The 125,245-nt window shown below is 34.9% G+C and overlaps 4 protein-coding genes, 1 long non-coding RNA gene and 1 other non-coding gene across 13 annotated transcripts; 5 read left to right on the forward strand and 1 right to left on the reverse strand.

Annotated features, from left to right (window-relative positions):
• Window positions 1-31,385: 31,385 nt before the first annotated feature.
• alcamb (activated leukocyte cell adhesion molecule b) lies at window positions 31,386-71,914 on the forward strand. 2 transcript variants are annotated; one of them, NM_212634.3, is made up of 16 exons: window positions 31,386-31,601; window positions 54,193-54,299; window positions 55,985-56,189; window positions 56,566-56,630; window positions 57,012-57,099; window positions 57,405-57,578; window positions 59,909-60,033; window positions 60,110-60,242; window positions 60,372-60,484; window positions 60,586-60,712; window positions 61,375-61,493; window positions 62,992-63,130; window positions 66,099-66,128; window positions 67,921-68,035; window positions 68,168-68,278; window positions 70,699-71,914. In NM_212634.3, exons 1-15 carry the CDS (start codon window positions 31,547-31,549, stop codon window positions 68,259-68,261), a joined length of 1,689 nt encoding a protein of 562 aa, NP_997799.3. In that variant the 5' UTR covers window positions 31,386-31,546; the 3' UTR covers window positions 68,262-68,278; window positions 70,699-71,914. The 2 variants fall into 2 exon arrangements, with proteins under 2 accessions (NP_997799.3, XP_005157561.1); XM_005157504.6 differs by lacking the exon at window positions 66,099-66,128 and having other exon boundaries at window positions 31,400-31,601; window positions 70,699-71,909.
• Window positions 71,915-77,157: 5,243 nt separating this feature from the next.
• dyrk1ab (dual-specificity tyrosine-(Y)-phosphorylation regulated kinase 1A, b) lies at window positions 77,158-89,739 on the forward strand. Of its 5 annotated transcripts, none has more exons than XM_073922766.1 (12): window positions 77,158-78,522; window positions 78,707-78,808; window positions 81,793-81,989; window positions 82,956-83,048; window positions 83,229-83,417; window positions 83,542-83,689; window positions 83,785-84,071; window positions 84,168-84,314; window positions 84,549-84,689; window positions 84,800-85,103; window positions 85,975-86,099; window positions 86,197-89,200. In XM_073922766.1, the coding sequence occupies exons 3-12, from the start codon at window positions 81,870-81,872 to the stop codon at window positions 86,800-86,802; spliced, it is 2,160 nt and encodes a 719-aa protein (XP_073778867.1). In that variant the 5' UTR covers window positions 77,158-78,522; window positions 78,707-78,808; window positions 81,793-81,869; the 3' UTR covers window positions 86,803-89,200. The 5 variants fall into 5 exon arrangements, with proteins under 5 accessions (XP_073778867.1, XP_073778865.1, NP_001334760.1 ...); XM_073922764.1 differs by having other exon boundaries at window positions 77,158-77,851; XM_073922767.1 differs by having other exon boundaries at window positions 77,572-78,522; window positions 78,690-78,808.
• Window positions 89,740-89,950: 211 nt separating this feature from the next.
• Window positions 89,951-90,022, forward strand: trnap-cgg (transfer RNA proline (anticodon CGG)). Its single transcript has one exon. It is a non-coding gene; the product is annotated as a tRNA-Pro (tRNA).
• Window positions 90,023-92,282: 2,260 nt separating this feature from the next.
• On the forward strand, window positions 92,283-101,986 carry thap12b (THAP domain containing 12b). 2 transcript variants are annotated; one of them, XM_068213512.2, is made up of 5 exons: window positions 92,283-92,404; window positions 96,224-96,344; window positions 96,510-96,617; window positions 96,819-96,855; window positions 99,804-101,986. In XM_068213512.2, the coding sequence occupies exons 1-5, from the start codon at window positions 92,340-92,342 to the stop codon at window positions 101,687-101,689; spliced, it is 2,217 nt and encodes a 738-aa protein (XP_068069613.1). In that variant the 5' UTR covers window positions 92,283-92,339; the 3' UTR covers window positions 101,690-101,986.
• A 6,310-nt stretch (window positions 101,987-108,296) lies between these two features.
• map6b (microtubule-associated protein 6b) lies at window positions 108,297-120,774 on the forward strand. Of its 2 annotated transcripts, XM_073923599.1 has the most exons (4): window positions 108,297-109,416; window positions 112,474-112,690; window positions 115,467-115,506; window positions 118,729-120,774. In XM_073923599.1, the coding sequence occupies exons 1-3, from the start codon at window positions 108,695-108,697 to the stop codon at window positions 115,500-115,502; spliced, it is 975 nt and encodes a 324-aa protein (XP_073779700.1). In that variant the 5' UTR covers window positions 108,297-108,694; the 3' UTR covers window positions 115,503-115,506; window positions 118,729-120,774. The 2 variants fall into 2 exon arrangements, with proteins under 2 accessions (XP_073779700.1, XP_002664657.1); XM_002664611.8 differs by lacking the exon at window positions 115,467-115,506 and having other exon boundaries at window positions 118,729-119,940.
• LOC141377824 (uncharacterized) lies at window positions 116,135-118,839 on the reverse strand. The gene is made up of 2 exons (XR_012390811.1): window positions 118,755-118,839; window positions 116,135-116,787 (listed from the first exon to the last, which is right to left on the reverse strand). It is a non-coding gene; the product is annotated as an uncharacterized lncRNA (long non-coding RNA).
• Window positions 120,775-125,245: the final 4,471 nt, after the last annotated feature.

Consider the following 125,245-nt stretch of genomic DNA (forward strand, 5'->3'; position numbering starts at 1 on the left):
ATAAGGCAGTTCTAAAGGTACTAGTAAGTACCTAATAAAGTGGCTGGTTAGTGTATTTTGCATTTTTCAATTTACTCTTGAAGTTCATCTTAATCTCTCAGCATCTATAAATGAGTTTCATGTTAAAAAAAATACAATTACTGTGAAAAAAAGCCTCTGAGACGCTGAAAACGCTTATTACTGCAAGAGCTGCTCACATGAAAACATTACAGCGCTGCACATCCGATTAAATATTTATAGAATGTATAGAATTTGTTGAACGGTTTTGAAACAAAAACTGTAACTTGTTACATCTTTAATAGACAAATTTGACCATAGTCTTAAAAGGAAACATGACAACCAATGAAAGCTGTTTGCCGATTTCCTTTTAAGACTATGGTCAAATTTATGACGTAACTGATAGTGACATAACTAAAAAAAATGCTGTTAGCCAATTTCCTTTTAGACTATTGTGTTAGTGAGGACAATAGATTAATAAAGTCTGTGTAAGCATATCATGTTTCAGACAAAGGCACAGACACTACAGTACCAGTACACATACACTGCCATTCACTCTCAGTAAAGCATATATTCATCTGTGTTCATAGATCTAATTTCCCCAAAATGATTTTTAAGAAGCATTTAGCAGAGTAGGATACATTAAGGATGCCCTGCTCTAATGTCAGAGCCACAGCAGATTAAAAATTTACATTGTGCTAAGTAGGTCATGATGAAAACACAGAAAAAATGACTTTCATTATATGGCAATGAGGACAGTTAATACTTGAGAATAATATATGAGGAGGGACACTGGGGTATGAGATGTAAATATGCCAGTCCTTATGGTGGATGTGTTTTTTACCATCTGGTAATATTGAAATTATTGTTTTAAAAGATGATATTATCAACTGTGACAAACAAACAAAAACATGTAAATATAAATGATAAACCTGCTAGAATACATAGATAACACTAAGAATAGAATTAGAATTAACAAATGTATTAGAATCAATTATTCAGTTAAAATATTGTAATAATATAAACTAAAACATTTCCTCAACAGGTTTACATTTTTAATAGCAGAAATAACATTGCACAAAATGTTTTCCAAAATATCAGCATGTGATCAGGTGTGGTATTGATATAACAATTCATCATTGAGAAGTTAATGTTAAGCAAGTTACATTTTAGACATAACGCTGTCTGTTTTTCTTCTGTTTCGCGAATAAAAATGGTTTCAAACAAAGGATTTTTGGTTCATTTGTTCCTCAATGAGTACGTTTTTATAGGAACCAACTGAGAGAATTAATTAATGATGATAATGAAAAAGACTACGGCTGGGTAAATATTATTAACATTTAATCAATCTTCAGTTTATCAAAACAATATAATTTGAGGCAGAATATGTACTATTGGCCACAAGAGGGCGCAGATTCACAACAAACAAAGGTGTAGTTTGCTGATGCCATAATCTATTAAAATCAATTATCAAGTAAAAATTTATATAAACTAAAATATTTCTTGTTGTAGCATAAACAACATCACACAAAATGTTTGCCTAAGCCTCGGCATGCAATCAGGTGTGAAATTAATTAAACAGCTATATAACAGTTCAAGATCAAAAACTTCCTCTGTTTCGCCAATGAAGATGGTTTCAAACAAAGATGGAGTATGTATGTCCCAGTCTAATAACTAAATTATTTTATCTTTGCCATGATGAAAGTAAATAATATTTTACTAGATATTTTTCAAGACGCTTCTATACAGCTTAAAGTGACATTTATAGGCTTAACTAGGGTAATTAGGTTAACTAGGCAGGTTAAGGTAATTAGGTAAGTTATTGTATATTGATGGTTTGTTCTGTAGACTATCGAAAAAAATATAGCTTAAAGGGGCTAATAATTTTAAATTTAAAAAAAATTTTTAAATTGCTTTTACTCTAGCCAAAATAAAACAAATAAGACTTTCTCCAGAAGAACAAATATTATCAGACATACCATGCAAATTTTCTTGCTCTGTTAATCATCATTTGGGAAATATTTAAAAAAAAGAAATAAAAATTAAAGAGGGGCTAATAATTCTGACATCAACTGTATATCTAGACTCCTCCAGAAATCATGTTCATGGATGAATTGAATTAATAAAAATGTATTATCATGAAAGTATTAAGCAGAATAAGGCTGTCCCCTAAAACCAACCGTCATTGGTGGAAAAGCAAATCATACTATATTGTCCAAATGAAATCGTGCAAATATATATGAATTAGCCACTATATCAAAACGTTACGAATTGCCATAAGATTGTGTTGGAATATTATATGTACTCCTACTCCTTGTCTCTACTACTGCATCAAGTGATCGCTATATCCCATGTTGCATACCTTGTACATAGCTGATGCATTGTGAGCATTTATACTTCAGCATTCTCTCTGTGCTGCTCTGGCAATAACACTTGCCAGAAGGCAGTGGAGTATTTATGTTTTATGTTGAGTTTCTTTGCCAGTCTTTTGAGTTCATGCCAGAAATGCATGTGATGCTAATGTAGCAGTAGCTCAAACTCACACTCATTCAGAGAAGACAGACGAGGAAACCGGTGAACGTTCTACAGCTTTAAACAATAAACAAACAAAAGTATCCATCTGTAGCTCCTCTGTGTGACTCGACATTTGTTAAACACTCATGCCACCGACCTTGACACAGAAGTATGAATTGGCCTTAAAGAAACACTCCACTTTTTTTGGAAAATAGGCTTATTTTAAAATTCTTTAGAGTTGAACAGCTGAGTTTTACTATTTTTGAATCTAATCAGCTGACCCCTGTGTCTGGCGGGATCAATTTGACTTTTTAAAGCTTGACTCTTATGTAGTTTCATCGTGCACTAAGACCAACATAAAATGTAATGTTGTAATGTTCTAGGCCGATATGTCTTGGACTACACTCTCATTCTTGCATAATAATCAAGGATATTTGCTGCAGTACAATGGCTGGAGAAGGCACAATGATATACAAGTGTAGAAGTGCAGGCTTAGTGCTGGGGACTATTTTCAAGCACTGCGTAATATCATGATATGTAATTCCTAGCCATACCGGTCTACAAAATAGCAACTTCTAATTAACTGCTGCTTCTACACAATGAAATTACAGAATAGTCAAGCTTAAAATAGGAAAATGATTGAAACTCTTTAGTAATTTTTGAGAAGGTTGCTAATGGTCTATTCAAATTCAATGATCTATGCTAAGCTAAGCTAAAAGTGTCCTCATAAAAATCAGCTGAATGAATTCTGTTTAACTCTAATGGAACAGTAAAATTAGCCTGTTTTAACCTAAAAAAGTGGAGTGTTTTCTTTAAGGACTTGCAAATTAGCAAAATATTATTCCTATAATCAAACATTATTGTAAACTCAGTCCTCCACCGGTTAAATCATATTTTTTTGTAGAAATTAACATTACCTTATGAAAGGGATTGTCTACTAGGACGAGAGTAGGCAGGGACTCTCTCAGAGGAAGTGACTGTGACCTCATTAGTCAGAAAGATGAGTTCATTTCAACCGAAATGCAAAGTGCTAATTGCAATGGCTAAAATATGCGAGCATTTTGAAACTACAGAATAGTCAAGCATAAGATAGGAAACTTTTAAATGTCTTTGGTGATTTTTGAGCGAGATGCTAATGGTCTAATTCGATTCAATGATCTGTGCTAAGCTAAGCTTAAAGTGTCCTCAGACATAAAAATCAGCTGAATTGATCAAAAAAATGGTAAAACACATCTGATACCTGATAAAAGGGCTTGTCTAGGATGAGAGTAGGCAGGGACTCTCTTAGAGGAAGTGGGTGTGACCTCATTAGTCAGAAAGATGACTTCATTTCAAGAGAATTGCAAAGTGCTAATTGCAATGGCTAAAAGTAATATGCTTCCAGTGATTTATTGTGTCGTAATGGAATTCTCTATGATGCAATTTCATGTAATGTTAAATTGCATGGCAGGGTTAAGCTAATTAATGGAGGAGATATATTTAAAATAGACAAGCAGTGTCATTTTGTGAGATGGAGCTTGCAAGAAATTACCAGACAAGAGAGGAATCATGAAACATTGATGCACTTTACCATTTCCAGACAGATGGGCCGGTCTGCCTCTGTCTCTGGAGACTCTAGCTAAAACATTAGCAGTGAACAAAACTATCTGTTAGATTCTCTAAAATGTTGCAGTGATGTTGGCTTATGCTTTTTTTGACAAGATTTTTAGTTTTAGAAACTGGGAAAATAAGCAGCCGAAAATGTACTTATTTGTTTTAACCACACAAAATGTTTTAAGGATGGTTCAAACTAGAACTCGGCCGCAAGCCGTTCCAAACCTGAATGAGTTTACTTCTCCCACTGAACTCAAAAGGGGATTCTTAAAAAAGTTTTAAACTAGGTAGGAAAAATTTTAAAAATACCAGGGAAGACAATTTTTTATTAGATATTTAGTTATATAGATTTATTATTATACTTACCATGGAAGTCAGAATTATTAGCCCCCCTTTGAATTATTTTTTCTTTTTTAAATTTTTCCCAAATGATGTTTAAAAGAGCAAGGAAATTTTCACAGCATGTTTGATCATATTTTTACTTGTGGAGAAAGACTTATTTGTTTTATTTTGACTAGAATAAAAGCAGTTTTAAATTTTTTAAAAGCCATTTTAGGGACATAATTATTGGCACCTATAAGATATATATTATTTTCTTGCCTATTTACCCTAAACTGCCTAGTTAACCAAATTAACCTAGTTAAGCCTTTAAATGTCACTTTAAGCTGTATAGAAGTGTCTTGAAAAATATCTAGTAAAATAAATGGCAAAGAAAAAAATAATTAGTTGTTAGAAATGAGTTACTAAAACTATTATGATTAAAATGTGCTGAAAAAAACTGCTCTCTGTTACACAGAAATTGGGGAAAAATAAACAGAGGGGATAATAATTCAAGGGGGCAAAAAATTTTGACTTCAACTGTATATGATAACATTTTTATTTTATGATGTAAGCGTTCATATTTTCAAGTTCATCACTTTCAGTTCAACATATAAACATACATTTCTGATAACATCACTGTTCACCACTGTGCAATAATTTGAGGTTGGTAAGATTTATAATATTTTTAATTGAGTAGTTTGTTTTATATTTACTTAATCTAAACGTACATTGTTATGCAGTGAAATAATACAACCTATTATAACTTTTCTTTTTAAATATATTTTATTTTAAATGGATCATTCTCAAAACATTTAAATATGCTTATTTTGTGCTGAAAAAAACATTTTTATTATTATCAGTGTTTTTGTATACTTTTTTTTAAAATAGGAAAACTGCCAAAGTCTCTCTCATTTTTTTAAAGGCTTAATATGTTTAAATCAATGCAACTTCTTTTCTAACTATTGTAATCACATTCCATAACAGCTTGTAAATAAGAGAAGCGCAATGCAATCTAAGAAAAACTGGTTTCATTCAAGGAGTTGTGCAACTCTATTTGTTTAGACACTCCAAGGCTGCCTGGAACATGAAATCATGTTTATCATCAATGTTGCAACTGTTATCTGTGGTTATGATTAAGACAGGAAATGCCACAGATGTTTTTATTTTTATTTATTCATATTTTTGGCATTCGGACAAATGTTTTATTGCCCTGGTTTTGGACAGGAGTAGTTTTAAGATCAGTTAAACATATTCCTTGGGCTTTAACACTGTACAGCTTCTCAAAGACACTTTGTACTAAGTATACACTAAGTATAATGTTCTTCAAAGAATCTTTTTTTTAATGCAAGAAGAACATTTCATTATATAAAGAACAGTTTTCCACATTAGTTTTATGTATTAATCAGTATTAGTCAGTGGGTATTTTATATTTTGGCAAAATATAAAGGGTAGTTCACCCAAAATGATGATTTTCTCACTATTTACTCAACCTCAAGTGGTTCCAAACGGAAATAAGATATTTTGTAGAAAGCCAAAAGCCTGTAACCAATTACTTCCATGGTAGAAAAAAGTAAATACTAGTCAATGGTTACAGGTTTTCATCATTCTTCAAAATATCTTCTTTTATTTTTTAACAGAATACAGAAACTCAAACATAATTGGAACAAGTGAAGGAATTGATGATAGAATTTTTAGTTTTGGGTAAACTATCTCTTTAAGGATGTTGTTATAATTTGATCCTAAAAAAGCGTAGCAAAATTGACAGTGCTCACTCAGCTGTTATTAGCTGAATACGAGAACATGAATAAATACTTTACATAAAGTAGTGGAAAAACTTAGGAACAGGAAGTAGATGCAGTGAAACATCTTCATAATTTTCTGTGACACCATTATGTCCATTAATATGGGTGTAATTTGTTAAATTTAAGTGGTGTTTTCTCTCAGCAGAAGATAAGGTTATAAGATTTCACCGCATCAGAAATACACAACTGGGTTTGTAGTTACAGCATGTCTCCTCTTTTTGTTTAGGTGTGAACAAGTATGTTTATGAAGGCCAAAACTAGCAAAAATGGACCAAATATGACTCAGTTACTGTGTTAAAACAGAAAATGTAAAGTCATGAGATATATCTTTTATATTATTGTGACTGTTTATGCATAAACCCAAAGTCACAATTAAGTAAAAATATTGATGTGGATCATTATTTTAATGCTATAACTTATGAAGAGGAGTGTGTTATGAATAGAGCTGGAAAAAAAATAGATGATTAAATAGATGAAAGATGACAGATGATAGATGAAAAGGAACTAATTTACCTGAGAGGTCTTAGTAACTAATCTTTGTAATTGAAGGTTGAGCTCCAAAAAACTGTAAAGAGCTGCTGTCAGTTACAGACTTAAAAAACAAAAAAGCGGGAAATAAAAAAACCTAACTCGCAAAGCAGAAAAGTGTTCTTCTGGATGATGTGTTTATAATTTGAACCACTATTGAAAAGTACCTTTCAAGAACCATCTTTGTTTTATAGGGGATAAAGAGCCTTTGGTGGAATGAAAAGTTTCTTAATGGAACCACCAATGCCATTACAGAACCATTATTTACAAAACCAAAGAACACTTTGGGGTTTACCATCAAGCCATACTGCACTACTTAAACAGAGGACATTTACACCCTCTGACCCAGACATGAAGGAGAGTCCAAGGCTGAAGTGACAGACCATGGCAGTAGGTGACTGGACGCTTGAGTGAACAGACCCCCTGATGAGTGTAGACCAGCCCCACACACACGTCGCCCGTCCTGTTCCAGCTGTAGAGGAGCTGCTCATCTTTCATAATTCATCACGAGGGCCTAGACACAATGCAGACTCTGCCCGCAGGCTCTGCTTCGATGTGAACCGTGCTGCATTATGCATAAGATCTGTTACGTTGTGTGCTTGAGAGTGAGCTAAGGTCTGCCCTCTGCCTTGTTGAGTGATTGGGAAAGAGGGCAAATGTCAATGTGTATTGTGATGACCCAGATGATTTGTGAAAATGCTCCTCACGAGTTACACAGCAGGTCAGCATGAAACTGTCACTATGCTGAATTGCACGCAAGGATGGCTATGGTATGTGTTTAAGTGGTGAAAAGTAAAGATCTCACGCTGTGAAAGAAGCCCCTTCATATACTCATACTTGCATTGTTTTAAACCTAGAATGCGTCAAGTCATTTTAATTTCATACAATCCTGACTGTCAAAGGTATATTACGTTTCATCAGTGTGGAACAAGTTGGTTTATTTGGCCTTATTTATTTACACAGATTGTGTTGGAAGAACCCTTGTATGTTGTATGAGTTTAGAGTGCTTTGTTTCCCTCCTTTTTTTTAAAACTGTAACTCAATTCAATTCAATTCAGCTTTATTTGTATAGCGCTTTTACAATGTAGATTGTGTCAAAGCAGCTTCACATAAATGGTCATAGTAACTGGAACAGTGTGGTTCAGTAACTGGAACAGTGTGGTTCAGGTTTTAGTCTTTAAGTTCAGTTCAGTTCAGTTTAGCTCAGGTCAGTATGATTTAATCATTACTGAGAGTTCAAACACTGAAGAGCCAATTCATCGATGCGTAGCTCTACCAATCCTGAGCCATGCGAGGCAGTGGCGACAGCGGAGAGGGAAAAAAAAACTTCACCTGATGGGAGTGAAGAAAAAAAACCTTGAGAGAACCAGACTCAGTTGGGCACGACCATTTTAATTTCTCCGCTGGCCAAAAGTCTTGTGCAGAACTTCATTCGTCGTGGTTTAGGCTGGAAGATGGCCTCAGCAAAGACTCGTCTGTCCCTGGAGCATCGCTGGAATCAGACTCATGTTCTCCACTCCCCACGACCATCAGCGCAGCAGCAGCTCAGGATATGGCCTGGTCCCGGATATGGAATCCTTGGGATCATCACGTCGCTGGTCTTGGATCCAATCAGTGACTCCGCATAATCTGAGGACCTCGGGATGAGTATCCCCAGGTGAAAAATAGAGAATAAAGAGAATAATTAGCGTAGCTGCTGTTCATAGTGTATATAAGCAAGATGTAGAAGCCAGTGTGGAACCCGCTAGGTGATGCATTGAGTGTATGCTTTACTAAACAGATAGGTCTTTAATCTAGTTTTGAACTGGGAGAGTGTGTCTGAGCCTCGGACATTATCAGGAAGGCTATTCCAGAGTGTAGGAGCCATGAAAGAGAAGGCTCGACCTCCTTTACTTGATTTTGCTATTCTAGGTACTACCAGAAGCCCTGAAAGCTTTGTCAGTTACAAATTTGAAAAAAGGTGGGAAACAAAACTCTCTAGCTCATTGGTTTAAGGAGCTCAAGAATCAACTATAAAGACTGTCAACTCTTTCAACATAGTAGATCTTTCCTAAAATGTCTATAATGGCTAAAAATGTCTAAAATGTCTAATGGCTTTAATCATGTTGTTTTCTGTTTTTTAGTTCAACAGAGCATGCGTGAGCAGCTATTTGGCTGAGAATACCGCACTACTCTTCTCCACAGGGTATCATAAAGATTTTGAATTTTATTATGATCCAAATATCTTGGGTTTTTAGAAACAGATATCCCATAATTCCACTTTTTTAACACAGTAACTGTATCAAATAGTCTCCATTTTTGGCCTTACTTGTTTACAACAAAAACAAAAGGTGCAGACACACTGTAACTACAAACCAATTTTTGTACAGATGCTGTGAAAACTAATACCCAGGGCCAGACGGAATCTGCAGACTTTTTTGCTATTTCTGTGTAGAATTTTGGTAAAAATCTGTGGATTTCTGCTGAATTATTTTGGCAGTATCATAACTAAAACCTTAATATGTGAAATAAAAAGTAATACCTTTTTTAACATTTATTTAATGTTTAAATAGCAAATCCAAATAGATTCACTTTATTTGTTAGACAAAGCAAGTCTCTCATATAATATCTCCACTAGACAGAAAATATTACTGTACAAACTGCATTGTACATAAATAAGATGAACATTTTCATATTACTCAATACTATTACTGTAATTAATAAAAAAACAGAATAAATTTATATTTACACACAATTACTTAAAAAAAATAAACAGAAACAATACAAGGCTAAAATCTGCAGAAATCTGCGGAATTCTGCAGAAAATCTGCAGAAAATCTACGTAATTCTGCGGGCGCAGATTCCGTGTGGGCCTACTAATACCTTATCATTTTGAGAGAAAATGCCACTTAATTTAAGCAAAACACACTCACAATAGTGGACATAAAGGCAATATAGAGGATTGTGAAGACATTTAACTTGGTCTTCACTGCTTCTATGTCCTGTTCCACTGATTTATTAAACAATGTTTATTCATTTTCAGGGTCAGTTTACATTTATTAATGTATTTAGCTAAAAATTGAGTATCATTAATTTTGCCAAAAAAAAAAAGCAATAAAATAAAACACATTTAACACCAAAGAGCATTCTGCTATTGTAACAAGCCAAAGAACTCCAGTTTGGTAGGTTTAGAACCATTTATATATATATTTTTTTGCCTTTTATTTTCACAAGTTCCCAAGTTCCACTGTTAACATAGTACAGCAATTTCAGTTTTTCCCCAGTCCCGTGATTTATCTTAAACTAGTTTGTTTGGGTTAGGGTTAGTTTGCACAGCTCTCAGCCTGTGCAGATTTTCCTCCTATGTACAGACTTTAAATCAAATAATAAAACTTGCTATTTACAGCAATAATCTGACATTATCTTAAACTTTTTAAAGTATCGCTCCATCACCTGCGTGATATTATTAACGACACTACAGGACTAATCAACCTGGTCTTTAAAAAAAAGTTTTTTATGTATAATTCTGCATAGCCTCAGTTCTGTATTGTGTTTCACAGATTTCAACCATGACGATGTGTTGTTCACTCACACTTTACACCTCACCTGTTTCTGTTTTCTTTTTTTCTTGATATGATAATATCTCTTTAATTTATTTTAACATACAGTATTTTTACTTACACTTACTCATTTTAGTTAGTAGCCAAGGCAGCATTATTTTTATATATATTTTTTTTGTTTACATATTTCATAAAAAAATAAACTGTTTTATAATGTTATGTTCACCTTGGCTTTAAAATTACCAAGAACAAATGATAGTTTCAGATTACCAGTGTCAGCACTGTATTGCACTTCCTCGAAATGGACAGTTTCAACTTGACCTCTCAGTTTCTATCACTGCAAAACCAAAGCAAATTCTTCTGTTATCATAAAACAATCAACACATGTACCATGTGTAGTAAAATACAGTAAAATTATGGTACAGCTTCAATAGAAATATGGTTAAAAAGATTATCAGTAATATTCATTAAGATGAAAGCTTCCCAGAAAACCTTTTGAGGCACTTCAATTTTATTTTAATTATTATTATTATTATTATAATAATTATTATTATTATTTGTACAGTACATTAAACATTGTTAAATGTTTATTGCATTCCTTCAGTGCCGTGTGTTACTGTAAGGTTTAATAATTGTTTTCTGTTAGGGTTTTGCCTGTGTATTATAAAAATATGATGTAGACATTAGTATTTCACAGCAATAGGTTCATATTTTTCATGTTATCAGAAAGATGACAGCTTAAAAAATTATACTTATAGTATACCTAATTAAATAAATAAGTATACTTAATTATAGTCAATTCATCTTTAATTCTTTTGTCTTATCTCTTTAGCTTTTTTGTGTTCAACCAAAAATATAATGTCACAATTGGAATGGCACAAGATTAAATAAATGATAGCAGATAGTTTTTTGGAAATTTTAGAGCAACACATTACACTTAGAAAAAGATTTGTTGTTTGTTTAAACTGCATATTTAAAATAATCTGAAACAACTCAATTCTTGAGTTCTTTTAGGACTAGTTAATTGTTTTATGTTTGAGTCACTTAAATTTGTAAAATCTTTTACGTTAACTTAATTCCATCATGTTGTCCCAACAGAAATCGATTGCGTGGTGGACCCCAGCTTTTTTTTACTGTGTACAATCTTCAATCAAAAGTTTCTATATCCAGTTGATTCCTTTATTTTACTGGAACATCACCATTTCTTTACATCAAATTAGTCACAACACTCTCAGAGTTCCGCGCAGTAACTCATGCAGTCATTATGAGTCACTCAATACAAGTCTTACCGGTTCACGAAGCAGCTTAGACGTTCTTTTATATGGAGGAGTGAAAGGATCTCTGCACTCTGAGTCAAAGACAACCACTTCATTAAAGATTTATAGCCTCAAGAGATGCAAAGACATTTCAGTTTAGAGTACAAATACTGGTATTGTCCAGCGCACAATGAAAAATATGTGCTCTTTGTAACGGGATTTCTTTCAGAGGCTGTAGTTTTATGGTCAAAAATATTTCGATACATGTACATTCAGCAAGAGGAAGCTGTCTGTCTATGTGGACATATGTAAACTAGTTAATAATGATCATGTTTGAGAGAGACGCAGTGAAGGGGAAGTGAAGGAGTGTGAAAGAATGACAAGTGACAGTTGTGAAGATGTCTAGGCAGATCTTTGGCTGCGGATGTGTTTGGGTTTTGGAAATTTCAGGCAGTTTGACCCCGCTTGGAATGTGGTCATGTATGCAAATCTCTTTTTTTTTTTTGTCTACAAAACTGCCAGAGGGCTTGAGAAATTCAGTCAATGGCACGACAGGATCTCAAACAGACATCTACAGTTCCACGAGAAACCTGCAAAGAATTACAAAGCCAACAGGATGAAACATGTCTCCGCTGCTTCCTCTTTCTTTAATATTTATAGCATTTTTCACACTTTTTTGTAACAAAACATGGCAGTGTTCCTTTAGTGTTTTATATATATATGAAGAGTTTAGATGCAAAAACCTCTAAATGCCACTTGTTATTTTCTTCTAAAATTAACATTTTTCTCTAGCTCTTGTGTGTAGGCTCAGTAATTTTAATTTTATAGTCACAAATAAGTTCTTTTCAGCCTTTAAAGTAAAATAACTGAACATAAATATAGGAGGCTGAAAAAAACGCTCATTTTAGGAGAAAATGTCAGACGGCATTTCAATATTTTTGCATCTGAACTCTTCATATGTTAGGCCCATAGCCGGGTTTGAAAGACCCACCCCTCACTGACACTAGTCAGAATTTGTCCCATTCATGAGCTCATTTGTCCTATTTTAATTGCTATGCCATAATAAATTGTGAGAAATAATCGAAAAAGGCTTTAACACCAAGCGGAATCCTGTGCTTCAGCGTGACTGAGGAAAGTTGAATGGGCTGGCCAGTTTGCTATTTAAATGAATGATGTTTAAATGAAAATAAGCTAGTTTTTTTTTTTTCATTTTAAACTTAAAGTTTCCTATTTTTCTCTAATGATATATTATGTAATTGATGTAAATATCATGCATATTATGTAAAGGATAATTGATGTAAAACAAGTGCTCAAAATGTCTCTGAAAATCAACCTTTTTCGACCTTATAATTAAATAGAAAAAGACTGCAAAATGGTCCACTTTTTAAGAAAAAAGAACCACGCCTTTCTCCAGGCTGGCCATGGGCCTGTATGTTATTTTATCTTATATATACAGTTAAAGTCAGAATTATTTTTTTTCCCCAATTTCTATTTAATGGAGAGATTTTTTAACACATTTCTAAATATAATAGTTTGTTGTGTAGCCTATTGAAAAAATGTATGGGGCTAATAATTTTGACCTTAAAATGGCTTATAAAAAACATAAAACTACTTTTATTCTAGATGAAATTAAACAAATAAGACTTTCTCCAGTAGAAAAAAATATTATCAGACATACTGTGAAAACTGCATTGCTCTGTTATTTTATTTCTGTAACATTATTTGGGAAATATTTGAAAAAAGAAAAAAATCAAAGGGGGGCTGCTAATTCTGACTTCAACTGTTTATTATGACAGATTTTCATATTCATATTTTAGTTTTGTCTTTAAATGAACATGAAGCTATAAATTAGGTATTTGCAAATTGATTTATTGGTTAAACATTAGTTAAGACATTTGCAGTAGTGGTACTAATCTAAGAAAATCATTTAATAATGTGGTGGAATATATTTTACACCCCAATAAAATCTAAAATATAATTCTGATTTACAAGCAAAATTAAGAAGTCCACACAAAAATTTAATTTAGCAGATTTTTTAAATATATATTTAGAATTTTCATTTTATAACCCTCTATTTTCTATTACCTTTGTTTATTGTTATTGGATTTTAATTAAAAATTTAGAAATAGTTCTTGAATATAAATATATATGACATATTCTGTTTATCAGACCCTCCACAGTCTCGTTTCTGCTATCTCAGTTTTGGTCACTGCAATTGAAAAAGCCAAGCAAATTCCAGAGTTATGAAAAGAAGAAAAAAAACGTCATGCCTTATCATTTGACTTTGTTCTGCATTGTGGTAACTAAACAGGAGGAAACTCATTGCTTTCATATTTTTATGCAACTCTGAAAACTCCCAGCATGGTTATATTCATGCCATTAATCAGAAACAAGCTGACAAGTTCTCCAGTTCCTCACTTTGTAGATGTCCTTTCATTTGTGTTAACTGAAGCTTCTTAATAATGTATTTCATTCAATTTCTAATCTCAAATCAAATTCAAATCTCTGCTTTTAGCACTTTATATTCAGTACAATGTATCCATTTTGGTAGTCAAAGACCAGAATACCAGTTAAGTAAAGTTTTTAATTAAGTTAAATAAGTTATCCTCACCCTGCAAGCATTCTTGTATGAGCGTCTAAATTGTTAAAAGTGTTTACCAAGGTGATATTTGTAACTATACTAATTGCCTGAAATTTTTGCGTTTAGATCTTGTTGTCTCTGTTTTCAGGGGCTTGTCTTGGTTACTTTCTAACTTGATGCTAATCAAAGAAAAACAATAGCAACAAAGCCCTGACAACACCCAATGACTGATACTGCTTACAATATTGTTCATGTTGGTCTCGGTCTGTTTTCTGTCAGATATCTTGATCTCGGTTTCAGATACCGAGCTTTTGTCTGGACGTCTGGTCTTGCTTTGACAGACTCCAGGATTGCAGTTATCAGCAAACCAGAGCATCTGAAATCTCTCATTTTGCTTTGATGCACAACGAAAGTGATAAACATACACGATACAGGGTAAATGTGTGGGATGGAGAAGACTAATATTTCATTAAAATGAATCACAAATGGGGTTTAGTGACTCTAGAGATTATTATGAAGAGGACATGGTATAAATCAAAGTAAAAAAAAAAAAAACAGTTTGGTTGTAGAAAAGTTAGCATTAAGCTAATTTTATAAATTCCCTTTAATTCATTTTAATGTCATCTTCAGTATTATAAATATTAGTTCAAATATACCATAGGATTGAGCGGGCATCACATTGTTTGCTAAACAAGTCTGTGTAAATGTTGAGACTGTTTGAAAGCAATTAGCTTCCACACATGGTCAGTGAGGCAGAGATGAGAGTTTTTTTTAGCACACTGTTGTTTTTAGCAGCAATGTTCACCTGAAAGTTGGCAGAACTAAAATAACAGACAGTCAACTTCACAGTCTTTGTTGTTTTGTTAAGGGCTTTGTTAGTTTCCCAGCATGCATTATGGCATGAATAAATCATACAGTTAGTGATAAAAGATTAACATTTTACTTTGTGCCCTAGTTTATTTAATTATTTTATTGTTTTTTTTTTGTTTTTTTTTTGGCATCGCTGTTCATTCGCTGTTCATTCAGTTCATTCTCTTGTGTGGATGTTCAAAGGTCATGGTGTTAATTTTTACATAAAAATGAGCTTAGAATTTCAATTTTGAAGTGTTTGGGGTCTTAATAAGCACTTGTTTTGGATAAAGTTATTCTAAAGTTGATTAATATTCCACCACAGAAAATGTAAATTTAAATTGACAAATGATATTTTTTAAACAATTGTCTTTAATTTTTAATTTTGCTATAAGTTTGAGAAACATGTATCTTTATTTTTTTTTCTTTAACATTTTGCTTTATTTATTATACTTGTTAAATCACAGTCTCCATGCCAGATAAATAAGATCCAGCCCCGGACGCCAGATCTTATCAGGAAAGGTCAGTTTCTCCTGGTATTTGGACAACAAATCCAGTTTCCAATACCCAACTGAATTTGCAGGCGTCCCTTCCGCCTTCCTCATTTTATCTACGACAACCCCCCTCCCCCCCTCCCGGTCTTCACTTTTATCCGCGACACCCAAGGTCTGGCACAATTTAGCTGCTGTCACGTCATCCATGTGAATGCTACATAATGACATAATGGTGGTGGACGAGGTCATTCCCCTGAACGTGTAAAGCACTTTGAGTGTCAAGAAAAGCACTATATAAATGTAAGGAGTTATTATTATTATTATTATTATTATTATTATTATTATTATTATTATTATTATTATTATTATTATTATTAAGCAGAACAAGTAATACGAAATATATAAAATAAAGAAATCAAATAAAAAAATTAATATAATAAATGATAAACATAAATTATTTTTTTTTTATTTTTAATCAAATAAATGGATGACTAAATGAACAAACTGATATTTATAAACAATTTATAAATGATTATATACCCATAACTGAAATGATAAAGCCCACACTGGTTATTACAAATTTCAGATTCTACATACTTAATTTGATTATTTGGTAACACTTTATTTTGATGGTCCATTTGAGTATTAGTAAACCGTCTGCTTAATATCTGTTAATACTGCTCTTTCAACAGACATTTTACTGATTATAAGAAACTTAAATAACACACTAAACCTAACCCCAAGAATTAGTTGCAATGTAACTTAAATTCAACAAATGGACCATTAAAATAAACGTATAGGAAAATAATAAATAATATGGACCGCTGTCTAGTGTGAAATATAATATCCTACACCTTCAGCAGTTTCAGGTTAATGTAATGACTAAGATGACACTGCAGTGCATGTTGACTTTATAGCACTCGAACATCAAACATATCAAAGGATCTCTACATGTGGTCTGCCTTTTAGGTCCTTTTAGATGTTATCAAATATTTACATGCCCGTACCATCATAATCCTCTGATAAAAGCTTCTCATATATAACCTTGCATCACACAAAAAAGCTATAAAAACCCAAACTCTGTGCCCTTTAGAAATGTACAAAAGAACGGCCTGCTGTTTTATGTTACATTATATCATTGGGCCTTTTTTTTAAATGCTAAATAAATGACCGAAAAGGAAAACACCTCATAATTGTAGTGCAAGTGGAAGTACAATAAAAAGCCCTTCTCTTTTAGAAATGTTATAATAGCACAGTTTGATATGCTACAAATCTGTGTAACTGGAAAGAAAGGGGGAAAGAACCCTGGGGAAAAGAGGAGCTATAAACTCACATATGGAGCAGGAGAAGGTGAAGGGCTCTCAGCAGACGCTGTGATAATGGATGCTTTGCATTTTCCGGGTCATGCTAAAGCTCTCACAAACTGCGAGATGGTCTTCATCCATTACCAACCACAAATTGATTGATTCCTGTAAGCATTAGGAAGCTTAAAGTTGCTGAAAAGGACACATACACAACAATTACCGCCCCTCACTCTATTTCCTTATGAGCTCTGGAGTTAACACTGTGTCATTCACACACATGTGGCTTCACTCTAATGTTAGTTCAGACACATTAAAGTATTTGTTTTAGATTACTTAGATTAAAGCTTTAGATCCAGGTTTTTTTGGTCTTCAAAAGTTTACAGCTCACTTGAAAAAAAAAGACTACACTGTAAAACCCAACAGTAACTTTATCAAATGAAACGAGTATGGTTAACTCAAAATTTACTGAAAGTTAATTCTACTCATTTGAAAAGAGTTTTAAACTCAGTGTTGAAGGTAATGAGTTAATTAAATACGTCATTACTTCAACTTAAATGGAGTACGTTCACAGTACTCGAAAAGATTAGAATTTTTACTCACATGGTTTGTGTTGCTCTAACTTTTTGCTCAAACAGTTTACTATGCTTAGACTGCTTCTTTTACTCAAATGGATTAAGTTCAAATTAACTCAATTAATTAGTTTTTGAACTTAAATGGTTTGTTGCAACCAGTTTCCTTAAACGGTTTGAGTTACCTTAACATTTAGGGTTTTACAGTGTTGTAATCTATATTAATTATAGAACTAAAGTAAACTGTGCTGTACTTAGTATAGTATTTCAGCCTGATCTCACGAGGAAAGTAACTATTTTGTCAGTTAAGTGGCTAATATAAGTTTAGTCGTACGAAAACGTACAAATTTTAATAGGCGCCAACCACATCCCTAAACCCAACCGTCATTGGGGCATAAAGAAATCATAATAAATTGTACGAATGAGATTGTACGATTTCATACGAGTTAGCCACTATACCAAAAAGATACGAATTGCTGTGAGATAGCACTGAGTAGTTACAGTACAAAACTTTGTCAATGAATGCTACAGCGTATTGACTATAACTGATAAACTGTAATATATATTGGTATACACACACACACACACGTTTTTACTTGTAAACTTAACTATTGTGTATTGTAGTTCATATAGTACATATATATAGTAGTAAAAAAAGTATTGAGTCATTTGTTTATATTACTATGGGTGTTGTATTACCATAGCATCTATAATCCACAACAGGTAACTATATTACATATTAACAGATTAGTTCAGGCACTTTAATATATGGTTCAAAACCAATAAACAGTAGCTTTTACTATAAATTATTGTAGAAATTTTCTTTCATGAGGAATTATAAAAGCTTTGGTCGCTTAATTAAGATTTAAATGATGAAATGTGCATCAATTGAATTGATGTTGTGTCAAATGCTACGTTGTGTAAAATGAGCTAGAGTTTCATATGTACACTACAATATGCACACATAAGTTAAATAAGCATAATGCCTTTGCCTTTCATTTAAACTCTTCTCATACCAAATGATCAACTAGTCAAGTTATTATTTGTTGTTCCTAAGACTTGGATAGTTAACAAGACTTTTGTCAGGTAGTGTAAAGTTGCCAACTTTAGTTCAATTAAGTATTAATAAATTATGAATGAATATGATTTGTAAAATTTCGGCAAGCAAAGACAGTAAAAGAAACCTCAGTTGAGGCTGTAAACTCAAGAAGGCATACAAGTGTTCATCACAACACGTTTGTTACACTGTGTTTTACAGCATTGATCACAGGCATATCTGATGATTTCTTTGATGCGATGGCCAATCAGAGGTATTTCATTCATTGTTTCTGTGGGGAAATTGAACAATTCTAATAATTTTTAACTGCCAGTGAGCTCCTAGATTAATAATTGTATATTAAATACATCATTTTACCTTAACTTAATAAGAAATTATGTTTAATAGTGGAATTTGTTTATAAAAACGACATCACCCATGGTGCTTTACAGAAGTTATACCAATCAAAAAGCCCCAGTCAACAAAGCACACCAAATCAAATCTTTAGCTCCACCCACTGTAATGAAGCACTGTGAATAATCTTCCTGCACTCTAAAAAATACTTAAATATTTGAATAAATATGCATTCTTTGCATTGCATATGAAAAATATTGTTTGTACATAAACAAAAACAAATTAAAATTATACCCTTTCTGTCTTTTCTAAAGTTTAATTTAAAGGTTTCTGTCTTTTTTATGGACTTTGTCATTCGCTATATGCTTATAGCCAAGTTTTTTTTTCCCCTAATTAAAGCTAATTGCACAGTCTTGTACCTTTGTCTACTTGACAGATCTTAATAAAGTTATGTAATGTTGTGATTTGCTTATAGCTTTTAGTTTGGTTTATGGCTTACAGCACAACAAAATTAACTTTTTTTATCCTCATGGATAAATGTTACAGGAACAAATGTTTGCTGAAACATCGGACAAGCACTAATGCATTCTATAAACCTTAGTGAAGTTAGACATTAAATTTAATTTATTGAGGAATAAAACAAGGATGTTATGCTTAATGTCTTTACAATCCAATTTATGATCTGAGAGAAAACAATTTTCCCAACTCATAGTGATAAGATTCACAGTGCGTTAATACATAAAAATAAACATAAAATAAAGCTATCAGCTGAACATCAGCTTTCATCTCAATATTCCGTATTGTTTCCAGTTCTATCTAGTTATTGCTTTGTTTATCACTCACAGCCTCGTTTTTATTCCTGAATAATACAAAATATGATGCTGCCCTGTTTAAAGTGGACTGCTCAAAGCGTAATTTGACTTTTATTCAGTTCTTCATGCTTCACACATTATAACAAACAGTGTGGACAAAGTATAAAACATTCATTGACTCATTGTATTCTGCGTTGATAAGAGATAGAACTGATTATTTACAGTGTCAGATGAGCTCCTATTTCACTTCACATTTCTCCACATTAGCTGCATTCCTGCACTTTGTGTCTCACTACATATCACAGATGTATTTTAGGCTAAATTTACAGTGATCATGTCTCTGGTTGTCTGTAATGGTGTAAAAGGTAACACTAACTTTTATAGTGACTTAAATAGAAATATTTGGTCAGGAAACCTAAACCCAATGCTAAACCACTTACTTTAAAGCTGCTAAGTTCTCATAAAGCATTCTCTAGCATGTAATTAGCCCATAGACTAAAAAAATGGGTCACACTTTCCATTTGCTATTATTAGTTAACATTGAAAAATACTTCCAAAACATTAACAAATACATGTATTTTTTGTGCATTTTTAACAGTGAGACAAATCCTTCAGCATCTTGAAACCAGTGCTAATATATTTTTTTTTCAGTGTTAATTTAAAGCATCTTATCAGATGTCAAAAAATATTTTTTTGTTTAATTTTTAACCAGAATGATGTTCAAATTTGGGGAAAAATAAGTTTAATCATAATTATCAGTTAAAACAACTTAAAAAACTGAGTTTATATTGTGTTATATGACTCTGGTTGGTTTGGTTGGTGATTTGGTTTTAAACAAATGAGGACTTCACTTTACACGCACTGTAAAAAAACAATTTGTAACTTTAATTAAAGGGATAGTTCATCCAAAATAAGATCTCTGTCATCATTTACCCACCCTTTACTTGTTCAAAACCTATTTGAGATCCTTTCTTTCATTGAACACAAAAGAAGATATGCTGGTAGCTGGCACTCATTGACTTTCATAGTTACTATAAAAGTCAAAGGGTACCATCTACCAGCATTTAAAATGTATATATTGTCTTTTGTGTACAATAGATGAAAGAAACTCATAAAAATGTAAAACTAGACAATGAAGAGTAAATGGTGAAGCAATTTTAATTTTTGGGTGAACCATCCTTTTAAAATGTGTGTAAACCTGTTCTCTTTAAAGAGCCATGACACCCCCCTCTTTCAGTTCCAGTCTATCTCAGAATTTTTTCAAAAAATGCTCATTGATGAGCGTGGAGCTCTGCAAGCAGAGGGAAGAGTGGGCGTGGCCAGCAGAGCAAGGGGAGAAAGAGGGGAGCGAACAATTGTTGTTAGTTGGCTTATAAAATGAGACACAAACCGTGAGGACGAATCACTCCACTTGCAGATTCGTACTACACCTCACCGATTTTGATCCTGCCCCAAAAATTATTTTAAACCGGGAAGATGAAATTAGCTGACAAAAGCTCAAAATGATTCAGTTTTCCCCACAATAAAAGTTAATAGGTGCTAACGTTGTCTTAGCTGATGCTCAACACACACAAATCTCTTAAAATTTAAAAAAATGTACTTGTGCTTTGAAAGGTTAATGTCTTGAACCTTTAAAGTGACAAGCAGACATAACCTTAAAAAAAGGGAGAAAACCCAGTGTAACTTGTACTTGTTAAATTGCCTTATCCCTTATGTTGTGTTCAGGTCTAATCTGACTGATTTACAACCTAAAAGACTCATAAATAGTGTGTTTTACATCTGACTGCCTCAAGGCTTTATGAGATCCTCCACATATTTAAGTGTCGATCACCTCTTTCATTGAATTTTGAGTGTTTTATTCAATCTTGTTACAACTGTAGTGTTCCCGGTCAAAAGTGACCACCATAGGAAATGAATGGGTATCCAGACTTTTAATGGGTATCCAGATCTTCATCCATCAGACAAAAAAAAAAACATCCCCATACCACCCCCAACTCACTCACTCACTCACTCACTCACTCACTCACTCACTCACTCACTCACTCACTCACACATTTCAGACTGAACAATGTTGTTTGCAGGTACACATCTCTTTTCCCTGCTTATGCTGATCCTCCAGCCTGATCTTACAAGGAAATTATTTCTCACAAGGAAATTTTAAGTTTTGCCAGTTTAGTGGCTAATTCATTTCAGTTGTACGAAAATTGTATGATTTTAAAAATAAGGCATGGCACCCAATCCCACCCCTAAACCCAACTGTATTTGGGGGATAAGCAAAACATACTTAACTGTACGAATGAGATCACAAATTCATACAAATTAGTCACTAAGTCAAAAAGTTACAAACTGAGATAGCGTTGGATCCTCCCAAGTGAACCAACTTGAAACCATAAACCATATCTTTACACGGACAGGTGTCTGGTATGTGAACCCATCTGTGTGTGTGTGTGTTCTTTTTACTTTCCTACTTTCTTTTAGCCTACCCCTGGGTCTAATAGGAGCACTTTTATCTGAGCATCAATTATTTTATTGGATTAGACCACTAGTATCTTGCTAAAAATTGACCAAAGTATAACTAGTGCTAGTTCTGTGTCCAATCTCACTGTCTGTACCCTCAGTCACTATTACCTAGTACACTATTAGAGGACTGCATGAAAATTTGACCACTCAGTACACAGGAAAGGATACTGTTTTGTTTGTGCTTTGCTGGTGAATAAATCTTTCAGATGGATTAAAATTTCAGTTTCTTTGGTTATTTCAATTTCTTTTGGTTTTTTGGACCCTGTGGTAGTTATTTTAGAGAGCTGTACAATTGGCAATGAAACAAAGTATTTTGAATTCTGTCATATTGTTCATTTTGTAATACATTTTCGCAGCCTATATCAATAATATATAAATTCATGTTACACACTACGTAAAGACATTGACACAGTAAAAATTTGGTGGTGAAAAATGTTTTTTTTTTTTGTACTAATTTAGGAGCAGTCAAAACAGGTCACTCAGTATTGACCAAAAACACTAAAATAAGAGATGTGTTGTTCACATGACTGGAGGGTTAACTTCATAATTTGACTACATTTTAATAATAATGCACATAGTTCATTTACTTAACATATTTCAGCAACAGCTTTACTCCCTTTTAAGCAGTCAACTAATCTCTTTTTACAGTGCATTTATTACAATCCTTTAATTTAAGCTACATTGTGAAACTCACGTGCCAGTAATTGCAGTTGTCAGTCACAAAGACAACGAGATCTCAGCCTCTGAGCGACTGTTCCAGTGACTTCCTCATTAACATGCTAAAATGTTTTGTGAGCAGCATGTTTTCTATAAATTACATTGCTAAAGAGAACACATGTACGGAGACACCCTGTTGTTCAAAGCCTGAGGCTGAGAGCTGTTCTCGCTTGGACTCTTTTTTGAAAAACACTGAAACCGGCATATCTACCAAAAAACGGCCCAAGGCTGAAAGCTCTAATCTCTAATGATTTGTGCATCACCTGCACAGGATCTGCTGGATCAGTCTTTCAGACCTCACAGCAAAACAGCAAAAAAAAAAAGTGCTATTTAGCAACTTACTACACATGAAAGTCATTTCAAGAGCTGCCTCATGAACTTGTCATCTCTTTGAACAAAAAGTGATTCAGAAATTCATCACAATACAGAGAAAAAAGAACCAAAACTCCCTGCCCCAAAGTGTTCTTCGTATGTCTTTATACTGTGTTTTTGTTTGTGCTTGTTTTGTTTTAACAGGCCTCAGAGGGCCGAAGGATTATCTGATCCTAAAGACTCTGTGAAAATGATCTGTTTCAGTTTTTCAGAGCCTGTGAGGTCATTTTCACAGGATGATGTCATGATCAAGTAACTAGTGGTTACACCAGAATAATGTCACAAAACTCTCAAATTAAGTGTCTAAAGTGCTTCAAAAGTCTAAACTAAATATGTTAAATCATAATAATATAATATAATATAATATAATATAATATAATATAATATAATATAATATAATATAATATAATATAATATAATATAATATAATATAATATAATATAATATAATATAACATAATATAATATAATATAATAATTTTTATTTTTTAATTATTTAATTGAATTGAATAGAAAATAATAAAAGAGAATAGAATAGAATAGAATAGAATAGAATAGAATAGAATAGAATAGAATAGAATAGAATAGAATAGAATAGAATAGAATACAACTTAATTTAAATAGTATCTCAAATAACAGCAGGGCATGGGCTCATGGGTTTTCAAGCAAAGAAAGATCTGCTCATGTGTGTAATTTCATTGTAATTACAAAATTAATATAAAACTATTGTATAATATTTGCATGAAAGAATTTCATACTGAGGTCTGGACAAGATTTGATGTTTTCACTTTTGCTTTAGTTCATTCGTTTGTGCATACAGTTGGGAAAATAAGTATTGAACACATAATTTTTCACAGAAGACATTTTTTTAAAGGTGATGTTGATTTTATTTTATTTTCTGATGTTGGTAACAACTAAAGAAATCTATATATGCAAAGAAAACACATCTAATTAGTTTACAATTATAGTTATTTGTAATAAAAAGAAAAGATGCAGAGAAAATGTATTGAACACACGAAGAAAGGGAGGTGTAGCAAGGCAGTGAAAGCCCAGACAGCAGCTAAAATCTCTAGTTACTCAGCAACCCTTTGCCCTTTGTCAGTTTAAATTAATAAATGAAACCAGGGTGGACATTTCAGCAAGACAATGATCCAAAGGAAGCTCTCAAAATCTTTCAGAGAAAAAAAAATCAAGCTGTATAATGGCCCAGCCAATAACCTGACTTGAATCCAATAGAAAATACAAATTAAAGATCAGATTTGATAGTCAAGACCCACAGAACCATTAAGATTTTTACACTCTGTTGAAGTCTCAGATGAACATAACAAAAATCTTTTTTCATTTTTACCAAAATCTGGTTCAATTCCATGTCAACAGCTCCTTTGGAAATGTTAAACTATTAAAATTAAGGTCAAACTTTATATTAAATGGCCTTTACTACTATTTATACTTACATCTAAAATCAAATGTACTTACTGTGTTCATAATTTGTTGCAGAACATTTCTGATGCTCTTGAAGTGGGATGCAGGTATAGGTTAGTAACTGGTTTGGTGGTATGGAGAGGTTTAAAAGTGGGTTGAGGTGTAAGGGTTGGTAAACAGTGCAATAAAAATTCCAGTTACAGATGTAATTACATGCAGCTCTTTAAACAAGCATAAGTACAATGCAAAAGCATAATATTTATATTGTACAAAATTATTACTTTTATGCTGTGTAAATACAAATAATTCAATTCCAGAAATGAATAAAATCAAATATTAAATGCAATGTGCAACAGTGAGCAATTAAAACAAACAAGCCAATCTTCTCCCTGGGTTCTCACTGCCAAGCACAGTGAGATGAACTAATGAAGCGTTCATGCATTTGAGTTTGGCTATTGACTGACACTGCGCAGGTCACTAAGGTCACCAACACCTCCCACAAACCTGTAGATTACGTCAGGGTCAAAGTGTCGTCCTCCATCCTCCATTACATTCAGCATAATGAGGCTCTGCTGCTTACAGGCTCTCATTCACACTCTTCAGCTTCCCTCTCTCACACTTTTAATTGCCAACAAAGCTCGCACGTGTTTTGGGGCCCCTGATTTGTACTCATTTGAGGCCAATGCTTTTAATCAATGCTGGTTCACCTTGTCTGAGGTGTCGCCATCACAGAATCCTCTTGTGAGGAATATTCAGCACTTTGTTTGTCTAAAATGCAAAACTGCAGGCGGCTTTGTTCATTTGCGTCAGGCAAATCGAAGCAAGCTGAGTTCATGCAACCATCAAATTACAAAATAGAAGTAAAGCGGCTACACAATAAGAGTCTATTTTATAAGGTTTTCAAAATATTAGAGACCACAAACATGAAGATAATAAATACTTGATTTCATCATTTTGCTCATATAGTGTGTGGTGTGTCATGATGTGCTAAACACAACACAACACAACACACAGACCAAGATTTTCAACCAGAGTCTTGAATGGGGAAATCTTGCAGTATCATTCAATACTTCATAGTAAACACGGTGGAGGACAGACAGGAAGAAATTGTAATTTGGAGTTATTTTAACAGAACAGGAAAACGCTACACTTAAAAAATATTTGTGCCACTTGTTCCAACTAATTTGAAATAATCATCACAATTGTATGTTTCCGTTTTTTGGGGTGACAACTTAATTGTTTTATGTTCAATCCGCTTAAAATTTGTAAAAACAATTAAGTTGACTTAATCGGTTTGTGTTGGGACAACATGGAGGAATTTTGTGGAACCCAGCATTTTTACAGCTTATACCCAGCAAACAATTTTGTGTTTAATAGACGTCTAATAGACATCTAAACATAGACAGCTTGGCTAAAACAAGGCTAAACTTGGGCTGTAAATCTAATATACATCTAGTAGCTCAAAACTAGTTGTCAAATAGCCATAGACAGACTTTATATGTGTAGTCATTCGTTTCTGTTCATTTGATGATCCATCTAGTTTTGGCCTATTATTAGATGTCTATTAGATTTTCCCTGACAGCCCAAATTTAGCCTTGTTTTAGCCAAGATGGACTATGCTTTTTGTTTAGATGAAAAACAAAAAATGCTTGCTGGGAAGTTTTGCCTCAAATCAACAAGCTGATCCAACATCTCTGCTGTCCAAAACCAGTTTACTTTCGCTTCTATACCTTCTATCAGGATTGCTTTCTGAATGGATATTGTTTTGTTTTGTTGGTTTGTACATGCATAACATAAGACAAATGCCATCATCCAAAACATAGTGACGTAATCAGCAAGCAGAAGGAACATTCTACCAGAAACGTGCATTTTCTCATTTAAGAAATGCGACAGAGCCTGACCTTTAAGCTTGTCCTCCTCAGAGTAATGATACAAAACAAGCATTAAATCATACAATTCAATGATAAAACACATCCTTGATCACTTTCAGCTTCTTCCTCAAATGATGTTTAAATGTAATGCAAATGTGACAGGACAGACAGAAAAATGAAGACAATTTTTAAATAATATTTATTTGTAGAATTTATAATTTAATGTTTTAATCAAATGTTTTTAATGATAACAACTAATACTTGCTATTTAAGACTTTTTTTTCTTTTAAATAACAGTTTTTAACAACAAAACTATTAAAACTGTGTGTTCGGTTGGGCTGAGAACAAAGACAATGACAGGATTTGTAAATTTGTAAAGTCGTTTTAAATAAAGAACAAAAATCTGAGAACCAAGTGAATGACATATTGCTTTACAGAAAAACTCACAGAAATCAACCATTTTTGGGATGAAATACTTTTTATTTACTGTATTTATATTTTTATTTCAGGGACAGAAAATGTACTTTTCTGGTCGAATGTCCCTACTACATGTGTCACTTGACCTCAAAACCAGTAATAAAGTGTAAATTTTTGTCATAAAACCTTTTTATTTTGCAGGGATTGGTCAATATTTGGCCAAGATAGCTCTTTGAACAATCTGAGTATTCAGAAAATTGTGCTTAAAGTGGTCTAAATTAACGTCTTAGCAATGCATAGTAATCAATAATTACACTTACTTATTTACAATAAGCTGAAATAACACAATTTTTAAGGTTTTTTTTTTTTTTAGGATAACCTAATTGTTTTATGTTCAATCCACTTAAATTTGTAAAAACTAATAAGTTAACTTAATTCCCTTATGTTTTCACAAATCGATCATGTGGAACCCAGCATCTTGCATCTTTTACAGTGTATATATATTTACGATACAGAAAATTTACAAAATATCTTCATAGATAATTATTATTTCTTAATGCATTTGACTCATTAAATGTATTGTTGGCTAAATATATCTGGGATAAACGTGTGACTTGTTACATTTGCCATGCAAAAACAGTGCAAAGTTAAACGTGTGATGTGTGTGTGTATCTGTGTGTGCATGCGTGAACCTTGTAACGACACTGTGTGTGACTCTAACAACTCTACAACAAATGCATCATAATAATTAGGAAAGTTCTTACTGTAGTATTATTATTACGTAAGATCTGTGCTGTTTATCTGTCGCAGACAGAAGCTGCGTCCCAAATGGCACACTTTACTATGCACTCATGCACTATGTACTTATGCACTTACACACTCAACAGGATAGTATATGTATGTAGTGTCGTCCCAAATGGCACACTAATGTTTTTTAACTAAGCGGAAATTCAAACCGTTTCCCTGATGACGTTTGACAGTTGCCAAATCAGTGAAATAAACGACCGAATTATCAAATAATACCTGCCATGAGTATTACCGCATTCACCATCGGGAGGCGCTATAATCACACTCGTAGGAGAATTTTGCTTTCACTATCCAAAATAAATAAAGTTATCCAACATGTGTGCGCAATAGCTCCGCCCCTTCCGCTAGTAGGCAAACCTGCAGTCGTTGAGTGCGTGAAGTGTCCATCATTCCACACTTCATTTTAACGGCTGAATGAGTGCATCATCCGGGTAATTAAAGTGTACTTATTATTTTTAGAGTTTTTAGTGTGAACGCACTACTTACACTATTTATACTACAAAATGGCAAAGAATAGTGCATAAGTATGTGGTTTGGGACGCAGCTGAAGCACACTCTGACAGGCACGTGGGAACGGTGGGCGGGGAGAACAAGCATTAAAGGCGCAGGCAACAGCTACATGAGCCGAAAATTACAAACTTCTGAAAGGTATAATAAATAATCTGATGGTGTTTTGAGCTGAAACTTTACAGACACATTCTGGAGACACAAAGACTTATCTCAAATCTTGAAAAAGGGGTACAATAGGTGCCCTTTAAGTAACATATTTGGTTGGGTTGAACATAAAATAATTAAGTTGTCCCCAAACAATCTCAAGAATTGTGTTGTTTCAGCTCATCTTAAATAAGTAGTTTGAACAAGCAACCAAAATCTTTTATACGAGTGTACTGTGCCCTGTTTATGAACTCTCTCTGAGTTGTCCTTTGAGAGAGAATCGTCGTGGTTTGCCTTTGTTCTTCGTTCATTCATCCTCGTATCTATCAGGCAGGCCATTAGGAGGTGTGAGGAAGTACAATGCAAACCGAATGAGATGAGGGAACACCCCACCCCGTTCGCCCACCTGCCTTTGAGATGTGTGCGAGATGGGGGATTTCAGCTAATATTGGGGCAATAAAATGCAAAAGAGGAGAAAAAAAGGTGGTTTGGTGGCTAACAGGGAGGAGGGTTAGATAATGGAGGGAGAAAAAAAGAATGATGCAAATGGTACCAGGTTCAGTAGATTGTATCAGGCTGTGAAAAAGATTCTTGTTTTGCTTTGCTACCGGTTTAACCTGATTTTATGTTTTGCATATAACTTGATGGCCATAGCTAGTGGTTGTATATTATTGCAGCCTTAGGCACACTGGGGATTAAAATACATGTCAAGGCACATACTGTTTAAAAATGATTGGAAATGGTGTTCCAATAATACTGATGAAGCTCAAAACACATTATGGTCAGGAATTAAATAATTTGTTGCCAATTCATCAACATTTTGTAATATTTTGTTTCATCAATTGATGTAAATTGTTTACATTATTTTGTTTTTTATGTTGCTTATATAATGGCCATGATGTTATGACATAAGAGATTGAATTCTTAAAAAGTTAGTTCACCCTAATATGTTTTGTTATTCACCATTTAACGGCCCTTTATTATAAATTTTTTATAATATTATTATAAATATAATTGTATTATAAATGGTTAATGAAAATGATGGGCTGCAGTTTCCATTCTGCGCTTAAAACTGTTTGGTGTAAAGATCTAAATTGTACATTTAGCCATGAACTTAGGAAGAAAATTTGCCAAAACTGTAAAGTAATGTCAAGAAATTTAGGAGTAATACAATTTAAAACTTTAATCGTTTTATTGGGCTCTGAGTAGGCTTTTCAGGCTTGGGTTAAAGGTCTGCTAAATGTTGGAGATGTGAGAACGAAGAAGGAAATTTGATCCATGCCCTGCATGTGGTCATGTTCAAAAATAAAGGAATTCTTGGTTAAAGTGCATTACATTCAGGATGTTTTTGGATGCTGCTTTTTGTTTTGTCTTGGAATATGTACTGAGAGACCGGTGCATGTTGGGGTCTGGTGTGAAGATGTCTGAGTGGATTTAAATAAGTATTATGATTGGAGGACAAATCTTAATGAGGGGATGGCATTTAGCAGGTCCATTTCAAGAATGGGTTACGGAATTGGGGATTACAGATTACTTACTTATAGATTACATATAGATTACTTGATACCTGCTTGTAGTCAGAGGGGGTTCAGGTAATTGGGAAGACCCACCCCTCACTGAAAAGGTCCAGAATTTATTCCATACATGAGCTCATTCCTCCTATTTTGACTGCTATGCCATCATAGTCAAAAATAATCCATAAAAACGGCTTTAGGACCAGAAGAATCATCTGTTAGCTGTCGCTTCGGTGTGACTTCAGCTAATTAGTTTTGGCCAATGCTAGCAAATATTTTCCATGGATCCAACACCCATCTGTGCAAGAAAACATACAATCTGATGTAATAGAAGTCATCTTTCACTTTTCTATTGTTAAAAAGACATTTTACAAGTAACTTTAATTCTAAATCTTGGACTTTATTCTTGAAACAAAAAATAAACAATAAAAAGGTTTAATTATATATTAATCCAATATATTAAATTGGATTTGAACATATAAAAGTCAAAAAGTGTGGTTATGATGACCATCCGACAAGCTAATTCAGGATAGTGCTTAAAATGTCACTAAAATGCAGTATTTAACGGTCATAATTAAATAGAAAATGAGGCGTATAATGGCAAAAACCTCCTCTTTCACCAGGCTGACTACGAGCCTGTGATAAAGTGAATATTTATCAGAGAAGCTGGGGAAATTATTTGGCATTTTTAGAGGATGAATAGGGTCACTGTGGTGAGACGGACGATAAAGTGCAAATATTTTATTTATTTATCTATTATTATTGTGTTTTAAATATAATTTTTACTATTAATATTTTCTGTGTGTGTGCTTTTTATTTATTGAGATTATATTATTTATTTGTATTTACTGGATTTATGACAGCAACATCCAATTACTGTAACTGCCACTGTCGAGTAGGGGAGGGGAAAGGGAGTGTTAAAAGGATGTAAAAATATGTAAGCTGATGATACTGTTAAATTGTTGAAGAAAATAAAACATTTGAATCAAAAATTATGTATTTACAATTGCTTTTCTTCTTATTTGTAGTGTGGGCGCTTACAGTTTATTGCTGTTGAGTGTATATATGAAAGAATGAATTAATAGCGATCAATGGGATCCAGGTTATCCAGGTTACCGTGTTACATTCTTATTAAGGTTCACAAGCTTCAAGTCAATATTCAAATTTATGCAATCAGTCTAAAACTAATGCTGTGGTAATAATGTTGTAGTAGCTGAATGGAATTTTTTTTTTATTACATAACACAAGTATAACTAATTTTGTGTCCCAGAATCATTCCAAAACATTGTGAGAAGATTAGTTACCCATAAATAAAAGCAAGTAGGGAGTAAAATCAAATAGGGAATTTCATGAAACCCTTGTTGAGTCAGCTTTGTTTGAAGTGAAACATAATATTACGAAAATGATACTTAAATAAAACCGCAGAACATCACAGGACAAGATAAGAGAAGTCTCGTCAAGTGTTTTCTAGTAGGTTGGTTAAATCAGTTTAGGTTCAGGGCAAAGGGGAGGAGCCTCCTTGTCGATTTATAACCGCCCATCACCGCTTCAACAGATGCGACACGTGGGGATCTAACCTCAAAGTTTGAATTTACTGACGTACGCAACGAGTGTTGTACTTTCCAGAACATTATCCAACAACGACGCTCGTTAGGCAAGGATATTATTTCTCAGGAGTGCAGAACTATCGCAGACTGCAGAAAGATGCAGCGGACCGCCTTTTTAACGTGTCTGCTCACCGTGTCCCTCATGAATCAAGGTAACACTTGAATGTTTTTTCCCTCTCCCTCTTTTTCTCTTTGAATTAGAGAACATTTGCATGTGTCCTTTTTAGATCGGCTTCCATATGGACCAGTAAAACAAACACTTACTTGCTTTTCAAGAATATCTAAAATGCATAACCATGTTATTACATTTTAAAGCTTAACGTTAGGACTCTTTCTGAAAGGAAAACCTGCACGTCGCAATATCACTGTCTGAGAAGTGTTATCATGTTTTTTGTTGTTGATTAATCCGCAAGAATATATCCGTTAACCATATTCATCCACGTGTAAAAGTAAAAAAATATTTTTCATGCGGTTTTTGTCCCGCCTACCTTTTCCTTGCACCTGTTTCACTTGTGGAAAAAAAACGCAGGATATGATGATGTAGTCAAGCCTACAACCTAAATATCTGGTTACATTAGTAGTTTTACGTAAATCTATTCGAGCCTTTTTTTTTGCCTTTTGTCTTGTGTGTCTGTTTCGTATCTGTCTGCGAGGGCTTTTCTAGAGTGATTGATCTGTAGGGCGCTGTTTCTCGTAACGTTTGTTGTCGAAAGTGCATTGGTGGTAGTATTATATTCAGGTAATCAAATAAAGGACACAAAGCCCGGCTCTCTTAAACATCTGTTTTTCTCAGGCACCAGCCAGTCTGTCAGTACTACTTTAAAGAGACTCATTCGCCTTTTGGGCTGTTAGACCAAAAGCATAATGATAGTGTGTCATGTGCTGAAAGATTGTTAGGTTGAAAGACAAACTTAAAACGTGTTGAGTTGTGACGGTCTTGTTCTTTGGTGTGAGGGGGGAAGATTTATTTCTACTAAAGCAGTAGTGGATAAGTTTAAAGTTTAACTTTAGGAAAAAAAGAGTAAAACTCTATTTGAAATGCAGCTTAATCATTATATTATTGTTGTTGAGTGTAAATAGTTTCAACCTGAATGTGAGTTAGATTTTGGTTCAATCCTGTGATGTGTTGACTCATTCTTTGTGAGTATTGTTATTTCATTTACGCCTGTGACTGTTTGTCTACTAAATTGGTTTAAGAGCCAAACTGAGTTTACAACTAGTAGTTGTAGCATCTGTTTTTTTTTGTTCTCTCTCTCTCTCTCTCTCTCTCTCTCTCTCTCTCTCTCTCCACCCGCACCTCCCCCACAACCCCCCTCAAAACACACCATCTGCAATGTCACACCCGGTTTTACTAGTTTAGCTGGTGGGTTTCTATCAGTTTTTTGTACAAATTATATATTTTTTTTAGAAAGTCTGTTTTTCTGTGATAAACACTGCATTAAGGATACATTTAGCTGTAAATGTGACTCTGGGTTGCCTTATTATTATTGTCCAACAATACATTATTATAATATTATTATATTTGATTGTATACTAAAATATATATATTAAAATTGTATTTGTTTAACTCTCACCATAAAATATGGTAGAAAACGATGTCATATAGTTTATAGGTAAAAATTATACTTCTAGATATTTATTAGGGGCCCTCAGATTTCCTGGGACCCTAAGCGGCCGCTCGCCTCGCTTATTGGTTAAATCCACCCCTGGGTAAATGCGGAAGTATGCGGAAGGACTTTCGATTTTTAAGTAACCTGGGTCAAGCACTTCTGGTTAATTGTATGCCGTTACAAAATCAGTGGGTTTTGCAGTCTGTTTTCTTTAAAAATCAACAATCTTCACTGCCTAATTAATATACGATAGAAAGTGGGTCTCAAAATGTTTAAGAAGCACTGCATTATACTACATTTTTTGGCGCCAAGTCTTTAAAATATGAACAGTTATTTTACCCCAGTATATTCAATAGAGCTAATCCTGGCGGGCGTGTACGTGTAAACGACTTTTCAACTCGTTTTATGCTTAAACGTAAATGAATGCTGAAGTTTGATTATATAACTGATTATATTTATTTACATCACAACATTATTGCTTTTAAAAGTAACCGTATAAAACTGAATATAGCTACAATACCAGTTCACACAAAGTTTATCAGTATGGTAAAAAACACTAGCTATGCATATACCCTATTTTGTTTATATAGGCACTGTTTACATCGATTATTAAGAACCAATTTAAACATAGACATTGCTAAATAAAGTATGAAAAGGATTTTGACCTTGTCTATACTTCACTACTCCGAGAGGTCATCAAAAATACATTTGACCAATTTGCTTTCAGTGTAAACATGAAAAACTCAAACTTTCCACCATACTGATGAAACATGTTGGATAAGCTGTTGTTGATTTAATGCTAACCATTTGGGATTTAAAGCGATAGTTCATGCAAATATGAAATTACCTCATCACTTATTGTCCTTCATGTGGTTTTTTTCTTCTGATGACCACAAAAAAGTTTTTGAATGCTGTTTGCTAGCACCCATTGACCCCAAGAGTAGGGGGTAAACACTACACTGTAAAACCCAACTTTATCAATTAAAATAAGTGTATTTAACTCAAAAGTTAATGAAAGTTAAATTTACTCATTTGAAAACAGTTTTGAACTCAGCGTTGAAGGGTTAATGAGTTCATTAAATACCTCATTATTACAACCTAAACAGAGTAAGTTCACAGTATTGATTTGTTGGAATCAGTTTCCTCAAATGGTTTGAGTTACCTTAACTTTTTGTGTTTTACAGTCTATTTAACATAAATGCCAGCAGCCAGCATTCTTCAAAATATCTTTTTTTTGTGTTCAACAGAAGAAACTTAAATCGGTTTTGAGCAAGTGAATGATGAATAAATGACGACAATTTACATTTTAGGGTTAACTAACCCTTTAACGCCTGAAATTGCATGTTTAGTTTCAAGCTGAACACAAATGTAAGAAGTTCAATGTACTTTTACCAGTGAATATAAAGGAAACAAAATAAACGACAGAACAGAAATAAAAGCTGCTTTTCTCGTATGGATGTGTGTTCATTTGTAACTTTGCATGAATGTATTTTCACAGTGTTAGGCTGAATGATGAGAAAAAGCCCATTCATACACCCACCTAATAGCATCTCTTCTCAAAGAAATCCAGAAGGTGGTCGAAAGTGGACAAAAGAGACGGATTAATGCACCAGGTGTAAATAAGAATGTCTCCCTCTTCTACTTGATACAATCCAAAGTTGTAAGGGCCTATGAAGATAATTTTATTCATGTTTTAAATACAAGACCTCTTTTATTCAGTAGTGAATCACCCACTTAGTTACCCGTCTGCCCTATTGCACCCTCTAAACCCATTTTACAGACCTATTATAAAAGAAAGCAAATACAGTGCAACAAAAGACTGTTTGCTTAGATTACAGTCTGGTGCATGGCATTCATTCAGACATTTTATTAATATACTTCCCTCAGTGAAAGTTCTACCGTGCTCTTATCTTTTAGCTTGTAGTTTTCTCTTTGCAGTGGCCTTCATAAGAACTAGTTTATCTGTCATCAGGCAAAACAAGAGAGCAGTTGTCTTCTTATGAGGAAAAAGAGAGAAGACGCATTGTTTTACAACAGGGTAGGCGTGTGTGTGCTTAGCAGTGGCGCTCTTGACTTGCAGAAATGCATCTATTCAGATGCATGAAGTCCCCTATGGCTCTCTGTAACCTCCAGCGCACTTGCTTGCATCCACCCTGCATTTCAGGACAAAAAAGTCAGGTTGTTTCACTCTTGTTATTCGGCTTCTCCAAGACCTCCTCTGGACCCCTGTGGACTATATTGTCTGGCAGGTTTTCTTTAACTAATGCTTGTACAATTGCGACATCTCCCACGGACTCTTCTCCATTTGTAATTAAATTCAACTGTATACTCCCCACCGAGAAACCGTTAACTCACCCGACTCCTTTAAATACCCTTCAGTTAAAAAAGACACCGAGTTACCATATGAATTACTGCTGCACATACTTCTGTTCCCATCATGCATTTCAAAAGCACCACTGAGAATGAAGTACTGCATGTATTTCGAGAGATGTTCGTTGAACGTGGTGCGGTTGATGCAACTTAATTTGATTTGCAAATGCTTGTCATTTTGTTGACTACATCCTGAATGCTCTTAATGTTAGACTTTTTTTAAGAGGTCTTGATGTTTTTCCCCCCAAGGTTGTGTCTGAGAGGAAGCATCTGTACTGTATATGGTCAATTGAAAGCTCCTAATCCTACACTATTTGAGCCAGTACTCAGGAAATGAAACCGGCCATTACAATAAAGCTGCCTCCCCCTCTTTCCCGCCTTCTCTCTCTCCCCCATCTCCCTTTATCTGTAGTAAGGTGAAGCCAGAGGCACAATCCTCCTAAATCATTTTTACTTCTGCCCCCTTCACTTCAGCTTGTTTCTTCATGTGTCACCTTTCTTTCTAAAGAACCCCCTGAGAGATTGTTGCAGTTGTATTAAAAGGTTGGCTTCCCATTGCACAATACAGAGAAGGGCCTCAATTATCTCTGTGGTTTTAACCACATGTTTCTTTCACATTGTTTTTGGCTGAATTTCTCGGTTATGCTAGCTCACAGGTGTGCAACTGATTAAATGTTTATATGAAGCGTTTAATTTATTGCCCAGTTAATATAGTTTTTACTATTCTATTGTTATGAAAAAATTGGCAGAGGGTGCTTTTATAAAAAGGGAAAACTTTGTTTCAAAAGGGCAAGCTTATGAAAACGACACACATCGATATTCTCAGTGTGAAGTACTAAAATGTGGTTTGTGGCAAGCGTGATGACATGCATTTAGGTGTTTGCAATTTGACTATTTTTGATCGTGGAGTATTAAAATGTCTCCCCGATCTGCTTTTATGACATTGCCATAATTATCTACCATTCAATTCAGTTCAATTCACCTTTATTTGTTTGGCACTTTTACAATGTAGATTGTGTCAAAGCAGCTTCACATAAAAGATTATAGTAAATTGAAACTGTGTTAGTCCAGTTTTTAGAGTTTAGGTTCAGTTCAGTTTAGCTCAGTGTAGTGTGATTTAATTATTAGTCGCTACTGAGAGTCCAAACACTGAAGAGTAATCCATTGATGCGCAGCTCTACAGATACAGAACCATGCAAGCCAGTGGCGACAGCGGCGAGGAAAAAACTTCACCAATTGGCGAAAGTGAAGAATTAAAAAACTTTGAGAGAAACCAGGCTCAGATGGACATGACCATTTCTCCTATGGCCAAATGCCTTGTGCAGAGCTGCAGTCTAGGTGACGGACGCTGGAGAAGCTGGATATTACCGAGACTCATCTGTCCCTTGAGCGTCACAGGAATCATTCTCATGCTCTCCACTCCTATATGACCACCACAGCAGCTGCTCGGGATATGGCTTGGTCCAGGATTATGGAAACCTTGGGATAATCTCGTCGCGGGTCTTGGATCGCATTAGTGGCACTGCATAGGCTCTGAGGGCCTCGGGATGAGTATCCCCAGGTGGAAATAGAGAAGAAAGAGAATAATTAGTGTAGCTGCTGTACATTGTGTATATGTAGTGTATACCATTCTTTTTATTTTATATTTCGTCACATTGTAAGGCTTTGTTTTTTTTAAATAAGGGCCTTAGTTTGGCTATTCTGCTTAGACAACTTGCAGAATAGTAAAATCAGAGTCAGAAAGAACCATGTTAAAATCATGAATTGTGCTTTTGCTGGATTTTTTTATTTATGTGATATTTTTCTCATATCGCCGAACCCTCCATGCATTTGTGCATTACATTTTCAGGTATACACCAATACCTGACAACCAAAACATTAGTGTTTGATGTGCCCATGTGCAGGCTAGGCACTGGCTGGTATTAGATTCTGATGGTATGATAACCTTGAATAAAAATATCACTGTTTGACTGTATTGTCATTAGTGTGTTAAAATTTATCCTTTTTAAATGTCTGGATAAAAAACAAACACTTTGAACACTATTTTATTTTGAGAAATATTTCAAATTTTTGGAGCAGTAAACAAGTCAAGCTAAATAATTCAAATGAATCATTGACTTCTGCTGTTTTCATTTGTTGCAAAAACATAGAATTCGGCACAATTTCGAAACGGCATCTTTGGAGATCTTTACTACTGGAGATACAGTTGTCCTAAAAAACTTAAAATAATGTGGCTGGTTTTAAAGCAACTTTTCCAAACCACGGTAGACTTTGAAAACGGTTATTGTCCCATGCCTATTGCAGGCATCTTGCGTTTCTGTAAAATGTAACCTCGACATCTACTGGCCTGACAAAAGTAATACAGCGTTTTTAGTTAATGTCAAGTATCACTGCAGTATTGAGCCCAACATGTAGGTTTGATTAAAGCTATCCACTTGTTAAATCCTAATGTACGCAATACTGTTTCTGGGTCCAAGCTGCGACTCATTTAAATTAAGAAAATATTCATTTATGACCACTTTTTAGTTATATCACACATTAAAGTGAATTTTTATATAAAATCATGATGTACACTACAGTCTCTGGACTTGGTGCATCACAGACACTAGTATTTTTCCAGTTTATAAAAAAAGATTATCACTTTCTGGCCATCAAATATTTTATTATTAATTTTATCACTTGTTAAGTCTCTCATATGGTTTGATAGAGTGCTTGGACTCGGAGGGCAAGCACTCTATCAAGCGAATATGGGATTTAGCTATGACTATTGGGCGTTCGCACATCAGTATAGTGCAATTTCAAGATGCTGTGGTACAGTAATTACTATTTTTGCATTACTTCTATGGGTAGGTGTAGGGTATGGGTAGGAGTGCCCAAACTCTTTCCTGAGGGCTGTGTGATAAGCCCATCCAGGAGTGTGATTAGTTGGTTCAGGTGTGTAATTAGCTGGTTCAGGTGTGTCTAATTGTGGTTAGAGATAAACTCTGTAGGCCTTCCAGAATAGAGCGTGAGAACCCCTTGTGTAGATGTTAATAAAAGACAATAAGTTGGACTAAATAAATCAATCAAAAGCCCATTTTGAGATCATGTCCCACCTGTTTGGAGCTGGTCTCAATCAGCAATATCAAAATTATATACAAAGAAGAAACAGCTGATCAGTAAAAGTGTTAAAATATACATCACTTGAAAAACATGTAAAAGTTTTCACCAAGTTCAAATGATCAACTTTCAAAATCATGAAATCCAGTCATTTGCATGATATTGGTTGGTATCTGTATTGCAAACAGTAGAATATCTTTCCTATTGTGTGTTCTAGCAAATGAATGCAGATGGTGTGTTAGTGTTTGTTTGTGTTTGCAATGATTGCATGTCTTTTAGTACTGTTCTTGTGATCTGTGAGGTAACCCAGTTTATCATTAAGTGAATAATTTGAATGCATTGTACTTTTTTACTAGTTTATTTATCTGTTAAATAAAAAGCAGTATATTAAAGGCAGAGTTTTATAGCTTAACAACAGGATTGTGATTTAAATCATAGTTTGTCAATAATTTTTGACAGAGGTAAAGCAATTAAGGTTTAGAACAATGTTTTAAATTCTCACTCAAAGTGCTTTTAAGTCAACATGGGACCAGAAGTCAACAAATTTTTTTTCCCCAAAGAAAAATTCCAAAGAATAAGACTGTCTTTTGTGTAACTTCCTCTGAAACCACTCAACTGATGTTGTCATATACTGTAAAGCCTGTTGGGTCTGTTCATCATATTATATGTAATCAAGTTCCTAAATCTGAGTGACATCTGATTAATTCTAAATCTGACTGATATTTTTCAGTTTACGGAAGTACCGCAGGTTGCAAAGAGCAAATTCACACTGAATTTAAAAACAAACATCTTTCGGTTCAAAAGTCAGCTTTTTAATGGCCCCTGCTATAACGTGACGTGGGTTAATGCATACTGATAGTGAAAAGGCAGAGGCTTTGATTATGCTTCTTTGGAAAAGTTTCTTTTTCTAAGCAGCACTCCTGGCTTCTTTCCCACAGTCCTTTGACATTACAACTTTTGAAGTTGGCTTTAGAAAAGGAGAATAAAGTTTTCTTTCATTTGTGTGAACTTTGATGTTGTCTGCTTTTTAGCTGGCATGCCTGCACTCGTTACAGTGAACCACACCTGTCCCAGGTGTCTGTGCTCTCTGTCAATACGAGCCATACCTGTGGCTTTTCAAAATGGCACAGATTTGAGTGTTGTCAACATCAGTATGGGTTAAATTTGACTTTCAGAACAGTAGGTATAGTTTACCCCCAAATGAAATTCCTGTCAATAACTACTTGCCCACATCTTGTTCCAAACCTGTTTCAAAACACAAATGAAGATATTTTGGAATTAATTCCTCCATAGACCGCGATGGGTCCAGAAAGATAACAAGAACATTGTCAAATCAGTTTGTGTGTCATCATCAGTGGTTCAACCATAATTTTATGAAGCTACGAGAATACATTAGTATTTTCACCAAAAAAATGCACAAGCAAAAGCTACTTTATTTGACAGTTTTAGTTTTCTCTTCAGCATCAGTTCAAGTTGCTTGCTGTACGTATAACTTTTTGTAAACGTGTGAATGTTTTGACAGAGGATGACCTTTACCCATGCTTACTTACATGAGACGTCATCAATGTATGTCGGCAGTGCAACACAGTGTTCTCGTTAAAAGATTACCTCAACCATGTTCCTGGAGGACCACCAGCTCTACATATTTTCCACATCTCCTCAACCAAACACACCTGATTCAGAAAATCAACTCATTAGCAGAGACTGACATACCTGTAATAGGTGTGACTGATAAAGGAGACATCTAAAACATGCAGTGTTGGTAAGCCTATAGGAACGTGGTTAAGAAACGCTGATCTAAACTATAATCAACTCTAATCAAACACAGCTGATCCAAGTAATCAAGGTGTACAAGACTAGTAGAGACTATTAAGCAGGTGAGTTGGAGGTGGTTGGAGCTAAACTGTGCAGAGCTGCAGCTCTCCAGCAATTGGGTTTGAGAAAGTTGACCTAAACTCATGCTGAAGAAATGGCAAAATATTTTTTCTTCAGTAGTTTTTTTTTTTTTTTTTGTGCAAACAAAACAATTTTCAGCTTATATTTTTTAGCTTCATAAAATTGAACCTCTGATGACAAATGAACCTTTTTGACATTGTACTTGGTAGCTTTCTGGGCTTAGAATCAGCATTTCATTCAAACAGATAATGACCATAGTGACCTCTTTAACAGACCTGACCAGTCCCTGAACTGTACAGGAATGTGAAACACTTCTAACCTCTTGTTTCACAGCCTACTATTTAGGGCAATATTTATGGGTTTCTCTCTGATAAAATGTTGGTTCTGTTTTTATTATTCTGTATCTTTGTTTTAGAAAGGAATCATCATTAAAAAATGAGGACATGAAACTGTACCAAAACAGTGTGTTCCACATGCATTTAATTTATAGCAATATATTTCTGTCACAAGTTAATCCAAATATTTATTTTGATGCTGTGTCTGTGTGTTAATTTTTTCTATGATATGAACATAAATGTTAAAAAAATAAAATCGTTGAAGTGATTTTCAGGGCAGTTCATTTGTTTTAGACATCATTCGTATATGAGACCTTCGATGCAGAAAAAACTGAGCATGACATTTGCCTGAGTTTGTGTCATAAGCAAAGCCATAGCATTAATTCTCACACACACACACACACACACACACACACACACACACACACACACACACACACACACACACACACACACACATGCAGCTAGTTTAATTTGGGACTGTGCAGTTTATCAAAGCTGATTGTCTTGCACATTTTGTCAGTAAAGTTGGTTCTAGTAAACTTTATGCAAATGCTATTTGTGGGGATTCTCAGTGAACTATACTTGTGTCGTAAATGCTGCTACATCTAAAAACGTGAAAAATATTATAATAATATCATTTGACATGTTTTTACGATAAAAAAACTCGCTTTGTAACTTTGAGTGGCGAAAGTTTGAAATCCTCCTGTGTGATGATTCTGTAGTCATGTCATGATTGGTATTAAATCAATGAAATTTATTGAATCTTCTGTTCATTGATCATACATATGAAGATTTCTTCGGGCGTTTCTTCATTGAGGCATATTTGTAGTTTTTGATTAACTGCACAGCCATAATTTAATGTTCACAGATGCTATTCCAAAGTGTAAATTCTGAAATGCAGTAAGCTCAAGTTTTATGACTGGATTTCCATCACATTGAGCAGAAAAAGACAGAACAGGCTTGTTAGTATAAGTGATTTACTATCACTTTAGAGACTATTAAACTTTACATAATTTGTGATTTAAAAAAAAATCTCACTAACAGAAGGCCTTGAGCCTGTACTCCTCGAGTTCTTGCTTTTTTTTTCTTTTTTTTTAAAGTTTAGTTTCCCTCCCTGCAGAGAAAAGCTAACTGTTTCACTGTACACACCCACGAGCCATGCTTTCTGAAATCAATATTTGCTCTGCTTTTGTTTACGTAGCTTAAGGTGGTCTGTATGCTGGGGGCCGAATTGTTTTGCGCCCCTCTCGCAACTTGGGAGGCGGCCCTTTCAGAGCCGAACCCAGAGAAAGAGCTTATTTAACTCTCAATGCAAGCTTGCTGACCTCTGTGTTTTGGCACCAAATTTGATTGGTATCTCTGTGGCTGCAAGCAAACGCTGCTGTTATGAACACAAGGGGCCCTGCTGGATCTTGTGGAATGCAAATGCCCCGAGCCCCGAGGCATCTTGGAGCAAGGGAGACTGGTTTTGGAAGAGATAAAGGCGCTGTCTTTTGGTCTATAAATGTAAAAATTACGAGACACCTTGCTGCCTTGTGAAACCCTTTAAGAATATATGTCCAGCAGAACAGCTTTCATGTCAGGAATGTTGTTAATCAAAGACTACAAGAAGCTTTTGAGCCTAATTGCACAAAGATAAATTGTGAAGATTGGAGGTTCGAAATTCTTTAACCGCCACATCAAGATAATCAGATCTACATTCTGAAGTGCCTGTTCATTTTTATAGTGCATCATGCAAGCCTAGGTATGCTCATGTCTTGGTTACCTGATAACTTAGATGAACGTTTATGACTTCCTGTTAACTTTGATGCAAATTTCATGTTACCACCAGGCTCTAACTTAAAACTTGTCTGATATAATCAGTTTATTTGCACATTTGTCTGTTAATTTATTCAGTGACACCTCTTCTATAATAACTATGTTGTAATATCTGAATTTAATTAAATGTAAATTGTTTAGGGGAATTAAGTTTTTGAGAAGTTTTAATTAAATTAAATTCTTGAAAAGATAATGTTTACTTCTGTACAGCTTCTTAACTGCTTAAATATTTGTAAAACTCAATCAAACAAAATCAGTCCACATTTCGAAGCGATTTTTATTTTCACATTTCATTTACGTACCCCGCTGGCAGAAAATTTGACTTGCTTTAATGAAAAACTCTTGAGTTTGTCTGAAGTTGAAAACAATGATATTTTTACTGGATCTAAGAATGTTTGGATGTTTGGACTAAAAATGAGACAAAGCAAAATAAGAAAAGCATTGTGGTTATTCCATTTCTGTACCTGTACGGTTCGACTCCCCAGAAAACAGTCAAATAGAGCTATTCAAACTATTCTATGAACCTATTCATAATGCAATTATATAAATAACAGATAAAATAAAATATCGCAATATTAGACTTTTCGAATATCGTCCTTGTGTTTTTCTATATACAGTAGTATACATTTGATGTAGAACAAAGCCTTCATCAAAGTTGTCCTAAAAAGTATTTCAAACCTAACATCACTACAAAGTAAATATTTATATAAGGGCAGTGCTTATATAAGCGGTATATAGTAGTGACCATTTGACTTGGATCAGAAAAGTTAATTAAAGTTGTCCTGAGACAAGCATTGGTATTGTTTCTGGTTTTTGAACTTTGATGAAAGGTTTTGATCCCTTTCAAATGTTGACCACAGCAGACTGAAAGATAAATCTTGGGATTTAAGAATATATTGTTTCTTAAAATGAAAATATATCAAATGAGAAGCTTCAGGAATACTGTATTTGTTTGGTACACATGATAAAAAAGTGTGCCGTACATTTTAGACCTTTTAATGCACGCCCTCCTAACAAAGAGTATGTTTTTAAGAGCACATGCTTTTAACTGATTTTCTTTCTAAGATCATCACGGATAATCTTAGATTTTTAGATTCTGCAGTGGCAGCAAAATGAACAGTCTGTCATAACCTTAAGCTGGTAAATTGCTTTTGGGGTTAATGGACCTCCACAGAAGCTGCTTGACTATATTTTGTTAATAGTTCTCTATTTAGTTTAATAGCCGCTCACAAATGGGGGCCCGGTGGTAATTCCTTTGGGTCAGTGTTGAATCTGCCATGATCTGCTGTCAGACGCAGACATTCTTGAGGGTCCCTGGTGGGCCCCTGCAATCAAATACATAATTTAAAACTTAATGGATGGGATTTGTGAGTGCACTTATCACTTATGAGCCCAACCTGCTTGATGAGTTTTGTTTTGAGAGCAATTTCAGGCCCGTGGTTGACTTAATTTATGGCGTTTTCTAAGAAGCCTAATGGCTCTTGCTATGTTAGAGTGAGTAAAGTAGGACATTTGGTGTAATAAGGCAGGCTCCAAATCAATTCCTGCGTTGTCAGTGTCTCCTGGATATGCACTATGGTGGCGATCTGTCTTTGCCGGATGCATGAACACTTAACTGACTCATCCTCAGGTTAATGGTTCACGAACATCCTCTCGTTAGTGCCGTTCTGAACCTGTTCACCCACTGTGTTTGTTTGAGCCATCTGCAGTGTTTAGGTTGACTCCTAATATGAAGTTTTAACTATTTAATTGTCTAAAGTTGAACATAATCATATTGATTGATATTCAAATGTATTTGATTTTCTTCCATCTTTGGTTTATCGTAAAATATATCCCTACCTTTGAGTCTTTTGGGGAACAACAAGTTGATTTTATTCCAGGTCCAGCTGAAATGATCATTAAGAGTAAAACACCCAATTTTATTCACCTTATTCTTCAATGCGGAAGTGCACTCGTTTTGCGGTGGTTTTAGAACCTCCGATTCCGTTGCCTATGGGAGAAATTACTAGGACTAATAAATCACAGAAAACGGTCGCACTACTTGCTCTACAAACAAGTGTATTCATGACTATACATAAAAAGTAGAATAACATATTAATAAAATATCAGTTTGCAACATCAGGCAGCATACCGAGCTGTTTTTAACATCTAAAAAAAATGGAAATTAGTGAGACGGGAAGTCAAATGGCTGCGCCCGCTTTTACACAAAGAATGAGGTGAATAACATTGTTTTCATTTAATATATGATGATTATGGGTCATAATTGAGATTCACTCCTGCATCTCAAAAAGGATTTAACTTACTGTATGATTTGCTAAATAATGAATTTAAATGTTTACTTAACAAAAAGGCTTGTAGAAAACCTATAAAATAGCATAGTGGCTTCACCAATGCATTTAGATTGCAAAAACAATGTAACAAACATGTTAAACCGCTTACAAGTGGAAACGAATTAAAAGGACATGAATGGCAACTATGGTTTTGGTACAAAGTAGCAAAGTTCAGATTCCTTTTCTTGGCATGCTTTTTTATGTCTGTTTAAACTTGTGTTTTTTTTCGTTAAAGACAACAAATGTTCATCGGCTGTAGCTTCACAAACAGAAACTTGAAAGATTCTCTGTGTTAGTATCAACTAAACATGATAAATGCTTTCACTCTGATCCACTCATCCAATAATCAAATACATAATTGTAGATGAAAAAAGACAAGACTAGAATTCTGTCAAAAAAATAACTAATCAACAAGTTTTGATATCCGCAGCATTGTGCTCTTCTAAGCACACGCATTTAGACATTCCCACTCAATCTCATGGCAATTCGTAACTTTTTGATTTAGTGGCTAATTCGTATTAATTTGTACGATCTTATTCATACAATTTATTATGATTTGCTCATCCCCCAATGATGTTTGGGTTAAGGAGTGGGGTTGGGTGCCACGCCACCATTTTAAAATAGAACATATTTGATCTCAGACGAATTAGCCTTTAAACTGACAAAACTTAAAATACTTTAATACGTTTCCTCATGGGATCAGGCTGGCCATTCAGTTATAATAATGTGCGTTCACACAGAAAGCAGTAAGAACGTCAAAGTTCATTTGGCTGTTCTGATTACAATGATGTCTGCCTTCCCTGCTCCATCGGCGAGAGCATCAAAATTCGCTACACTGATCTTGTATTTAAAGTAGCCATGTCAGCATATTAGCAAATCAGTTGCAATACTTCAGATTGCGTGTACAGAATCCGTTTGGGAAACAGCATCTGTTTATCACTATGGAGCACGTGAGCTGACAGTCATGCACCATTATATGACTGTTTTGAGGATTGTATAGGATGAGCGACAGCACCTGTGATCAAAAGGAAATGGAATTGCACCATTTTTAATATTTATTTATTTTCATTAAGTGTTTTCATTCTTAAACGAAGCGAAAGCACAGAAGACTTGCGTTTTAGAGCAAGGGGCGACCTCTGGTGGTTTGGCGGTATGGGTTGCGGATAGGGAGGCTCGGCTGTTCAGAGAAAGACTGAAAATACAGGAGAAATACGGGAAAATACCGTTACGGGATGATAGCGAGATAAAACAGTAAAATACGGGAGAATCCTGGGAAAACGGGAGGGTTGACGGGTATGAATATGTGTCCAAATGTCTGGAATATTTTGAAGCACCAATACTGATTGTTTTTCTGTCATTATAGTTAGCATGAGTTTCCCTCTTAAAAAAAAAAAAAAACTTATGTAACATCAATGCTCAACAGTAACTCGCCAGTAACTTTTTTTTACACTTAAATCCATATAAGAAAACATCATAAATATCTGGAAACCTGGCGACCGCAATAATCAAATCCTTGGAGACAACTGTGGTTGGAACCAAAGTTTACAGGACTTTATTCTCTGGAATACTCCCAAGCGGTGGACTTCTACCCAAGCGTGCCATAGCTCATTACCATAAAGTTGACTTGATTTCAACTCTTATTAATGCCTACACCGGCGAAGATGTGCCATGCTGCTCATCGATACCTGCTCCTATTGAAATAGAATGACTTCTGGCAACTGTGACACTCTCGTCGCTTTTGGTGTGAAGGCGAAGATACAGCAGCAAACTTCAAGCCATTTTCATCAACAATTAACTCTAAATGCATTCAACCTGAGCATGTACACTACATAAACAGTCCAATCAAATGGGTTTTCTATTTTTTTAAGTGTTCAAATGTGGACAAGCTTAAATCCCTTTATTTTGCACCTGTATTCAATATCCTCCAATAACTGGAAATAATGTCTCTTAATACTAGATGTAAACTGGACTCTAGTAAGCTCAACAAAGACTGTCAGTACTACCTTTTTAATTCAGTGCATTGTAGAGCTGCACAATTAATCGTAAAAAGATTGCGATCTATATTCGACCCCCTAGACAATCTTAACAAAGCATTTCTACGATTCTGTCAATCATATTTTCAAGTTCAGGAGAGAAGCAATGGTGGCCGCGCAAGTCTTCACATTGTTTTACATACGTTGTTCAGCAATGTGGACTCATCAAAAGGGTGTTGAAAGAGTCACATGCTGTATTTATAAGATATAATTCACCCCAAAAATGTCATTTCTGTCTTCATGTAATGTATTCATGACCACAAAGTCACGCGTGATGTGAGCTGACTGGCTGTTGCCACAGAGAGGGCGGGCTCCTCTAAATAAAAGTCTACTTTAGTGAACAGATCCTGCATAGGCTGCGAATAACAGGTAATAGAGTTGTAAATAGCATTCAGTCTGTGGCACAGAGTGATCATTTGGGAGCCGCGCAGGAACCGATCTTAGCAGAGAAAACGAAACCGAAAGTGCACACAGTGTTGCCAGATGTAGCTGACTGATTCCATCCCAAAAAGTCAAAGCCGCGGAAATGCAAAAATACCCACCCAGTCTTCTGTATTCACGAAAATAATGTCAGTGAAATATTTTAGGCAGAAAATTACAGTGTCTAATAATTCAACATCAGAATTATCATCAGCCTTAATGACCAGGACAAATCTAAAATCTAATAAAGTCCACCATTCCAAGTCTATAGAAAATTTAACATTTTAACAAACAGTAGAACTACACAAAGCCTAATGCTGTTTTACCACATGTTTGAGAACAACAACAATAATAATAGCCCACTCATATTAGCATTTATTTTATATCTACACAATCGTGAGAAAATCATGATCTTTATTTTAGGCAAAAAATCGCGATTCTCAGTTTAGCCAGAAACGTGCAGCTCTAGTGCATTGTGCTTGGGGTTTGAAAACAAACGGTGCAAAGCCCTGTAGTCCGTATGCTTTTAGCAAATGCGTTGGCTGCAGGACATGTTTTCCATCAAAAGCCTTTCCAGCAGCAGCCAGTTTTAACAACAGGTGCATGAAGAAGCTCCTGCAGCAGCACCTGCTCATGGAACAAAGAGCAGAGGGATGATGGGGTTGGAAGGGCAGAGTTATTTGTTTACTTCACCTGGTTCTGGTTTAGACGCTCTGAGGACACCCTGACACTCGATCCATTGCTTTTTTAGCATCAGATGGCATCTGTTTGCTTTTTGCTACTACTACTAGTCCAATGTCACCCAAGAGAGTGTTATAAATCATACTGAAAACAGCTGTTAAACTGAAGTTTTGTGGTAGATCGTGCTGTCTGGTAATATACTGTTACATTTGAGTTGATGATCTACAGCTAACAGGTGGACATTAATCACAACTTGAGGTACAGGAGTTGCCAGGTACAGTGTTATTGGACCATAGAATGTTGATCCAAACGTAAAAGCGAGATTTGCAAAGTGGATTATGAGCTTTTACACTCTTGCTTTTGTATTTATTGTTAAATACATGGCCATGGAGTGAATGTAGTTTAATGTCAAGCTGTTACAGGTAAAGAGCTTTCAGCAGGATCACCATGCTCAACTGAGCAATGAGACGCTAATGTATCTTAGCATAAGAGTTAAGCTAATATCTGTGTGGCCAAAGGGCTCTGTGTACATTCTGTTATCTCCTGATGCGCTTGTCTGACTTTAACTTATCTGTTTTTGTAGACACAAGATGGAAGGTTTTAGATTTTATACCTTTTTACAGATTAATCTGGGATTTATGATGAGGTATGTATGAAAACATTCATTTGTACTCGGGCTGCACAATATTGGAAAAATCTTATATTTGGATATTTTATTTTTCAACAATAAATATTGTGATATGAATACAGTTTCAGAAGATGGTTTTAATGGTTATAGTTGATGATTTTCTGGGGAGTTCAACAGTATTCTGATAGACAAATTAAATAATTACAATGCAAAAAAGCTTTTCTTTTTGTATTATTTCTAGTCCAAATATCAAAAAATTCTTAGACCAAGTAACAATATTGTTTACTTTTCACCATCAGAAGAAATAATAAAAAAATTAAATTAAATTTTAAGAAAATTATCTTCCAGTGGGGTAAGTGAAATCTTGTTTTTGCTTTGAAATGTAGTTATTTGGACTATATACAGTGATTTAAAAACAATTATGTGGCTCCTGGGGGCTATTCCATAAACCAAGCTTACAGGAAAAAGCCAGGCTTTTTTTTTTTAATGGCGGATTCGGTTTCATAAATCAAATTTACGAATTTAGTTCAAAGTTAGTTACCCTGGCAACTTATGCTGGGAAACTAGCCTGGTCCGGGGCAGGCTAACTCTCAGGCTAAGCCTTAAGTTCAAGCTTAATCAAAGTAATGTTAACATTTGCCTGCCATAATTTGATGCCATTCAAATTCACTTAACCTCTTAATAATGATTGATAATAAATTGATAATAACTTTATTGTCACTTAATAGCAAAAAAAAAATATATATAGTAGGGGTGTAACGATACACAAAAGGCACGGTTCGGTTCGGTTCACGGTTTTGGAGCCACGGTTCGGTACGGTTCGGTTTCTGTTTGCTGTGGGGTTAGGGTTGATGTCATGTTAACAGCACTGCTAAGGGACAATTCACTTAATAACAAGAACATCTTAACTTTTTCTTTATTAACTTTGTCATCGCATTTTTAGTACAGTCAGGATAACCGAGTAAACAACTAGAATTAAATAAATACCTCCAATATAGACTAGTCAGAAAAAAAACTATTCTCTTTAGTGCAGCCATCCTAACTAAGTAAACTAAAATTAAATAAATAACTGCAGTGTAGACTAGTGAAGATCTTCTTCAAAAACACCATAATATCCACATTCTCCGATGAGAGGCTTGATCTCTGTGCAGACACAGATGCTAATTTTTGATTATCTATGGTTTCAGTTAGATAGATAGGTTTCCGTTTAAATTAATGAAAAATATACATATAATGTGTTTTTTCATGACATATTCACCAGTAAAATACATTGCGGTTGTGTCTGAAACTAATGTTAGGGTTGTAGCCGGCTGTATGTTTGCCTCCCGATCTCTCTCTCTCTCTCTCTCTCTCTCTCCCGCTCCCTCTATGCCGGTCATTTATGTAGGTCCGCCTCCATGACAGCTGATGCCTGTCATTTCTGTAGGTCCGCCTTTTTGACAGCTGATTGGTCAGGAGACCGATCTATCATCATTTGGCGACGCAGCGCGGGAATGTAAAAAGCAATTCAGGAAGAGCGGGAGAGAGAGCGCTTTTTCCTTTGATCTCGTTTTTCGTGTATTTTTCTGACATGATTATGATTTTCGTTGTTTTTGCTTAACTTTCGTTTGGGTAAAATTATTTTGCATTACTTTTGCCCACTTTAAGAAGTTTTGTGAGGTTTTTTCATTTTTATTTCAATTGATTTGTATATTATTTTTTAACTCCGACAATATAGCTGTATCTCCTCAAGTTCAGTCTTAGTGTAAGGTGGATAGGGAAAATGTCATACGATTTCCATTTTACAAACACGCAGAAAATGTATTGTTAAATACATCAGGTAAGAGGTGAAGGTAATCTTTGTTTATTTTATTCAGTATAGGGAAGAATGCGGCGCTGAAGACCTTTTTTTTCTTTTCATCAGTTTTAGCGAGGTAAGAGAGGTTATTCATGAGTTAGGATTGTTTTATTATATTTATTTCTTTTGTTTGTCTTCACTATCCCCCCCTTGCTCGAGTTTAACTAATTTTTGTTTGATACTTTTGTTTGAATTTGTTACTTTATTATATTATTTTTATTAGTGTAAATATTTCTCTTTTTTGTATATTTGGGCATTATTCTGGTTTCACTTTTGTACATTAAATCACTTTTGTTGGCAGTTCTGTTGCTTACACCCTCACATTGTGAAATTACCACACTTTTTAAATGTTTTTCCTTACAAGTAAGTTTCGTGAAACAGTTGAGACAGACAGGCGTGCGCTTTGTCTACGACACGAATTCTATTCCTGTACTCAACTGGAAAACCAAAATGTTTCCACACAGATGACTTAAATGTGTCTGGGGGATCTGCAATCTCAGTACTATGTGAAGCAGCCATCCTGCGTCCAGTAGTAATGAGTGTGATGCTTACTCAAGTCACATGACATAACATGCACTAAAATACTAACTTTAGAATATAATATTTAGAACAAATCTTCATTATTACTAAAACAATTTAATCAAATATGATAATAAAGATGTGTTTAAATTTGTTTAATTAGTTAGAGACAAGTGACGTCAACCTCAACAATGGGCAGCAGGGGGCGTGAGAGTACCGCGGTACGCCACGAGAGTTTCGCGATACGTATCGTGGCTGGTGTATCGCGATATTTCGGTTCGGTTTTAATATCGTTACACCCCTAATATATAGCGCATGCCGCATGTCTTTGGATTTGGGGGAAACTGGAGCACCTGGAGAAAACCCACACGAGCACGGGGGTAAGAAAAACACTGAATAATATGAATAAGAAGACTACGTTTCTTGAATAATGACTTTAAAGCTATAAAATGAGTGGAATAATCAGGGGATGATTCGTGCAAACAAGTGGCAGAGGGAAAGAAACGATTTGCAGCAGATTCGAGAGCAAAAAATCGGGAGATTAAAAGTCCCACCTCTTGTGCGTGCACGGCTCTTTGTTTATTTTAAACCTAGGCTATGTGCTTACATTTAGAACATTTTGTATGTTAGTGCGCCTGCAATGCATTAACTTTTTATTGCAAGCAACAATTGGCAGTAAGCGCAAATCCTCTCTCTCACGCACATGCGCGTGGTCAAGCACAATTACTATGTTTTAAAACAAATATTTAATTTCATGTTAATACACCTAAATAATAGCCTATATTTAAAAATATATTGCTACAAATGTAGCCTATTGAACAATCTGCGGTTTCGCGGCTTACTCGCTGTGAACAGCTGTGTCTCATTTCAGAGCTCTTTCAGTTCTCGAAGTTGCCATGGTAGCACACAACATAATCGATGTATCTATGCTCGACTTTTAAGGTTTCACGACAGAAACGTGCACGAGCAGTTATCTAGATTATTTAAACTGAACTCAGACTAGTAAGATCAAATGATCTTCAACTTGCTGGACGTTTAGTTCAGCTTATTGAAGTCAGGCTTTTGACTTTAATCCCTGCTTTTCTTAACCACTTTTATGAAATAGCCCCCTGGTCGACTATAATTCAGACTGAACATGGTATATTTTTGCGATGTGACTATTGCGGATGCGCATATTGCGATATAGATGCTAAACCAATATTTTGTGCAGCTCTAATTTGTACTAAATTTTTGGGAACTAAAACTATCAAAGTCATTTTATTTGAATTAAAATATTATAAAAAAAATAGATAAATAGACAACTAAAATAGAATTTAGTGAATTAAAAAAAAGAAAATGTTTGAAAAAGGCAAAAGTTAAAGCCAATTATTCTCTCCTTTTTGAGCTTTAAAAAGTTTCATTTATAAAAAAACAATATCTGCACTCATTAAAATACAGATTTTTTATTTTTCAAATTCATAGACCGGGTGAAAATTTGCTTGAGTGCTCTTTGTCATGAGCATGTGAGTGTATGGATAAAAGTAGCCAGAGCGCCATCTGCTGTTAAAACCTAACCTTTGAATTGATTCAAGAGAGAATAGCGATACATTTTGAAAATCGCAGAATCGATTCTAATGTTTTTTCATGCCAAGCCAGTAGACGGTGATATTAATTTGTTAAGAAACACCACCTTTGCAGTCCAGTAGTTTGCCATCATTGCTTTAGCACCTATGCAATTTACTCGTTTACTCGCCCACAAGTGGTTTCAACCCTTTGAAGAAGGTTTCTGTTGAAGACAAGAGAAGTTATTTTGAAAAATGTTAGAAACCTGTAACCATTGATTCTCATAGTATCTGTTTTTCCTACAATGAATGTCAGTAGTACTACTTGCATATTTCCAGCATCTTTTAATATAACTACTTGTGTTCAACAGAAAAAAAGAAAATCAAAAAGGTTTGTGATAACTGTGATAATGAAAGAATTTTCAGTTTTGGTTGAACAAATGTGTAAACAAAATGTCAAAATGCCAACTTTTTTAGCATATAGCTAAATGAAATGACAATATCAAGTAGCTGTTTAGAGGAGTGTAAAAAATGCTATATTTTTTCCATTTGTGAACTGCCATAGTTTTTGCATTTAAAAAAATTTGAAATTATGTTATTGCATCTTTAGACAGGGTTGGCACGTTACAGTGGCTTTTTGTTAAAAGGATGTAGTTTTGTGTTCTTAGTCTTATCTCTTACAACCTTTATCAGGCCTACTGTTGACAGTTATCCATCCCAACTCTCCCATTCTCAGAAGTGACTCTGAAAACCAGTTTAACTGGCTTAAGGGTTTGCATAGAAATTGAATTGAGTCTTTTTCTAATTTGAATATTTCATTTAGGTGAAGTTGCTTGTCAATTTCATGCATAGTATACTGAAAAAATTTTATATGTTGAAACTTTATTCCAAACATTTGTTCTCTATTGTATTTTCATATTGAAACTTGAGAAGGTCACAGAAATCTATATATATTTTTCCTTAAAGCATTTAGTAACACGAGATAAAAATCTATGAAATAAAGTTTACATTTGATAGCTGCCTGCATTAATGTAATTTAATTGCATCAATACAACCTCAACTTTTTGTAGCTGGTGATTGAAGAAGACCTACAGATGTTTGACTTTCAGTAAAAATGAGTTGTAGCCTCAGACTGCTGTTTGAATATTCAAATCAGCCAAGCAAACCAATGATTTAAATATGAAAATGTTTGTTTCAGAATGAAGTCACGGTCAACTCCCTCTTGATTTTTAATCAACTTTATTCGCAAAATACCACTATTACATTATGATGAAAAAACTACCAGATTCAAAATGTAAGAATCTTAAAGATTTGCTGATCCTAATTAACTGCTTATTTCATTTGCATCCTTTAAGGCTGTCAGTCAGGTGCCCTGTGTCTCTCAATCTCCAAGCACTGCCAATTGAAACCTCTATAAAAATCCAATGTATAAACTTTAGTTACACTATTTGACTGGAGCACTGCCAGCAAATTCTTAATAAAGAAAGCTTTTGACAAAATCTTTACATAAGAGTTTCTTGCATTACCTTAGACCTTGTTTTGTCTGAAGTATGTTACCATTTAAATTATGCGTTCACAATTCATTGTATTTACTGTCATGTTTTTTTTTATTGCCTGTTTTAGTGTGTGGTTTGGAAACGGTCACTGGCAAGTACGGAGACACTGTTGAAATCCCATGCAACAGTGGACTTGTCTCAGACGTAGGAGTCACGTTTGTTAAGTGGAAATCTGTAAGTAAATTTTTACATCATTTAAGTTTTAGTCATAATTTAAAGTTGAAATTTTGAAAAATAAGTGATTGCAGACAAACATCCTAAGTATTCTTAATAGGGATGCTCATTTCGGTTAATTTTGCTAACCGACAACCGCGGCTCGTTAATCGGTTATTAACGGTTAACTGGTCAGACTACTATTAAATTATTATAAATACATTTTTAAACATATTGACGTGTATGTCTGACACATTAATTTTTGCACTTTAAAATACTGATTTATTTTAACATGCTAGCATAATAATAACAGAACATAACAACAGAGCATCTTCACGCACCTGCGTGTTTCCAACGGCATAGAAAAACTGAATAAAATTAATAAAATAAATAGGCCTGCCCTGAATTATTTTCCCTTAAATAATTAATTTAGAGAACAAAATGAAAACATTGACTGATCCTTTTTAAGAACCAGCATGGGCTGTTTTTTTCCAATCATATGTTTTTTTTCTTCCTCCGTCAAATAGAAATGGCAGACTTTCTCAAATTGCTCGCTCCACGGAAAATATGCATTTATTTATTGCCCCGCTGTTATTATTATATTACAAAACCTTAAAATTTTTAATAAAAATCATTATTTTAAAGATATTTCCTCTCTTACTCGCGGTTCAAGTGCGCGTTGCGTAATGAAAAGACAATGAGAACGCGCGCATATGTTAACCGTTTTGTTGTTTAAATATGATATTGCATTAATTTGCATAGATGCTTTATAAGCTGTTAAATGAAAGCTAAAGCCCATTTGTTGTGTTTATGACGCAGATCCAGGAAACCATCAGCATCAGCGCTGGTTTGGCATCAATTCAATTCAATCGGCCCCTTATGCAGCCAATCTTAAAATATATAAAATAATATTTTTAATCGTTTAACTGATACCATTAATCGGTTACAAACGCACCCTTTTGGTTAACGGGTGATCGATTATTTTGCGCATCTTAGGTATTTTCTTATCTACTAATTCAGTTCCTTGCTAAATGCCTTAAGGCTGATTAATACTTTTGCGTCAAGTGCATGCGTAAGCTGTGGCGCAGCCTGAGCGTAGATGCAAAGCCCTCGCCGTGGTGGTCGCTAACGTGCAGCTTTCAAAAAAAGTAACTACACATCGCATGGAGTGTTCACATATGTCGAGTCTTGTTAGGGAGGACCAAATAGAAAGTTTAGTTTTGTGTTTACCTTATGATTAATGTTATTGCACGTCCGCCGGTTCCCACCTCACAATAAGCGAGTTTAAACTACTTCTACATTAAGGTAGTGTTCAGAAAAAAACTAAACATCAGTGAAGAAACTTGACAAAGAGGAATTTAACAAGCTACTGCCAGCTAGCATTTCAGAAGTGTTATTACAGAGCAAACCAAACAGCGTGCAAGTATAAATAAGAAGTATAAATGCACAGCAATTCACAAGGCATGTGCCGTGGCACATGTGGATCACTCGACACAGAAGTATAAACCAGGCTTTAGCAGAAAGTCGTACATGTAGTCTTGGCTGATCAGTTTAAAAAACAAAACAAAAAATAGACTACAGAACCACTGTATTTTCACTTAAACATGTATGGAAGAATGACTTTATGAATGGCAATTTTGTCATCTCCTCTGGTAAATGTGCATTTTTATTTATTTATTATTATTATTTATTATTTTTTTTACCAGGACAAAGATGGCAGCATTCTGGTAAAACACACGGGTCAGAATGCCTCCTCTCCCACTGATGGTAACTACAAGAACAGAGTCAGTATTAAAAAAGATTTTGGTCTCATCATCACACAAGTGTCCCTGGCGGATCAGAAAACCTTCACCTGCATGGTTGTGGCAGCAGATGACATTTTGGAGTATCCTGTCCAACTGGTCATTTACAGTAAGAATCATTAATTAAATTACTGAAAGAGGCCTAAAACGATTCCATATCTACAGTAGAAGTTTTAGTAACCTAGGCTATCTTAATACTACAATGTTGTACTAAACATTTTTAACATTGTGTACAGATGACAGTTGTCACAATAACCCATTTACACTGAATCACGAAACAACAAAATGTTTTAATAAGATAGTAGATGATGTCGCTGTACAGAAACATTATGCACACATATTACAACAATATTGTTTGCAAAGACGGCTGTTAATAAATGTTATTGAAAAAAATTATATTTCTAGTAGTTGCATTTATGAACTTTAATGTCTAACAATGTCTGTTTTCCTGTTTTTTTTAATTTAATAATAATTTTTTTTTATAGAGACTCCATTGCAGCCTCAGATTGCAAACCTAACCACTGCGATGGAAATCGGAAAGCTGACTACAGTAGGCTGTTTGATTTTATAGGACATTGATTACAAAATGTTGTTTATGTACATTTGAGTCGAACACAAATTTCCTATTTTACTCTGTGCATCAAATTTAATTTAACAAAGGGATAAACCTGAAATTTTGTTGAGCCTTTTTTTGTTGTTGTTGTTGTTGTTGTTGTTGTTTTTGGAATAAAAGAGCTCTTTTCTTTTAATGAAGCATGAATATGAATTTAAAAAACTCTAAAGATTCCTATAGTGTCCTCCAAATATAATGATATGCCACTCATTTAGATGGTTCACAAGTTTATATGTGAATTAAAGTTAAAATCTAAGTTTTCCTTTATGCAACATTTTGTTATTCTTTTAATTTGCTTTTATCTTGTCATCTCATCAGTTGGCACAGTGTCATACTGAAGGTGCCAATCCAGCTGCCAACATCACGTGGTTCAAGAACAAAACTCCGCTTATTGCTGATGGAACAGGTAAGAGTGAAATTTGAGAGGTTATAGTTTTTTCTAAACATTTAAAGGGATAGTTCACCCAAAACTGAAAACTGTCATCCTTTACTAACACTTCCAAACAAGATTGAGTTCATTGCTATGTAAGATATTTTGGTTGAAGTTCTTTATAAATGCTTTCACAAACATTAAACGGTTAATGGTTCTTTTAAACCTTTCAAAGCACTAGAAAAGTGTTCTCAGAGTTGTTCCAAATGATGAAAAAGTAAATGTATCATCTTGTGCATCATTTATTTCCATTTCTTAACATTTGTTTCTCTCAATTACAGCCATTAAAATCACCAATGATGTGGCTGTTGATAAAGCGACAGGACTGTCTGCCACTACATCTAAGCTGGAGTACACTGCAGTGAAGGATGACATTAATTCCAAGTTTACCTGTCAGGTTCAGCACATTAAGTCTGCTAACATGGATTCCTCACCGCTCGTCTTCACCGTGAACTGTAAGTTCTTATACTGTTTACATTTCAGTTTGGACCAGTGTTTTTTTCTATAGTTGCAGTCACGTTAGTAACATTTCAGTATAATTTTACATACAAAAAGGCCAATATTAATTAATAGCTTTTCAATTGCTTAACTAGGGGTATTTCGCAAGACAAGTGAAAATAGGGCTTTACTATGTATGAGCTTATCCGCAATAGTTGAATTGCTGGATGTATGAAGTCAAGTTGTAATAATAGTTTAAAATGCATTGCATGTGAGTTATAGATTAATTGATAATATTTCTTTAATAGAGTTAAATTTTATCATTTGCACTGTTTTTTTTAAAGGCCCGTAAGGGTACATGTCCACTAAAGCTTTTTTTTATGCAGCTAAAACGCCAGTGCTCTTCTAAAAATGCACACTTACTGTGTAAACAGTAAATTTTCAGTGAGTTTTAAGTTGCAAAAACAGTATTTTTTTACAACTTTAACGAATAGTAATTGCATTGAATAATACAGTAAAGACCTTGGTGTTTTTTATTATGATTATTCCATTTCTTTACCAGAGTCATGAATCTTCAAAAACCAGAAAACATTATTTAGTTAGTTAGTTAGTTAGTTAGTTATATATTTAATTGTTTTTATATTTGCTTGTAATTACTTGGTTTGCTTGTAATTATTACATTTTATACAGATTCGCTAAGACAATTTTAGCACCTGTCAGCTTTGATTGTGGGGAAAACTGGATAATTTTGAGCTTTTGTCAGCTAATTTCAGCTTCCGGGTTTAAAATGATTTTTGGGGCGGGATCAAAATCGGCAACGTAGTGCAGTACTGCAAGTGCAATGATGACTCGTCGGTTTCTCATTATTATTCATAGCGGAGTTTTCTTATCCTATGAGAAGAGCCGGCTGCTTAATTATTCAAGAGAGCGCGTGCTTTCTGAAGGCAAGGCAGACCTGCCAGTTTCAAGCAAGCCGTGAGACAAGGACCCACGGCACGCAGTAGCCATTCATGAAGGCTCGTATGTGTTTGTTTCCATGATCCACAGGGTTTGTTGCATGTTTTTTCCCCGCGATCTTGTCAGGGCCGATCATACAGCAAAGCTGTGTGTGTGCTGCAAGCATTTTTTTCAGGAGAGCAGTACGAGAATTGAAGAATGGCGGACGTTGACTTTTATCAGGAGTTCGTTCACATTTAGACACATCACTGTGCTGCTGTGTTTGCCTAAATCCTCCAGATTACCCACAGGGCTAATGGCTAAAATAGACAGGGCAAGAGACTTGCTGCACTGAGTCTGCAATAAGATCTATAATTTAGACCCGGGGATCGAGGTAGAATCCTCATTTATAGTGTTCATATGAACACACTTATCTTTATAATGATATAAATTAGGGTTATGTGTATATGAAATTACGAATAACAAATGTAGCAGGGCATTAAATAACTGTTTATTTAATTGCATTTTAATTTTGTGAACTATAAACTCATGCGTCTCCTCACGGTTTGTGTCTCATTTTGTGAGTTAACTGTCAAGAACAGTCGTTCGCTCCCCTTTTCCCCTGCTGGCCACGCCCACTCCTGCCCTATGCTTGCGGAGCTCCACGCCCATTAATCATGCATCTTTTGAAAAAATTCTGAAGTACACTTTAACCGAAAGTGGGGGGTGTCATGACCTTTTAAACCAGGGACCTTCTTGCTGTGAGGCAACAGCACTACCCACTGTGCAACCGAGCCACCCTATTTAAGACATTATTTTATATAAACGATTACTTGCAGTCCCTTGAAGTCCAATCTGTGTGGTGAATTTATTATTTTTTTAATAAATAAAAAAAAAACTGTTATCAATCATCCAAATTCCTGTTGAAATGGCTTGATTTCGCCAAAGCACTTTGACATTTCACAGATCAAAAGTCCTCCATAAATCCTGTTCCAAACAATGTCATTTACAGCAAATGTATTCATACACACAAGTGGCTTATGGTCTCATGTTGAGTATAATTCGTTGCATTTATTCAGAATAACTCTCGTTCCTCCTGAAGTAGCCACAAAAAAGAGGCCTGATCAGAATCAAATAGCATGTCCAATGAGATATGTAATTTGGCCTCTCTGGAGCAGGCCGTTTAGATGGTGAATGGGGTTTTGTCTTGCATCTGGCTGTTGTTGTGAAGCCACTAGCCCCTCTGGTAACTCTCAAAACCATTTCTCATTATGAGAGGGCTCTCAAACCCTCAACTCTTGAGCTGAAGGACCTCTTAAGTATGTTCTCTGAAGTGCCCTTATCTGCATGCACTCTAGCTGGCCTTCTCTAAGCTGCCTTCCCTTGCTTTACACAAACCCTTTCTCCACAGACCCTTCGGAGACGATCAGTTTCCATGTGCTGCCCGATGGTCCTGTTAAAGAAGGAGACAATGTGACCCTCAAATGCACGGCAGACGGAAACCCCCCACCCTCTCGCTACAACTTCTACATCAAGGTAAGTCTGAATTACTGTTTGTCTGGAAATTAAAATCTGCTTTTGGATTCTCTAACTCTGCCTGTTTTATCCATAGGGAGAGAAGAAGACAGTGGAGAAATCGAACATCTTTATCTTGAGTAATGTAACTAGGCAAAACACCGGAGAATACAAATGTTCATTGGTGGATAATGAGATATTGACGGCGTCTAAAAATATCACCGTTGAATGTAAGGAAATACTTTGCCATACTTTTTGTACCTATGATTGCATTGTGTTTAATAAAAAAAAAAGAAAAAAAAAGAATTTTAAATTAATTTTTAAAAATGTTATCTATTTTCTCTCTCTCTGCCCGAAAGATCTTGATGTGATTCTTAGCACCACTGGTGAGGTTTTCAAGAAACTTGGCGATAGCTTTGAAACAACTCTCGATATTAAAGCTTCAGGAAAAACAGAAACCTTTTGTAAGAAGGTAAAAAAATAATATATTAAAAACTATTCTTTGAGCATAAAATCTATAAGATGTACATTTTTGTTGTTGTTCGTTTTTAAATGTAAAACATTATTTTGTAGGGTGGTGAAAAGATGGTTGGCCCTCCTAAATTTGCCAGCTTAAAGTACACAGACTCTGGTGTGTATGAGTGTGTTGTTACAATGCTTGGCCTCAAGAAGACACAGACATTTGACTTGAATGTTCATGGTAAGTTTGCAGTGCTCTTTAAATATAATAGATCAGATTGTACTTCAGCCTTTAAAAGGATAATTTAACTAAAAATGTTATTTATTCACCCTCAAATGGTTTCAAGTCTTTATAAAAAGCATAGTACACAAAGAAATTTAACTTTATTTACTCCCCCTTCACTTGTTTCAAACCTGTTACAGTTTCTTTCTTCTGTTAAACACAAAGTAAAATGCACAGAATTGAGTTCCATAGTAGAAACAAAAAATACTATGGATGTCTGTGGCTGTTTTTTTCCAACATTCTTTAGTATATCTTGTTTTCTGTTCAGCAGACTAAAGAAACTTTTGGTTTGGGACCACGTGAGTGTGTGTGTGTATTTGGTTTTTGGAGAATTTTTCTTTTGAGTCAATTTAAGATAAATATATTTTTTAGAAACACAATAAGATATTTGTAGGAAAATGTTGTAGGAAAAATACTATGGATGCTAATGGCTACAAGTTAAAACCATTGTGAAACTGGTAGCCAAAAGAAACTCAAACAGCAATTAGTGGAGTGTGAATTAATTATGACTGCTTTAATTTTTGAGTGAGATATTACCTTGACTGTGTAACACTGTCCATTTTTTTTTAGCATTTCTCACATTTACAAAAAAAGAAAAAAACTTTTTGATGATTTTGCAGGGCAACCACTGATCAAGAGCCTGACCAAGAAGCGTGGTGATGGTACAAACAAGATCCTGAGCTGTGAAGCTGAAGGATCACCAAAGCCAACGGTGCAGTGGATTACCAATGGCACAGATGTAAGTCTCTACACATTGTGTAACTTTCTGACACATGTAAAGTATACTTTTTGGAATTATTTATTTGTTTTGGAACATTTGAAAATCTTTACTGTCAATGTTAAGAGTTCTCCGCGTTTTAAAATTTTGCAAATGGAATATGAGCAGTTTCGTTAAACAACTGACTCACTTGGCTTAAATTGGATAATTTGAATATTTAACATATTTAAAATAATTTTAGAAATTGGTTCCTCATATTGATTTCTGTAACATGTCAAATAGAATAAAATGCTTCAGAGTTGGACAAAACTGATCAATACTGCAAGTCATTAGATTTGTGTTAGTTAAAGAGAAATTAAATTAAGAAATAAAAAGCCTCAGGTGAAAAGAAAATGTAAGTAGTAGCTCTGAAAACAATATTCCTTAGAAATAGTGTTTATTTGGAAATATTTAAAAAAAAGGAAATTTTCTAAATAAATTACTGGGGAAAAGCAGGCTGTTAGCCAGGTTTTTATGTTTTCCAGTGCAAATCAACATGGGCCAAACCAGTGAAATCATTCTTTTGTACCAAAGAATGAAATTAATTATTCAACTAATAACGGTCTCATGCCATTTAGCTCTATTATCTATTACTTCAGCTACCCAAGGACATTTTTATCAGTGTCATAAAAAGCTAAAACTTGAGTCTTTCATAAAGGCTTTATTATGAAATTTCTGCTCTTTTTAAATTTACATTCCAGGAATTACTGCTGATTTTAAACATTTACTTTTTTTTTTAAGTAAACATTTTATATTAAACAAGCCAGTAGCACATATTTAGAGCTGATAGAGATGTAACATTGTGACAGTAAACACATGTGTAGCTTGTTAAACAAAGCGGTTATCATTGCTAGCACTTCAATGAGGTCACTATTCAAACACACCAGATGACTAGTTTGTCTAACTGGGTGTGTACAGAGGAAAACCATTAATATAATGGGGCTTTGACATGCTTCCTGTATCATGTGGTTTTATATTGGTACAAATTGAGCTTTTCAGTGCAACTCAGATGTCAAGGAAAGTGCACTGGTTCATTGGCCCGCTTTCTCTTTGTCTTAATAGTGTGCAGAGCAATTGCGCTCTCTAGCGGTGACTATAGAGCTTTACAACAAAACAGTGCGCTCTTGTATTGTATTGCACAAACCCTGCAATAAATACTTTTCTTTCTTGGAGTAGTATATATTACTTTAGAACTTTTTTTAAACAAGTAGAAAATGTCTCTTCAGAAAAAGGTTGTGTATTTTTCCTTAAACAAGCTAAATAATCTGCCGGTGAGTTGGTGTAAGCAAATTAATCTTGTTTTCAGATTATTTGGCTTGTTTTAGGACTCACTTTATTTGGACTAAAAACAAGAAAAATGCTCAAAGAAAGATTTTTTTTGCAATGCAATTTTAAGTCTGTTATCTTTTAATGGATTTTTTTGTTTTATTTATTTATTTGTTTATTTATTTATTTATTTGTTTATTTTGTTGTGTTATAGGTGAAATTTCAAGAGAGCGAACATGTGAATGGAAAGATCACATACTATATCACTGTCAGTCCAAAGGCCAATGTCACTGTGTCCTGCACAATCTCCAATGATTTGGGTTCTGACACGAGGAGCATCGATGTGTCGTCGCGTAAGTGTAACTTCTGTCCGCTGCTTCTCTTATTTGACTACTAAACACTCATCCATCACTAGTTCGTCGGCTGTCAACAAAATCATTTAGATGAAACTGTGAAGGATGAAACATTAGTAAATACCATTGCCTGATGACTCCTATTTTTTTTAAATAAGTATTGTCCTGTCAAGACCAAGTTTTTGTTTTAAACCTTATTTATTGTATCGATAATACCAGTGCAAAAGGAGCTTTGTTTACGGATTCTCTTTTTTAAACTTTGTTTATGTTTATAAGTAAATGCAGCGATTTAGTTTAGCCAAATTCTATTTATTCTAATTCTATTCTATCAGCTATTACATTATCATAAGTTTACTAATGTGTTAATAAATGCTGAAATTAGGAACCATTCTGTGAGTAGCCTAAAATGCTACAGTATTACATTCTTTGCTAGGTTATTGTAGCGTTTGTTATTGTTTGTTAAGTGTTAACAAAAGTTACTTTATAGTGATTATGATTATATAATGAAATAAAATGTAATATATTGGTCTCTCAATAACCTGCAATAAGTAGTCAATAGTCAGCTTTATTTTTATTTTTATTTTTTTTACAATTATTCTAGACATTTTAAGGCTATAAAACCCCTTACTACACACTATATACACATTTTTCAGGCAGGCATTAACATTTTCACACTTTTCTCTCTTGTTTAAACACTCTCAAAGATCAAACCTTCATAGAAAAGAAGTTCAGTATTATAGAATAAAACCAAAGAGTAAAAGATCATTTGATCTTTAATTATTCTGTAATGGTGCCCTAAGGCCGCATGACTTTAACCTTACTTAGCACAGGGGTCTCAAACTTAAATTGGCGGACGGGGGCCTTTTAGTTAATGAATTCAGAAGAGCTCCATTTTAACAATCAAGTACAAGAAAAAAGTGGAAACCTGACATAATTGATGCATTTTAGGACCAGACATGACGTTTATTTTTCAAATATATACCCGACACCGGTGATCATGCAAATCAGTGTTTATTGTGTCACACATTAGCTGCTGAAATATATCTGTGGTTGTTGTGTGCATGGCTGAGCGTTACACTCACAAAGTCAGTCACTCTTTCACAGAGTATAAGCAGTCAAAACTTAAGCTTTTTGTTTCTTGTTGTACATATTGAAGGCGTCGTTTAAATAAATAAAAATACTACAAATACTAGGCGTAATAATTATTATTCTGTCCCAACTAACTGTATTGTCCGAACAGCGCAACAACAGCAGAAAGCAGTTTGGGTAACTTGAGTGACTTTACTGCAAATTGTTCTTCTCAAAATATTTCTTTTTTTTTTCGTAAACTACAACAAAGAGGAGGAAAGTATATATATATATTTACATTTACTTCAACATGTTCAATTGAACTAGCAGTACAATTTTACTAATGTACATAGTTTTTATGCAAATATTGAGCATATGAGGAAAATCTATGAAATGAGTGCCTTTAATCAAATAATAGCAAAATTATGATATTTGTTATACCACCAAGCCATGAAGCAAACAAAATGCAAGGGATATAAAACTGATAATAATCAAACAACCCTTGATAATTTACCATTATTGAGCTTTATTATATACATATATTTTAGTGTTTAAATCAGCCACAGAATTACACTGGGAGAAAATGAAAGTAAAACTAATCTGAGTGCAGTGCTTTAAATGTCAACTAGGTGGTGGGTCAAAACCACAAGTGTCTAGACGCGACTGCACAACAATGATAGAGGTTCTAAAGTATATGTTTTAGTGCGTGTTGTATCTCAATATATTTTTGACATCAGTTGCGGGAAAGAGGAAGGAGAAGGAAACCGGGCCGGCAGTTTAAGACCCCTGCTTTAGCAAGTCCAGTAGTTCAACTTTTTGTGCAATGGTTCACGTCTTTCTCTGCCTTTTGGGTACTACCACAGGTGCCTTTAACGGTCCTGAACATTTTGTCAAAATTGTGTAGAGAAAACTTAGCACTATACTAAGTAAATTTGGCAAGCTGAACTCATGGCACAGGGGAGATTGATTGACAATGGTCTACAGCCAGTCAGGACACAGGACACAATGTGCTGTAGAAAAAACATGTCAAATTGCACTAAAAAAAAATCTGTAAAAATGCGAGGCCACCAAAAGTGAACAGAGTTATAATGAGGGACCACTGTATAATATGCATCTATATTTTTTATTCTACTAACTATGATAAAGTAGCATGCATATTTCGATGCAGTTTTGTTTGATGTAAGATTCGTTTGGCCTACACACACACAAACACATTCACTTTTTCATAATTTTTGTTTTAGATTAAAGTTTTTGTCTAAATGGTTTTGTTCAAATTAAATCTGTTATTATTATTATTTGTTAACTTTTGTGCATTAGGTAACATGAACCAGCTGTAACAATTTTTTCAGCATTTATTAAAGCCATTCATTAGTTTATTCAAGTTAATTCACAGTGATGCTGCTAACAAATATGGCTTTTGATTTTAGCAATTAGTTCTCAAAACATGCATTAATTAATGCTGTAGAAGTTTTTTAATCTTGTGTTGGTTCATGTTAACAAATGAAATGTTACTCTAAACTTTTACCTATTTAGTGTATGTAATTTAATATTGAAGTATAAAACTTCTCTTGTATATTATTTATTGAAGCTCATCTTTCCTATTTCTTTCGTTCTGTTTGTCGGGATGCTGGTCTGTTCTCTGACTAACATGTGCTTTCACTTTACATCACTGAGAAATCTTCTGACTAACCCTGGGTTAAATTGGTAAACCCACCAGAGCTGTACACTTCTGGATTTCTGCATTACATGCATTGCTTTTTCACTCTGGGTAAAAACTATTTCACTTGCTGTCAGTTGGATGGATATGGAAAGAAATTCTTTAGTTGTGAAGGCATTTGGGCTTTTCATTCCAAACTTGTAAGCAAATGGAAGTTAATGTGACTTTTATATCTGATTACAGTTGTTGAGGACGTGACAATGGACAAACAAGGTAAGACCATGAGCTGTTGTTTACAATCATGTGTACAGTCAAGTGGACAGCTTTGCATCACACAGAGAGCATTTGCAGCATCAGATTAGTCAAATTAAATTAATAAGACTTTATATATACACTACCGGTCAAAAATATTATTATTATTATTATCATTATCATTATTATTAGTGTAATGAAAAACTTTAAAACCTGGTGGGCTGCTTTGCATGTCTGTGTAAATTGTGTTGCGGTTCAAAATGTTTATAAAAAAAAGTATTTACTTTATTAATCAAAGACACCGATTGTTAAAGAGTGAAAGACATTCATAATTTAAAAAACTATATTTTCTGCCCCAGAACAATCCTAAAATGTCAAATGTATCACATTTCCGAAAAACTATGAAGGATGAAAAAAAATTGCAGTTGCAATAATAATTGGATAAAAAATAAAAGCAAATCTGCAAATAAAAATTATTTCTGAAAGATCATGTGACGTGGAAGACAGGACTAATGATGCTGAAAAATTCAGCTTTCAGTTACAGGAATAAAGATTGCTTATATAATAATATGTCACAATTTAGCAATATTTACTGTATTTTAAATCAAATAAATGCAGTCTTGAAGTACTTTTGAAATACACTTTTTTTTTTATTCCATGTTTGATGTCATTTCAACTGAAACATTAAGAGAGGGTGGGACATAGAATAGCTCCTCTCTTTAAAAAGCCCACCAATAGTGTTTTATTACAGCTCTGCCAGTGAGAGTGGTCAAGCTCAAGTGCATCAATTGAAAAGCTAATGAGAAGGGGCGGGGCATGTCTGATGCTAGAGTGCATTTGATTGGTCAACATTTGAAGAGAAACTAAAGTATGAGGTGACGTGAAAAGAATCATTGATCAATTTTTCTTCTGAACGCAAATTGTTTTTTACTGTTTTGGAGCACACAAGCTCAGAAGTTCCCAAACGTTTAAGCCCGCAACGCCCAAAATAACAATGCCATTGACTCATGACCCCCAATATTCTCTGAGTTGGTTACAAATATATAAACCTTGCACACACATATCAATAGGCCCAAATCTATTCATCGTCTAATTTTGGAGAACGCCACTCGTAGATCATCCTCCATGTTCAGTTGAGGCCTGTATTTATTTTTGATGTATGTGAGTGCCGCAAAGGTGTCAGAAGGTTTAACCTGATGCCATAAAATCAATGATAATCAACATCATCTTTAATATAACGTAATCACCCCAGAGTCTCAAAATCGAAAGACTAATGTCATTTTATTTACATGTGGTTTTTAATGTTTATTATTAACATATTTAACCTTTAACTATTTTGTTCTTCAGTTGGTTATGGATAAAATATTGTGATTCTAATAGTTTAATAAAATGAATTTGATTTTTGGAACTCGCCAAGCAACCACCCCTCCCTCTACCGCCAACCTCTACTTAAAGAACTACAGCACTAGCTTATAGATATCCTTAAATCTACCAAACTGCTACTAATATTATTTTATTTTATTATAAATTTAATTTCACATGACATTGAAAAAAAAACAACAACATACAAATCCCAAACTTTTGACCTGCGGTGTATGTGTAACACACAAGAATACATGTGTTTTTTTTTTAAAGAAAGCTTAAAGAAAGGTGCTGAAATGTCCCGCATCCTGACAAATATCATAGCGGCCATCAGTGTCATTTATTTGTTTAATTTTTGGAGTATTTTTACGTTTGTAGTCGTCTGTCTTTCCCTACTACAAGTTGTCCATGTTCTTTTCTGATGGTTTCACCTCTTTTGTTTCCAAATCAGATCAGTCAGAGGACTACAGTGACCAGACGGCGCTGGCTGTTGGCATTGTTGTTGGCTTGATGCTGGCAGCACTTTTGATAGGACTGGCCTACTGGCTGTATATGAAGAAATTCAGGTACTGCCTGCCATAATATTTATGGCTTCTTTTTAACCGTTACCATTCATCTCATTTTGCTCATTTAGTCTGACCATATGGGACTCAGATTTGTTAAAATGGCAGATAATGTAACGTTTAATCTGAATGCAGGCAAGGATCCTGGAAAACCGGAGAGAAGGAAGACGGGTCAGCAGAGGAGAGCAAGAAGCTGGAGGAGAATCAGAGCCAAAAAGCTGAAGTGTAATGACAAAGACATTCAGGGTGAGACGACAGAGGACATTTCAGAAACCTGATCAATTTTATTTATTTATATTTCTGTTTACCAAAGCTGATTTTAATGTAATATGGTAAAAACATAGTAAATTAGGATATTACTATTATAAAAGATCTGTTTTGCATATGAAGGTCAAAAAATTCAACTCAAGCATGAGTTAAAAACCTCTTTAATACAAAAGTATTAAGTGGATGAAATCAGGGTGCGATTTACAGGGGGGTGGGGGTGGGTCAGTCCTTTAATGCTGGGAAAAATTTCACTCTGATCTTTATTTTAAATAATAATGTTAGTAATTTAAAAAAAATAGATAATATAATATACATTTGACCACCCCCATAACGGTTCAATCCATTGTGAATGCATAATCGCGCCAGTCAGTCTATTTGAGAGAAAAAAAATGCTGAAATTGTCAGATTTAGAGCACCAATAGACATCATGTTCACAAGACTGTTTTCTTGTAAAATAGGTGTTTGTATCTACAATTAGCCTGAAGGTAAAGTCAAATTAGACAAATTGTTGGTATTTTACCATAAAGTAACATCTGAAATGACTAATCAGTGAATACTGTAGGCAGGCTGGGCAAAAAAAATTTAAATGTCTTTTAAAAAAAAAAAATTTAATCACCTGAATTTTAGATGCTTCAAAATAAACTACAAAATACAGCAGTCACAACTTGTATCAAAATAAAGTACAGTATTTTGTATTTTGAAAATACTACTAAATGCTTTTACAAGAGAGCATGACATTTCTCACAAACCTTCCATCAATTAGACCTATTCGATATGTTGTGACATCTTAAGGCTAACATTGTTCCTCTTCAATAATATTACGGACCTACTGATCAACTGAATTGCCACTGTAGGACTTATTTTTATGTTGTCTGTTTTAACGTCAAATATTTGGCATCAGCAATCCACCCAAAACTATTATCATTTTTACAGTATACTCTTTCTCATAAGATTTTTTTCAATTCTTCTTTAAACGGAAGAGTCAATAATATCCAAAGAACCATTTAGAGGGTGCATTTAATGTCTTGATGTAGATTTGATGTAGATGAAGTATTTTACAGCATTTAAAAAATACAAGACACTGAAGTATTTTGATACAAAATATTAATCCATTTTCATCAACCCTATCAAATACAAATGACAAAATACTCTTTTTGTATTTAAAATACGTATTTGAAATGCATGTATCCTAAATCCTGCCCATCCCTGAATGTAGGTCAGATTACAAACTGAAATACGTTTTATTAATAAACTAGATAAAACAAAAAAAAATGCTAAAAATGAACGATGCGTGTATTATACAAACTAACCAAGACAGTTGAGCCCCTGATCATCAATTTATAATTCGCACACACTCCAAGACAATTTGATACTAGTTTTTTTATTTAGTTAATACTTTTGTGAAAGCTGATACTTTTCATTGAAGACTGAAAATAATAACTCGTATAAAACTTAATTTAGATTTAGAGCACCAATAGACATCGTGTTCACAAGCCTTTGTTTTCTTGTAAAATAGGTGTTGGTATCTACGTTTAGCCTGAAGGTAAAGTCAATTTAGACGCATAGTTTATAGTTTAACCTACAGTAATCTCTGAAATGGCTAATCAGAGAATACTGTAGATCAGATTACAAACTTAAATATGTCTTAATAATAAAGTAGATAAAAAAATAAAAATAAATAAGTAAATGGCTGAAGCTTGTATTACACAAACTAACCAAAACAGTTGACCCCCTGTTCGTCAGTTTATAATTCACACATTGGATAAAACTTGAAGGACCCTTTGATACTAGATTTGTTGTTCTACTTAATAATACTTTAGTGAAAGCTAATGCTTTTCATTAAAGACTACTGAAAATAATAATTCATATAAAAACTTAATACATCCTTATTATATCTAGTAATTTTTTTAAAGATTGATCTGATCCATCTCAGACTTTTGAATGGTAGTGTATCACTATTACAACCACGGACACAACATCAAATAAGGGAAAACACAAATGGATTGGTCTAGGGGTTTTATTAACAGATCAACCAAAAGTAAACAAAGTGTGGGGAGAAAACACAATAAACTAAGGCTGAACACAAAACGGAGTTCAACTCCCCAGTCACTGTTCACACAAATATATTGAGCAGCTCAACTGTTCCAACGTTGATAATATTCAGAAATGTAGCCCATTTAATTGATCTCAGAGTAATGATTTAAGAGTAATCATATCACCACAGAAAAAAACTACATATTACAATAAAAATAACTACAAAAACCTAATATTTGACTGTTTTACTTGTAATTTATCAAACAAATGCAGCCATGGTGCGGCTAAATATTCACTAATTATGCTTCATCTTATGTTTTCTTAACCGGCTGAACCGTTTTCTTATGCATCTCGTCTTTCTACAGGATTAATTTGATTAAAATCCCATTTTCCCTGAGAGATGGAAGGAAAAACATTGGTGGAGTCTGTGAAAAATGGAGTCAGAAGCTGTAATGGAGGACTTGAGTAGCTGTGTCAGTTACATCACCACCATTGTCTGTAACGTGTCTGTGCCTCCACATGTCGGGGCATTTAATTGAATTGAATTCATAATGCGTGTTGTAAAATATGTGAATCTTTTACATTTGAAGATCCAGCTTGTTCGGAAACCCGTGTCTGTTAAGTGTTCCTGGGTTTCACATTTGATCGTTGTTTTTATTTGATTTTATTTCTTTTGTCCTAGGTATTTAGTTAATGCAAATTAGTTTTTTGCAGTTTCATATGGTAGAAACACTGTGGCCTTTAGTGTCTGTAACGGATTTTTTCCTTTAGAATTACACATAGTAATCTGTGGCATGAATACGAAGCATGTTTTTTTTTCTTTTTCCACATTTATACTGAGCACTTGGCTAGTTTTCAGGTTTTAAGTCAGTGAGCAAAAATATATCCCAATATTATACTTGTTGGGACCCCGATGACCATTATTTACCAATATTTAGACATTGTATGCATTTGAATGAAGATTTTGCCCTACAATTTGAAGACATCATGAAAGCCATGCCTTTTGCTTGGAAGCAAACAGAAGAATCACAAGAATCCCAGTTAAATTCTTCTTTTCTTTTTTCTTGGTTTTGGAAAATGAAAAGTCTGTTCTCGATAATGTATATGTACATTAACACACTTCATCATCATCGCAGATCATCATAAGGTTGTTAATCTTTATTGTTTCGTTTTGCTGCAGAATGTGTGTGTGCTCTGGTTTAAGCATTACTTGTAAATATGGCAACCTTTTTTTTATTGTTTTTGTTTTATTTATATTGTTATGGTTTAGCTAAATACCAGTGTTTTGACATGTACACTAGCTAGTTTTAGCCAATTTTCCTGAAAATATACCTCCGTTGCTGTTGAATGGTATGGTGAAATTGATGGTATTTACTTGCAAGCTTTAAAATTGTGAAATGTAATCTTGCAGCTTTCCAACTTTATTGCAGTGTTGCTGCGTTTCTCCTTGAGCGTCAGCTCAGCGCATTTAATCCACCATCAAAACCAAAGAGGTTGAATGTGGCCATGCAAGTATTGTACATACTGACCGTTGTTTTGTACTCTTAGTTCGAATAAAGTGTACATTTTTAGGAAAGCGTTTATTTGCTGTTTGTTGATGTTTTTCTACAATGCATACTCACATTTATTATGTAATTGTACACTAATATTTAAGTGTTTAGTTTTTTGTGTATGTTTATTTTTCCCCCCAATTTCTGTTTTAACAGAGAGAAGATTTTTTCAACACATTTCTAAACAATAGTTTTACTCATTTCAAATAACCTATTAATTTTATCTTTGCTATTTTGACAGTAAATAATATTTGACTAGATATTTTTCAAGACACTTCTATACAGCTCAAAGTGACATTTAAAGGCTTAACTAAGTTAATTAGGTTAACTTAGCAGGTTAGGGTAATTAGGCAAGTAATTGTATAACAATAGGTTGTTCTGTAGACTATCAAAAACAAAATAGCTTAAACGGGCCAATGAAATAAAGTGAAAATAAGACCTTCTTCAGAAGGAAAAATATTATCAGACATGCTGTGAAAATTTCATTGCTCAATTGAACACCATTTGGGTAATATTTAAAAAAAAAACAAAATTAAAGGGGGGCTTATAATTCTGACTTCAACTGTACAATTTATTTCAATCTTCAGATCTGTTTTAATTGAAACAACTTCATCTTCATCACAAATTCTGTGAATGTCTAGGTTTTCCTTCATCAGTGTGCGGTATTTTTATCAATTTTTAATTACTTGTTTTTGATTAAAGGGTGTTTTTTCTAAAGTTTAAAAATAAAATAAAAATCCTATCGTGTGAGTGTGCGCGAGTAGTTTTTGTGGCGTAAGAATAGTTTTTTTGGCAGGTCAAAATTGCAACTGTTATACCCTAAAGTGTGTACAGTCTTCATGAAAATAGAACATTAGGATTTATTCTTTAAGTTGTGGATATTTTAGAAAAAGTCACCAAACCTTTAGTAAAAAAAAAGTTGAATAAGTTTTTTTTTCTGCTGTTAAAATAGTGCCGGGGTCATTTTTGACCCATAGTCAAGAAGTTATGTGCAAAATAAAATAGTTTTTATTTCAGTTGAAAACATTACACATTTAATTCTAAGTTAAAGTAGTCGGAGATTTGAGTGTTTTAAGAGAAGTGTGTAGAACAACAACAAAAAATATTAATGTTAAATTACAAAATAAATATTTTATTCTTTAAACTGAAATGCTGATACACTAAGGACATATTTTAAAGTTCCATTTAATTTACTAAACTAATGTTTAGCTCTATAGCCATTGCTTTCGAACTGCTGAATACCAGTGTTACACTGAGCCAACAAACTTCACTCAAAAATAAATAAATAAATATATATATATATATATATATATATATATATATATATATATATATATATATATATATATATATATATATATATATATATATTTTTTTTTTTTTTTTTTTTTTTTTTTTTTGCTCATTCAAACTACTTATTTAAAATGCAATGAAACAACGCAATTCTTGAAATTTAATTGGGGAAACCTAATTGTTATGTTCAATACACAGAAATTTGTTAAAACTGTTAACTGAATTTGTGTCGGGACAACATGAATGAATTGTGTGGAAACCTGCATTTTTTACAGTGGTCTAGCAGAAGGGAATGGGTACTTCAGCCCAGGGGGAACAAACTACGTCCTACAGTTCCTGTGAATTTGGGTTTTTGTTTCAGAAACTTGGGTTGAGATGAGTGTATTAAATTGGCCACTCCATTACATTAATACATTTGCCTGAAACTAAGGTGTAGCTTGATTACGTATTTGCTGTTGTTACCATTTCAGGGGCATTTCCTCTTACACATTCCTCTACATGTTGATTCAAATGATAAATGTGTCCAATGCCACAGTATGAGGAACATTCCCAAAATCATGATTTACTCAACATGTTTTACCATCCTCCCCATTTGGTTCCTGGATGTCATCTGTTGATTGCCACTAGATGTGAAAATAATAATTTTACTCCCATCAATCCACATTTCTCATTCTTTGCCATTTATTTATTTTTTCATCTATTCTGCACATGCTGTTTTCTTAACAAAGGTGCTTCACTGTGACTTCTCGCTGACAGCAGAAATGCCCTATAATGCCTTTTGACTGTAACTACTGACAGGTCATTTTAAATCATTAATCTGTCTGAAGGTGACGATTGGCTGGATTTTTGATATTCAGACTATTTTGATCTATTTGAAAAAGCATTTGAAATCATTTTAGATTTCTTTTTTAATAAGTTTTCCCTTTTCCAATCGACTTTTTCATTAAATGACATTGTTCTTTTGAACAACATTTGCAATGACACATTTTATATCACTTCAGAAAGCAGACCTTTTGCCTTAATAAAAAGACCATTAACACCTATTTTGTTCACAGAATGAATTAATTTACTCATGAAACGCCTCACTGCTGTTATTTTAAACACACCTCTTTCAATGCATTAGTCAATTACTCAGAACAAGCAGCACAAAACACAACAATTGGCTACGTTGTTTTTCTATTACCATATACATCCAAAAGCAAATAATTTACAATGCACAGATATCACTATTGCTAATAACAGTGGTTCAAGAGATCACTGATTATGCTAATTATTTGAACACGACTGTATTTAACTAGCTAATATCAAATTTTTTAAATGTTTTCATAATAGTAACTCCATGTTTTTTTCCATACCCCTTATTGCACACAGGTGTCAAACTCAGTTCCTAAAGGGCCGCAGCTCTGCACAGTTTAGTTCCAACCCTAATTAAACACACCTGATCAAACTAATTGAGTCCTTCAGGCTTGTTTGAAACCTACAGGTAAGTGTGTTGGAGCAGGGTTGGAACTAAAATGTGCAGGGCTTCGGCCCTCCAGGAATTGAGTTTGACACCCCTGTTATTGCAAAAATAAGTTAATAACATAAGACATTAATATATGTAGCTGATGAGTAATGTTTAATGATTCTTGCAAAACATGTTTAAGAAATTTTATATTTCACAAATAGAGTGACAAAACTGATCAGCAATGAAGATAGAAAACAAATTCTCTCATATCTAGACATTTACTAACATCTCTAACTGATGATCAAATCACTGTTCTCACATTTTTCACAGGCTGTTTCTGGACCAATTACAAAGTAAACAATTTGCAAAACAAGAGATTTGCAGACTTTGCAGTTCTCTGGAAAATATTCAGTTTCTATACCTTATACATTTAAGAATGTCACGACTTTATCCAAGTGTTGCCACCTGCTAAGTCTCCCCCAACAGTTTTTATTTCACAGTGCAGCTGTTGCTGTCCATGGTGCTGCACGAGGAAATAAATGTGCAGATTCAACTGTGATGTGCTGCTTAAAAAATAATCACTTCCAATATCACATCTTAACCTATGATAAAAATTATAAGATTGACAACTGATCACTAAGCACACAAGGAACCATGATGACCTAAGAGACACTGCAGTGTATTAATATCTAGAGTCTCAAAGCAACAAGTATCTTATGCATTTGAATTCACTAGGATTTTCAGAGCAGAACCCCTTAAGAAAATTATTTCTGGTTTTACTTTAAATAAAACAAAACAAAAACATGTTTTCTGTAAACAGTAGTATCCACAAATTAACCATGGCTAATGATAGTTTAACCCTGATGTAGTCAGTTTAATATATAATGGTTATCAATCCACTAATAAACATGCCTATCAGACTTTTACCAATAAAAGCATGGTTAATTTTCCTATAAGAGGACTGGCAGATTTTAGTTCATTTTATAATCATGCACTTATTTTGTTTAGATCTGTTTGACAGAAAACAAGGCTTTTTACCTAATGTAGTCAAAGTTTGAAGAGATTTGATCAATGTAAATGTGTTTTTTGTAGAACAATAAAATAAATTTGAATGTTAAATTACATTAAAAATATTTTAATTTTTGAAATTGAAATGCTTATAAAGTAAAGACATCTGTTTACAATTCTGTTTAATTTACTGAAATAATATTTAGCCATTGTACTGCAACGTTTAGCTAGTCTATAGCCATTCGTGTTCTACTAACACATTAGCCAACAAACTGTTAGCAGAAGGAAATGGATATTTCAGCCCAGGAGGAACAAACTACGTACCACAGTTCCTATGACTTTAGGTTTTTGCTTTAATGCACTTGTTTCTTTTAGATCGGTTTCACAGAAAACAAAACTTCTTAACTAACATAGTTTTGCTTTTGAAATAATTTAAGAATTTGTAAACATTTGCACTAGAAAATATGATGTGAAGCTGAACAACATGTTTTATGTGTGATCAGAAGCTACAGTAAAGGGTACTTCCATATTCTAGTGTTTGGGAGTATAATTAGATCTATTATTTATTTATTTATTTAATTAATTCCTTTTTGGGGGTTTGGGAAGGAACTTTTGGTTCCCAAAAACAATGGTATACAAAACTTTATATAGTGGGATTATAAAGGAATCCACCGTGTTTGTTGAGTAGTGGTCTTTTTGAAACAACAACAACAACATTAAACCTGCGGAAAATATGTATGGGGCTAAGGTGGTTTTTACATTTTTTACTTCTGTTGTTGTCTTGATGAGTGTTGTTATTGGGTGGTGGTTGTATGTATGGAATTGTTGTCTTAAATCCAGTGTTACAGACAAATTTCCTTTCTGTGCCAAGCAGAACGCACAATAAAAAGTTTAAAGTTTAAAGGTAAAAACTGTTAAACTGGTGTTTTAAAACATTAATGTTACAAAATTTTGAGTAATTTATCACATGCATGTTTTGCTGAAATAAACTATTCAAGCAATTAATGAATAAATAAACAGGTTTTGAGGTTAGGCCATGGTTTTGCTTTAACAACCATATTAATTTGTAGCTACTAAAACTGGTACACAAATAAGGCAAAATTTCTATTCAATATCAACACATTAGCCAAACTATAGTCCAACCCAAACATAGGCTACTTGGTTTTTAATCATCTTTAAAAACTGCAAATATCAATTCTGATGTTTTAAAGCATAACTGATATACTAAAGTCCCTTTATGGTATTTGCTGATAACAAATTGTATAACGTTACATTTTTAGTGTGCTTGGGTTGATTCAAACATTTTGCAGTTGATTTTCAAAAACTTTGTGCAAGCTATTAATAGAAAAAAAATTAAATGCAGGCCAAACTGTGTATCTTTTAGCGAAATGATTAAACTATTGTGTTCTGTATGACAGTTCTACTTGACTGACACAACCTTTACTGCTCCCCTCCTACGAATCGTCATCTGAGCATCCGGGTACTAGGCTGCTTGATTGACAGTTGCCATAGCAACAGGCCAGGCTGTCGCCATTTTGTCAGTTGCTTTTTTAATCTTTCAAATGTTTTCGCTTCCCGCCGGAATAATGCAGTCACGCGCTCCTAACAGTGACAGTTTCGAAAAGCCTTCGCCAACCGGGTCGGACTAAAAACCACATCGGGGACAAAGAATCGGAATGTCTGGAGTATATTTGGTGGGCTAGTAGTCCGTGTCTCGGGTCCGCCGGGCCGGTCCGCTGCGCAGGTTTGGAACGCGCGCCATTTTGTGAAAACTGACAGAAAATCTTAACGGGTTTTGTTCACATTTTTACGCAGCTCTTTTTACGGCATCCTCACGCCGTTGTTTTTTCGCGACTAATTTTGCCTTTGAACCCCGTTAATTCGCGTCTCCGCCTCTCCAGGAGCGAAGAATCTTCAATGCGCGTTTCCGAGCGCTAGCTGGTTAGCTGCGTTCGTTCAAGTCACTGAGACAGAGCGCTAACTAGCCGCTAGCCTTCACTTCACCACTTATAAACCATGATCAACGCACAAATGAAGTCTGACACGGGCAAACACGAACTGGAAAGACGCTGTTGTACCTGTCAGCTCAAATAGGAAGGCGTTTAGCCCCGTCTGGCTCAGTACATTAGGGGTGTCTTATTGGAAGCAGCGTAGAGAAACTGGATCAGTCGCTTTACCTTACTGGATCTGGGACTTTAAATGAAGATCACACCATTAAAGGTGAGTCTTTGACATTTGTGGAGGTCTAAATGGATCATATAGCCTCTGTGGATTTGTTTACAAACTGTGAATGGTGGAAGCTACAGGCTAGGATTATTCGGCCTAACGGCTAGCCGATTAATAACTTTCTTCTGTTAGTTAGCGATCATTGTTAGCTCGTCCGATCACCTCCGCGTGCTTTTACACTCCCCCTAAGCATTTGCACAAGTTTTAGGATAACGTTAGCCTGTTAGTGGTCAAACCGGTAACGCAACCCGTGTGTAGCAACACTAACGTTAGGTCAGCTTGTTAGAGCAAACGTCGTGTGTGTTTTGCTAAGCCTAGTGATTTTATACACCATCAGAAAGTCGGCCAGCTGGTGATTAGAGAAGTGTAACTTAACGTTATGATCACATCATCTGTCTGATGGGAGTGTTTGGTTGGTAACGCTGCTGGTGATGAGGATGATGATGGCGATGATGATGAAGCCCCATGACTAGCGTGTTGTCAGTTAGCCATCAGGCTGGTTTCCTGTCGGGGGAGGGGGGGCTGACATTAGCCAGCGATGTGATGCCTAACCATAGTTATCCAGCAAACATTGCTCAGTCATGTAGTACGTTACGAGTTTAGACTTTTGCGTGACGTTAAACGAGTCCGATCGAGCCCGATGAATGGCTAGTTCAGCTAGAGAGGTAAGGTCCGCTTTACCTGTCTCTATCACTCCGTTTAACTCTGGCTACTTTGCTCGCTTTACATCAAGTTATTTATAGTTAATATGGAGGAACTGTGATGGCACGCCGCTCCGATTTGCATTCGCCAATCTATCGATTGACGCTTTCGTGTTTGTTTGATGGATGAGTGGTGATCTCTTGGCAGGTAAATACAGGACAGGACAGGATGTAAGATTTCCTCTTACTGTCACCCGAAGGTTCAGCCCTGGTACTACCTTATATACTCAGGGCCCTAATAATAGTACAGGTGAATGCATACACACACACAGGCATACCTCTTAAAAGTATGGTCGTTGTTTGTTGCTTTTGAGGTAAAGTTTACGATGGAACTTTATAGGTGGATCTATATCAGGTGCCATGTTTTGTTGTTTATTACTTCCGCAGCAGTCTACATGTTTAACGTTAATTGACTGTGGACTAAGTTAAACAGGTTGCTTTCAGATTATTAATTTATAGCACAAAGCTTATTTAAGTTGAAAAACGCACGTATTCAGCTAGATATGCAGGAGAATAGGCCTCCAGGTATCAAAAGGACCAGGATATGTCATTTACTCTAGCTTCATGCACAGCCACATGCCTTTTCTTTCCATCTTATTTACTTTGTTTTGGACTTTTAGTGGTGCTGAAATCCAGCTGTTCTGCTGTAGTGTGACTCCAGGGCCTCTGTTTGATCAGCCTTTTAGAACATTTAAAAGAAACTTTTAAGTATATTGAGGATATTTCAAGAAGAGGATGGAATAAACATTTTGAACTCTTTTACATGTGCATGTTTAAAATAGGAGATATTACCTTGATCATGCTTTTTTAAGTTTAAAAGTACTTTTAGGATAGAAATTTGTTACCTGTGTTTTTTAAGTGAAAAACAAAAATGCATCACACGCTCAGTATTATGATGAATTATATTGGCCTTTTTTAGTATGGTGTTTGTGTTGTATTAAAGTTTAAATGCAGCCATCCTATCCATGCATAACTCTGAGGAAACTTTAAAAAAGTGAGACGTATTACAAGCAAATCAATCTGTTCGCTTCTATTAAGGGTTTAATTATTCTCTTCAGCTTAGCTGTTTTAATACATTATTGTTTTGGAGTAGAAACTGTTGTCTAGTTATTTATTTTTAGTCTTTTTATCTTTGGTGTTGAGTCAAATTTATTTGCTGTGTAAAATGATTGGTTATAGTTGAGCATGCAGTTGCTTTACTATTAGGTTGAAGTGGAAAACCATGTAGGTAGCAAACACCATAAATAGCTGGCCGCTTTTTTTATTATTATGTGTGGCTTAGTCATAACATGTGCAAAGTTTGTCTTTGTTTACAGTTGTGATTTTTTTATGCAAAATGTCAAATAATAGAACTTCTTTAATATAATTTAGCTATTCGAGAAGGTGTCAGTTATTACACTGTAAGTAATGTCTAGTTATGTTTATATGTTGAAAAATGTTTAATAGAAAGCCATAATTGTTAGTTGAACCATTGTACATTAAACATGTTTGGTTTTATGGGAAGGTCACCTAATGATCGCTTTCCCCCCACTTTACAGTAGTCAAGGGAATTTGATGTGTGTAAGATGTTTACCTGTCCTAACCAGGAAAACACCACATATTATTAGAATATCAAATCATTTTGTATTTATCATTAAAAGTTGCTGTTAATAATACATAACTTTTTTTACACTTTATAATTAAACAAATTAGTTTTTGATTCCCTTTAAACTGAATTATTACAGATTAGTAAACAGATAAAATTAAAACATAATATATCATTAGTTTTTTAATGATAATTTTCTTGCAATGGAATCCGAATTAGAAATATAAATGTAGGCCTGAGAAATAGACAAATAAATGACTTGAAGGATTAATTAGATGCCTCTCTGAGGGTCTTGTTGAATGTTTCTGTTTTCAAAGACTTATTTTTTTAAACCACTTACTTTATAATTTTTAAATCGATCTCTTAATATTTTTTGATAAAATAATGCATTTCCTTTTTTTATTCTTGAGGCATTGTAAATCATTTTAAGCTAGTAAGTCAAAGGAATAAATATAAATATACTTTCAGAGGGTTTTTTTCTGTTCGACTGACATACATCAGTTTTCTCTTGGTGAATTACAGTCCTTGACAACATGAATCATCAAGCAAGTATTGAGGAATATGCCTTGGCAGAACAGATAAAAAAAGAGAAGCATTTCAATAATTCTAACCATATAAAATAGTTTTAAAAAATACATTTAAAAACATATATTTAGATACCATCAATTATACTTTTAAATAATGCATCATTATTATTTCCTTGGCTTATGTGTTCAATCCTTTAAAATGGTTGTGTTTGAGGCTATAGAAGTGTTTCCATCCTCTGATATTTTGTGGATCACATGAATTCTTTGCCCTGCCTTAGTTAGGTCAGCTGAATCATTCTCTGCTCCTACACCATGAGTGGGGTCTGAGCTGCTATTTTGCTGTCAGGCTCCAATGTGGTGGATGCTTCATCTAAGTGTGCCAAAGTTCAATTTTATTTCTTGTTTATTTCTTGTTTTCTTATTGGAAAATGGGAGCAGCTCTGCCCTGGCAACAAAAGTAGGCTATTTGCATACTCTTCTGTGATTGGCTTGAACATTGATGGGCTTGCCAAATCACACTGTATCTTCTTGGTGATAGGCTATGCTAATTAGGTGCTGTTGCTGGGATTCTGAATAGTGGTGGGATTCTGTGTGGCTGTGGTGCATTGTGTTGCCTGGCAAGAGATGCTGATATATGAGCAAGCTCCTTATAATTATCACAAAAAAGGACAGATTTCTCTGATCAAACATTTCTGCACTTGAAATCAAATTTCCACTGTAGCCATTTCTGTTTTTTTTTTTTTTTTTTTTTTTTTTTTTTTTTTTTGATAATGTAAAGAAAACCGTCTTATTTTGTGTAGTTATATTGCATGACTCACTGTGTTTTTTATTTTAGTTTTATTTGTTAATGCCTTGAATGTTCTGTCATTTCCCTTAATGGAACATGTGTCTTAATTCTTTCAAACAAAATTGCAGACATACATATACATTTTTACATTGCTACTGTACTGTTTTGCATTATTTCTACTGCTTCAAGCCCATACTTAAATATGGTTTAGCCCTCCTAAAGCAGAGAAAAAGGATTGTCTTAATAACCTGAAAGAGGTTTGCTGTTCAAAGGATCACAGGGGGAGAGGGGAATTTTGTTCTAACACACACTAATTTAGCTTAAATTTCCTCCAGGGGGAGAGACCTCAGCATGCAAACCCTCGTCTGTCCGGCTTGCACCCTCTCTTTCTTTCCATGCTGCTGGTCTTCAGATGGCTGCTCCCATGCCTCATTCGCACCAGCAGTACAGTGACTGTCACCAGCAGAGTACAGACCAGTCTGTCACTGTACTGCCGTACAGTGATCAGACACAAGCACTCACTGCCAGCCAGGTACTGAATGCCCTGCTTCTGTTTGTGCACCCTGAATAATTATAGATGAAGCATACCCAGTGTTTGCATTTTGTTAAATTAGATTTTGATTAATACCCTGGGCCAGACAGAATCTGCAGACATTTTTAATGCTGTTTCTGTGCAGAATTTTGTACAAAATCTATAAAATTGTGGAATGATTTTGAGAGTATACTAGTAATTATCTCTACACATGTTTTTTCAGCAAAATTATAGCAAATCTTTCAGATATGTACTAAAAGACAGAAAATATAACTTTACAGAACTGAATTGTACATTAATCATATACACTAGGGCTGCCCAATATATCATTTCAGCATCGATATTGCAATGTGAGCGTCATCAATAGTCCCATCACAAAGCTATGCAATGTTGAATCTGAATTATAGTCGGCCAGGAGATACAGAATTGCATTTAATCGCTATATTTATGTGGAATTAATATGAATGTTCTGCAATTTTTGTCTTGTTTCTAGTACAAATGTCTACATTTCAAAGCATAAGCAAGGTTATTTTAAAATTATTATAAGGAAAAACTTTTAATTTTTGAGTATTTCTTCTGACAGTGAAAGCTAAACAATAATTATACTTTGTCTAAATTGTATGTTATTTGGACTACAAATGAGACAAAACAAAGGAAGACGAGCATTATTTTTGCATTGTTATTTTTACAATTTCTTAACTAAATACTGCTAGACTTCCCAGAAAGTAATACAAAAAAAAAAAAGAAAGTAATTCAAACTATCTTGTAAAACTGTTTTCATTTCACAATTTTTAATCACAGAAAACTAAAATATTTCAGTATCAGATTTTTCCATTATCGTGCAGTCTCAATATAAACATTTGCATTTTCAATATTATTACAGAAAATTTCAGAAAAACGATTAAAAACAAGATTGAATATTGAATGGCATTACCTATTCAATTTGTTTCCCTGTGTTTATTGCAGAGGCACATGCCCCAGTGCTTTCGTGACCCCACTTTAGCTCCTCTGAGGAAGCTGTCCATAGACCTGATCAAAACCTACAAACACATCAATGAGGTAAAGTTCATTTTACTGCTGTCCACATTTTTTTTTATGATCCTTACTATAATAGTGCACTAAATAGTTGAACATTTGTACCTCAGTATTCTTTTAGGAAGTTCTTAGATTTATAAATAAGACTGTTATAAGTACAGCAATGCTCAAGGAGTTTTATTTTGACTGATCCTGATTGTATAGGTGTATTATGCAAAAAAGAAACGACGGCATCAACAGGGTCAAGGTGAGGACTCCAGCCACAAGAAAGAAAGGAAAGTCTTTAATGATGGCTATGATGACGAGAACTACGATTACGTTGTCAAGAATGGGGAAAAATGGATGGACCGCTATGAAATCGACTCTTTGATTGGAAAAGGGTCATTTGGACAGGTATTTTTTAATCACTGGGATAGTTTCATATTTATTTAGAAAAATTTTTGAATTCATCGTTTCACAGTTGTTTGATTATCTGATACGAAAATTATTGTTGCGTGAATGCTATTTTTTTTTTTAGGTTGTAAAAGCCTACGACCGAGCTGAGCAAGAGTGGGTAGCTATTAAGATCATCAAGAACAAGAAGGCCTTTCTGAATCAAGCTCAAATTGAAGTACGACTTCTCGAGCTCATGAACAAACATGACACAGAGATGAAATACTATATTGGTAAGGAATTGTACTGAAAAGTATTGCATTAAATTGCAAGATCTTTACAAATGCTGCTATTTAACATATAAATGTCCTTATGTTTCTCTCCTCAGTGCACTTGAAACGGCACTTCATGTTCCGGAATCATCTTTGCTTAGTATTTGAAATGCTGTCCTACAATTTGTATGACTTGTTACGAAATACGAACTTCAGAGGTGTTTCTTTGAATCTGACACGGAAGTTTGCCCAGCAGTTGTGTACAGCACTACTGTTTCTCGCTACACCTGAGCTCAGCATCATCCACTGTGACTTAAAGCCAGAGAACATCCTGCTATGTAACCCCAAGAGAAGTGCCATCAAAATAGTGGATTTTGGGAGCTCCTGCCAACTGGGACAAAGGGTATCGTGAATCATTGTATTTATTGTGGAGGAAAAAGAATGGTGCAGAGATTACCTCAGTGTTCTTGAAGTATTTTTATTTTTCCTCTTCCATCAGATATATCAGTACATCCAGAGTCGATTCTACCGCTCCCCTGAAGTGTTATTGGGAATGCCATATGACCTGGCCATAGATATGTGGTCTCTGGGCTGTATTCTGGTGGAAATGCACACAGGAGAACCTTTATTTAGTGGAGCCAATGAGGTAATGAATTATTATTACCCAAATCCCTAAACTTCACAAATGTCAACTTTTAGGATTGACAGTCACTATTTAAATGTGGAAATGAATTCCCTAAAAAAAATGTGTGTATTGATATGTGCACAGAATTATGGGGTAATGCCATAGTTGACTGACTCTACAAAATTTAAACTGACAGTTACAGGACTCAATTATTTACCATAACATTGCTTATCATTTTAAATGAAATTCCATCAGGTGGACCAAATGAACAAAATTGTTGAAGTACTTGGGATCCCACCCAATCACATTATGGACCTAGCACCAAAAGCCAGGAAGTTTTTTGAAAAGCTGTCAGATGGAACATGGAGTATTAAGAAGACCAAAGATGGAAAAAGGGTATGTGCTGCTAATATTTTAAAGAGAAATTACCATCAGGTGATTTCTGCTGGAATGCTTGTTATTTTTCTTGTAAGTGCTAGAGTGTCTCTCTGCTTTTCTGCAAGCAGTACAAACCTCCGGCATCTCGAAAGCTCCATGCCATCTTGGGAGTGGAATGCGGTGGACCAGGTGGTCGTCGGGCGGGAGAATCTGGCCACGCAGTAGCTGACTACTTGAAGTTCAAGGACCTCATTCTCAGAATGCTGGACTATGACCCCAAGACGCGGATTCAGCCCTACTATGCCCTCCAGCACAGTTTCTTCAAGAAAACGACGGATGAAGGAACCAATACAAGCAGTAGTGTGTCAACAAGTCCTGCACTTGAGCAGTCGCAGTCATCAGGGACCACTTCTAGTACATCCTCAAGCTCAGGTGCTGCTACCCGTTCTGTGTTCTAAACTTTTTTTTTTTAAACAATATCTCCTAAACCTTTAAATACAAACCCGTTATGTGCCCTGACAACACATTCTGGCAACTTACTTTTAAGAACTATCATTGCTGGAAAATAACAATAACCATGAAGAAAAAATAGAGACAAATTTTTAAATTTGTTTATAACATTAAGAAAATGTTAAGGAAAAAATATCAGAAATTAGCAGCATTGAGCCCTACCCAGACCTTTGATGCACTGTAATTAATGCAATCTAGTCAGTAGGGCTGGGGGATTTGGCTTTAAATCAAAATCTCGATTAACTGAATATTTTAACTTGATTACGATTAATAATGATAATGATTTTTTTTATGATAATGAAATAAAAAAATAATAATTTACTGACCCACAGCGCTTTCCTGTTGCCATGCATGTGTGCTTCAGTGTGCTGTTTGTGTTTTGCAATAGCACTTCTGAAACGCTATGTGTCGTCACAACGTATAGTTACATTTTTGAGAGGTGCGCAGGTATGCAACCGTGCGAAGGCTGCACTGGACCATATGCATGCACTTGACGTAAAAGTATAATCAGTCTTAACATAGTGGGGTCACGTGACTCCACACGCAGTGAGGAAATTAATCGAAAAAAATTGACCTATTAAAATAAAATCGATTATAGATTCTAAATATCGATCTTGGTTTTTTTTTTTCGATTAATTGTCCAGTCCTACCAGTCAGCCTCTTTTTGCTTTCAAAGTACACAATTATTCCTGTGTGCGAACCAGTGTGCGGGTAAACCATGCTCTGAAAACTGGCTTGATCATTGTAGTGTCTCTGAGTGAAGCTAAACACTGTTTGTTTGCCTTATTTCCAGGAGGATCATCTGGAACAAGCACCAGTGGCAGAGCAAGATCCGATCCAACTCACCACCATCGGCACAGCAGCGGGCATTTCGGCACAGCTATGCCAGCCATAGACTGTGACAACCTGTGCCCTCAGGTGAGCCCCTGTGGCTTCTCTTGTCAAGTGGTTAAAGCGATTCAGAGTTTGACCTTTCTCACCGAACAGTGCTTTTTTCTGTTTCTGGTTTGTGCAGGCGAGACAGCCTTATCATCCACCAGTTGTATGGCCTGGAATCGTAGGACCAGAACCTGTCACTGTAGAGACTCATCCAGTCCAGGAAACCACTTTTCATGTGCCTCCCCAGCATCCCAAGGCATTGCACCCCCATCACCATCACCACCACCATCATCACCACCACCACGGACAGGTCATTGCAACGCGACCACGGCCACGACTCTACAACTCGCCCACCAACAGCGCCTCCACCCAGGATTCCATGGAGGTGGTGCACGGTCATCTGTCCATGACATCTCTGTCTTCCTCAGCATCCTCTTCCTCCACATCTTCCTCTTCCACAGGAAACCACGGCAACCAGGCTTACCAGCTCCGCCATCTTCCTGCCAACACCCTGGACTTTAGCCAAAACGGAAGTTTAAGTATGAGTATGGGTTTGGGTGCCTTCTCAAATCCCCGCCAAGAGACTGGTATGGCTGGAAATCCCACGTACCCCGTTGCCACAAACACAGGAACTGGTCACTTTATAGCAGAGGGACACCTGGGCATGAGACAAGGCATTGATAGGGAAGATTCTCCAATGACTGGAGTCTGTGTTCAGCAGAGCTCGATGGCCAGCTCGTGACTTTAGCTGAAATTGGTTTGTTTTGTTTTCTGTGTGATTTTTTTTTTTTTGTTTGTTTCTTTTGTTTGTTTGTTTTTTTTTTAATGGTGGTGTTTTCATTTTCTGTTTTTTCAAAAGGTGCATAGAGAATAAAAGCTGCTCACTTCAGATATCACTGAACCGCTACAAATTGAAGAGTATTTAAAAACAAAAGTCTATATGTATTTCCATCATTTTCCGTTGTCGATTTCTAGATGAGTTCGTAATGCAGCAGATAACCATAGTGGAACTGCCCATTCACTCAACTGCATACAGTACTTGTTCACCATCTGTTTCATCTAGATTTGTTTTAGTTGTCCCTTTTTTTCATTCAATACAGTGAGCATTTCAGAGCTGTGAGCTGTCGTACAGCTTTTTATATGTAAAGCAATGCAAAACATTTGTTTAGTTCAAACAAGTGAAACATTGGACATTATCATTTGGCTGGTCGTTCTTTTCTTTACCCTTTAAGTGAAACTTCTCTAAAGAGCTGTGTGTTTAAACCTGTAGCGTGTCAAGGAAGCAGTACTTGCAGTGATATTTCGTGTTGTCGGTATCGTGTAACTCTTGGAGCGGGGCACTGAGCTGCTGAGCTCCGCTGGTGTTGGGTCCCGAGACAGACAGACAGACAGGCAGGTGCAGTACTCTTCAGGCCTGGAGGACCGGCCGGCTTCGACTACGTACAGCAGCTGAGGAGGAGGAGATAATGATGGAGGTGTGCTGAGGAGGGGAGCAGATCCGGATCCAGGTGGATTTGGGGGCTGCTGTCGAGAACCCTTTGGCCTTATGACTTTTGGACCTTGACTGAAAAGGAGCTGGACTTTATCATTAAACAGAGATATGATGGCTGTCCTCTATTTTTCACGTTTAAAGAAAGAGTCCTTAATCGGTTAGTGAAGCTGAACGAGAATCATTATTCAGAGGCCTTTATTTAGCAAAGATTTTTCTCTTTTAAAGGACTCCAAATTGCAGGGTCTTGCTCAAACGTCCCTAATATGACTTCCTAAAATTGCCGAAGTGGGATTTCACATAGAAAGTATTCATTTCTCATTGATTGGCTTGTTTTTTTTTTTCCTTTCCCGTCAAGCATGTGGTTTCTATTGGAAAAACATCTGCATAAATTTGCCTCTTTGTGTTGAACACAGAAGATATGTAATGAGATTTATGTGACTGCCTTTTTTCTCCTCTTGAATTATGCTGTGAATCTTACACCAATTACTTTATTATGACCGTCTTTCTATTTTTTTCTTGTCCTTTTTTTTTGATATACCAAAGCTGTTGTTTTTTATAGCACTAGGTGTCTGTAAGAAATAATGTAGCAGTTCACCACTTCAGCCCGAGCCTCATCAGAGTCCATTTTAGTCTGTACACACTCTCTCTCAAACTGAAACGTTTGCTGAACTTTGTTTTAATGTTAACGAAATACTGAAATCGGTTTAATATATGGAAAAACCTCCCTGATTTGTTACCCTTTTCCTTTTGTTTTTGCTGTCAAGGGGAGGGAAGAGGGACACTGACGGTTACTCTGCAGGCTACAGAGTAGCTGAGAGCTCATACAAATGTATTCCGAGGAGAGAAAAGTGTTTTGTTTTATATTTACCTGGTCTATCAGTCAGTGATGCTGCCTTTTATACCTAATTTGATGAACATGCTAATTTCTACCTTTTTAAATCTAAGTGGCTACTTAAATTTATTTATTCAGGCAGTCTACTGTAGCTACTGTGACCTCTGCGTCTGAGTTGAATTTGTTAGCCAGTGATTGCTTGCCTCAGATGTAGTATTGAAAGGGAAGCGCTGCCACACAGACACTGGGCACATGCATGTTTCTGAAGAGGAGAAGTGTTCATAGTCACGTTAAGGATAGCTATGCTCACTCTCGTCTTTATATCAGAGGCTGTGAGCCCCCCCCCCACCACCACCACCACCTAGCTTCTCACTTTAGGTCTCAATTGAATTCTTCAGAGAAGCCCTAGTTGGCTCAATTACAGACAGTGGGACACTATCCTGCCGGAAAGCGTGTGGTGTTCACTCTTTTCCTTTAGCGAAGACGTCACTTTCAGACAGAATCATGTTTTTGGTATATTTCTTTCAACAGCTAGTGGAAATCTGAAGAAAAGGGGTTTACCTGAATGTTAGTTAAAGATGTTTTTGCCTATATATAAAACATTGGAGTGCTGTTTGCTGGCGTCGACATAAACATTCCAAATATCAAAATCTTAACAAAATGGCAGAAACTTTTAAAAGAGTGCACCTGTTTCAGCTGTTACTAAATGAGGTCTGATTTAGTGCAGTTTTCATGAAATGCAGCCCCTTTTTAATAGTTGAAATAGAATTTATGTATATATTTATATTTTTTTAAATAAAGGAAGTATAGAACTCACTACATTGCTCCTGCTGGTATGTCAATTACATTGCCATCTGTTTGCTTACCTGTTTATTCCCCCTTGCATTTTCTTTTAAAATCCCTCCTTGTCTTGGTCGATGGACCAAATTTGCTTTTAGTCAGATGCATTTGACATCAACAGGACAACATTAAAGGTAGGGCTTATGACTTGTACCGAAGGAATCTTTTCACAGGGTATGACGCATGTGTGTGTGTCCACACTTTTTATAATGCTCATGGTTTGCTAGGTCTGTTTCTCCCCTTTTCTTAGAAATGCATTCTAGGTAATTGTCACTGATACACAAGATCATGTTTTTTAATTCAACATTCTTCTGCCTTCTGATTATTATTTTTGAGTTTTCATATTTTCTTGACCCTTTTCATGCAACATGCACTATATAATTGAACAGCATGGGGAAAGGATAAGTGTCCACAGATTGTAAGCTCTAGTCAAGACTTTGCTGTGTATATGAAAATGCCCTTTGTATTATATTCAAACAGTCTTATGTATGATATATAAAAAATAACTTAATTGACGCGCTCTTGGCTTTTTTTCTTTATTCCATGGCTTGTTGCTTCACCACATCGAATCTAAACATTTCATTATAAACCTGTTAAAATAGTTGCTGCGGATTATCAAATCAATACACCAAAAAATCAAAAACTCAAAAATAAATTGGCGGATATTAAACTTTTTCAGTCAGTAAGTGGATGTTTAAGTGGCGGGAATTCTGATAAATATTGCGCGGCTCGTTGGTCTAGGGGTATGATTCTCGCTTCGGGTGCGAGAGGTCCCGGGTTCAAATCCCGGACGAGCCCACCTTTTTTTTTTACTTCCGAATATGAATTTGCTTTGACCTCACATGGTTCAAAATAAATGCTACGTGCTCAACTCCGACTGAAATATACGTCGTTTTGCTTACAAAGAACCATTGATCTAAATACAGAGATCAGACTAGTTTGATTCTCCGTCATGGCACTGTGTTCGGTTCTTTCGAACAGTTCATTGGTTCAGATTCAGTGATTCTTTACGTCACGATGTAATTATGAAATCACGCGCTGCATGCCGCTATGACAATGAAGAAAAGTAACACTTTTAAACCTCTGTTAAATAAAATTTGGCTTTTTAGTGGTTATAACTTTTTAAATGAATTAACTGTTAATTAAAAAAATAATGTTAACCTACAATGTTCAATGCTTACTTATTTCTTAACAACAGCACTGTACACAAACAATAAACATTCAAAAATAAAAGTAAAATTAAAGTTATAATTCATACCTCTACCTATAATAAAAGCTTTATTACTCAATTTTACACAGTAAGCTGCCTGCACACAACCCCAAAATTTAAACTTCAAATTTAGTACCACCCGTAATGAACTGTTTCAACAATAAAACACATTTATACAGCATCAAATGCTAATGGAAAACACCAGTGTTTCTTTAATTGTCACTTTAACTCTCTAAGAGTCGAGCACTGTCATATAAATAACATGAATGTCCTAGAAAACACCGGCAGGTAAGTGTTTTAAAGCAATGCTCTCAAACTCAATTCCTGGAGGGCCGCAGCTCTGCATATTAGCTCCAGCCACCTCCAACTCACACCTGCTTGACAGTCTCTAGTCTTGAACACCTTGATTATTTGGATCAGCTGTGTTTGATTAGGGTTGGAGCAAAACTGCAGAGCTGCAAGCCTCCAGGAATTGAGTTTGAGGCCTGATTTAAAGAAAATTGTGCATATTTGTGATTACTGCAATCCTTATTATATTAGCGTTACTTAATGATCACTCATCAGTACGATTCCATCTTTCCTATTGTAGATTAAATATTGGATAATGTGGGGTAATCTCAAATCATCTTACTAGTAAGTTGAGGACAGAGATGGCCAAGTTGCCGTCATGTCAATCGCTGCCAAACTAAATGTATCAAACAAGCTTGTGCTGAAAATGTATGTAAGGGAATGAGGGTCTGTTCTTAAGACGCCTAGCCTTTGCTGCCATCTACAGGATTTACAGGTCCTACTACACCAGAGGATCATGCAAGGTCAGAAAGTTGAAGAATTTTCGCTCTGTTTGATTGAAAGGAGAGGCACGGGTACTTTTATTATATCCTCTACATGTCAGGACTATAACCAGCCTGGTGAAACTTTATTAAAAAGTGGACCTTGTTACAGTTATACGCTTCATTTTCTATTAAAATGTGATTTAAATACATTTGAAGTACTATTTTTAGCTGGATTAGCTTGTTGGATAGTCATAACCACACTTTTTCATGTACCAAAATTCCAAAAATATTTTCTAGATAAAAAATAAAGAAATATGAAAAGATACTTATTTTAAAATACAAATTTATCCCATCATCTATTATTAGAGAAAAAAAAATGAATCAGTTTTCAATTAAACACAAGTCTATTGTCATTTAAGGCAGCATGGTTTGCCTCATAGCACGATTGTCTCACAGCAATAAGGTCGCTGGTTCGAGCCCCGGCTGGGTCAGTTGACATTTCTGTGTGGAGTTTGAACGTTTTCCCCGTGTTGGCGTGGGTTTCCTCCAGGTGCTCCTGTTTCTCCTCAAGTCCAAACACATGTGGTATAGGTGAATTAGGTAAGCTAAATTGTTTGCAGTGTATGAGTGTATGGATGTTTCCCAGAGATGGGTTGCAGCTGGAAGGACAAAAATTAGACAAATTCTGGACGTTTGTCAGTGAGGGGTGGGGTGGATTTTCGGAACCACCAGAACCCCCCTGGCTACAGGCCTGCTTCAGGCTGCTTGTATTTGTATTATAAACTTTACATTTTCAACTACCAAGCAGTGGCGCAGTAGGTAGTGTTGTTGCCCACAGCAAGAAGGTCGCTGGTTCGACTCTCTACTTAGTTGGTGTTTCTTGTGTGTTTCTGTGTTGTTGTCCCTTTAATCCAGGGTCACCACAGCGGAATGAACCGCCAACTTATTCAGCATGTTTTATGCAGCGGATGCCCTTCCAGCTGCAACCCATCACTGGGAAACACTCACACACTCTCATTCACACACATACACTTTGGACAATTTTAGCTTACCCAATCCACCTGTACTGCATGTCTTTGAACTTGTGGGGGAAACCGCACCCAGAGGAAACCCACGTGAACACAAGGAGAACATGCTAACTCCCCACATGCCAACTGACCCAGCCGAGGCTCAAACCAGCAACCGTCTTGCTGTGAGGTGTGACGTCGCCAAATAAATAAACATTGAAAATCCAAATAAAACCAGATTAACACCTTCATTAAAAAACATTGTTCACAAAATATCTGCCGAAATTGAAAATGAACTTAAATTATTTAATCAGTCTTGGCGTGGAAATGCAGTGAAAATGAAATGTTAAACCGGCAACTTCTTTTTATTTATCAATTTTACAAGGACATGGTGTTGTCACACAGTGAAAATTAAAATTTAATAATTTCAATTTTCATTTGACAGATATTTTGCGAACAGTTTTATAATTGTTAAGGGCATCCACTGTGTAAAACATATGCTGGATAAGTAGGTGGTTCATTCTGCTGTGGTGGCCCAAGATTAACAGTACTAAGCTACTCAGTACTAAGCTGACAAGAAAATGAATGAATGAATGAATAAAATCGCTGGAATTACCTTCCATACAAAAATAATAACGTTACATTTACAAAATGAAATTCATACTACATGCCCAGCACAACTAAATCTAATTTGTAAAAAAGTAAAAACCATTAATATTTTCACCAAATAAACTGGATTTTCATATTTATAAATCATGTTTTGAATTTACGAATTGGATTTTGTGAATGTGAATTTTGTTGCGGATGTATGACTTTTATTTGACAAAATTTTATTTATGAGACTGATCTGGCTCCACAATTCACTGAAAAGATCCGAATCAAAAGAGCGATTCGTAAATATCAACCGCTTTCAGTATGGCTGATGCATTGTGGGATCTAAGCGACTTGCATTGTGGGTAGACACGCCAACAATGCTAGTGCCTCATAGTTACGCGCCTAGTTCAGTTTTTGCAACGCTGAAATGATTAATTTAGTGTCATCGTAACTAATAGAAACTTAGTCTTCATCAGATCAGACACAATGCCAAATTTTTGTGCCGCTCCGAACTGTACTAGGAAAAGCACCCAATCCGATTTAGCTTTCTTCAGGTTTCCACGGGATCCAGAGAGGTAACTTAACGTTACGACTGTTTTTACAGCTTTATAACACTGTCACTGGCGTTCAGTAGCATCATTATATCTAATTAATTATTCATGAGGACTTATTCATGATCATATTCTTCATATCAAAACGCTTTGTATTGATGTCGATTGGGGGTGCTATTTTCATAGATGTTCGAGATGTTTACCCTATTAAGTTGTGCATGATCGTGCGTGTTTGGTTACGTAGTAAAATAAAGTAAATATTGTCAGTTTTGGTTTTCCCACTTGAAAAATGCTGTATTGTTTATAGTAAAGTATCTAAATCATAATCAAATTACACAATTTGTACAACTTAAATTCTACCACAATACAACACAATTTACTGTAGTAAATACTAAATGTAGGTATAAGATTCTGACGGCATGATAACCTTCACAGTATTGGGATTAACGTTACTGCTTTAAAAAGATATTTTTAAATGTGTGCAAAAAAAAAAACCTTTCCCACACTGAACCCAATGTTTTTCATTTTAGAAAACGTGCATAATGTTGGAACTGTACACATGTCAGTCTTATTAACTAAAATAAATCATTGACTTTTGCTTTCTTCGTTAGTTTCAAAAACAGATTTCCTCACAACCTGAAAAGACATTGTGTATCTTTTTTTCTCTGAATGTACATTAAACCACCGCACTGTTCAGGTCTATAGCATGTTGGGATGTTGCTGTATAAGTGATTTGTTTTTCAGATGTTTCCTGAATCATTGGCTGACTCTTGATGTGGAGTGGACTTTTATGCTGGATATACTGTTGCCCTAAAAAGCCTGCATAAAGTAGTAGTAAAAAATGTTAAAAAGGAATAATAATAATAGAAAATGTTGTGGTTTTAAAATCTAAACTGTTCTAAACTGCGGTAAACTTTGAAACTGGTTATCGTCCATGAGTACACTGTAAAACTCAACAGTGAACTTTCTCAAATGAAATGAGTGTAGTTAACTCAAAATTTACTGAAAGATAATTCTACTCATTTGAAAAGAGTTTTAAACTCCGTATTGAAGGCAATGAGTTAATTAAATACCACATTACTTTAACTAAAAATGGAGTAAGTTCACAGTACTCGTAGAGATCAGTTTTTAACACAAATGGTTTGTAGCGATCGATTTTCTCAAACAGTTTGAGTTGCCTTAACTTATTGGGTTTTACAGTACACAGTTGGTTTAAGTTCTCCATTTACTGGGTTTTACTGTGCTTAAATTGCTTCTTTTACTCAAATGGAGCAAGTTACAGTAACTCATTAGGATTCGTTTTTTTAACTTAAATGGTTTGTTGCAATCAGTTTCCTCGAATGGTTTGAGTTACCTTAACTTTTTGGGTTTTACAGTGTAGTAAAATCTAAACTATACTACAGTATTTCTGTGTTTACTATAGTTCTGATAAAACAAACTTATTATAATTATATAGTTTTAATAATATGGAATGCTGCTGTATCCATAATTAACAAAGAGTTTTAAAAGCACTACACTATGAATTTTAAGTTACTATAGTATTCTTTTCACATGGAGTTAGGGCTGCATGTTCCTGGAAAAATGTAACATTGCAATATTTTTTATTCTGCTATATTGTGCATCTGAAAAGTATTCATAGTATCCATTCACTTTATTCCACATTTTTTTATTTCGGCCTTATTCCAAAATGGATTAAATTCATTAATTTCCTCAAAATTCTACACACAACACCCCTAATGACAATGTGAAATTTTTTTTTTTTTAAATTGTTGCAAATTTATTAAAAATAAAAAAGCTGAAAAATCACATGTACATAAGTATTCACAGCCTTTGCTCAATAATTTGTTGATGCACATTACAATTACAACCTCAAGTCTTCTTAAATATATGTTGCCACAAGCTTGGCACACCTGTCTTTGGGAATTTTTGCCCATTCCTCTTTTCAGTACCTCTCAAGCTCTATTAGGTTGGATGGGAAGTGCTGGTGTACAGCCATTTTCAGATCTCTCCAGAGATGTTTAGGTCTTTAGGTCTGGGAGAGGATTTAGATCTGGGCTCTGGCTGGGCCACTCAAGGACCGAGTTGTTGTAAAGCCACACCATTGATATTTTGGCAGTGTGCTTTGTGTCATAGTTCTGCTGGCAGATGAACCGTCGCCCTGTATTGTAACATTAAGAAAAACATGGAAAAAGTGAAGCACTATAAATACTTTCCGGATGCTCTGCATATTGTGATGTGAATACGATTTCACTAGATGTATTGAATAACTGTTTGGAACGAAATTATAATTTTAGATTTACTGGGATAATTCTGTGAAGGAGTTCATTAAATACAATGAAAAATCTACAAGCATAGATGAATTCCTTATAGAAAAAGGTACTAATTAAATAAACAGCAATTTATTGTTTTCCAGAGGAGTCGATCTGTATTCAGGTATGCAGTAGATGAATAATCAAATGTAAAATTATACTGCATAGTCTTTGTTTAATAAACAATTCAATCAAATTAATTGTCATTAAATTAAAAATGATACAATTTAAAGTCTTCACGCAGTCACAGGCCTCAAAAAAGGCTTGTGAAATTATAATCCAGACTCAACATTGCTTATACACGCGATGTGACTATTGCGAATGATCACATTGTGATATCGATGCTGAAACGATATGTTGTGCAGCCCTGTATGGACTACATTTTTCTAATGACTTGAAAAAGTTTAAACGCTTTGTCAAATTAACCAGTAAATTGTAACGTTACATGTGTAATTTATTTTTTAAATGTTTTCTTCTCTAAACCTATGAATAAGTGTTACAAGAGACTAGTCATTGTTTATTTCATAAACCTTTGTGCTTTGTTTTACTTCACAGATGTAGGCTGTGGGTGGAGAACTGTCGGCGTGCAGATCTGGAGGAGAAAACCCCTGATCAACTGAACAAGCACTACCGACTGTGTGCTAAACACTTTGAACCAGCCATGATTTGCAAAACTGTAATGCAAAATACTTCATCATTGTAGTTTGTCTTTAAGATATTTAGTAATAAAGCAGGAATCTGTTTATTTTTAATCATATTATTTTCTTATTGTCTGAGTCTTTGATTTGTTGTTTTAAATGTACACGGATCAGTTAAGTGTTTTTGTTTCGGTGTTTTTCAGAGTCCATATAGGACAGTACTAAGAGACACTGCTATACCCACAATTTTTGATTTAACCAGTCATCTAGGCAACCCCCACAGCAGACATCGCAAACGCATCAAAGTTTTGGTAGGAGAAGTTTCTTTTTCATGTCCTTTGTGTGACATATTTATATTCTGTAGAGTTTACCACCTAATAACTTGTTATTTTTGAGGTGTAAAATTGAAAACCTGCCCAGTATTTCTTATGTTTCTTGTATAATTGTTGTTGATAAGTAATAGAACAGAAAACATCTGACATAAAGTGATGCTTCATTCTTGCTTTCCTCAGACAGATGAAGAGGTACAGAAAATCAAGGAAAGGCGATGTAAGTATATATATTTGATTTTGGACTAATAATACTTTTAAAAATCACACTACAGGCCATGAATCATGAATATTTATAATAACACATATCACACATTGAGTTGTATGATTCTGGAATTCGGTACTAATCGATACTGAAATTTAAAAACCTCCATTTAAAACATTTGAGCGCTGTGGAGCATGTTCTTAAAATCTGCTGATTTGCCATTGGGTTCACATGCTCAACAGAAATGACTGGCCGTAAATGTCATCAGTTCAGTTCACCAAACTAGAGGTCTGCAACTAGAGGACCCGACCAGCTTTCTTGCGGCGTGGCATGAATAAAATGCAGTAGTGGTAGAGAGCTCTTGTGTAAGTTAAACGGGAGCCGGGGGTCTGACTATATGTCTGAGAAAGAGAGCGAGAGCATCCTCCGTAGTGCTGTGTATGTGTCTGTGTCTGTGTGTGTGTGTGTGTGTGTGTGTGTGTGTGTGTGAAGGAGAGAGAATGAGGGAGAGCACTACTGGTGTGCACCACTGCCCTTTTTGCAATGTCTTGTTTGTAAGCAGCAACGCTGCACTGCTTTGTCAATACGAATGTACAGTTATTGGTCATGCCAATAAAACACCTAAATGTGAATGTGACAGCACATTCGTGGCGACGCAGTGGCGCAGTGGGTAGCACGGTCGCTGGTTCGATCCTCTGCTCAGTTGGCGTTTCTGTGCATGTTCTCCCTGCGTTCGCGTGGGTTTCCTCCGGGTACTCTGGTTTCCCCCACAGTCCAAATACATGTGGTACAGGTGAATTGGGTAGGCTAAATTGTCCGTAGTGTATAAGTGTGTGTATGTGCATGTTTCCCAGAGATGGATTGCGGCTGAAAGGGCATAAAAAACTAAAAACTTGCTGGATAAGTTGGTGCTTCATTCCGCTGTGGAAACCCCGGATTAATAAAGGGACTAAGCCGACAAGAAAATAAATGAATGAATGACAGCACGCCCGCCATGGTGCTGTGTGTGTGTGTGTGTGTGTGTGTGTGTGTGTGTGTGTGTGTGTGTGTGTGTGTGTGTGTGTGTGTGTGTGTGTGTGTGTGTGTGTGTGTGTGTGTGTGTGTGTGTGTGTGTGTGTGTGTGTGTGTGTGTGTGTGTGTGTGTGTGTGTGTGTGTGTGTGTGTGTGTGTGTGTGTGTGTGTGTGTGTGTGTGTGTGTGTGCGCGCGCGCGCGCGCGCGTGTGTGTGTGTGTGTGTGTGTGTGTGTGAATGAGAGAAAACAAGCGCAACCACCATGCTCTGTGTGTGTGTGTGTGTGTTGCTTGTAATAGGCTAACTGAACTCTGTAACATCTATACAGTTTATAACATCTATAACATCTATATATGGGTGTTTTTGGGAGTCCTATTTAATCACTATACAATCTTCTGTGGCCCAATATGCACCTGCTACATGTATAGAAATAATGCTGATGTGAAATATGAAACTCAATCAGTAGTTGACAAATATATTGAGTGGATATGTTTGCATATCTGACTTTGAAAGAGCCTCACCAGCCACAAACGTCACCACATGTCACGTGGCACTCATGTCTCATCACAGAGGGGCAAACAAAACTGACATTTAGCTTACAATCCTTGCACAGGCTACACTTTTATCTGTTATCTCTCTCTCTCTTTCTTTCGGTAGTGTTCAATTTTTACGTGAGATTTTGAAAACCAGATCTAAATTTAGTGGGAATGGTTGGGTAGAAAATGGGGCGGGTGAACAAAGACTGAATATGCGGCTGGAGCAGTCTGGTGCGTTATAAAACCTGGCGGGAACGGGATTAAAATTTCAGTCCTGAAGCTGTTTGGACAGACATGTGTAGGTATAGTGTATAGACCGTCATATTGGGGTGATACAAACACACCCAGTCCTTTTTTTTTTCAATTTACCAACATAAAAACAGTTTGCAAACATGTTTATTTTTCATTGCGTCTACCTTAAACTTCAGCTGTTTTTTCTTGCGCACACAGAAGCTCCCTGTGATCCTAACTAGGTGCAGCTGGAAAGTGCGAGATTTCTGTCAGGGTACACACAATGACGCTTCCAGTCGGCAGCTGTCCATGGCGCCCAGCCACGATTCGGGAAACCTCCTATTTCAGTCGTGCCACAGAGCACCATCTGAATAGTTTCATATTAAATAACATCCGAATGTGCGTGTCTGGTGTTCCGTGTCGTGGCTCTGAGCGATGCATCTGGTGCCTCAGTCAAAGTTAATTCAGTGTGCGTGGTTATTAGTCTCAGTGTACAAGCTCGGAACTTTAAACTAGCAGTTGGCTGTAAAACTATACGAAGACAAATGCTTTTGCACTCTCTGCTTGGTCTATGTCCAAGTCATACATGCTGAATGCTGGTCCTCTCACTCATGTTGCTCACTCTCTGTCTTCCTGTCTTTTGCCAAACACAGAGCGGGTGCGCTCTTGGCCCTTGTTACATTGGACGGGAAGTCGAAACTTATTTTCATGTAAAGCAACACGCCCCTAAAACAGCGCCCTGTGTACATGCCCCCAAAATAACACTTCTGAACACATTATAATAAAAAAATCTGAACTGTGTTTTGAACTGAACCTAAACTGGCACACTCAGAAGAACCATAATAATAAATCTTAAAAAAGGGGTAAACTATGTGACCTTTATTAATGCCTGGTGTAAAGCAAGGCCTTTTTGAGGATGTAATATTGACCAGCTGATATGGATGCATTAGTAATGTAATTTTGACATACTGATTTTCATAATCAGAAGCTAAAAACGATATGTTGGCTGATAAATACAGATCTTAAAACACATTTTCTGAGCCTGATAGCAATTACAAAATGCAAAGAAATCGTTACCAATAACATTAAAAATAAACATTTATTTAGCAAAGTCACCACCAGGCAACTGTACATTACCATCTGATTTAAAATGTACTAAAAAAAGCTTTGTCTCCATCTTTTTAGTGGAGTCTTCAATTGAACAACTCTCGAAAAAAGACAGTGATGCTCAGGATGACAGCGAGACCACCGATGATGTACCTCGGCTCACGCCAGAGCAGAAAGACCTAAGAGAGTTCTTAAAGTCTTCATTTGAAGTCATGATTTTGATAGGAAGGCAAAGCTTTCCATTCAGCAGCAATGCAAGAGAAGATGAAATGCGCTCTAGAGAGGAATGGCTGTTTAATCCAGGTAACTTTCAAGCATTGCTTGAGAACCGCATCAATGCAGGCGATGAGTTTCTCAGGAGGAGATTTGAGTCAGCGGCCGTTAATGAGGAATATTGTCCAGCCGTCCAGCAGAGACAGCTTCTGGATGTTTGTGAGAAATGCGTCCGTGAAGAGATCCTTCAGCAGGTCAGGGAATGCCGCTTTTTTTCGATTGTCACCGGTGAGTTGGTGGACTTCCCAGAGGGAGAGCATCTACCTATATTCCTGCGCTTCGTAGACCAAGACAACACTCTCCGGGAAGAGTTCATCGAGTTCCTCTCATTCGAAGGAGAGGAGGTCACTGTTGCTGAGAGATTAGAGTCTCGCTTGATGAAGGGTTGGGGCTTGAGTATGGAGCACTGCCGAGGACAAGCCTACGCAGGATCTGGTATACTTGGCACCAAGATGAAGGTCATCACTGCCCAGCTAAAAGAAAAATATCCCATGGCGGTGATCACACCTACTTCCACCTGTGCTCTTAATGTTCATCTTGCTAACGGCATGTCGTTGACCGGAGTGCAAGTCGTGATGTCAGTTTTAAAGAAGTCAAATGCTTTTTTCAGAGCATCCCCTTTGCTACAGACTGAACTTGACAATGCCATCTCCATCCTCTGCCAGGGAAACCTAGAAAAAGAAAGCATCCTCAAAGAGGGCTCTCGATCAACCTGGACAGATCTTCATAACCTGTTTGAGATGGCTGTGGATTTGTTGGAGCCACTTCTGCTCTGCATGGACAGCATACATGATAATGAGGATCTAAAATGGAGTGACCAAGTCACCAGTGACGCTTACGCCATTTCCGAGGCCTTGGCGGACTTTGAGTTTATTGTGACGTTGGTTATTTTAAAGAACGCATTGTCTTTTACCAGAGCGTTTGGGAAGAACTTGCAAGGAGAAACCATTGATGTGTTTTTCGCCGCCAACAGTTTAACTGCAGTCCTGCATTCGCTGCATGAGGTATCAGACAATCTGGAGGTATACCATGAATTCTGGTTCGAAGAGGCTGTCAATATGGCGACTGCAATGGAAGTCCCGGTGAGAGTGCCAAGGTTGTTTCTTCGGAAGCAACAAACGCCGGACACTATAGAAATACAGGCAGAGTCGTTCTTTAAAGAGTACCTCACACAGCCAGTTATGGAGTACATCACGCAGGAGGTCAAGGACATCTTCTCTGAAAATCATCTCAAAGCGCTCAAGTGCCTGTCTCTCGTTCCTGCTGTCATGGGCCAAATGAGGTTCAATACCTCTGAGGAGAGCCACGCGGACATTTACAGGACCGATCTACCCCATCCTGACACGCTGCCTGCTGAACTGCATTGTTGGAGGATAAAATGGAAACACAGAGGCAAGGAAGTTAGCTTGCCGTCCACCATTTACGAAACCCTTCAACACTCCGATGTGAAGTTCTTCCCAAATGTTAATGCGTTTTTGAAAATATTAGCCACATTACCTGTGCTGAAGCTTGATGGGAGTCACGGTGAAACTGCACAAAGACGCTTACAAGCTTACCTTACAGACACTGCGGTCAGCCAGCGGTGTAAAAATCTGGCGGTGCTAAATATCAATTACCATATAAAGACAGATCTTGAAGAAATGGTCCAGTGTTATTTAAAACGTTACCCAGAGGAAAGCAAGACTGATTAACAGCTAAGAGATATAGGCTTCCCAAGTGCTGAAAACCCTTCAACTGGAAATGTATTATGCATTGGAATTGTATAATGCAAAGTATTTTGTTTTCATCCTTACCTCCCCTGCTCCAAAAAATAAAATACTATTTTTACATTTGTTAAAACCTAAAAAAATTGATTTACCATGCAAGTGGGCTGATAAATGAAAAATTTGACTTGAGGAATCAATTATTGAAGACAGTTTTATGAGTTTGTGTTTGTATAAACTGCTCTGTTGTGTAAATAAAGTAAAAGAACTTTTGATGCTTCAAAACAAGGATTCTAGAAGGTCTTCTACACTGTAAAAAGACTGTTATTTTACTTTTTTTCTAGCAGCTGGGGTACTAGCAGAAAAATGTACCATAAAAAAGCAGGTAAATTACAGACATTTATCGTAAAAACAGAAGTAAAATTACAGAGATTTACTGTAAAGAAACAGCCGTTAAATTGCAGAAATGTACCGTAAAACCACCCGTTAAATTACAGAAATTTTCCATAAAGTAACAGATGTTAAATCTCAGAAATTTACTGGAAATTAAAATTTAAGGAAATTTCTGTAATTTAACGCAGATTTTTTTCAAATGTCTGAAACTTTTAGGATTTTTTTCATTCAACCCAGCTGCTGGGAAAAAAAGTAAAATAACTGATTTTTTTTACAGTGTGGAAAGATTTTTTTTTTTCAGATTTTAAATGTCTTTGTTCAGCATCATAGTCATGGATTGTATTACAGGGTTCTTACAGGTGCTGAAAATCCTTGAAAATGACTTGAAAATTTGACTTTTCTTATGTTTTGAAGGCTTAAAAAATGCTTAGATTTTGGATAAACTGCTTAAAAATGTTATTGTGTTGCTTTCCTAACAAAGCGTCTTATGAGTAGGGCCAGACAGAATCTGCTGACATTTTTTGCTATTCTGAGAATTTTGTAAAAAAAAATCTGCAGGTTTTTTATTTGAATGATTTTAGGAGTATCATAATTAAAAACGTAATATAAACATGTTAATAAAAACAAAGCATATGAACATTTCATTATTATTACATAATATTAGTGAAATTTATTTAAAACTATATAAATTTACATTTATTTACACAACTAAATATTGTGCACAACAGTATACACAACAATGATTGGCTAAAAATCTGCAGATTTCTGCATATACGCAGGCTCCTTGTGTGCCTAATAATGGGTACTAATAATTTAGCTTAAGTTAACAAAATCTTAATAAAGAGAACAAATGAAAGTAATTTAATGTTGGGTTAGTCCAAACATACTGCCAAACATTTTCCTTTGAGTTCTATATTATAATATAGAAAACTATAACAACTAGCATCTGATTGAATGTGAAGAAGTATGTAAATCTGTAATTCACCACACTTTTTAACTCCTTTTTTTATTGAACATTTAAAAAAAAAAATTCATGTTTATTTTGAACCACCCAACATAAAAGTAAATTAAAAACAGTAATACTGCATTAATAGGTACAAAATCAGGATTGAAATATATACAGTGTCTCTCTCATTTAATCTAAATGGTACATTTTTCTAACTGGCACCAGTATGCCATACTAAATAATATCCAGTAGATAGACCCTCCAGGATAGATCAGCCTGAGGAGATGGATCCAGCCACATTTTCTGGATTTATTTTTTAGCAGCAGCAGCAGCAGTCAGAACAACTGACAGAATCCTTCTTTGGTTGATAGATTAGGAGAGTGATGATGAGTAATAAATGCAATTGGATCTGAGTTTCTATTAGATCTGGTAGTAGGTTGCATACCTTGGACCAGAATTATAAAATTTGAGGACATTCCCAGAACATATGTGTATAAGTATCTTGTGAGTTGCTACGTAAGTGACAAAGAGGGTCTGATTTTCTTTACATTTTTGAATAACGGGGTAGCATATGCCTTAAAAATCAGTTAATGAATCATTTGGTGAGCTGGTTTTTTTTTTTTAAGTTACAAAAGAGTTCTCCCAGACAGTATCCCAATCAATAATTGTATTGAGTTCTTTCTCCCAGAAGCCCTTAATTGGAATATTTAAATATTGCCATACTATAAATGATTTATAAATTATATTTACAAAACCTCTAGTATCCAAAGTGGAATCTATCAAGTCTATCATTGGATGAGGGAATAACCAAGGTACTTTATATGGTTTCAGCACAGACCTCAATATTAAATATAAGAAAAAGGAGAATCCTGGGAGAGAGAATTCCTCTTTCAAAATATGAAATGATTTAAGTTTGTCATCATTGTATTCTTTAACACAAAGATATTGTTTTTTACCCAGCATTTGTATATAATTGGTTTTGTAATTTACCACACTTGTAAAGTGCTGTAAAAGTTTGGTAATACACCTGGAAAGTTCTTTTAAAGAGTTCTTAAATTCCACATTGGAAAAGGTGTAAGAACCCTGATAATAACTCAGGTCACTGTTATTTATATAGCTCTTTTAAAGATTGAGTGAAAGCAGCTTCACGGTAATAAACAATTGGAAATGCAAACACAACTATTGAGACTTCTCAGATTTTGCGGTAAGTTCGCTTCATATTTTTCTTCTGATAAAGTCAGTTTTGTGTTGGTTTAGTTCTAATCAATACCCATGGTCAAAATTTAATTTGGTTTTACTATAAAGCAGTTCTAAAAAAGACAGCAGTGTCATTTAGTCAGTTGTGGTTAATAACTTCTGTTGATTTTGCCAGATGTGATAATGCTCTAAAACAGCTTAAAATGCACGTGAAGCAGAAGTTACTGAGACTTTTATTTCAGTGTGTTATGTACTTCCAACTGAAACTGAATATTGAGTAGGGGGTGGGGCTTCCTTTTTGTGCATAGTTTACTTGCAGCAAACTAATGGTAAGAGGGTCGTGGATAAAAGTATTAAAGATTACCTAGCTATTACGCTATTGCGAGAAACCAAAAAATGTGAAAAGGGTTTATAACAATGTACACTCGCAAAAGAACATTATACATTATAATTTTACCCAGAGTTTAACGGAAGAAAATAATTTAATAATAATTGTTTCTTTTAAATAAATGTTTGTTAATAACTTGTTTCATATAGATATAGCCTCATATAAATTAGCAGCCCTAACAACAGACAGTATCCCCTTAAATCCCATTTATCCTACACTCAAAACATGACATTTTCTGTTTGTTTAAATTACTTATTTAAATTGAGCTGAAAAAAACACAATTCTTGAGTTTTTTGGGGACAACTTAATTGTTTGATGTTCAATCCATTAAAATTTGTAAAAACCAATAAGCTCATTTAATTCCTTCATGTTTCCCCAACACAAATTGGTTGTGGAACCCAGTATATTTACAGTAAACACCACTTTTCATAAAAATGTTTAATATTTGACATTTAATAATAACATTTAGTAAATATACAAAATTCTAAATTAGAAAGTGATGTAAAGCATTATAGTGCATCAATAACATCTGTTACTCTGCATTTTGCTCTTTGCAGTTGTTTCCACACTGATCCTCAAGAGAGCAGCATATGTAAGTTTTCGTTCATCATGCCAGTTTAAAGGAACACTGGTAACACTTTACAGTAATAGAGCATGAATAATGATGTATCAATATGTCAATTAGACATCGCTTTATTATGAATTAATAATGAGTTAAGGCATGAGCTAATCACAACCTTAATTTAATTACAACATGAGTCACAAGAGTTCATGTGTAAAAAACAGCTGCTGTACCTTAATTAATTGTTAGTTCATGTTATTAATTAATGTATTAATTAACACTTAAGTTTAGACTAAATGTAACCAACATAAATTCATGAGCTGTTAACGAATAATTATGTTGTGACTTTACTTGAAGGGGCACTTCACCATTAACTCGTCCTTGACTACTCATGAACTCCCGTGTTTAAACTGATGTTGACGGAACACTTTTCTATTGTTATTCAGTGTAAACGCACTAGACGGACGTGAGTTCATGAGTAGTTAGGAATGGGTTAATGATGATGTGCCCTTCCAAGTAAAGTCATGATATAATTATACATTAACATATAATGAGTTCCTCATGGTTGAATTAAGCATAAACTAATGTGTTAATTAATACATTAATTAACAAACAATCATGTACTAACAAGTTATTAAGGTATAGTCGTTATTCACTCATAAACTCATGTGTCTCATGTTGTAGTTAAAGTTAGTTCATGATTATCACATGCTTTAACTCATCATTATTCATAATAAGGTAATGTTTAGTTTTATGAACACATTATTATTCATGTACTGTTATTGTAAAGTGTTACCAGAACACTCGGCTTCGGTTTTAGAAATTACAAGCCCCTTAATGTTAAATGTTGCATTTAACCATTTTTAATGCATTCAAGCGTAGGCACTTTTAGCTTAGCTTAGCATACATCCTTGAAATGGATTAGACCATTAGCATCTTGCTCAAATTTAAAAAAACAGTTTAGATATTTTTTCAGTTTTTCCATTATTCCATTTACCTCAGCCATACGACAACAACATTCTTTGTTTATTTAATTTTGGGAGACTTGTAAAATGAGCCATGTTCCAAAAAATGTGGACTGTTCATTTAAATAAAAAAGACTTCTACAAAACATTTTTAAGTAGCTGCTGTTGACAAAATAAAAAGCACTCAGTGAGACTTAAATTGTGTCTATGATCATGTGAATTAAAGCAGGTAAATCATTGTAGTATTGCCTTATCATCCCACTGATTTGAGGGAAATGCAAAACTGGAAATTTTAGGATGCTGAACATCAGCCCAAACTATCTGCACGCTACATATTCTCATCCAAATACTCCATTAAAGACATGTAAGGTTTCTGATGTCAGGATTTTTTTTTCCAGTTCTGTTGCTTTTAATTTTGCTTTTGAAATTTCTGCCTGAGATTTTAATTGGGTTGAGGCAATGCTTTCCTATTTGGCCATGCAACATTCAGTAGGAAGCAGATCATAGTGGCATCAGTGGATTGATCTGACCATGCCGGAAAGCCCCACCCTATGAGTTACACAATGTAACACATGCACAGCACACACTGCTTTTATCACACACACCACTAGATGGTCTGTTGGACACATGCAGAACTCAATACAACAAAAGACAGTGGGCGCAGCTTCATTCATTGATTCATTCATGCAGGGTGGGTCCACATTCACCCAAATCTCATACATGCATTCACACAGATGTGGCATTTTAGCTTTCATAAAATATCTTACAAACGGCTTACAAATCAATTTAAGAGGAATCCATTTTGATGGACTAATTAAACATTAGAATATTTTTTCAAATATAATGACTGCAGAAGAAATGCTGGAAAGTTATTGAGTGAAAAAACAGTTTATCATAATAATCATTTGATGACATATTAAAAGATCTTAAGGATCAAAATGCAACCTAATTTCATAATAAAATCATTTTATTTTAAAAATGAAGAGACTACTTGAGACTGTTTCTCAAATGTGAATATGTGTTTCATTCATTATTTTACCCACATTTAAATGTTTTATGCTTAAAAAGTATTTGGCATAATTGAGTGTTTTAAAAAAGAATCTTTTTATCCATTTCTCAGTAAATACATGCATTGTACTTTGGTGCATTTAAACAGATTGATTAAACAGATTTATTTAATAAAATAATATTTTAGTCACTTAACATTTAGAAACTGAAAGATAGTAGAGGTAAATTGAAGCTAAATATTGAAAAAAGAACTTTGCAACTAAATTTTCAAAAAGCATTTTTTCCTTTTTTCATTTTGCCTCTCTTAAAAAAATGTATTTAATATTTTTCTATAACATAAATTTGGGTGTACTAGTATTGGACCTTTATTATAAGTTATTTTGTCTATCTAATGTATATTGACAAATATACTAGAGGAATGTAAACAATAACAGTGGTCCTACTTCTTGTTTTACGTTTATAATTTCTATAGCTTCCGAAATCCAAAAAAAGGTCTAAATATTGATAAATAATGGTATGATAGATGTTTTAATGTGAATATATGATTGAATTGCCTCTTGTTACAGTTATACAATAGTATGATGACAAGCAGGAAATGTTCATGGGCCATGATGGGCAAATGACATGACCACATGGAAATGGTCCATAGCTTCCTAATACAAATGTGAATTTAAAAGATATATTTGTGAATGGTGTACTTATATATGCTGTGCATTGTATTTGAAACACGTCTTCCATTTAATGCGTTCCACATAAATATAAAACACCTTTTGCAAATTTCCTAATATTTTTGTGTAGCTTAGACATTATGGGGAAAGTGGAATGATTTTAAACCATGTCAATACTCATGTATTGTGCACACGATAAATAAGACAGTCAATATTAATAATGCATCACTAATATTGATCAAAAATTGTGGTATTTGGTACTATCAAATACCAGTTGTATTGTGTTTTTAAATGTGTCATTTTGTTATGCTAGGCTACCAAAAAGTTCAACAATTAAACGTTTCCTTAAACGTGATTTCAAATCAACAAGTTCCAGAACCCAGTAGCATGTGTAGGCAGAGATGGAGCAGCAGTGGGTGGATGGGTGTGTGCGTGATGTGATGTGTGTGTGTCAGTGTTGAAATGGTTAAATGAGCGGCGTCTCCACCCGAAGCTGACCAGACGCTGACGGCTGCAGGTGATAGTTCACTCCGCAGACCACCAGAAGCACGAGAGAACCGGGGCGGTGTCTGGTCATACAGCTGCTAATGAAGTCTGCAGGTGTCTTCTTTTTTAACACGGAGATCTTTCGTTTGCATCTGTAACTGACAGAAAACAATCACATCGCCGCTGTCGAGAGAAGTGCGCAAGCGCGTGCGCTGCGAAAACAGGGAATTTCGAGATTCTGGAAGGATTTTTGCATCGCTAGGAGAATTTAAAGAGAGGAACCTTGTCGGCTTGATTGTAAATTCGATCTGAGACGTCCTATTCCTAATTTCGGAATCGTTTCTCTTCAGATTTAAGCTTTCGCCTCGCCGTTATCGATCATGGCATGGCCCTGTATCACCAGGGCTTGCTGCATCAACCGCTTCTGGAGCGAGCTGGACAAAGGTGACATTGCAGTGCCTTTGGTTTTCACCAAATATTCAGATGTGGCCGAGGTGCAACATCTGCACCCCCAGCCCAAACCGGTATTGTCACAGAAGCCGGTGGCCACGGAATCTCATCTTGCTCATAGCGCCCATCAAGAGGCGTCGAGCAGAGCGACTCATGGCGCCGCGGATGCCGCCGCAGCAGCATCTCAAGACGGCTCCGGTGCGTCGGTGATGCGCGAGGATTTCAAAGCCTGGAGCGTCCGTCCAGAGCGCAGCTGCAAACCCAGAAACCAGTATCAGCCATCAAAGACACCCTTCATCAACGAGACCCAGTATCAGAAAGATTACAAACCCTGGCCCATTCCGAAAAAAGGAGATCATCCGTGGATCCCCAAACCCACTGCTGCTGCTGCGCCCTGCAAGGCTGAGAGCAAGTTCTCCAAACACGAGCAGGCCGCTGCTGAGATGGAAACCGGCGTGGAGAAATGTGAGATTGAGGAAAAGCAGCACGAGAAAGAGAGTAAAGAGAGGAGAAAGAAGGTGGAGAAGAAAGAGCCCGTGTCTGAGGCCAGCAAAATGGAGAAGGATGTTGCGGTGGAGGGAAAGAGGAGGTCCGCTGCAGATGCTCTTAACCGGCAGATCAAGCAGGAGGTCACTTCTGGAAGCTCATATAGGTAGGCTAATTATATCATGTTTTATTTCATTTCTACAACTTTCCAATGCTGTAATATATAAGCATTGTCTGTCAATGTCATATAGGCTAATTGTTTTAATTTTAAATAGACTAATGATTTATTTTGACCGTATATGTTACTGCTCTGAACTTACTGTGATTGGCCCATTCCCATATAGCATTTTGTGGCAACTGGACATTTTGGGGTGGTTAATTTTGATTAAACTCCCTGCAGTTTTCTGATAAGGTTAGTTTTGTAGTTGCAAAAAAAGGAACTTACATATTAACAGTCCTAGAATGATATTATTTTCACTAAAACACAAACCATTACCAATACTGTTAGGGGAAAGTTCTGTGTTTTAGCTTGTGGTTTTATTGATTATGTAATTGATGTTTATTGACATTTTTATTGTCATCTTCAACATCTGCCATCAATGCTATTTTTAGCTGATAAAATAAATATTAAGAAGTCTTGATTAAATATAAAAGATGTGCAAGCTTTTTTTAAAATGCATTATTGTATAAGGTATATAAAATGTCTGTGGCCTGTGCGGCACAAGGCATTTTTTATAGAAAAGGTAAAAATATAAAATTAGTTAAAAATGAACAATTTAACTAAAGAATTGAGATAACATTGAAGTAAATAATCAAGCATTTAAGATAAATAAAATAATAATAAAGTGGTAAATAAAAATAAAAGGAAATTGGGATAAAAAATTGCTAAATTTTTATACCACAAAATGTATATTTATTTTACAGCCAAATAAATTAACACATAGTTTGCACCATTTGTTGGTTACCCTTTGGCCTTTGATGTATTAACTTAATCAAATGGTTATTTGCTACTGAGAAGTATATGTTTTGGAGTAGAAGACATATTTAATGTATGCATTATATGTAAGCACAAAATAAATTATAATAATATCATATAATACAGAAAAGTCTTTAAAAAAAATCAACACTGTTGTTTCCTTGCTGTTTGTCTGAGGCTGAAATATGTTGAGTCATTCTTGATTGCTCAGATTATTTTGTGCACACTCACTCTGCATGTACTGTAGGTGTACCACAATAGATGCACTTAATGCATTTGTGCTGATTTCTTTAAGAGGTGTTTTTTTTTTTTTTTGGTTGAGTTAAGTTGCTTAAAGGAAGGAAAACTGTACTGTAAAACCCAACTGTCAACTTTATCAAATGAAATGAGTGTATGTATCTAAATTGACTGAACATTAATTCTACTCATTTGAAAAGAGTTTTGAGCTCAGTGTTGAAGGTAATGAGTTAATTATAAATACAGCATTACTTCAACTTAAATGGAGTAAGTTCACAGTACTCATATACATTAGTTTTTTAAACTTAAATGGCTTGTAGCAATTGGTTTCCTCAAGCAGTTTGAGAGTTGCCTTAACTTATTGGGTTTTACAGTACTCAGTTGGTTTGAGTTCTCTTCTCTTCATTTATTGGGGTTTCCTGTGCTCAAATTGCTTCTTTAAAGCAAATGGATTAAGTGCACAGTAACTCATTAGCATTAGATTTTTAACATAAATGATTTTTTTTTGCCAACAGTTTCCTCAAAGGGTTTGAGTTACCTTAACTTTTTGGGTTTTACAGAGTGGAAATAGAAAATTTTGGAAATAGGCTCATTTTACAACTCCCTTAGGGATAAACAGCTGCACTTTACCATTCTTTAATCCTATCAACTGATCTTCATGTCTGGCAGGAGCATTTTTAGCTTAGCACAAATCATTGAATCGGATTAGACCATTAGCATCTCGCTTTAAAATTTCAAACAAGAGTTTAGATAATTTTTCTATTTAAATCTTGACTATTCTGTAGTTACATGTACTAAGTTACGTGTACTAAGACTGATGGAAAAATAGCTCTTTTCTAGGCAGATATGGCTAGGAGCGGTGACATGGAAGTTTAGTGGTAAGCACTGTTGCCTCATAGCAAGAAGGTCGCTGGTTCGAGTCTCAGCTGAGTCAGTTGACATTTCTTTGTGGAGATTGCATGTTCTCCCCATGTTTATGTGGGTTTCCTCCAGGTGCTCCAGTTTCCCCCACAGTCCAAAGACATGTGCTATAGGTGAATTGAATGAACTAAATTGGCCAGTATGTGCGTGAAGGAGTGTAAATTGATGCTTTCCAGTACTGGGTTGAGCTGTAAGAGTATCTGTTGTGTAAAACATATAATTGTTAAGTTTGTGGTTCATTCCTGCACTGTAAAAACTGCAGGGTACCACACAATTGATTCATGTTGTCTCAACACAAATTGGTTAACTTAACTTACACTTTTAACAAATTTATGTGGATTGAACATAAAAAAATCAAATTGTCTCAATGGAATCTCAAGAACTGTGTTGTTTTAGCTCATTTTAAATAAGCAGTTTGAACAAGCAAAAACTGTTTTTTTGAGTTTATCAAATTACACAGAAAAAATATTCAGAGATGATTCCTTGGATTTTCTAAATTTTTTATGTTAAGCGGCTGTAAACAATTTAATTGGGCTGAATTTAAACAAACAAATTAAGTTGAATTTTATCAAATTTAATTTTGTTTGTTTAAACTAAACACAAATAAATTGTTCGCAACAGTTTTGCAGACAACATTTTTTTCAGTGTGTGCGGCGACCCCTGATGAATAAAGGGACTAATAGAATAAAGCCGAAGGAAAATGAATGAATGAATGGTATGGCTAGGAACTATACTCTAATTCTGGCATACTAGTCTAAGATATTTGCTGCCATTCAATGCCTGCAACAGGCACAAAGATATTATGCAGCTGCAGCATCTGAAAATAGTCTCTAGATGCGTAAATAAAAGGCACTGTGTAGTATTATTGCTCCTGCTGCAGCCATGGTACTGCAGCAGAGTTTCTTGATTATGATCTATGCTTAGCTAAGCTAAAAATGCTCTTACCAGACCTGGAGATTGGCTGATTGGATTTAAAAATGGTAAAATTCAACCGTTTACTTGGGGAAGGTTTACTCTCTTTAAACAGATCAACTTTAGATGTTGTCTAAATAAAGCATTGCCAAATTACAAATCACTTTGTTTCTCTAGGACGGAGTTTAAGGCTTACAGAGACATCAAGCCAGTGAAACCCATTAAAGCAAAATCTCAGTACAAACTCCTAGTGGGGGAAAAGACCAACCTGGAGACAAGTTATAGTGCCACCTTTAAAGGAGAACAGGCCAAACCTCAGACCACAGACAACAAGCTGATGGAACACCGCCGGATACGGAGCCTGTACAGCGAACCGAGCAAAGAGTCCAGCAAGGTATGACTTTTTTTTTGAACGATCATGCAATTTGCTGAGCTACATTGCCCTTTTTATTACCAAATCAATGAAATTAACAACTCCTGATATGGGGTGATCTTCAAGATGTTAACTGCACTGTGAGAGTGAATTCATCTGAAATGGTTTATTTTATGGGGCTCTAACATTTGTCAGATTAATGAAATCTATTCTGAGAAAGAAGAAAAACGCAGGGATATCACTTACTCTAGCTTAAGAAATTGCATCTGGTGTTTTCAGGACTTTCTAAGAACTATTTTAATATTTATTTTTACTCATATATATTTTAAGTTTTAATTTTAGTAATTTTGTGTATGTGTCATTTTATTGTTTACATTTCTTTGTAATATATATATATATATATATAATTTATTTCTTTTACATCAGTTGGTTGCTGTGGAGAGGTAAGCATGAGCAAACACCCAATGAGGGGGGAGAGCATGCTCAGAGCCCGGCGGCTAATCAGCAGGCCAATCAGAAATAATAAATAACACCTGTTTATTCTAGTGATTGAGCCGGAGAGACACCCTTCTTAATGAGAAGACAAGGAGCAGCCGGGAAGAGAGAGAGAACAAACAAACACAAACACAAACACACACACACACACACACACACACACACACACACACACACACACACACACACACACACACACACACACACACACACACACACACACACACACACACACACACACACACACACACACACACAATTGGTAATTTTATTTTGATACTCCAGTTTGCTAGTCTGGCTTGCATTACTTCCATATATTTTTATAATTCTTTCCTTTGGTATAACAGTAGTTTTCTAAATTATTATCTTTAAATAATCTTCGAAAAGAGTGCTTAACATTAAGCAGTGCTTCTCTAGATGTCGTTGATTGAAACTGTAAATTGCGCCACCATTTATATTTCAGTGGATTCTGAGTTATTTTTATTTAATTTATTATTATTTTTTTTTTATGGTTTACTAGCTAAAAAAATCAGTTTCTCTACGTCTTGATCATTATAGATGGGGTCTGAACTGGAAAATTACTTTTAGAATGATGTCTTTATTGTTATTGCAATGCTAATCTCATGGCAATTCTTAACTTTTTGATTTCATTGGTTGATTTGTATGAAATTGGATGATCTCATTTGTACAATTTAGTATGATTTGCTTATCCCCTAGTGATGGTTTAGAGGTGGGGTTGTGCGCCACACCTTCTTATAAAATTCATACATTTTCATACTACAAATTTGTATAAATAAGCCACTAAACTAACAAACCGTAAAATAGTCACTGGCTGGTTATCGTGCTTGGTGTGAACGAGTTCTAATAAAGACTAAACAACTTGTGAGATATGCTTAAAAAAGGAAAATACTTCTCTTATACTCATACAGGATAACTTCAAAAAGAACTAAGCAATGACCTTGAAATGGTAGAAATAGTTTTTTTAATTGGGGTGTAACGGATCACAGTTGATCCGTGGTTTGTCAGGATCACATCCCACAGTTCCGAACACACGTGACCCGCAGATTATTTTTTAATTACTAAATTTGTAACAATCGCAGAGAGATTGCCACTCGCGTTATTCAAATTACATGTTAGAAAGCATATAGGATTTCCTGTAAAATATAATGATGACCGAAGTTTTTTTTTTTTTTGTTATTTAGGATGTGGTGGGTTTCTTAGGTTATTAAAGGTGTTTTCTGTCACTACTTGTTTAGCCTGCATTAATGCACTAAGCTGCACAATTAATCATTAAAAGATCAGGATCTCAACACCCACGCAACATAAAATATAAATGTTTTTTTTGCAGATGTTTATTAATCCTTTGAATCGCTGCATTCAAATATGTATTTAAAAAAGGCAGAAATCAAGAAAGAGATTCAGTCTTTAGTTTACAAACAGTCAAATAACACGTAAGGACTATGATAGAAGCTTATAGTTTAGATAAATTCACTGATGTTTGGGGTAAAGATTAAAATCAAAATCATATGCATTTAACTTGATGCTCAAAGATAACAGTTGTAGGCAGCAATTACATAATTTAACAAATAGGTGGTGACAACCAGCCATAAAAATATACCCCTGAATAATTCTTCAAAAATGTTACATCTAACAATGAAACATGACGTTTAATGAGTGAATAACTAGATAATTTATTGAAAATAATGCAAAAAATGAATATGAGTTGTACAAATGATATTGTTAGATTTGTAGATTTAGTGTTATCTGCAACAGTAGTACTTGCAGTGAATTTTTCACAATACTGAATATTTTACTATTTAGTTTTATTCGGCTGATTATTTTCTCATTTGATTTTTAATAAAATTACAGATTTAAAGTTCTGATTGTTAAAACCAAAAGTTTCTTACAGTGCTTTTTTTTGTAAGAAATGGAAAGCAAATGATATTTGTTTCCTCCCTTTTTTGGCTGATCTGAAAAATGGTCCAATTCCTGACTAAAAACCATAATGTGATCCAAACCGTGAAATTTGTGATCCATTACACCACAAATTTTGATGTCTACTCCACATGAAAGGGACTATCTGAAAACAGTACAGTACATTCTTCAAAACGTTGTCTTCCAAAGAATGAATACACACAGGTTTGAAACAACATAAGGGGCTGAATAAATGATGGAACTTGACATTTTTTGGGTTCAATTACAACCTGAAATGTACAGCAAACATACTGAAAGAAGCAGGTTTGTGTAGTATTGTTGTGCATGTAATGTGTTGATGTAGCCCCTCCCTCTCTCACTCTCATAGGATGGTTCTGACAGTGACAGCAGCTCTGTTCAGTAGTCAGGTGTGTTCAGTGACTCTTTTGAACAGCATGAATCTGGAGTATCTCACCATACAGCTGCACCATCACAGAGACCCCCGATTTTGGGACGATTCTGATGAAATCCTCTCCACTACGAGGATTTGCTGAACACTATATTTTGTTTTGCATGAAACAGTAGTATCCTCACTATCAAGAGGGGCTCTATTCGGCTTCCATAATGCGAATGATTTATGCAACAGTACTGGCTTCAGAAATATGGTGAAGTAGCGGTTGAGTGATGAAAGATACTAATAGGTTTCCACTCCATTAGTATCAAAACTAAGCTCACCTTGATCACTGCGATCATGCTATTATGCAAGGCATGCTAGAATATATGGTAACCTCGCAAAATAGCAGAAATCCACTTTGGTACAGGGATTAGTTGCACATTATTTGTTATAAACTTTTGTGACAATTTTGATAGCTTGCTTTAACATACTTGGCTGTCATGAAAACAAACTAACTGCATCTCTTGTTTTGAGTATGCAGAACCAATCACCTCTTGTTTTGAACACATCATCTGCATTTCGAACATTCAGCAGGGCCTGAAAATCACATCCTAACACATATTTCTGTCATGGCATACTAACTTGGATGCCACGATACTAATTAAACATGAATGACTTTTTCAGAACTGTTTTATTGACATTATTTGACATAGTGTGCACAGAAGGGCTGATGATTAAGGAAATTATGCACTTTTCCTCTTTATTTTTCATTTGTTTTTGAACATAATAGTGCAAAGGTTGTGTGAGTGTTTATTATTACCTTTTTTTTTTTTTGGTAAAAATTACAAACACAAATGTAAAAGAGGTAGTTCACCCAAAAATTCTGTCCTCATTTACTTATCCACTCTTTTCTTTTTAAAAGCTATTTTAGGTTCTTTCTTCTTCTTTCTTTCTTCGTTTCTTTTTCTTGACGTTGATCCCAGTTGTAAGAGCAAAAAATTATAACTTGACTTCTAGTTGATCATTTGGTAAATTGTCAGAAGGTAGATTTTTCTGAGAATCATCTGTTGAACTGCATCCCAATCATCACAAATACTCCAGAAGACCCATTGGAACCCGCATGGACCAAAGATTCAAATCAGTCAAGTTTGGTGAAGGAAAGATCATGGTTACAGCTTACATTTAGTGTGGGGCGTGCAACAGACTGAGGTATCAAGACATTTGTTCTGCCCATTACATTACAAACCACAGGGGAAGGCAAAATCTTCAGCAGGATAGTGCTCCTTCTCATACTTAAGCCTCCGCATTAAAGTTCCTGAAAACAAAGAAGGTCAGAGTGCTCCAGAATTAGCCTGCCCGGTAACCAGATATGAACATTATTGAGCATGTCTGGGGTAAGATGAAGGAGGAGGCATTGAAGTCAAGTTATTATTTGTTGTTCCAATAACTTGAATAGGCAACTTTTGTCAGGTAGTCCACCCATCCATCGATCCCTCCCTCCATCCATTCATCCCTCCCTCCTTCCCTCCATACCTCCATCTATCCATCCATAAACTATTCCTTTAATCAGTTTGTGGTTAGTAAGACTTTTAGTCATTTAGTTGGTCTAAAAGGCAGTAAATAATTCTAGTTTAAAAGAACTGTTTTGTATTTTATATATTTTAGCATTAAGAATGATTTTTCTTTTTTTTTTGCAAAGCTAAACATGTGGCATAATTACACGTTTCTTTAAATCATTAATAACCATAATAATCATCATTAGTGTTGTTATTTTTTTAAACTATGATTTTTTAAGATCATTGGGTGAATGAACAGTTTAATATAAAATGCTGAAATAGGAATATTTCAAAAAATGCACATTTTCTTCAGTGCTACCTTCAATTAACTTAATGCATCCTTGCTGAATAAACAATATATATATATATATATATATATATTCTTTTTTTTGTAAAATCACATTTGTTTACATACAATTCTCATTTTTAATGTATTACCTGCCTATTATTCAGGTTTTTAGTACTTATAAAAAACATATTCTGCATTTCCACATATACAGTTGAAGTCAGAATTATTACCCCCTCTGTTTATTTTTTCCCCAATTTCTGTTTAACAAGAGAAGATTTTTAAAATACATTTCTAAACATAATAGTTTTATTGACTCATTTCTAATAACTGATTTATTTTATCTTTGCCATGATGACAGTAAAGAAATGTCTGACTAGATTTTTTTCAAGACACTTCTACACAGCTTAAAGTGACATTTAAAGGATTAACTAGGTTAATTAGGTTAACTAGGCAGGTTAGGGTTATTAGGCAAGTTATTGTATAATGATGGTTTATTCTTTAGACTATTAAAAAATAAAGCTTCAAGGGACTAATAATTTTGACCTTAAAATAGTTTTTAAAAAATTAAAAATTGCTTTTATTCTAGACGAAGTAAAACAAATAAGTTTTTTCCAGTATAAAAAATATTTTCAGACATACTGTGAAAATTGCCTTGTTCTTTTAAACATCATTTTAGGAAATATTTTTAAAAAGAAAAAAAAAATATTAAAGAGGGCTAATAATTCTGACTAGACATTAAACACATGCAGGTCAAATATGTCTGTATATAATAACTTCTATTTGATTGTAATGCAATAACGTGCACCTCATGTAAAGCTGCTTTGAAATAATAATTAATTATATTAACAATAATTATATATATTAACAATAATTAATTATTGTAAAAAGTGCTATATAAATAAACTTCCTAACACCTAAACCTATTAATTAAAGCAGCAATGTAGGAATTTATTAAGGGCAAACGTTGGTAGTTTTGTACCTTTGTACCTTAAAGGTACAAATTGTACCTTAAAACAGTGTTTCCCAACCCTGTTCCTTAAGGCACACCAACAGTACAGATTTTAGATGTCGTCCTTATCTGACCCATTAACTTCAGGTTTTGTAGTCTCTTATATTCTGATGAGTGGATTCTGGTGTGTTTGATTAGGAAGAGGTTCAAAATGTGTTCTCTTGGTGTGCCTTCAGGAACAGGGTTGGGAAACACTGCTTTCAAATAAAGTGACCAAAAAATGTTTAAACACCATATGATAAAAGTCATAATCATCTTTCATCTTTATATATATGTTAAATCCAACAGGAAATAATTAATCATACACAGAACAGACTGAGGTTTGTGTGTGCGTGTGTGTGTGTGTTTGCAGCTTAAAATAATGCACCAAAATCTCTCAATCTGTTTTGTTCTCAATCATAGGTGGAGAGGCATAATTTATCACTTACCAAGCCAAAAAAGACACCAAGCCATAGCAAAACAGTGAAAAAAGCAAAGGAGAAGCCTGTCGCTGGGAGCCAACCTGCCAAGAAGAAAACCTCAGTGAGCAACCAGGAGCCAAAGCCAGAGGGAGGCGTCACCAAGAAGAGCAAAGAAATGATCAACAGACTAGCTGAGGCAAAAGATTAAGTGCACTTTTGTGTTTCTTTTCTGTCTTTTATTTTTGGGCAGAGGGGTTGAGGAGGCTATAATACAGAATAGAGGACTCTCATCCCCTTGTTCATGACCTTAATCTAATGGCCTGACTCTGATGGTGTCTTTACCTATGTATTGTAGTGGATCAAGGCTTGTCTGCTTGATTTGTCTTGACTTGTCTGGTCTATTCTGAATCTATCTTTGCTTTCGCCCCGCGTCTGCTCCCTTTTCCATACACATCAATAGCTTTTCTCTGTGGCAAAGATGATTCACCCATTCCCTAATGCATGCGGCCCCTGAACAAATGGCCTTATTATATGAAATAAGGTTTTTTCTTTCTTCTGCATTGGAAGATAGTTATTGCAGACAAGATCGGTTGTTTTCTTTCGTCAAGCAATCTCATTTAATGTGACTTTGAAGTATATGGATCACTTGAGTTACCATTGTCGCCATGAGACATCTAAAGATAAACAATATATACAGTATATATAAAATTCTGACTACACTGAATATGGCGCATTGTGAACAAAAAACCTTCTTGTTTTGGTTATGACACAAATCTGATGAAAATTATTTGGTGCTTTATCATATCCAGTATTGACCGATGCTTCTGTGGCGCGAACGACAATGGTCACGTTTGGTGTTAGGCCCAAATATAGAGTTTAGTGCAGTGTTTCCAAACTCTTTTCCTGGAAGTACACCAACTTTGCATATTTTGGATGTCTCCCTTATCTCTGATCCATTAATTTCAGGTTTTGGAATATTTTCTTGTTCTGATAAGTTTATTCAGGTGTGTTTGATTAGGGAGAAAATGGGTACTGTTGGTGTGCCTTTAGTAACAGGGTTGGGAAACATGGGTTTAGTGAACATGTGCAATTAAATTCACAGCCTTTAAATTGATATCCCATTTGATATTGTGGGAACATATGTCTAGAAAGATTCAGTCTGTGCATACTCTCTAAATTATGAGCAATAAAAATGTGTTTAGGATCATATAAAGTAGAAAAGCACATATTAAATCCTCTACAAAGGAGCTAATGTTGCTTTTGCTGTCTTCAGTAGTTTGTTGTTGTATTAGCCACACCTCATTAATATACAGTGCTCAGCAAATATGAGTACAGTCCATTTTAAAAAATTATATTTTTATCAATTTCTCAGTGAATATATGTATTTTGGTGCATTTAAACAAAACAGATTTATTAAATAGATACATGTATTTAAATAATATTTTTGTCACCAAACATTTAGAAATTGAAGGATAATACTATTAAATTCAAGCTAAATATTGAAAAAAAAAATAAACCTACAAAATTTCAACTAAACTTTTCAATTTTTCTGCTTTCTTGATTTTTCCTCTTTTTAAAATTTGTATTTAATATTTTTCTCTAACATATTCATTTGGCTGTACTAGTTGTTGGACCATTATCGTAAGTAATTTGGTTAGATAAGCTCCAGTTATTTTGGCTTCAGTACTGACTTATCTAATGTATATGCACAGATATAATATTGTATAGCTTCTTATTAAAGCATATGAATTTAAAAGATAGATTTGTGAGGTATGTACACATATATGCTGAGATATGCTCAAAACATTGTTAGCTTAAAAATATATATTTTGAAAAATATTTGTAATACAAAACAGGGATTTCTTTCATATGATTTCTGTACTTTTGTTTAATGTTTGTCATTAAACATTTCTGAGGTGACTTTATATTTTTCTAAAAACCTATAGTTCTAAAAAGTACAAAGATATTTTAAGAGTACTGTCAGAATTTAGGAAAACGCTGCCATTGGGAGGTTTTAAATGTGCTTCAGAAAATGTTTATTTTTTATTTTTTATAAACAATCATATTAACTTGAACAAAAAATGTGATTTATTTAACCCCTATATTTGGGTTTGCTATTAATTGCCCATATGTGTCATGTGGATGTGAGTTGATGTTTAGCATAATTATCAAATTTTATATACAGAGTAAAGACAAAATTATTAACCCTACCTTAAAACTCCAAATATACTTCCTTCTATATTTAAATACAAAATTTGCTTTGGGGTAATTAATGTGTCAGTGTTCTTTGGATAAGGAATTCTTAAAGAAGAACAACAAACTCATTAGTCCAAGGCACTTGAAAAGTTTAAATGTCATGTTTTTAAAGGCATTTTTAACAAATTTTAGTGCCTTGGACTTATGATTTTGTGATTTCCTATTATGTATTTTGTTCTTCTGGAGAAAGTCTTAATTTTTTTTAGATTGGCAGGAATAAAAGTAGGTTTTACATTTAAAAAATATTGTTAAGATCAGTAAATTTTTTTTTTTTTTTTTGCTTGGCTACAAAACATACTACTGTTGTCTTATGATCTGACCAATTAACCTAACTTATCTAGTTATCTTAATTAACATATAAGCCTTTAAATTTCTTTTTAACGTTAATACTAGTATTTTACATAATATCTAGTTAAAGATTACATAACAGCAACAATAAAAGAAAAGTAATCTCAGCAAACACAATAGAAATGAGGCATAATAAATGAGTCATTAAATCAATTATGTTGATTATATAAAAATGTGTGAAAATAAATCCTATCTCTGTTAAGCAGCCTTTGAAATCTTAAATATTATTTCAGCAGAGGTCTAATCAATTTTTCTTAAGAGTTATTTATTTATTTAATTTCCTTCCTTCTTTCTCTCTCTCTCTCTCTCTCTCTCTCTCTCTCTCTCTCTCTCTCTCTCTCTCTCTCTCTCTCTCTCTCTCTCTCTCTCTCTCTCTCTCTCTATATATATATATATATATATATATATATATATATATATATATGTATTTGTTTTATCCATTTATTTATTTATTTTTAATGAAAACAAAAATAGAAAAAAAACTTCACAATACTAATAGAATAATATGAAATAACAGAGAAATAATATGTATCTGTATTGTTAAAATTGTGGAAAAATTGCATTGCTACTACTGCATGCATAATAAAATATTAAAACTGGACTATTCTAAAGACAGCAAAAGTACATATGTGAGGAAGTTAACATCAGTTTTGGGGAAAAAGTAGTATAATACAATCTATGATCACTTTTTAAATGTTTTTAAGGATGTAATGCAAATATTTGTGCTGTTATTTTTTATTGTAATTTGCGTTTTTAACTTTTTTAAAGAATAAGGTATGCTTAAAATTGTAATAAATTACATTCCATCCAACACTGATAAAATATGTCAGCTTCTTTACTTTAAACTATCACAAACCATTGTTATTGCTCATAACCTCTGCAGAACAAAATCACAGACCCTGGTTAGGTTTAATATTGCTAGTGTGCATGTTTCAAGCACCAGTGTTTGTGCACACTATCTGATATACATACAATGTGTATTTGACCACACATGTATGTTATTGTTAGCATATGTGGACATTTTTCACCACACATCTGGATTACAGCGATATTGTATTCGGACACGATAACTGCATGTTTAAAGATCGTTTGACAGTGTTACACCACAAATTAGCAGTTAGACGTCGAATGAGTAAACAAACACACCACGTTTAGCAAACCAACACGATCTTGCTTTACATTTAAGATCAAAATGCGTATTTCACCTCTTTAGACTACAGACTTTTTAAACAAATTGAGGCATGGTCTCTTTTAAAGTGTGATTGTAGTGTAGAGCATTATGCAACATATATTTATGCTTAGCTTGCTCTGCTCACAATAAAGCAACATTCACATGTGACCTCATGCTAATGTAATTACTGAATTCGCTGATGTAAACCTAAAAACTGCCTGCTTTGCTTCCATATCACCCATGATTGATGCAGTGGAGGTTCCTGTGATTGTCAGACAGACTCATTCCTGTCAAAAGCCTCGTTTTCATCCACCTACTTGTATGCGCATTTTAGTGTTCAGTGGTTAGCAATGTCATCTCACAACAAGAAGGTTGCTGGTTCAAGTCCCGGTTGGGCCAGTTGGCATTTCTATGTAGAGTTTGTATGTTCTCCCCGTGCTCGCATGGGGTTTCCTCCGGGTGCTCCGGTTTCCCACAGTGCAAAGACATGCGCATAAGTAAAATAGGTAAACAAAATTGGCCGTAGTTTATGAGTGTGTGTGTAAATAAGAGTGTACGGCTGTTTCCCAGTACTGGGTTGCAGTTGGAAGGGCATCCGCTGTGTAAAACATATGCTGGAATAGTTTTTGGTTCATTCTGCTGTGGTGACCCCTTATAAATTAGTCTAAGTCGAAGGAAAATTAATGAATGAATTCCTTAATGTACATCAAAAATGTATGTATTTTGGCTTTAGTTAGTTGTCAGTCAGTTAGATCTGATTGAATAAACAGACTATAAACTATTGTAATCCCAGACCAACGCAAATGTTGTTTTAATACTACTACAAACGCCTTTAGGGAAAGTCCATCAATAAAAAATGACTATAAATTTACCTCTGAGAGAATTGTCTTAATTGTTACCCTAAACATTAAGTACAACTCACAAAACTAAGATTTTCCAGCAAGCATGTTTTGTGTTTAAAAGAAGTCTAATAGATATCTAATAGAGAGCTTGGCTAAAAAAAAGAAGGCTATATTTTGGCAGTCAGTGAAAATAGATGTTAAGAAAGAACCCAAAACTACACTGTAAGAAAAAAGTTTAGTTATTTGAGTTAACTCAACTTGAATTGAGTCAATTGAAGTAATTGGGTTGAAAGTTAAGTAAACTTAAAAATGTCCTGAAGTTTTTTTGCCTTAAAACTTTACACTGAGTCAACCTTTTTTAACAGTGTAGACTAGTCATCAAATACACAGGAATGAATGATCACATTTGTGAAGTCTGTCTAATCTTTCTGTTTGATGACTAGTTTTTGGGCTATTCCTCAGATATTTACTGACAGCCCAAATTTAGCCTTAGTTTTAGACAAAAGATGTCTACACTCCAAATTTATTTATTTTTTTGCTGCTTGCTCAAATTACATATTAATTATGAGATGAATCAACACAACTCAATAAGTTGAAACAGCAGTTATTTGAGGGATAACTTTGTTGTTTTGAGATTAATCAACCTAATTTTGTAAAAAAAAAAAACAAATAAGTTAACTTAAACGATTTGTGTTGAGAGAACATGAAGGAATTGCTTGGAACCCAGCATTTTTACACCAAGTGTATTTTGTAAAAATGCTCACACAAATCATTCATGTTGTCCCAACTCAAATCTTTTAAGTTAATTGGTTTTAACAAATTTAAGGGGATTGAACATAAAATTAGGGCTGCACCTATATGGATTTTTAGGTGGTGATAGCCCTCATATGTGTTCGTTATAATCAATATGAATATGCTGATTAAACTGAATACAATCTTACATCAACTTCACATAGCAAGCAACACGTCGATAATAACAAATAATCAAATTAGATTACAAACAACCCAATGAGTTGTTTAGCACAGGGGTTCCCAAACTTTTCAGCCCGGGACCCCAAATATAATAAAGTCAGTGACTTGCGACCCCCCCCCCCCTTTTCAAGGTGGTTATACTGTAAATATACAAACGTTGCACACACAACTATAGGCATATATAAACATGAGCATATTGACAACACAAAGCTGCAACAGTCTAATAACTAAATAATGTTTTTTATAGTCATTTCTTGATTTAGTTTAATATTAATATAAAAAAAAAAGGCTTATGGACGATTTTTATTTGTATGTTGTTGTTTCTTTAACGTAACTATTAACTATCTTCTGTGGGTTATGAATAAAATATGGTAATTCTAATTGTTAATAAAATTTATTTGAGTTTTGGAAATCACTAAGCGACCCCTTGTCATTTTCCCTCGACCCCCACTTTGAGAACTACTGATTTAGCACATGTACATCTGTAAATATGTATTATTTTTCCTTAGGCGATTTAAACCAAAATACACAATGACACTCAATCAAACATAACTACAATGATAAGGAATATGGTTACTTACTGAGTTATTAACACGCAGCAATACCACGCGAAGAAAGGACAGACTTTGAAGAAATAAACATTGTGATTAAAGCTTAGTTATAGTACCCTGAACAAGTTCCGGTCTTGCATGCGAGAGGAAGGCAGTTCTGTACAATTACGTAATTTTTCGGCTTAAAAAATATCTGCATAATTTTGACATTTAAACTAATAACATTAAAAATAGCATTTATCGGCCGACATTGATATGGTTGCCGATATATTGTGCATCCCTAAATAAAACAAGTTGTCCCCCAAAAAATCAAGAATTGTGTTGTTTTAACTTATCTTAAACAAGTAGTTTGAACAAGCAACAAAAAATTTATATATT

This window comes from Danio rerio, chromosome 15, assembly GCF_049306965.1.
Source record: "Danio rerio strain Tuebingen ecotype United States chromosome 15, GRCz12tu, whole genome shotgun sequence".
Taxonomy (NCBI): domain Eukaryota; kingdom Metazoa; phylum Chordata; class Actinopteri; order Cypriniformes; family Danionidae; genus Danio; species Danio rerio.

Bases quoted from the DNA above. Each gene is read 5' to 3' on its own strand.
- map6b (XM_002664611.8), top strand. From the start codon at position 108,695: ATGGCATGGCCCTGTATCACCAGGGCTTGCTGCATCAACCGCTTCTGG. The intron at 109,417-112,473 runs GTAGGCTAATTA...TTGTTTCTCTAG, and splicing joins ACTTCTGGAAGCTCATATAG to GACGGAGTTTAAGGCTTACA. The intron at 112,691-118,728 runs GTATGACTTTTT...TCTCAATCATAG, and splicing joins CGAGCAAAGAGTCCAGCAAG to GTGGAGAGGCATAATTTATC.
- dyrk1ab (XM_073922766.1), top strand. From the start codon at position 81,870: ATGGCTGCTCCCATGCCTCATTCGCACCAGCAGTACAGTGACTGTCAC. The intron at 83,049-83,228 runs GTAAAGTTCATT...CTGATTGTATAG, and splicing joins CCTACAAACACATCAATGAG to GTGTATTATGCAAAAAAGAA. The intron at 83,418-83,541 runs GTATTTTTTAAT...TTTTTTTTTTAG, and splicing joins GAAAAGGGTCATTTGGACAG to GTTGTAAAAGCCTACGACCG.
- alcamb (NM_212634.3), top strand. From the start codon at position 31,547: ATGCAGCGGACCGCCTTTTTAACGTGTCTGCTCACCGTGTCCCTCATG. The intron at 60,713-61,374 runs GTAAGTTTGCAG...ATGATTTTGCAG, and splicing joins ATTTGACTTGAATGTTCATG to GGCAACCACTGATCAAGAGC. The intron at 61,494-62,991 runs GTAAGTCTCTAC...GTTGTGTTATAG, and splicing joins GGATTACCAATGGCACAGAT to GTGAAATTTCAAGAGAGCGA.
- thap12b (XM_068213512.2), top strand. From the start codon at position 92,340: ATGCTAACTCCCCACATGCCAACTGACCCAGCCGAGGCTCAAACCAGC. The intron at 92,405-96,223 runs GTGTGACGTCGC...TTTACTTCACAG, and splicing joins AGCAACCGTCTTGCTGTGAG to ATGTAGGCTGTGGGTGGAGA. The intron at 96,856-99,803 runs GTAAGTATATAT...CCATCTTTTTAG, and splicing joins GAAAATCAAGGAAAGGCGAT to TGGAGTCTTCAATTGAACAA.